This window comes from Cloeon dipterum, chromosome 1 (assembly GCF_949628265.1).
Source record: "Cloeon dipterum chromosome 1, ieCloDipt1.1, whole genome shotgun sequence".
Taxonomy (NCBI): domain Eukaryota; kingdom Metazoa; phylum Arthropoda; class Insecta; order Ephemeroptera; family Baetidae; genus Cloeon; species Cloeon dipterum.
Window position 1 is genome coordinate 27,673,299 of NC_088786.1, and position 122,980 is coordinate 27,796,278.

At 40.1% G+C, this 122,980-nt stretch overlaps 6 protein-coding genes across 12 annotated transcripts; 3 read left to right on the forward strand and 3 right to left on the reverse strand.

Moving 5' to 3' along the window:
• Nucleotides 1–15,947: 15,947 nt before the first annotated feature.
• Nucleotides 15,948–36,714, forward strand: Tk (Tachykinin). Its single transcript, XM_065497514.1, has 5 exons — nucleotides 15,948–16,099; nucleotides 33,262–33,528; nucleotides 33,591–33,747; nucleotides 33,982–34,185; nucleotides 35,872–36,714. The coding sequence occupies exons 2-5, from the start codon at nucleotides 33,262–33,264 to the stop codon at nucleotides 35,919–35,921; spliced, it is 678 nt and encodes a 225-aa protein (XP_065353586.1). The 5' UTR covers nucleotides 15,948–16,099; the 3' UTR covers nucleotides 35,922–36,714.
• A 675-nt stretch (nucleotides 36,715–37,389) lies between these two features.
• LOC135945237 (COMM domain-containing protein 4-like) lies at nucleotides 37,390–48,568 on the forward strand. 2 transcript variants are annotated; one of them, XM_065492800.1, is made up of 8 exons: nucleotides 37,392–37,547; nucleotides 46,128–46,158; nucleotides 46,758–46,829; nucleotides 46,888–46,953; nucleotides 47,665–47,704; nucleotides 47,876–48,076; nucleotides 48,131–48,298; nucleotides 48,386–48,568. In XM_065492800.1, the coding sequence occupies exons 2-8, from the start codon at nucleotides 46,156–46,158 to the stop codon at nucleotides 48,430–48,432; spliced, it is 597 nt and encodes a 198-aa protein (XP_065348872.1). In that variant the 5' UTR covers nucleotides 37,392–37,547; nucleotides 46,128–46,155; the 3' UTR covers nucleotides 48,433–48,568. The 2 variants fall into 2 exon arrangements, with proteins under 2 accessions (XP_065348879.1, XP_065348872.1); XM_065492807.1 differs by lacking the exons at nucleotides 46,128–46,158; nucleotides 46,758–46,829; nucleotides 46,888–46,953; ... (2 more) ...; nucleotides 48,131–48,298; nucleotides 48,386–48,568 and adding exons at nucleotides 40,012–40,182; nucleotides 40,676–41,037 and having other exon boundaries at nucleotides 37,390–37,547.
• On the reverse strand, nucleotides 37,698–41,287 carry LOC135945230 (uncharacterized). Its single transcript, XM_065492789.1, has 3 exons — nucleotides 41,172–41,287; nucleotides 39,467–39,604; nucleotides 37,698–38,429 (listed from the first exon to the last, which is right to left on the reverse strand). The coding sequence occupies exons 1-3, from the start codon at nucleotides 41,254–41,256 to the stop codon at nucleotides 37,927–37,929; spliced, it is 726 nt and encodes a 241-aa protein (XP_065348861.1). The 5' UTR covers nucleotides 41,257–41,287; the 3' UTR covers nucleotides 37,698–37,926.
• On the reverse strand, nucleotides 42,353–45,479 carry natalisin. 2 transcript variants are annotated; one of them, XM_065492775.1, is made up of 5 exons: nucleotides 44,939–45,478; nucleotides 44,620–44,721; nucleotides 44,198–44,351; nucleotides 42,748–43,476; nucleotides 42,353–42,690 (listed from the first exon to the last, which is right to left on the reverse strand). In XM_065492775.1, exons 2-5 carry the CDS (start codon nucleotides 44,719–44,721, stop codon nucleotides 42,467–42,469), a joined length of 1,209 nt encoding a protein of 402 aa, XP_065348847.1. In that variant the 5' UTR covers nucleotides 44,939–45,478; the 3' UTR covers nucleotides 42,353–42,466. The 2 variants fall into 2 exon arrangements, with proteins under 2 accessions (XP_065348847.1, XP_065348836.1); XM_065492764.1 differs by having other exon boundaries at nucleotides 42,353–43,476; nucleotides 44,939–45,479.
• A 675-nt stretch (nucleotides 48,569–49,243) lies between the features above and the next one.
• Nucleotides 49,244–60,545, forward strand: LOC135947945 (maternal protein tudor-like). Of its 5 annotated transcripts, none has more exons than XM_065496951.1 (19): nucleotides 49,244–49,346; nucleotides 49,517–49,594; nucleotides 50,616–50,862; nucleotides 50,925–51,339; nucleotides 51,393–51,668; nucleotides 51,735–52,759; nucleotides 53,584–53,813; nucleotides 53,958–54,580; nucleotides 54,877–54,941; nucleotides 55,072–55,362; nucleotides 55,415–55,630; nucleotides 55,691–55,905; nucleotides 55,955–56,156; nucleotides 56,218–56,515; nucleotides 56,572–56,752; nucleotides 57,327–58,441; nucleotides 58,545–59,449; nucleotides 59,491–59,733; nucleotides 60,285–60,420. In XM_065496951.1, exons 3-19 carry the CDS (start codon nucleotides 50,629–50,631, stop codon nucleotides 60,303–60,305), a joined length of 6,555 nt encoding a protein of 2,184 aa, XP_065353023.1. In that variant the 5' UTR covers nucleotides 49,244–49,346; nucleotides 49,517–49,594; nucleotides 50,616–50,628; the 3' UTR covers nucleotides 60,306–60,420. The 5 variants fall into 5 exon arrangements, with proteins under 5 accessions (XP_065353023.1, XP_065353022.1, XP_065353019.1 ...); XM_065496950.1 differs by having other exon boundaries at nucleotides 49,245–49,346; nucleotides 60,341–60,545; XM_065496947.1 differs by having other exon boundaries at nucleotides 49,264–49,346; nucleotides 60,302–60,545.
• A 555-nt stretch (nucleotides 60,546–61,100) lies between these two features.
• On the reverse strand, nucleotides 61,101–101,607 carry LOC135947949 (inhibitory POU protein-like). Its single transcript, XM_065496957.1, has 7 exons — nucleotides 101,002–101,607; nucleotides 84,996–85,043; nucleotides 73,092–73,277; nucleotides 64,030–64,248; nucleotides 63,150–63,502; nucleotides 62,153–62,360; nucleotides 61,101–61,977 (listed from the first exon to the last, which is right to left on the reverse strand). Exons 1-7 carry the CDS (start codon nucleotides 101,152–101,154, stop codon nucleotides 61,849–61,851), a joined length of 1,296 nt encoding a protein of 431 aa, XP_065353029.1. The 5' UTR covers nucleotides 101,155–101,607; the 3' UTR covers nucleotides 61,101–61,848.
• Nucleotides 101,608–122,980: the final 21,373 nt, after the last annotated feature.

Consider the following 122,980-nt stretch of genomic DNA (forward strand, 5'->3'; position numbering starts at 1 on the left):
AATTGCTGTTTCCGGAGTAACAACGAGTTCACTGCAAATCCTGCATGTAATTCTTCGCTCTCTTTGAGCAGCATATAGCAAAATAAGATTTGTATGATTGTTTCAATTAATTACTCTCATTGCCGGCCAAAACTGTACCAGATATAATTGCAACCTGATATGGACTAAAATGTGGGTCTTTACACTATCTTACATAAGACCCACTATGTCTTGTAACTCATTTCTACTTACATATTTTTCAAATAAAATAAAGACGGCCTGCTAAGAGAATAAATTGATCTAGACTGGAGAGATTACACCACATTGCCAGCGGAAGAAATCGGCGATTATGTGTTTGTTAAGCAGGAAATACGACAAATCTGCTGCCGGCGGTGATTCTCCCAAAACCGAATCGAGTCCGCGATAATTTAACGCCAAAGAAAAAAAAGGGCCACGACAGAGAGCGGCAGTGAATAAACGCAAGAGGAACATAATTGTCTCTCGCTGCTACTTTCTTTCTGCTCCGGCAGCACGCGCCTCTCCTCATTTTCAGATATATGTATTTGAACTTGGTCTTATGAAACGGCAGCGAAAGAAAAACAAATGCGATGTGGCGTGCACGCGCGTTCGCTTTTCGTCCACCGCTAATTAGCCGGCTAATGCAGTTCTGGTCTAGTTTGCTTTTCCTGCTGGATTCGAGTAAGCAGTAAACCTTTTTTCTAATTTTACACCTTGGTGGTGAAGCAGCGAGCCTCTCGGAATTGGTTTCGAGGACGCAACCCAGCGCCGACTGCAGATCCGATGAATGTGAAATGCGAAACTGCAATAAAGCGTTTAACGCGCCTCCAGAGATGCGAAAAGTTGTCGCAATTAAAGCACCGCGACTGAGAGTTTCAAGAATCTACTTAGTTAATGAGAATGAGCTCGTATAATTATCTTATTGGCTTTTACACATTATTTAATCAGCAATGGTTTTTATACGAGCCATACGAGCGAGTAATAAATATTTATTAACCACAATAGGTGTGCAACAGACAAAAAAATGTTAATAAATATAGAGATCAACTTTGCATTTGATTTTTCTGCTTGAGACAGATATTATTTGTTCTTCTTACAGTTGAGGTAAAAAGATATCATTTATCACAGCTATGACACCGACAGTCCTCATTCACTTGATGAATGGGTGTGATAGGTCAAATTTCGCTAGTTGTTAAATGATAAAAACCGTGCATTATGTCATCAGTCAGCAATAAACGACTTTCTTGCCAAATATGGTTGACCGTAGCAGGGGAGCGAAGGAACTGTGGAACATTTCACAGTATACTGATTTTTTAAACTTTCATATAATTTTTACGACAAAAGAAAACAGTTAACATAAATAATTTGCGCTTCAAAGACAAATTCAACGCTCTTCAAATTATTTTCTCGAACCCCCAATTTTTGTATTAAGTATCAGAAATATTTAGTGCTTTATCCAGCCTAAAAAGATATTTTTACAATGGCTCATCCGTCCACAAAGCCATTATTTGCAAGTGATCCAGTTCCCACTGCACACGAGATTTGAAGCGTACTTTTCAGCCTCACGGGCAATTGCATTTACCACCGTGATGCAATACACGCTGTAAAATCAAAGCGATGCAGGAGATACGAGTAACTGTCAGCATGATTGCACTTAACAATTGCCGCCAAGTTCCGATTCACACGGTCAAAAGTTGAACTGACCATTAGGAGCAGAAAATGGTTGCAACTTGCACTTAAACGACGATTTATGACTGTAATTTAGAAATTAAAACAAATAACATATTTGCCGCCGCACTGTGACTATGGAACCAACTCGTTCTAACCGTAACGCGTTTCAAATTAATTAAATTATAATTGAAACATTATTTGCCGGGGGAGAGCGAGCCTTGGTTTCCTGTTCTTCCGCTGGAGCTGCGCGCTGTGCATCTCGTGTATCATTATTGTGTGTAAGAAGTGTTGTACGATACAGCGAGTGAACGACTCGAAGAAGCATTGAACCTCAAAGCGACTTGCCGAGTCAAAAGTCACTGAAGCCTAATTTTTCACTGGCCTAATGAGCGGCAGCGGCTAGATTTTATGATTGATGGCGAAAGGAAGCAATTTCGTTGTGAGTGACCACCGATTGGAGACGCGTTCTGTCCCTCGAATCACTGGCCTAATTAATTAGTTCTGTTCAGATTCACAATCGGGACAACAGTTATTATGGCGAGAAAAGTGATTTTGTTTTCTCGGAGCCGCCGTCGCACACCTGCCTCCGTGCTTTGTCTGTGCGTGCATGACGACTCTTAATTCTGTGCCGAGTTTCGGTCTTTTCAACCGCCAACTCTCATTATTCAACTTACTTTCTTATTGCACATCTAGATTATTATTCCGTAAACAAATCCACGCGCATTTAAAATTCTCATATCCGTAATCGTGGATATTAGAGAGCAGTGTGGGATTCTGTTGGTTCCAGTTCAACCAACAGATATTAAAACTGAAAATTCCCTTTAAAAAAAATTCACTCTGATGTTTATTTCGAATGTTTGCGAAATTCATTATAAAATAATATTTTCCTCAGTTAACTTCTCCATAAGAAATAATTCATACTTGATAGGATGAAAACAGATAATATGAAGTTCAGCGAAAAATTTACTGAACTAAAAGTAACGGTAGTATGGATACAATTTTTGAAAACATTTTCATTGTTGAATTTAAATTGAAAATTAATGTGAAATTTAAGGCGGCTAATATGTTTTAAATATTTCAAATTACAAAAATAGCATTTAAACATGCAAAAATGCTACAGTAACACTCTTTGCAGAACTATTTAGAATATTCTAACGCCATAAAGGTCAAACATATATTTAATTTTGAAAAATACTGCTCTATTTAAGATTAAAAGAATTATTGAGCGATCCTCTGTGGAGTGAGCCACCTGGACTGGTGCTCGTGAACCACAAAGGTACCGCAATGCTTCTCAGATGGCGCACACAAGGAGCAAGGTGAAGTGTGCTCTTTAGATTAGCTTAAGCAAGCTAAAATAGCTAAGCTTGAAGCTTGGTCGGTCCAAAACGTTATTTCAACAAAGAAAACAGAGGCTAATTAAAATTATTCATAAGAGAACTCGTGCATAAATTATTGCAATTAGGCCGCAAGGAGTAAGCTCTTGTGGTTAATGCAAAAGGACATCCGTCTCGTGTTTGCTATGAATTTAGGATATATTATAATAGATTGTATATTTAAAAATAATTAAATAAAAACTACATTCTTTACATGAGTGATTTTTAGAATACCACACGTCAGGGGAAAAATGACGCACTCTGTCTCACCTATTCATTCGCAGAACCTTTTGTATGCGGATTGCATTATGGAAATCGCGAACAATACCCGTTTCTGAATAAGGAACAAGTCTCGTAGGAGCACGACTAGCTTTGGTACACACTCCAACATGTGTTCTCGTTCACGTCATGTCGAATATAATTCGCTGGAAAAGACCAGTGAGCTCATACATATCCTTTCCATTTTCGCATGTTATCATGCAAACTCCCTTCAAAAGATTTTTTTGCAGAACCATCTAACCACGCCTGCGCATGGTTTATTTTTTGTTCGTATTTATAATATAGTTTACCATTATTTTAGTTGCGTTAATTTTTTTCCATGGACTTAATTATTATTGGAATTATCAAACCCAGAAATTTTAGTTATTTCATATTGCATTTTCATTTTGTAAAAATTCGTCTGAAAGTTTCCACCAGGTTTCCTCACCTAACGTGCTAATTGGATTTTTCATTTTTCGTTTCAATTATGAATTAAAATTTATTAAACTTCGTAATAAAGTTTATTTGCTAAAATTCTAACATACAAAACCGTTTATAATTAATAATTCCTATCAGTAGAAATGGACGAAGGTCTGCTGGTAGATTTTTTATTACTCTTTTTTAACGTAACTCTCGTGTAGGGACATTTTATTTCTGAATAAACGTTTTTGCTAAAATTTTACTGTTTTAAATAATATCTCCCCTTTATACGTGAGTGCAAAATGTATTTGTTTTTTAGTTACGATGGCTCTGCTCCCCTAACGGGATAATTATTATTTTATTTTAAACTAGAAGTACTAGATTTTTAAAAAACGGATGGAAAATTGCTGTAAAATTTACAAGAAAAAATAGTCAAATCTTAATTTTCATTGCAGCTTTTGGTCTTCATTTGATAAAGAACATTTTATTAAGTTTAACTGCTCAAAATTCATCTCAAACGACCGCTTCCTCAAGCTAATCATGCAAATTATTATTCAAGTTGTGCCCTATACATTTGCACATTTATATCAGTGTTGGAGTGATTATCGAGTGTACCCAGCGACTTTATCATGGCTACTGCGCCCATAATTTAATTAACAATTCTAGCTTTTTGGCCGGGCTAGGTGGCAAATATTGGTAAAATTTCATGATTCAGTATGATTTCATTTAAAAATAGTCAAAAAAGGTTCCTGTCAATTTTTATACATTTGAGTTTTTAAAAAATCAACAATACACACATTAAACAATCAACAATTCCAAAACTAACAACCTATATTAAATCCTCTTTGATGCACGGTAAGAAATAGATTGAGGAAAATTGTAGCGTACATCGGCAAGAAACTCGTTAAACGATGGCCTATTAAGTAGACTCTTTGTCCAGCGAACGAAAACAAGGTGAGTGCGGCTCAAAGGCGGCCGAAATGATTGTATGTACGGCCTGGCGAGCGACTTGGCTCGGCTCTTCAGGCGCATAGGATGAGAAATTGCACCATCAGGCTGGCGGGCGAGCAGAACTGTTGCGCGCTGAGAATTCCCTGTTGGCCTGCGAGCTCGCTTATTGTCAGGCAGCTACAAAAGAGATTCGATTTTTCTGTATCATTCTATGCACGAGGGCAAAATAGAATTTCGAGCCCCTCTCGACTCAGGCAGTTCCGCAGGCCAGTTGCAGCAGGCTCCAGCGTCCGTCGAGCCAGCGATTTTTTTCTAAAAGTTGCTCTCGCATTTGCGGCAGAGAGCCACTTGAAATGAGAGCACCTTCGATTGCCGGCTCGAAAAGATTTTGCGCCGCGCGGCGGCGTTACATCTCGAGCAGCATCAAATATTCATGCACGGATTCCGGCCGGCAGCGTGCTCGCTAAACAGCGCCGCGAAAACCCGCTCGCGGGGGAGTAGGAAATTAAAGCAACGGCGTCCGCGGCCTGAAGGAGTTGAGGTTGATCAGGGAAAGCACAAGTTTTCGCTATCAACGATAAACTCACTTATTTATTCACAGCAATATTGGTCCATCGTGGAAGGAATTTTATCCAGTGTAATATAATTTATTAACACAAAACGAAGTTTATAAAGATGATGCAATGTTATGGAATTTCACAACGATAATTACAGTTCAATTCAAGTCTAATTATGATCACTTCCACATAGTTATTTCCCGCTAGTTGCAGCAACGGTTTTAAAACAGGAGGTGGAGACATGAATCTGGGCATCGAGCATTGTGTCATCGGCCGTTCAGCGCAGGAAAACATTGTATTTTGAAAATCGAACAAAAACTGACAATTTCAACAAAGGGTCAGAGTTTTGACCCCAAGGGCATGAGATTATGAAATACGATAAAATGTTCAGTTTTTCTCGAGTGTGATGTTTTAAAAATTTCCAGCACGTTTAAATTTTCCGGGAAAATTGTCGAAAAGGTTTGCGTGATTTTTCTGGCATTTTACATAATTTCTGCAGGATAGCCATAATAAAAAGTGGTGTTCGTTTTTGAAAATAATCAAAGTTTTCACGTAAGCCATTATTTTTCCATATATTATGCGATTTTTTTAAGTTCGCAAAAAGCTTCAGTAATAAACTTACTCTTATAACTTTGGCTATCTGGACTTTTTAGTCGGGCGACCCACTAATAGCGAACAACTCGCGAAATCTCCGCGTCCCAATAATATCGCAAACAAGTAACAATGGCGCATGGGTCTCATTGGAGGAAGCCCAGCTTAGAAAAGGAACAGCTCGTCGTGCTGCTGTATTTTACGGTCTTTTATTGGAACGTCTAGACATTCGTCCCGTGAAATTTATTCTCGCATGCTGGAAAGGTGCACACCAGCAAGTAGCGAGTCGGGAAGCTTTCGCCATCCTCCCAAAAACGAATGGACTCGTCATAGCAATTGTGCTGGTTTTTGCTCACCAAATAAGTAAGCTACAACCATTTGTGAAATTTAACACTGACCCCAACTCCTATAGGTCTGCCGATGCAGGGTTGTCACCGACTATACTGACTGATGAATATCGTCGTCAATTTCCGGCACACGCGCTTTGAACCCGCGATAATTTCATTTTTCCTAGAGTACAAATTCGTATGCCTCGAGAGCAGCATGTTTGCATTTGCTGCGCCGCCAGAGTTATCCTTTCGAGGGATATGGTGCATGTGCTGTTTTTTGGTGGGTTACACGGTCACAAATCCGTGCGCGCGGCCGAGCTGTGCGAAAATCAATATTTTAGAGCACGAATCGCCACGACAGCAAAGCAGAATCGTCGAATTTATTTCACAGCCATACGTGTCAGCTCTTTTGAATATGAGATCGATTCAAAGCTGCTGTGTGTGACAATATTATGCTGCTTTGTGACTTTCAACAATTCAACCCTGGCCGTGAGAAGACTCAAGTTATATATTTTTTATGAATTGCACATTAGCAGGTGCACACAAAATGTTTTTCTCTTGCGTAACAAATTTAGAGTAGATTAAAATTTATTCAGTCGTAAAGTTTATGCCATTAACGTTAAATATGATTGTAATCGCCACTCTCGTTTCATTTGATCACTTAACCAAAAAAACTGCCTTTTTGAAAAGCAAAGCTATTCTCGCTTGTTAGTATTAGGCAACCAGCACGACAAAAACGTGGATTATTCGTGTTTATATTTTGTTATAATTTAAAACTTTGGTATCCACAGCACTTTTTTGGTCGTATTTGAAATTTCTGTCAACAAATCCTTCGCTTTATTTGCAAGACAAATAATAATTTAGGAACCACTCATAATCAGCTACAAACGCAATCAGACTAAAAATATAATGCGCCACGGTAAAAAGTGTTTTAGATGCAAAGTTTTTCAGCTAAAAATATATTCGTATTTTAAATAAAACCGTTTAAATTAAAAAGCATTTTTTAAAAATTACATTTAGCTTGATTTGCATAAAAAGATTACACTCAAAGAAAGCGAATGAGATTCCACCGCTTTTCAATGCGAGCCAACGGCTTGGTTGGGATTTTAATTCATATACGTTCCCCCAAAGTTTGTGCCTAAGTAAGTTTTTTGTGACGGTGTAGCTTTAAAAAAGTCATTGAGAGAAATGATATGCAACCTGCACTGGAAGAATGCTCTGCGGCACAGTTTCCCTACCCCTGCTAGGCGTGCGTCAATATAACAAGATTTAAACAATTGATTTTCAGGATTTCATAATTAAAATTTTTTAAGAAAAGAATTGTAGCGGTTCCCGCACTCTCTGACGTAAAGCTAGTTTGTATCTTTCTCGCTCCAGCAGTTGTCAATATTGCTGTGTATGATAAGCGCCCTCGGAACCTTCCACCTTCATCAACCGCGCTCCACCTCCGCACGCAAAGTTCATGTCGCTTACTAGCTCTTTAAGTCATGCGTACGTAACATCTAGAAGCTTTTTCTGACGAATTGTATAACGATAAACCCGACTAAAGGTCTAAAAAATGCTATACGCTTCTCAATAATCAACGCCCCCACAGGATTACAAGGTTTCAGGGCTAAATTTATACGATTTTGACCAATTAGGACAGGATTCATCCCCTATCTCCAACCAATGAAATATAATTTTCAGAGTTCTTCCATTAAATATTTCAAATTTAAGCTCTGTACACTCAATACGTTTTTCAAAGTCAAAATCCACCAACAAATTTGAATTGTTTTAGACTCAAATTGATAAAAAAATTTAAAAATATCCCAATCAATATTTCATCTTTATTTCGCGATCTATTGTTGCTCAGTGGGATCAGTAAAATGAACAGAACTCCAAAATTTTACTGTTCAGAATAGAGGCGAGATGAAAGAAGAAATTGTCAAATATTAACTTGTATGTTTTGCATTAATGGAAGCTTCAAATAATTCAGTTAGTTTTACAATTACTTATTCTCTTTCTAGATCCATCAGGGCACAAAATAAATTTTTAATTTTCTGTAAAAGCCACCCGATCATTTTCATTTATTTTTGTACTGCAAAAAATGCTCTAACAATTTACGTCATTGTGGGCACTTTTTACAGGTGCTCCGGACTCTGTATTGACAGTTTTACTAACGGTTTTGAAGAATTCGAAACAAAAATCCACGGATAAACTATTAAATGGAATAGATATTTTTTCTTAAAAATATGAATTTTTAATGCGAAATTTAGATTAAATTTCGATAAGCATTCCGTTAAAAGACTGCGATAAAACACCTCTCGGAATGGAAGTCGTTGCCGCGCGCAAATTTGAACGGCTCATTGAGCACGAGCTATTCGGCAGTAAATTTTTATGGGAAATACCGTCGCTCGGCTGTTAAGATAATTTCCACCCACTGCGAGATGGCTGCAGAGAGCAGGAGCAGCAATTTCCGACAGATTGCCCTGGTTTTTGGACTGCCTGCGTGTCGCTTTTGTAATTTGGGGGTGCGTCAGCTCTGATATTAAAGCAAGCTCCCACGGACTAATTAAACAGCCAAAAAACTTGATTACACCTCGCTGCCTCGTGGAATCAGCAGTGAATGAGGATTTCATTTACGCGCGCACGTAACAGCCAGAAAACGCGCGCGCGCCAGAGTGGCAAAAATGCCGTGTTTATTCAAAACGCGTACACCATCTATCCTTTTGCAAATATTATTTGGCTCGTGGCAAGAGAAGTTTTCGAGAAAATGCTTCCGGTTGCTCTTACAATATTCTTCCTTCTTTGGGAAGCATATTTGTGCAAATATTGAACTTCCTTAAAGTAAGGCCAATTTTAGCCAGCATAAGCAAACGTTTCATTTTGTTTACACAAAATATTTGTGCCTAACTTATCATTCGATCGTTATTAATAAATCAAATTCATATTTAAAAAAATCTTGCCAATATTAACTAAAGCATGACTCTAGAAATGTTTACTGAAATTTTCGAAACTTATTATTCAAACTTAACGCACCTTAAGATAAAGTGTCCAACTAAATTAATAACATTCAAGAATTTAAATTCCAAGACAATTAAGATTTTAACCAAACATTATGCATTTTTTTAATAAATCATGAAAAATAAAAACTTGACTAGTAATTATGCTGTATGTGTATCATTAGGCATTTTTTTAAACCATTCAATGCTCAATCATGATAAACCCTATAGGGATATTGTGCAATGTTTAGTTGTATTCACAGAGATTATTGCTATTATCGCGTCATCCAAGTTAGCCGTAATAATTACGTTTTGCCGTTTATATTTGCTTTGGCTGAACCTGGCTTGTAGCGCGAAGGAAATCATATCAGCGTGTGGGCGGTGAGATGTGTGCTATAAAAAAATAGCGCAGATGGAGCTGATAATGAAAAGCAGTCAAAGAAAATCAATTGATAAAAGTGCCGCCTCCGGCAAGAAATAATCTGGCTGGATTTGCGGGCAGCGCGCCACTTTATCGTTTCAATTTCATCCAGAGTAATCCCCGCGCGTTCAATTGCATAGCTCCCACTCGAGCTCGATTAATTAAACTGTGGCTTTTCCTCATAAAATATATAATAAGACCTTTTTGAGCCGTGGTTTAGGTTTCAACTAGAACAGGAGGAGTAATCAAATAATTTTGTAACTAATTTTTATCTAATAATAGTGTTAGTAAAACTCAAATTGCACGGTCATTTTGTGTTCTCTTGTAAATTCTGTAAAATGAAACTATCCTTTCGATTCTACATATTATTCTTTTGAATAAAAATGCCTGGAGGTAAAGTTACAAACATATTATATTTTATTTTAAAGATGGCGGCTGGGGACATCCCCATACAATCTAAACTTTTTCGCCAAGCATGCTTCTAGCAATTGAATATATTTCAGTTTTTTCCTTCGCATATCCTACTTAATTCGAAAATTGCATCAAAGAGCCACCACAACGTGAAGGGATTTCTCTTCCTAACTTATTTTTGAGCCAGCTTTAGTAAGAGACAGGTTAGTTTGACTTAGGTCCCGGACCAAATAAATCTAATTTATTGACAAAAAATATCCACTTTTATTTTATATTCAAATAGTAAGAAGAAGACGAGAGTTCAATTCACAACTGGATGGCAGTTGTAATTTTAATAAAGTAGAATTCGATATCTTTTGTGAGTGCTGACTGTCAGCCTAAAGTCAACTACGTAGTATTTGAAAAGAGTTGAATGTTCGTTGGCTTGGATTTCAACAACTACATCAATTTACACAAAGTCGTCACCATTCAGTTCACAAAAGGTTTTTGTTTGATTTTTGACTTGTTTCTCTTCTTTCTGTAAGCGCTAAAAATATTGTCAAAATAAGTTAATAGATTTAATAGGCAAATCGAAATGCCGTTTTTCTTTGTTCCCTTGGCAGTGCATTCACTCAGGGCACTTTGTAAGCTAACCACGCGGAAAGCAAGAATTTCAATAGGCATTGACGTAGGGCACGGCAGTGTACGTACATTGGATTTCCGAAATAATTTATTAAATGTAACGATTGAAAGAGACGGCACTGCGTGGCAGTGCTAGCACATTGACGTGGTCACGCGTGAAGGGTGCACAAGTGCCGAACAAAACAAATTAATACAAAACGAGACCGTAATGTCCAACGGAACACGTGTCTGCGATGCAGGCGTTATTTCGTGTGCTAGTTTAATTTCGCTGCCTAGAAACAGCCGAGGTTGAGAGACACAGTCAGCGCAGCAGCCTCGTGTAAGATTTCATGAGGCAATCTGTATGAATCATATAAGACGAGATGAGCGCCGCCGCCAGCCAGCCTCGAGCCTGCTAAACGATTCAATTTGAAAAACACCCTCGCACACTTTTATCGCGGCCGCAACGAGCCACCTTACGACCCTCGGCAAGCTTTCGCACCTCGCAAAATGAGAAATCCCGCGCGGTAGTCGACTGCAAATGAGTCGGAAATGAGTCAAATGCCTTTTTTCTGGTTATAAAACGCTTGGCTTCCTGATGAAAATAATACGACCGGCTGCCAAGTAAATTCCGACTTGGAAATTGTCGCGAGTGTAACTACTCATTCCGGTTATCCTGCTACGTTTTACGAGGCGTAATTGCACGTGGGAATAATATCACTTTGGCCCACATAATTGTAAATTCAGGCTTAAAACACTTTTGTTTTTTTTTTGTGGTGTAAGGATTAATCGACATTGGTTTCAAAATTTACTGCTGAAATTCGCTTTTATGGAATTGGTTTCTTGCTCAATTTTGCTAAATAGGAAATTTAAAAACTATGCTGCAATGACGCTAAAAAGAGTTCATTTTAACTATGTTTTAATTTCTTTGGAATATTTGCTTAAATAGGATTACACAGAGTGAAATTATCCATCCTATACATTCTAAAGAAAATAATTGTACATTCAATAAATTTATTTTTATCATTGATACTAACTGTTCATTAAGTTTCCCTTCTTTTATTTAAGCGCAAGATTTTAGGTGTTCACCCTACAGGCTACAATTTAGTTTTGCACATAGCAACTTCAAAGTACACGTGACCTACGTCTTGGAGGTAAAGGAGTTATGAAGTGTCCTCTTGTTGTCCGTTGTCGATGCCATTGTGCTCTGTTTATTGTGTATTATGAGAGTGCTCAAAAGATTTTCCTGGAGGCAGTGGTACAGTGCCTATGGAAGGCAACAGTATGACATAAAGTATACAGAAAATTAGATAGAAATAGACAGGATGGACAAAACCCTAAAATTTTCTCTGGTATTTATCTAGTGGCTATACCTGGTGGCCTAGCCAACCTTCAGTGCTCGAAAGAAATCCACCTGCGACAAGTGCTGAACAAGCACTCTCTGTTTCATTCATAAAACTGTTTTGTCAAGTATTTGAAATCAATATTCAAAAGTATTATAACACAATTTCATTTCCCCCCGTTCTATTCGCAAATACCCTCTAAAAGAAGCTAACCCCAGTTTGAAATCAACAATCAAACTTTTATCATGGTTGCATTTTAACGATATAAAAATACACTGTGTGTCACAGGAAGCTATTTATACAGAATATAAAAACATTTGCACAGTTCTAATGGCACACACATTTTAATTAAAAGTATACATACATGGTAATGATAATAATGCAAGTGTGCTGCAGGAGAAAATACCTGACTCCTGACTATAGCAGGTCAACGGTGCGAGGTATGTACCCATCAACGCACAGTGCAAGCGTGTTCAAAATTAATGCAAGTGCGCCTTGCAGCGAGGTGTAAACTGTGCCGCCTACCATTCTTTCACTGCGAGTAGTCTATGTTCTACATCTGCAGGAGGTCTGAAATACGAGGCTTTAAACAAAATCGGCTTCAGGCATTTCTTCCAATTCCTCCTCAAATTTTATCTCCTTCATCCATCATTTCAGACAAGAATGCTGGCTTCTTGCTTATTAAAAATGCTTGGCTTTTGTTAGGGTATCAAAGAAAGAAAAAAATGATTAAAATTATGCTACCCATATACACGCGAGGTGGGGATCGTTTGCTTTTAATTATGCCCGGGACGTATTTACTTTTCTTTTGAACGCATCACATGGAAATTTCCATCAATTTTCGCTCTTCTTGAAACAAACTTACAGCTCTTTATTGATGTTGCTTAATAAATCTTAATTGCATATCACACGATTGAAATTTAATATTCCTGAAACCGTGAATGAGAGAAAATAATCGGCAATATCTCGCGAAATCCGGCACAGGTTTAAACCTCTTGAGACACATGAAGCTGTTTTGCAAATTAACGTAGGCTGCTGAGAAGGATAAAACAACAAGATATCTTGACTCACGCCTCCGCACTTTCTACAGGTCGCAATTCCAGCCCCAAGGTTTATGTCTATAATTCTGCAGCGAGACATGTTTCACGCATTAAGCTCAGCCATGCATATTCTGCAGAGGAGTGAGATTTTTGACACGCGTTTTGGGTCACGTGCGAAGTAAAATATTTACCCTGCTCAGCAGCGTCCAGAGGAGAGGGCTGTTTGGCTAATAATTTAATAATAATCTGCCCACTCGGGCTAGTTGCTAATTTGTAAGTGCGTCAGATGGTTGGGTAGCATGATGACACTGAGCTTCGTGTTCACCAGAGAGAGGGAAACAACCCTGTTAACGTTAATTGGTATCTGCTTCCAGGGTTAAAAGGTTAATATTGTAAAATTAGTTTATTGCACAGCAATGTTTTGTTGAGTACTAAAATTTGAACGCTTTTTACACAGTTATAATATAACAGGAAATTGTTCAAGAAGTGGATGCTTGATTTTTTTTAAATTATCCATATTTAGCAAAATTTTCAATAGAGGTAACATGAAATGCGATTTCATAACTTTTTGCTTCAATTTCTCCGAGGATTGCGAAGGGTATTTCAATCGTGGTAACTTTTGGCAATCTACAGCTAACAATAAGTGTCCAATTCAACCAAACAAAATATATTTTGCCTTTTGCTCCTGCTTTAGAAATAAGAATATCTTTTAATTTTACTTTTCGCATATGTGTGTGGAGTTTGAAGCTGATAAACGACAAAATATACATATTTACGTCCATAAAATAAATTTCCCATGCAGACAAGCATGCAAATGGATTTTGACGTAAATTTTGGTTACAAAACAAAGTGATGGAAACTCATCCACATTATTACCAATCAGGTGTCATATTTATTTCCTCGCTCCACAGAATATATGATATGAGATTTCGTATCAACCGTAATCCTTGCACGTCTCAGTTCTGGCGTTGTTATTAGTTTTCCTTATCGGGAGGGGTCATAAGGTAGAAGTTTGCTGGATGAATCAGTCTTGTGACGTGTGCTCCTGGGACCAACAATCAACAGATCCGATTTCGTCAGCAGGGAGACGAATTATGCTAGTGTGAGCGCGGCACTTAAAAAGATTATTCAGCTTCAAGGGAATCCTTGTGCGTTTCCCTGTCGTTGCGCTCTGCGAAGACGTCAGACAATTAGCGTAAAAGCCGGCGTGAGTTCGTCCATTCATCGATTCATTCATCTAATTTCAGCAATCCGAATCAATGTTTATCATTCGATGAAGTTCCTGGGGCGTAATAATAAGTTTCGATGTTCAAAACAAATAAATAAAATCATTCAAAATGTTTCTACTCCAACTTTTTGGGATTACATTTTCCTTAAAACAACGCCTGAGCTATTTTCGCCCCTTGCAGGAAAAAAAATCGAAGATAAACAGAGTTCATTGTGCTTCTTCAAATATCTGCAGGGCTGGAATTGTTTTCTCAAAACACATACTAATGCTGATACAAAATACATTTTATTCTCTTCTGCCCCGTAGAGATGAGCTACAAGGCGGCTATTGATTGGCAATTATTATTGTTGCCCAGAAGAGCAGAAGACCGTGGCTACACTATTTTGGTGAAGGAGAAAAAACGAATTTCCATCAAACGCCGGCTCCTTGGAAGACCAATTGTAATATTGAGTTTCTCTACTGCAAATTGGCCACTTTGAGCGGCACTTGACCACGCAGCACTTGTCCATTTCCCAGAGAAAACACTTTTACACAGTTCCTTTGACAAACAAACAATAAGCGGAACAAAGAAACAAGTAGTGGTAAAAACCTTTTAATTTGCTATCTTGAAACAATAATTCTACTTTTGCATTATATTAATTGCAAGCAAAAAACTGATTTAAAGTATTAAAAATTAAAACAATATTAATTGCTTTTCTTAATTTTATGTTCTGCGAAATGCTCTCGCAACCATCAACAAAATCAGAGCAATTATTTAGTAAAAAATTTTTGTTCAAGTTTTTGTTCCCTTTTTGAATCAGATCAGTACAAAAACAATGACGGGAGCAGTCTGAATATTAATTAGCAAGCTGTTTCCTTGGATTCGAATTCAAATAGGACTACTTCTGTTTTCGCTGGACCAACTTTAACTGAATACATAATTTTGTTTGCTTTTGCACAAGATGTTGACTTTAGAATCGCTAACTTTTCTCTTCACTCTGCTTGTTAATTTGTTTCCTGTTTTGGACAACGGGTTTCCACTGTTTCTACCAATAATTCCAACAGGATAACTTTTGAATTTTTAGAGTTTTTTCATCATCGGTAGCAAGAATGTGAATCTAAGGAAATGGTGGGTAGTCAGGCGAGATAAAAGTGTGAGAAAAGCATCAATTGTTAGTATGCCAGCTGAGTAAAAAAGATAATAATTTATTGCAATTTGCAAACACAGGGCAATCACATTAATATCTATTTTGTAGTTTCGTGATTAGCTGAATGGGATCTATTCAACACTATAGAATAAAAAGGGTCTGCAGTTGGCAACCGAAATTAGTAGGCAAAATAAAAAGAAGAAGGTCCGAAGTGGTTTTTTTCTTCTATGAGTGAATCCTCGAATGCCTCCTTCATTGGATAATGGCTATTCAAAACCGTCCATTCGAAAGAATAGAACAGACTATTTTCACAAAAATGAATTTCATTTTTAATTTTAAAAGATATCGCTTGATATTCAAACTGTACTAAATTTATCGATCTAAAATGTACTTTCAAAAAACTTTTTGTATTACTTCTTTAGGTTCCTGTGTGCAATGAGTTCCAAGAACACGCACTCCAAATAAAAAAAAATAGAAAGCAGGTGCAGTAATCCCTCCTCAACGATCTTGCAAAAGCGAGTGAAGCTCTATTACTCGGGGGTCAGAGAGAGCCTGGCTTCATCTTTGCCCTGTTCTCTCCCGTGTGCAAATCAGTTACCGTGCGGCGGCCGCACTATGGTGTCGGGGCCGGGGGCGGAGGAGGCTGTCGAGCCGCGCGCGTGTGTCTGCAGAGGCGCGCGGGCCGTGGCGCGCTGAATGAAATGGGGTAGGTAGAAGGGCCGTGACGTCACTCGGGGAGCACTTAAAGCACGGCGTGCGGGCTGAGAGGTCTCATTACGGGCCGCACCACGACCTAGCAAGGTGAGTAAGCGCTCTCTCGTTACCTGTATTACTTAACATCTCATTTCAAGAGCAGTCGCACCTCCCCCCTGTTTTCGACACTTTCACTTTGGAACAGGATTCAATTTTGCAAAGCGACTTGTTTGCCATGAATTGATTGGCAGTTTTTGAGGAAGTTGCCGCCGCGCAGGGAAGATGTAGAGCGCCATCAGGGAGATATTATACTTATTTTATTCTTGCTAGTAGTAAGTCATTCATTAAGATCAAATAATTAATAAAAAAAAGCAAGAATGGGTACTAAAATCTAGCCAGAGAAACGTGTTAAAATGTTAACAATTTAAATATATTTATATATTTTTTTCAATTTTAAAAATTGAAGAAAACTTGTACTGAGCACTAAAAGTGTTCGTAAAATTCTCCTCCCTGCCCATACGCAGCGCAAGTTAAAATTCAATTCTCTTTGTTACTATCAATTCAAAAATTTTTGTGTTTGAATCATCATAGAAAGGTTTGATTTTATATGTATTTATGCTGATTGCCTAGGGTAATTGAAAATCAACAACGCGTCATGTTGTTTCGTCTCTAATTTGGCTAGTTTGACGCTCTCCCTTTTCATCGCGCGAGAGCAATTTATTGTCACTATTCTGCTAATCCTGATGCCGTACAGTAAGCGTAAAACAAACACATCCATCAAGCAAGTTTCCAAAAGCACTTATGCACAACACCGGTGCTTCCATTTGCTGATGCACACACGTCTAACGCGCGCGGTGGCATCATCAAAGCCCTGCTGCTGCACCGAACTTTACTCGAAAAAGTCGGATGATCTCTAAAGACACACTGCCAAAACCACTAGTGGGAAATCCCTGCACCAAGTTGCAAGTTCAAAGCTTTTAATTAAAGCGTACAAGATTGTCTCTTACTCGCAATGAAACCAAGATTGCGGCGTCTGAGCGGCGGTTTGCTCCACTAGCCAACCTGATGCGCTCTTTTGGTCCATTTGCGTCCGCAGGAAGTGGACCCAGATTAAATTCAAATGAAGCAGCCACATTCTCTCTCTCTATCTCTCTCTCTCTCTCTCTCTCTCTCTCTCTCTCTCTCTCTCTCTCTCTCTCTCTCTCTCTCTCTCTCTCTCTCTCTCTCTCTCTCTCTCTCTCTCTCTCTCTCTCTCTCTCTCTCTCTCTCTCTCTCTCTCTCTCGTTGGCCACTGGGGGAAACTTGGCAAAGTCCTTCAAATCCAACGTTTCACCCATTCAGCCCTCTCTTTTGGTACCGTTCTAAAGTTTCCAGATTAGAAATGCTGTTTGTACAAGATTAGACGCGAGCGATATCAGTGCACATCAATTTACTTCGTGCCGGTTACATTTTAGCAACTGCCCGTGGAGTGTGATTGAATGAGTGGCTCGTTCAAATTGCTGCTTGTGTTGCTCCCAAGTAACGCTTGTTAGTATTGATTGAAATAATTTCACCAGCCAACCGTTTTGGGAAATGATAAATGACTTCTCACTAGGCATGGTAAAAAGAGAGGGACAACATTTACATTGCGTTTGTGTTTTGCACGTATAGGGAAAGAGTAGAGATATTCCGGTAAAAAGCGGCACTCACGAGAATTTAATGTTGACACAAAATGCTGATTGAAATCAACGTCCCAGGCGGAAAAGTTGAACATTTACTTTTCCTCATTCAAATTGAAAGAGAGAAAGTACTGTAATTATACCCTTAGCATATATATAGCTCTCTATTTTCAATCACTCCAACTAAATAGACATTGCGAATGAGATGTAATATTACGTTAATCACAAATGCAAACAACCGACAAAGCGTTCGTCGTTTATCTAAAGGCCGACTTATTTCTCCTTTCTCAAGCAGCAAATTTGTGTATTTTATGAAGACCAGCGATGCCCCAGAGAGAAAACTTTGTAAATATGCTGAGGAGACTTTTCGGTTTGCTCGTTCCCAAGGCTGCCTTTAGGAAACAAAGCTAGTTTCCCTTTGCCTCGCTTCCATGCAGCATATATATGTACATTATAAACCTTTCCACTCGCGGCGGGCAATTATAGTAGAACAGTGGCGCCGACGAGAGTTGTACTATTTAAGCAGGAGTATAGCCTCACAAAAATTCCCCTCGCAGGTTCTGAATTACACTAACGCGCGACTCGAGTTATAATTCTATGCAAACAAAGGCAAGAAAAGTGTTGGGTTTTTTCACGTTGTTCCCCAGGTTGCTATTTAATTTCCATGAAAGCTGCTGGGTGAAGGATAATTTTAAAAGCCACCGTTCGAACAGTCGGCATGCAAATCGTGGCTGAATATACATTTTATTTTATGCTGCACGCATGCACAAAGTTAAAGAGGGTAATTACACCGAACTCTGCTGTGAAAATAATAATGGTAAAATAATCTACGGACAAAGGACATTTTACAGTTATGGCCAGTTTGATAAATTTTCAACAGCATGGTCCCCTGTTGACTGAAAAAGCCATTCAAAATCATTTATCAAACCACACAAAATGGATTTAGTATATTTATATTAAATGTGTGCGAGGATAATTAAAAAACGTGCACGTTTGAGCGCCATCACAGGTCCGTTTTATTAATTTTCGCGCTTTATCAGCCGTACTAATTCATAACTGCTGAGGGGAAATTATAATGTTTCCAGGCTCGCTTACGTGACAGCAAATCGCGTGAACCCGAAAGCTTAAGTAGAAATATACATATATCCCACTTGACGTTGATTTCACATGACCCTTCCACCTTTGAACAGAGCGAGAGAGAAAGAGAAATTCATCTGACTGTTTTGAATTATTTATGAAATTTGCCAGCCCGGCAGCAAAGCCAGATCATCGCTGTTTATTGTGTGTGTTAGATTCAATTTTTCAAACTGGGTAATCAGTTGCGTCAGTATGGTAGCAAAACAGCCTGGCAGGCTTCCCTGACTAATTGATGACGGTTGATCAGAGTCACTCGCTTTTTGCTACTTGTGTCAAGCAAGGATGTTTTGTTAAGTGTCTAATTATAATCTATCACACCAAAGATACCAATCGTGGCATGTCGTGGGAGTATAAAAGCGACTAATGCGAAGTCCGCTCTAATGGTATGCAGCAAAAGATGATGGATGTTCTTTGATTTGCACTTATTTTAAATGTAGAAATTAAAATATAATAAATTCAATTTTTAGTGTTTTACGATAGAAATGATTTTTAAATTAGCTGGGGCGTATTTATGTTTTGAAATTTGAAACCAAACAAATTGCTTGAAGCGCTTTTTTTTATTGAAATGCACTGATCAGTTAATCTTAGAAAATTCGTGTGTGGTCATCAAGATATTTTTGTCAGAAGATATACAGTTTCCTCGGTTTGTGTCCGATCAGGCCTTTGTCTTGTCCTTTTTAGCAGTGCAGAAAATGCATTCCCACCCAGAGATTATCTCTTTTTCATTTTCTGACGAATTCAATTAATTATTATTATCTCTATCTCAGAGGCTCACTGGTCCTGTTAATTGCTCTTAAACGAAAAGTACAGTAATTATTACAGTAATTCTGCAACTTTGTTGAAGAGTGATTAAAAAAACATAAAATTAGCTGCACTTTTGTCACTAGCTAATTTCGCAAACAGCTCTTCTTGCGTTTTGTTTTAATTGATATCCTATAGAAAATTTGCCAGTCTGGGAGCTCATTATGCTGCATATCTTGCGTTTCTATGACACATTGATAGCCTCCACCACATATATTTGTCTGCTATGGAAGGTCCAAAGCCCCCCTTAGATTACGTGCAGCAAAACTAACTTGCTTTAAGCGAGAAACTCACCTTTACTTGATTCCATTTTCTACACATTTAAAAACTGGAGAAGCAATCAATCTCAATAAATTTAAGTTTAGCGCTGTCAGGATGCAAGATAACCATTTTTCATCGCTCTACGCAACTCGTAAAGCAACAATTTCCCCCCGGGAGGCATGTGATCGCGTCTATCCTATCTTACTTAACAATAAACTGCGCCTATGCGTTCATATGTATAGGTGCGACTCATTGTCAGTTTTCAAGCTGCCTCCTTTGTCTCTATAAGACGTGCGCGAGCGACATTTGGTGTGGGACTACATAAATAACAGGTGGGCGAATTATTTATTGCCTGCTCTGCTGCTTTCTTCGTGCATTTCCACATTGCTGGCTGATAGCGCTCACTCGCTCGCTTTTCGAATAAATTATGCAGCCGAGATTGGCGCGCCAAATGACAAGAGTAATGTAGCGTGTGCAAATAGCAAACGAACGCTCTTGCGCGGCGAGAGAATCTGAATACCACAAAGCAAACAGCCACCGTATAAAGGAGCTATACAGTTTAATATTTGCCCATGTCATCACGGAGCAAAACACAAATGCGAGCATCCACCCGGCGTTAGGGCTTGGGACGCACTCGGGCACGCTCCCACCCTACGTATTCTTCGATCATCAAAATGATAAAAGTTTTATCAGAAAAGTTTGCCACGCAAATTAACATATGGCGCGCCAGATTGGAGCGAAATCATTTTATCTTATTGAACTGCTTGAGAATAACAAGTAGATTTCCCCCCAGTCACCTGCGAAATCAGACATCCACTGGAATAGATTAATTTTCTCTCAAAGAGGAGATATTCAATAATCTCTATCTCGCTTCGAAATATAAGTTCTAGTTTTACAGGTGTGCTCTGCTAGAATTGATTTTATGTGTGGCGATAAATGCAAACTCAGACTATAACTTCAATAAAGTTGCCGTTACATTCGTTCCGCCATCGTTGCAAGTCACCACAAAGTACAAAATTGAAAGTTCCTGGTTTTATGGGCAGATCTTGCAGCTCATTTTATCTGCCTGGTTGAAATTTTCCCAACATACATATTTAATTTTTGTTTTATACCTGAAAGCTTTTTTCACTGTGAAATGATATTAAAAAAAGACTCTACTTTGACTTAGGATGGCCGGCTTAGTACGAAATTTGGAAGGGAAAAATTATCCGGAGGTTCTCGTGATATACAACTACTGTTTCCGCACCTCAGGCCTCATCAACAGTAATTTTCCTGTAAAACAAAATTTCAAACCACTGAACCTACAGTATTCGTTGCTGAGCAAAGCCCAAAAAAGAGAGAGGAAAAGCCTTGCTTTCCCAGCGACAAAACTCCTTTATCCCAAAAATTTACAATCCTGAAATTCTGCTTTTATTTTATGCTCTTTCGAAGAAGTAAAATTCAGATTCTTCGGTCAGGGGAAAAAACATGGTTGAATTTAAAATACAATTTGAATTTTGTTACGCCTTGAAAATTACTCATTTTTTATTATTCAATCTGCCTTGAATGGCATTATACTCATATCATCCAGATTTAACTCAACCAGAATGTATTTAATCACTACAACATTGTACATTCCAGAATATGTATAGATCTTTTGGCGAATCATAGGGATTTATTACAGTCAAAAGTTCAGTTCCGTCGTGATTGCAGTGTGTATGTACAGAATAAACTGGATGTAAGATTTTGCCGCCCTCGTGATTTCGCCGAGTACAGCCAATTTACTTCTTCAAAGTGAATAAAGCACAACTGAGCACAACTTGAGAGCAAAAGGAAAATATTTTGTGTATAGTCGACGGCCCGTTTTTCACACGGCTGCTGCAATTTGCAAGCACTCTCGCCGCACATAATGCGATAGGCAACTAGATCCAAGCGTTGGAGCGGAAGGGCTCTCGAGAATACGCCACCGCCGCCGTCGCTGTGAAAAGAGAGGTTGCGCTGATTTGAATATGCCTGATGCAGGTGCAGCAGCTGAGCGCGCGCAGATAAATTTGTGTATTCCTCTCGGTAAAAGCGTTTGCCCCTAAATTTCGCGTGAGAAAGGCAATTTGGCCGAGTGCACGCAGGGTTGCAGCAGGTATCAAACTTGTGAGATTCGCCGCGATGACTCGTCGCTCGCACGCCTCTCTGCGACACTCATGAGGCAGCCGAAACGCTCACGTGAATTATTAATGACGGCTTTTCGCCGCGAACGTAATTCGAACGCTTTCCGCAAAATGATGGAAGCCGCGTGCGCTGACTGTCAAATTAAAATAAAAAAGAAGAAAACTTTTCATGTCGCAGTAATTTGGTCACGCAGCGTCGATGCATTTTCTACTTTATTTACTCGCGTTTTTCGTGCAAAGAGCTGCGCCTGCATTATTAAGATTTTAATGGCGCTTCATAAAAGTGTGTGCGTCTTGTATAAGTTTACCGCCTCATTAGAGGAGTAAATGCATAATTCATATGGCTGCTGAATCCTTCCAGGCCATTAATGTGAGCGCCTGTCTTAATTTCAAAGAGACACGCGTTTCCCAGCCGTGATATTTTCATGGGAATTTCGTCAAGCATGCAAATGAAATGAAAAGCCTTTTTGAGTGGACACCACTCGACGCAGTTTTGGCTTTCATGAAGGTGCAGGCAGAAGCTTCAAAAGTGAGTTTCTGCTGAGTAATCCCCTTCTGGATGAACCTCGCCGTTCAAAAGAGCTGTTTCAACACCCCTTATTTTGAAATGACGATGTATACTATATTTTATTAATAAATCATTTCATCAAATTCACATTAATTTCATGGAGATGCTGCCGACTTTGCTCTTTATTCATTAGTGTAATCCACCAAAAATATCCCTAGAAAGGGTTCCCAGCTTACAAAATATTCGCTCGCGGATGATTTAGCAGCGTTTTCCTGCTGTAGATGAAAATTTATTTCCACTCTTACGTAACACACTGCGCGTAGCGTCATAAATACGCGCAAGTTTTGTGTTTATCTGAGCACTGTAAATTGTAACGGCAAAACTCCGCCGGCATTTTTGGAATATCGAGCAAAATATGCAAATTGGCTGCCCTGGCCAGCGTGTCGCCTGCTTGCCCTCTTTCTATTTCATGAATATGAATAATGCTCCACGAAATGACCCACCCGGCATTAAAAACAAATAAGGTCGCTAGGTTGTAAATCAAGCTTTCTCTGCAAGCGCGTGAGAGGGCGCAGAATATTTTTTACGCTCCTTAAGCAAACTCCCAGAGTTTCATTACACGGCTAACCGTGGGACTGCATCTTTTTGTCACACACAACTCTCTGAACAAACACTCGTAAATTTTCCCCCAAAAAGAGGTATTTGCGCAATCTGCTTTGCAAGGGGAACAGTTGTCATCAGTATATGCAAATTAATTTCTGCCCTAGAATTTCCCAGGTTGTTTTAACACAGCCTCTGCCGTGAATTTTACACAGATTGTACGATATTTATAGTTTTTTAGTTCGCGTTTGAACAGTCGGTCGTGTTTTTAAGGATGGTTGCCTTGGGGCTTGAAGGGTCTTCAACTCGGGACTTCTCTGTTTGCGTACGCGTGCACAAGACGGGACTGGTTCGTTAGTTAAGCGTAATTATTTCCAGGGGCTCATTTTTTGCACATGGGTGCAAAAAGGCGGGGGAGGCGAGCCGCAGCGTGATTGCCCAGGGGCGTATAAGGCTAACACAATAATCACCTTAATCTAAACCGGAGATTACGAGCCTTCGTCAAGGTTTGAACGCGCAGAAACTGCGTCTACAAGAGGAAATGTGGAATGGACACTGAGCTGAGAGCTCAGATAAAACTTGAGACATCTATTCAGGTCAAATTTTTCATTTATGATCTCATTCGAAAAGTTAAATTTTTGTTTCAGTCTCAGGAGAGATTCAAGTGCGTGTCAATTGGTGTAAAAGTAATGGTGTGTTTTTCAAAGCGAAAATCGTTCTCAGCTTAGCGGGATTCGGTACCATTGGCCGCTGCAGTATTGTTAAAAAGAGGCATGAACAGCTTTTTACTGCGACAAATTATATGTTGGCGTGTGGCACAATCTTCATTAATAATGCAACATCAAAATTGCCGTGAAAATTTTCAGAGCTGCAGCTTTGGAAAGCTTTATAATTCTCTGTTAATATAGGTTTTCCAGATTTTGAATAAATTGATCACGACTTTAGTTCTTCTAAACGATTATTTTTCACTCAAATTGTAAAAGAATCAGGGAAACGCTACAAAGACAGCGAAAAAAATTAAATAGTAAAACGTTTCATCAAGGGTATGTCTCTGCTGACGTGAGTCTTCTGGTAGGATTTCCAAATTTTCCTATTACAGAACCCTTTCCTGCTCTGGGTATTAGACTGGAAGCTAGGCAATCAGTGGAGGCCAATAAATATTCAGAACTGAAACACGTGGAACACTGGAGAACGGAACACGCCCGGCGTCGTGCGTGATTTACGCCACTTGCCAAGGTGGAAAAAAATTAATTCCGTGCGCGCTTGTTGCTTAGCTCTCACGTCATGCCGGTTGCATACTCACGAGAATCACCCACCTGATTGCTTCGTGGACCGGCGTATAAGTTGCCGCAACGCCCGTAGAATGTCAAGCAGCCGAGACGGTTAAACTTGTCGGTCGACAACTTTGCGCGCTGCTGTTACTGCTGCAAGTCGAGTTTGTGTGCATTAATTGTTATTCTAATGCTGGCGCCGCTTAAGTGACGCGCTGCCGTTCTGCCACGCAAATCTAGCTGAGGGGCTTTCACTTCGCGGCTAGAAGATGCCTGTTCCGTCTCGCTAAGTGGGAATTTGCCTGAAATGCCATCCGCCGAGCTAAAGTAGCCTTTGATAACTATGCTGCTATAGTTTGCTGACGTTGGTCACGTGAAAGCCGAGGAAATTAGCTTCCTGGTGCCAGTGCAGGTCTTAGAAATAGCGTTAGCAGATTTGGGAATTATTTGTTATGCCAGATCTCTGATTTCTGACTGAATCAGAATTTGTCAAAAGGGTGGAGAATTAACAACAAATATTGTCCAGAGGATTTTACTGGAAATATAAAAAGACTTTTTAAAGTAGATTTTGGATAGTTAAAAACAGGAAACCGCATAATTGAAAATCTTGAAAAATCTTCATTTCACAATTATTCGTGCAAACCATGCAAAGGATAAATCAAATTCAAAAGCTTAGATTAAGATGATTATAATGAAAATTTAAAGTTAAAACCACTGTTTTACATTTCAAGGCCAAGAAAACTTCATGAAAGTTTGCTTGACGGTTCCGTCATCTTCCATCAATTAAGTAGGCCAGTAAATTGCCGAGTCTAGGAAGCACTTAAGTAAAGTGCGTTTGCTGTTAATTACACTCTCTGGCGTACTATATACGAGGTCAACATCTGGGAAACAACCGCTTGGAGACGATTTCACGGTGTGTGCAACCCTTTGCGCGCGGTGCATGTATAAACATCCGCTGGTGTGTTGATTTGCCAGCCGAAAGAAAAGTTTCTCCCTTCGCGCAAATAAAGCTCTTTTCGCCGTGCGCTGAGGAGTTTAGTTTTTGCCACGGCTCTCGTGCATGTTTGTCCGGAGGGATAAATTTATTCCTCTTGTATCCGTGAGGCCTTAATTGCACTGCAGACGTTAGGGCGGGCTCTCTGATATTTATCTTGGACTGCCGCTTTTTCCGTGGAAATGGAAATTTTTAAAGAGCTCCAACTTACTCGCTGCCGAGAATGATTAAAATGTTAAATATGAAATTACACTTTTTAAAAAAGCAGAGTCTGGTGTCGAAATGAAAGTCTTTCGCGCGTCAAACCGCTTCAGTTTCGCAAGATTGACACATAAAAAATGCATGCAAATTTTTCCACTCCGGAACCGAGCCTTTTCACCTCTAAAGTGGCTGGCTGAAATTTGCATTCGCGTAAGAAAAGGCTGAGCTCCGGCGAAAGAAACATGGCGCAGAGTCAACACAGTCCGGCCGGCGTAATATACACGGGACTAATTAAAAGCACACGCAGCCTCGGCGAGCAGGCAATTAAGCACCACAAACAGATCGCGGGGCCGATTGTGGGCCACGTTTTGAATCCGCACTCTGCGGGGCTGGCGTCGCTAGAAGAGGGGCGGAAAGGCGATGACGGCAGGTGGAGTACCGCCAAGCCAGCAACTTTTCTCGCCGACTCCTATATGTATAAAGGTCAAGAGTCTTTGCCGGTAACAAGCAGTCTAACAATCTTTCCTGCAACTAAAGCTCGCGCACGAGACGCGGCCAAATAAATTTTGTTCCCCGTTTCCTCCGCGCCCGCCGCCGGAAGCACGTGCTTTGGCCCCGGCACGGCCGATTCATCTTATTTTTGCACGCACGCACGCACGAGGCTGCACGAAAAATGGCTGTTTATTTTCTCTATTTTAGCCAGCACATCGCCCGAGGCGCACATATGAGCAGCTTTGGGCAAAAAGTCGAAACAAACAACAACAACTAGCTACGCGTTCTAAATGCAAACAAACTAGCGGCCGCCACCGCAGAATTTTTCGCTGGCCGCAGACCACACTCTGTTTCCATAAAGTTAGCTTGCCATATTTTTGCCTGCTTACTCAGCATCAGCAATAATTATCTGCCCGCAACACAATATTTACATCGGAATCTGCTGGCAGCTGGCTTAGCAGCTTGCTCATTTGAGCTTGTTTGTTGTTTGCTTGCGAACTCGCATTATTAACATAAATGATTTACTCAAACGCGCCTGAGCGTCGGTTTCGTTTGCCAATTTTGTTTGCTCTTTGATCAAAGCTTGATTTTATGATATGCAGGAAATTGCTACTTGCTCATTTAAGAATTGCCTTACTGTTTGCCATTCTCTTTCGTTACTCCCACGCAGAGATGTTGATCAGGGTTTACTCTTGGATAAACATATTCCTTTGCAATATCCGCACATCTTTGTTAGCCGTATCAAAACAATGAGTGGGATGGATCGGAAGGAAATCGCAAACAGTCCTGCAAAGTTACATTTTGATAAGCCATTTTACGTGATATCGGAAAATTTAGGTTTCACACCAAGCCTTAAAAATTTACTTCGTTATGTAAAAATTTTTCCCTCAAAGGAATTTATGGAATATGAGCCTAGGATAGTGGCATATAGTTTTTAAGATTTTAAACTTCATTATATTCACTCAATCGTTGCTTAAATTTTCTCTATAAATACAAGGAGCGCCCTATTTGAACCGAGATTCATGAGTGAGTCATCCATTTGTTAGTTACTATATGTCAATAGTATCAACTCGAATTTCATCTACCTTGAAGCCTGTACACAAGCAAGCAAGCAAACAAACAAGCAAACAATAGTTGGGGTCCAGTTCACCAAGAGGCCTCTGTTTTGGTTGAAATGCTATCGTGAAGCCAATCATGCATGCTGACAAGGTGCAAACCAGCAATGGTAATATGATACGTTTTCTCTGCATCAGAGTGTAGGTTTCCGTGTCCTATCTAATATTATCATTTGAACCAGGGCTCTCACTGTCAGCAAACAAAATTAGCCTAACGCGTCAGATTGAAGCACAGTGTTGCTCTCCCCTCTCTTTCATTGTATAATCACTAAATCTTTAATGGTAAAATAATGGAAACAGAAAGTAGAGTTGTAATTAAATTTGGATAGTTGGCATTCCTAAAAAGAATTGTAATATTCGCGTAGTATTATGCGTTAAATAATGTATATGTATTGTTGATACAAGAGAAAACGAGGAATGCGATACTTCGAAATGAAACAAAATCCCTGTTTCTAATACTTGAGATCGAGATGTAGCCAAATATTTTCGACATGAGCCTTAAATTTTCAATATTTTGGTGTTTTTGTTCAGTGATGAGCAGTCTCTATAGATTTGTTCATTTAATACGATTCAATGCTAGTATATTCCGAGTTTCCAACTGCTATGAAACCATGAATTATATACGAAATATGCAATTGTAAGTTTTATTTTGAAGTCATATAATAAAAACCATCCAAATCTACCTAAACCGTGGGATAAAAACGTCTAAAAACAGTCTATACTTGTCAACGGCCAAAAATCCAAACGATATTTGCCTACGTTGTCGCGTATCCTATATCTAAATTCTTTGCTAAGTTTTTTTTATTTGGATTTTGTACAATGAACCCAATGACCCTCTCTCTGCATCAATATATTTTTATTCCAGTAGGCAGGAGGTGCAGAGCAGGAAATTTATGTCTTGTAAACAACAGAAAAATAAATGCTTGCGCTACACATCGTGGTGGCCGCACGTAATTTCAACTAAAAATATCATGAACACCATCAATTCCATCTACCGACAGCAAATATCTATTATTTATTGTTGATCAATATCATTATTTGAAAACGGTCCGAAATATCAGGCATTTCCACACAAGCCACAGGAACATATGACATGCAAAATAAATGAAATATCGGAAATTCAATACGGATCTCTTCAAATCTCTTTGTCTGCCTTTGCTAAAAACATCTTAGCGGCTTACTTGTGATCCAGAAGTTAAACATTAATCTTGTGCCAAGATGTATGGAGCGTACAGAGCAAAAACGCGAAAAAAATTCAGTATTCTCAAGCAAACAAAGTGACCCTTGGCGCTGGTAAAATATTCAGCTTTGTGTGCGAGTCACTCACTCGACCTCTCGCAAGTTCTAGGACCAGGGCTTGGTTTGTCCCAGAATTCCGCATCTCGCCGCGCATAAAGGGACGCGCGTGGCAGCGCAGAGCTCGTTAGGCTTCGCGCTCCCCAGAACTGACACACTCAATTTATTTATTTATTTAGCGCGCGCAGCAGACGCCGCGCGTCCCCCAAGGAGTATTGACACAGGTCCGACGACGAATAAAGCGGCATTAAGTCGTGTAGCCTCTGCCCGTCGGCAGCTTTAATTAAGTTAACTCGGCTGCACGCCGAACACACGCACACACACAAGCTCGTCGGGATTAGGCACTTAATTTCTGCCGCCGCAAGTTGCGATTCTCGTCAAACTCGCCTAATAAGACGCGCGCGATTTACATTTCCCCCCGACCTTGCCCCTTGTTTGCTGGAAATGTTAATTAACGCTGCAGCTATCAAGTTAAAATCCTCTTACTCGACTCGGTCTCTAGGGAGACCGCATTTTACACAATTTGAGTCATTAGAGTAATTGAAAAAAGGACACGGCCACCTCCCACTGCGAAAGCAAGTTATGGATGGGCCCCTCGCTCGGCTGGATTTCGTTACAACTTTTGAAATTGGGTTTCTGTGCCCGTGCTGTGCCTTTATGTCTCAAGGGTGGATTTATTCGAGGTAATATAGTTCTTAACTTGCGCCTGGTAGATGCCGCGCTTCCTCCCAAAGTATGTAATTCGGGAAACTTTGGCTAAAAATCTTGCAGCTTTGCGTTAACAAAGAAAACTTGTTGTATTTATACCGCCTTAAACGATGAACTGGTTCCTTTAATGGGAATAAATACTTTTAAGGAGTTAACAACATAAATTCAATTGCAAACCCCAGAGGAAAAGTAGAGGTCCAAATATGAGTTACGACTTGAGTTGTGAGCTTTAGACGATCGCCTTTTTTGCTTAAAATCTAATTCACTTTTAGTTGTGAGATGAGCATGAATCACGTAAAATCCCAAGACTTTAAAAAAGTATTTTTTGGGAAGTATTCCCAGTCCTAAAAAGCTTGAGCATACTTTTATTATTTTTTTTTTTTATTACGCAGCTTGTAGCTTGGGTTGTGTTAATTGGAGGTAAATTTACAGAAACATCAAGGTATTAAATTTACTTGGAGCGTAAACCTCCACTTTGACGTCACTCACATCTGCCCGGCTTTAAAGGTAGTAAAATTGTTGAGGCGGAAACCCTTCAAAATGCTACTTACGACTCGTCTCGGCACTGCTGGTCGTCCCATTTCCCAACGTTCAGCAGGAAAAAAGAAACACTATAGCTTTCCATTAAATGTGTGATTGCCTAGCTTGCTTTGATCTCGGAGCGCGGACATGCAAATAATTAACACGGACAAAACAAAAGGAACGAAAGAGTCGAGTGAATCAAGCGCCTGCCAGTGTCTTTGTTAGGCAACCCTCTCGTCCGCAAAGTCCACGTGGTTGCATACGTGCATTGCTCGGGAACGGGGTCGCGTGTGCGAGTGCGGCACGGAATTGCTGATTTCCTCCGATTAGCACTGGTCGGCAGCACTTCAAAGCGAATCAAGTAAAAAGCCTATAATGGCCTCAAAGCGCCTTTTGATTAAAGAGATGCGAGTAAATGCGCGCACCAATTTCAGTATAACAGAGAGGATTCCACGAGGCCGCTGGCTGTTTCAACTTTACGCTCTGCAAACGCAGGAGCTGCTTTCTGCAGGTGACGTGTTGCTCGGCCATAATGAAACATTAGCCATCTTATTTGGGCAAGAGAACTCATTCCGCTTGCCTCTCCTCTCGACGGCGCGCAATTGCCGTGCACGCGCAGCTGTATTTTTAGCGAGCGAGGCAAAGACGAGGCGCGCACGCATTTGCACGGACGTGTGTAAGTGTTAAAGAAGAGCAGTTGCCTCTGTCATAATAATCGCTCGGCGTGCTGCGAGATGTTCAGCTCATTTTTCTCGGGCGCCCGCCAGCAGATGTGACTCGGTGTTGAAACTCCCAAGGGTGCTCAACTGCCGGCAACAACGCCACCTCTCATTTACTGTCCGAGCAGCCGAATCGCTGCCTCAGGCTTTTTTGCCTTCCAAAAGGCCGTCCCTCCACTTCTACTTTAATTTTGAGGCCGCTCTCCTGTCACCGACAAAATGACCGATCTCTCTGCCAACAATCGATCACTTTTTAATTTTATTTTTACTTTCCGCCAACACATGATCCGCAGAATTCAATTTTTAGCAATCAGGAGTTCTGTGTCAGGAAAACTCAAAAAGTTGACACGCTCGTATTTCAGCTCTAAATTTGATATCCCAATATCGCTCGCACGCTCGCAGTGGCTTGAGCGAGAGGAAACGTTTTTGCTTTCGATGAATGACGCAAGTCATGCTGCAATAAATCCTCCGCGAGAAAAACAATTTGGCACTGGATAATTCGTGCGGATGTAATCGAGTTTAATCGAATGTGAATTGCTCTCTCTCTCTCTCTCTCTCTCTCTCTCTCTCTCTCTCTCTCTCTCTCTCTCTCTCTCTCTCTCTCTCTCTCTCTCTCTCTCTCTCTCTCTCTCTCTCTCTCTCTCTGTTTTTTGACAACTCGATTCGTTAAAAGCGGGAACACTACAAACATGCTCATTTATTTGCTGTAATAATGAATTGGTAAATAATAATCAAATGAGTAGATTTTCATTCAAATATTTTAAAAATGCTATACCGACGAATATTTGCAAATTTCAAAATGCTGCCTATGAAAAAAGACCCAAGTTTTTTGGTTTGAAATTGACAATATTTCAAATAAAAATATCCAAATATTTATTTTATTTTAGCTAAAACACATAAACAGTTTTGTGTAGAATGATTTTCGCTTTCAGATGAACCAATAAAAAAACTTCATGATTGGCTCGCATTGATGAGCGCATGTACTTTAAATTTGAGAATCTGAGCGATGTTTGGAGGTCGAGTGCGGGCTGGATATGCGCCGACGTTTTGGCTCTTGCATTGCAGTAACGATTCCATTCGGATTTTGGAGGATTGCGAAAGCTTCCCGACTCGCTACTTGCTGGTTTACACCTTTCCAGCGTGCATGAATTAATTTCACGGGACGAATGTCTATAGCGTTTAAAAAAGGTTCCGGTGTGGGACAGTAACACGTGCTGATCCTTTTCTGGGCTGGGCTTCCTTTAATGAGGCCCGTGCGTCGGTGTTATTCGTTCGCGATAATATTTGGACACGTACTTTTTCGCTATCCAGGTGTCGCCAGTCTTGAAAGAGATGAACCAATTAAGATAGAGAAAGACATATTTAAATTTTTAATTGATAAAAATAGTCATGACCCTTTGGAAGTTATTATCCTTTATTTCAGTTTCGTTAAATCGTTTCTGGAGATTTTGAGGCATGAACGGAAGAAAAGGAAGCTCATATTGGTGAAAAGTGAGCACGCTGAGAGTAGTGTGGTGTTGGATTTTATTGCTATATAGGAATATTACCTGTTGAGGTGTGATCTGCATTCAAAGCTGTGTTTGAAGTAGACCACAAAAGTGCTGAAAGATCAAAGAGTCTTTTTCGCCTAATATTAAAGTTTCTCGACCTTTAATATTTAGGATATTCGAATATTTTAAAAGAGCATTCTGCTCTACAAATTGTCATTAAAAAACCTTATTACAATCATTTTAAATCTAGGACGCAGTTTATTTCTCAGCATTTGTATGTAGCACAACGATTTCAATGTGTTGAAAAGAGCTTCGCGCGGAAACTATTATTTTCCCTGTGGAGGTGAGGGCGAGAGCTTACACCTCTTTTTCTGCCCTAAAAAGCTCGGAGGCGCTTAACGCAGTGGCAGCTTGCTGCCAGGCTCGAGTTACAAACGAGTCTAGCGCGCACTGTTTATGCCAGCAGTAATTTATGTCACGGGTGTGTGCACCTGTGCGGATGCATGCTGCGCGGGCGGCCTCTCCGACTTTGCTATCTACATTTCAAATTTTCTGAATATTGTGTTAGGAGATGATGTGAAAATACGGCGCAGGAGCTCGTGTTTCCAGCGCTTTTTTGCATTAGCGCGTTATTCAACGCACGCGAGAGTGTAAGCAGGAGCCTATCAAGAAAAAGGGGAGAATTAAAGCGGAAACGCGTGTTGCTGTGCGAACATTCTTTTAGATTATATTGCGAACGAGCTTTTATATTCCATCTCGGCCTTGTCAGGCCATCTTTTTTCTCCTTTATCAAACGAAATAAAAAGAAGAGGACGCGAGTACACATGCATAAGATGAATCGCTTCTTTTATCTGATTTGCGTAAGACGGCACGGATATAAATAGCATCCAGGCCTTGCGTACAGAGGTTCCATTGTGGAAAGTATGAAAACGAGACGTGCAGTATAATTGAGAACCTTGTAGGGGACATGGAATTGATTCGAAACTTATTAAAAATTGACACTGCGAAATCTCTTTTCTATTTCATCACGAATAGAAATCATCTCCTTTTTCATAACTTAACTTAAATCCATCTGATCAAATTCTTCATAGACGACTTTATTCTTCGCTATGCGCAATTTTGATTCAAATATCAAAATCAATTTATACCTCTTCTCACTTACAGTAAAATACGAATCACATTCGAATTATAAAAAATTACAGTAATGGTTGAAATCTGCTAACGCTTGGATATTTTTTTATTTAAGGCAAATATACTTATCCATAATCATTTTTAAGATCTGAAGATCTTTTCACATATTTTGCTATGCTTTCGAGTGTTTTCAAAATTTGACTTCCCGAAATTTTTTTTCAGATGCCCAGGTGGACATGTTTGGGACAGCTGGTTTTGCTGCTGGCCACCACCTGCTGCAGGGCGTCCTTGTCCGACAGCGAGCAGCCACAGACACAGTTGTGGACCCACAGCAGCGGCCCATACTGGCAGGCGCTCGTACAAAACTTCAGAGAAGCGGAGTTGGCCAAAAGGGCTCCGTCAGACGTCTCGTTCTTCGGCATGAGAGGCAAAAAATCACCGAAAAATCTCAACTTTTTCGGCATGAGAGGAAAGAAGGATGATTATGAAGTGAGTTTCCATATGAATAAGGCTTTTAAATTGCCATCATAAAATAATATCACCGTTATAAGATGTCCGAGGATTGGTACGACGCTTTCGATCCGGCTTTGGAAAAAAGAGCACCGGCAGCTGGCTTTTTTGGGATGAGAGGGAAGAAGAGGCCTGCTGGATTTTTCGGAATGCGCGGAAAGAAAGGACCCGCTGTCAGCAATTTCTTTGGTGTCAGAGGTAACAAAACAATTTAATTTGTCATTTGTCAGCCAAGGCATTGCAAGTAACATGCATGTCTAGACTCTGGAAAAGAAATCTTATATTTAGAACTACTAAATATCTTTCAATTTGCAATTGAATTTTTCAAAGCTTATCAATTCCTACTTTATTGATTTTTAAAAAACTATCATTTGTGTTTTTAGTGATCCAAAATCCAAATATTTTTGTATTGAATGGAGTTTGTTTTTGCAGGTAAAAAGAGTGTCCCTGACGAGCTGGACACCTTGCTGCAATCACTGTTATCAAAAGAGGACGACTCGTACGGCGAAGTTGTTGGACCCTACGTAGATTTCGAAGGCGGGCAGATGCAGAAGAAGGCACCGAGCGGGTTCATGGGGATGCGAGGCAAAAAGGACCAGGGCTGGTCTGACACTATCACTGGACCACCTGTTAGAGGTTCGTATATTGTCTTTGGAAGCGAAACTTCATTCCTTTGACAGCTGCTTTTGCCGTGGCAAAATTTGCGTGACAGCGGTGGGCGTGGGCGGAATTATATGCTTTCCTCTGTGATATTTTCATATCGTCTTCCCTAATATTGTTCCACACATTGCACACTTGACAGGTCTTGATTAAAGCTTTGCACATCACGTGACTTGGCAGCTTTCGCCTTTATTGACAATGGCACGTGCACGGGGTTGTGTGCCATGAGGATTATGTAGCTGAAATGTTGATATGTGTGCCAAAATATTGCTTCCACGTGAGCTATAAAGGTTAAATAATTGCTCGAAGTTATTAATTTTTATTTATTTTTCTGGCCTTCAATCCAACAAAATTAACACAAGAATATAGTTTTCTTCTTAAATTTAAATTTCTGTCCCAAAATCAATGATCACTGAGAATTTAACTAACGATCAAATGTTGAGCTATTAGAATTTTGGGTGGTTGAATTTTGGTATCCATCGTTAAAAAAAAATACTTTTCATACAGAGATGACGGGAGTGCGTGGAAATCCCCAGTGTGTGTCATTTTCTCAAAACCGCTCCGCTTCTTTTTCTGATCTCTTCTCATCTCTTGATCCGCAAGAGCGCAGAGACAAAAATAAATTGTTTTTTGATCCTCATCCCTGCGGTCTTGCAGACAAGGAGGCGATTGTGTAACACCTTATAGTATTATTTTTAATCCATTATATTGGGCTCGGCTTGACAGAAAAAGCATCCAAACGCAAAAATTTAACACAAAATTACTGTCTAAACAGCAGTCAATCATTGTTGTTTTTGATTCAGCTACTTACAAAAACACAGCAGCGTTGATTTGCTCAGTGTGTTGCTTTTGCACAAACGCAGAGAACCATATTTTTAAGTGCCCCGAGGATTCAATTAGCAGCATTCTCTCGTTCCACAATAGATGCCATCCTGCATGTTTTAAAGGCGCTTTAGGCCAAGTGGTCGTTTTGCATAAAGGCCGAGTGTGTGTGCATGTTCTGACCACAATTAGACCGCGATTGTTGCAGTGGACACAATGCCTTCCTGATTGTATCCTCCAAACAAACGGCGCATCACATAAGCTTGGACTGCAATCTTGCTAAGCAGTACACAGTTGTTGTTGCTCAAAGAGATATTTTTTCAAAGAAGTAGCTAACATGAAGAAAAATTAAATATGCGCTTTTTTAATATTTAAATAGGTTAAGCTTTCTGGAATCTTCCATCTTTATTCTTATCGGGATTCCTATAAAAAGAAAACTAATAACAGAAAAACATCGGATAAAATTGAACGGTTTTCTTCGGAAACTTGTTTATAGGTTTTATATATTCCCAGTCCTGCCTTCCTCGCTGCAAAATTAACTTTTTATTTACTTTTATGCTTCTCCACCTCTGAAGCAACAAAAATGAAAATTTCAAAGTTTGATTCATAAATTAGGGCTTCATAGGAAAGCTGAATCTAGTCGATATCAACTAACAGGGATGCCTTAATCATGCATTTATGTTTTTCCACTTTCTTGAAATAATATTTTAATGATTATTGGCAAGATTTTCATATTTTTCTCTGATTAAACTCGTTTTTTCGTAATGGCGTAGTAACTGGCGTTATTAACTGATATTTAAAATTCCTTGGTCCTAATTCTTAATGCAAATCATTTTTCAGACCAAAATTTGGCGCAGACATCTGATGAACTCAACAGGGGTTCTGATTAACACCAAAGAGCAACATGACATCTTGCGCCAGGAAACCCCTTCAATCGAGCAGATCTAGTCAACCAACCACTTGCTACGGCCAACGACTTCAACCTGACCCTAACATGGCAATACTACAAATAATACCTTAATCATGAAAATTTCACTGTCACCCATAGTACCTTGCGTGTGTTCTTGATTTCAACCTGCAACCATTGATAAGTGATTCAATTACGATCTCGTTGTTTCGAATCGCAACTTTATTCTACTATAACCCCTTGATGAATCTGACTGACCCTCACAGCGCTCAGTCAGTTTGGCCCAAAACCTCCGAATCCAAAACACTGATATTTTTTTAAATTTTGAGGCTGGACCTTTCAATAAATATACTTTTGCGAGAGTTTTTGTTTCGATTGCAGTCTTTGCGCCAAACTGACTAGATAAATTGATTATCAATTGTGCTGTGAGCGAGATAGATTGAACTACTGGAGTTTCTGGTTTGAAAAAATTTCATTTGTTACATTCCGCAACTAATGCTTAAATATTAATGTTGTAATTTTAACAAAAGATCTAAATTTTCTTTCCTCTCAGGACTTTTCAAAACTAAATTAGATCATAATGAAGTTACAGTGGACTAGTCAAATTATATACATTTAACTATATAACATTTTCATCTTTAACAGTACTAATTAAGCCTGAAGTTATTAGAACTAAATTATGGGCATTTTCGAGCACGCAGTAAAGAAAAGTTATAAATAGAATGTGTTATCCAAAATTTGAAAAATTTAAATAAATGAGCAAACATAATTTTTGATCTAGAACTTTTTATTTCTCATCTCTCTTGTAACATAGCATGCTATTTATACGCTAATTAACCTGGACAGTGAGCAAATTATTGATTTGATTTTATGGCCATCCTTTGATTTTGAGATATAGATAAAAAGTAATAATAAGGTGGCCTTTTTTAATGTTATTTTTTGGAAATAAGACTTTTTCAAAACAAATTTATCAATAACATTGCCTCGACTTTCAAAAGAGACAGCCAGTAAAAAGTTAAAAGTTTCTAATATAATACTCAATGAAATCGCTAAAAGTCGGCAAAGCGAAGAGAGCACAAGAACAAAAGCGCCTGCAGAAATCAAGATTATGCAGACATTCGGACGCCATCGTGTAGCAGTTTGCATAACCAACCCCTTTGTGATGATTGCAGCGCCTCGCACCGTCAGAAAGTCCAAGCTGCCAGAAAAATCAGTGTTGCCAGCAAAGTAAACTTCTACTAATAATGATTATCACTTTTAGAAACAATTTTTATAATCATTAAGAACTTTGCTCCATGTTTAGTAAAACATTCATTAATTTAAAAAAAAATTTGAAGCAATCTAGTAAATATTTTGGGCTGCAATAATGAATAATATTTGTGGGTTTTGGGTTTGGTCTGGTTTGGTCTTTAATTTATAATATATCAAGGGTGGCAACCTTGTGTGTTTACATTTTCGACCTTAATGTGGTCAAAATAAATTATTTCAAAGTCTGCTGACTGCTGCTGACCAGATTTAATAATCATATTGAAACTAAGAATCCTGAAGAAGAAATAGTCGTGCGAATCGAGACTCGCACAAACTGTTCATTGGCTGTCACTCTTTTTAGGTGAGTTCAACCTTTTTACACTTGACAAATTGGATTATTCAAGATGCCACTCCGTTAATAAATTGCGTTTTCGTTTCACGAACTGTATTACGTAAACCGATCACCGATCAGGCAATTAAACATGGGACAGAACTAAATCAAAGGCACTGATTGACAACAAACTCTCGTTCCAGACAGCATTTCTTTATTTATTCGTGTGTGTTACATACAGCGAGATTCAATACAATGCGCAGTAGATAATTGCTATGCTCGTGCGTTTATGTGCTCATTAGAGGACCCATTGAAAGTAAAATCCAGCCATCCTCATTGCATTATTACTCAACTACCATTAGATTTCAACTCAGAACGAAAGTACAGATCGTCGTCATGTGGGAGGGCCTCACTGGGTGCCCGCGGCCCTCTTTCCGCCCCACGGGAAAAAGTCGACGGACCCGCGTCGAATGGTCAGCCCCTTCTCGTTCAACAGTGCCGGCCCCACTTCCGGATTCCTCTTTCCCGAGGAGGCCCTCTTGTCCCTGGCGGGGTCCCTCTTGCCGCCCCACGCCGAGAATATCTGCTCCTCGCCGCCCCGCTTGCCGCCCCACGAGGAGAAGCCTCCAGACCTCTTTCCACCCCACGCAGAGAAGGGCACCCTCTTGCCACCCCAGGCGTTGAAGTTGCCACCGCTGGGGCTTCTCTTGCCGCCCCATGAGGAGAACGGAACCCTCTTGCCGCCCCAGCTGGAGAACGGGCCCCTTTTGCCGCCCCACGTTGAGAAGGGCACACGCTTGCCTCCCCACGCGGAGAACGCAGAACCTCTTTTGCTCTCAGGGGGGTCTTGTTGACACAGGTCCGGGTTTATCGAGCAGGGATAGTCTTCGTAGTCTTCCAGACAGTCCAGCCCTTTGGAAAAATTAGAAAATATCAATTCAAACGATTTTCTTTTTAAGCTGTTAGTATTTTCGAATGCACTGCAAAAAAATTGTATTGTTCGAAGTGGGAATTTTTGTAAAAATGTTTCGTGAATAATTTATAAAATAAAAATAATTAAATCGTGGATAGGTTTTGATAAAATAATATTTTATCCGGGAATATATTTTCTATGAAATTAGCTTTGGCGTGGTTTTCATACAACCTTAAGAGTTTGATTTTCCAATCAGAGGTATTGTGGAATATCATTAAATGATTTTTTGTAACGACAAAGGCTCATTTAAAATAATATCGGGTAATTATTGCAAATTTTAGTTACAATATGTATTCCTGATTTTAAAAAGAAACAGAATCCTCGATGTTTGTTCTCGACCAAGGTTTCGGCTACTATCTGCAGTCCTATTTCATGAAGGATGTCACGAATGCCACCTTTGGCTTTCAAGAACAAAAGGCCTGCAGGGCTAGACGGGACCTTGGTCAAGATGTCTGAAGTCGGCTGATTACAATGAGGGGAAATCTGTTATTTATTCAAATCAACATGCATTCTTCGTGTAAAAATTCCAACCAAGTGAATGGCTCTAAAGTAAAAAAGTGATTTGAAATTTTAAAGTATTCCAGCATATTTTTATGATCTAACTCTTGATAAGCAAAACGGTCGTTGTATTTTGGGACACTCTTTTATATTATTGAGAAATGATGAAGATGATTGGGTTAAATAATTTTTGATCATCAGACTATTTGAATATTTTGCCATCTTTAACTGCCCCACCAATAATTTGTTGGGCAGAATGGAATGCGCGACCAAGGGATTTTTTGTACATATAGAATATTATTCAGTACTAAAATGATTTGGACTTATGCTAAAAAGAAACCATGAAAATATATTAGTTCCTTTTTGTAATGGGGTGTGCTTAAGGATACACGGAATTACAAATTATTGTATCTGAATGATAAAAATTAGAAGGCACTCTTCCAGTAGAAGTTTAATATTAACATCAGAAACCACTAACCTTCGCATATTACTTCCAAGTTGGGCAAGTTAGGAATTGCTGTAACCGGCCAGTCTGGGTCGGCCAGAACACCAGGGGGAGTAAGCACCATCAGTCCCAACATTGTGCTCAGCGCATAACAGGCGCTGAACATCATCCCTGCAACAAGTTTTAATTAACTTCGGACGCTCATTAAAACTTGAGGAACAAAGTGAAGCCGCAACACGTTTCATTTTAGTCGCGTTTTCAATTGACAAGGTGGAATTCCTTAGGAAAAGATCAATCTTGCAGAGCGATTTTGACAAACGTCGCCTCGGCAAATTGTGCACAACGGGCCGCGTTGATAGGCCACAAAATACGGCGGTCATTTTACGTCAGTGCCGATATTGCTGTTGTTTATCCGAAGATTATTAACTTCATTGTCCAATAATCCGCTAAGCAAACCGCCGCGCGCTTGTCATTAAACATCGCGTGCGTTAAGATTGATTACTATGACACCCACTAACCAAAACCCACTCGCCCGTCGAGCCACATTTCATGACCAGAAACCCTTTTCGCAATCGCAGGTGGACCGAAATGGCGCAGCGGAGCATAATTGGAACCATTTTGAAAAACTTCATCAACTCGTTCAAAGTGCTTCAGAAGCCGAGCGGCAAACTCGTCTCGACAGACTTTTTGGGCAACAAGTATTTCGAGATTCCTGCCGATCCTCAGGGCGGAAAGAGGAGACCATCCAGGTGCTTAATTAAAATATACCATCAAGATTTTTAAGCCCGTGAATACATTTTTAAAATTGTATGCAACACGGAATTATTCGTCTGCTCTACTTGTTGAAATTAAAGTTAAAAATTCCAATTCATCTTTTAAAGACAATACGTGGTATGAGTTTCTGAAAGGAATAGTTTCTAAGATGTTTTCTCAATATGGACAAGAAAATATCAAATGGATTGTAAGTTTTCTATTTAATTGTACGGCGGGTTGTAAAAGATTAAAAAAATATTGTGCAAAGATGTTTAAAACCGGTCGGTTTTAATTCTCTGTGCACATTTTTTCCAACTGGCCGTCTAACCAAATCGTTTGTTTTCAATTGCATTTGAAATTATCTTTTCCTGAATTTATCATAATCTCCTGACAGCTTTTTAAATTTGCAAACCAAAGCATGAAACTCATTAGGGTATTGTATAATATATCGCAAAAAGTCAGCCTAATTCTGGAAAATTTTCTGTCCAGGTGGTTTGACCCTGCCACCAAGGATGACTTCCAGCAGGAAATTCCTGCAGAATGGGAAGCGTGGCTGAGAAATCGAAGGGCGGAACCTCCTACTGAGGACGAAATTAAAGCTAGTTACGCGCTCATGCTGCAAAAGAAGAAAAATGCAGCCGCCCTCGAGACAAAAACCCCGTCTGGAGCGCCAACCCAAGCGATCAAAGGCATGGAATCATTTCCTCAGTACGGGGACGAGTATGAGATGATGGCAGGAAAGAAGCAATTCAAGGAATAGACTGTGATGTTTAAATGTTGCGCTAGAGTGTAAAAATAGAAGATACCGACGGTTCTCTGACTGAAAAGTTACATTAAAAATATGAAATCAACTAATAAATTTCATTAGGCCTAAACCATCCTGATTACGGCACTTCGTCTGTCCGGCTTTCAGTTCCTTTTCCAACTAATCCCAATTTTAACTTCAGGGTACAAAGAGAATTGTGGTAAAAGTTGAATAACTTACCGGAAGTGCCAAAACGCTTGTTTCTGTGTGAGTGTGCTCTCCGGTTGTTCGCCAGCAGCATGATGAGGACCATTGGACTTGTCATCCTGTCTTTATATCTGTGCCCGAGAACCGCTAAACTGGGTGCACCCATCAGCCGGCTGACGTAACGCGGCCCTATCATGGCTGGCATCTTTCAAAAAGGGGCTGCTCCTACTCTACATTTACACCCCCGCTGTCCGCGCGCACTCGCTCGAGCCAAGGCGCATCACTTTTCATTTATGTGTTCGCATCACCGCGTAAATGCACAACATTTGTATGTGAGCGATCTTGTTTTCAAATGTGCGATTTGCTCCACTACACATCGGCACATTGTTGGTCTAGTAGTACTTTTTGCATGAGGCGGTTGAGCCAGCTTCTGAAATGAGGCCGTTTGTGCTACAGGTAGCAGTCGTCGTTCTTTAGCTGCCACCTGTGTGCGTTACATGGGACGAGCCAATTTTAGTTTTCGTCCTCGCGGTAAAATCTTTACTTACTTTAGATAGCTGCATTGGCATGGTAAGTTGCGTTTACTTTAAATTGTCAATAGTGCTACAATTTTCACGTTACATTTAACGAAAAAAATCATTACTTGGAAAAAACTACTAAATATTTCCATAAAGAGCACGAATATATTATAAAAATAGATCATTTCTAATGGCTTTACTATGGTTTGCACTCATATCCGCAAAACCTTATTGATTCAGCGCTGAGTAGTACCACAAATTAAAAGTTTGAATAAGCGCATTTTTACTATTAACAATTTTTTTCATTTTTTTCAGAACAGAAAATCATTTGATAAAGATGTTTCACACAAAGTAAATGCATCTCTTTTTTAAAATTAATTATTTTTCAAGTGTAAACAGTATTTGTTTATGGTTAATACCTATTTGTTCTTATTTTTTTTATTTTACATGCTCAATGATTCACTCGTTTATTTTTTTACCTCGTTTGGTGTGTTAACCCTCATGCATCGTTGTATTTGTACGAGTTAAAATATTGCGCACAGCTTTAAAAATATTTAAAAGAGCTTTTATACCAGAAGATTTATTTTTTAACAGTGTCTAAATTATGATTGATTTATTTTGTTTTTGTTTTCATTCAAGTAAGAGTAGTTACTGGTTTTATTAATTTTCGAAAATTTGATAGAAACGCAGAAGAGCTCAGGTTGGGTTGTTTTTATTGATTCCCAATCTCATCATCAACCAAAGTGTCAACATGTGCAACGTAGCGTCCAGCAGCATGTAATTACATAAAGTGGCGTTTGCAACAACTGCTCATCCCCTAGTGGCCCAAAAGTCAGTTGAATACCATGGGTTGACAGGCGCTTCCCTTCCCATCTCTTTCTTAATCTTTTGCGTGTTGGTGCGGATGCCCAAAATTTGAGCAACCACGTCTGATACGTTGACGTCAGAATCCTCATCTAAGCCGAACACACGTGCCCAGAAATCTCCTTCCTCGTCCAGTTCAGCCAAAGGGTTGCTGCTGCTATCTTTCTTTGCTGCGTTGAGCCAGAAGCTCTGCAAATTATTGGCGCTTGACGCTAAAAGGCGCTTACCTCTAGCGGGCCAAAATTCATCGCCAGGTTGTCGATTGGCTCTCGGCTTCAGGATTCCTGCCAGTTCCTTGGAAGCGTCAATAACCTTGGGAGCGTTCCTCTTTCCCCTGGGTGCGTAAAACGGGTCCTCTTTGGAATCGGGGGGCGCTTCCTTGCTCCGTCCGGACCGGCGGCCCCTTGCAGCGTAGAAAGGATTTTCCGCCGACGCTGACTCCAGCCTCTTTTTGCCGCGGGCGGCCCAAAATGGATTTTCGGCCGGGATCTTTAGCCCTCTCTTTCCTCTGGCAGCCCAAAAAGGCTCTTCAGCTGACGACTGAAACAATAACTTTTTCCCCCTGGCAGCCCAGAAGGGGTTCTCGCCTGACGATTCCAACTTTTTGCCCCGTGCAGCCCAAAATGGGTCTTCCTCAACAGACGACGATTGTAAAGACAGTTTCTTGCCTCGAGCGGCCCAAAATGGTTCTTCAGCTGAAACCACCGCGAGTAATTTCTTGCCTCTAGCGGCCCAGAACGGGTCGTCCTTTTCGTCAGAGCTGTCAATCAACTTCTTTCCACGCGCGGCCCAGAAAGGATCTGTGCTCTCTATCGAGCTCTCCAATAGCTTTTTGCCTCTTGCCGCCCAAAATGGGTCTTCGTTGGATGAATCAAATGCTCGCCGTCCTCTGGCAGCCCAAAATGGATTTTCAGCAGAACTCATTTCTTTCAGTTTTTGAAATTTGGAGCGCCTGCCTGAAAATGAATTTATCTCTTTATAGCGCAAAGTTGTCATTTTATAGCACTCTGCCAATTATAAATAATATAAATTCACAAAAAAATCGTATACGCTCTTGAGTTTGATTGCAGACATCAAACAAAATCAACACATATTTCCATAAATTAATACTTTTAATGGGATCGTATGTTGAGAATGCTTTGTCAGTTTTTTTTAATTCCGGAAAAGGGCTTTTTTATAAAATCCAAATAAAATGAGTGCAAACCCCCCAAATTTTAACTAATCAAAATTTAATTAAAAAAAAATCGAAGCTGCAAACCATCTTATTCATTTTGTTTTACGTTTTCGGCCAAAATTTGAAGCCTGTTAAGGTGATTGCAGACTTTTTCAAAATTAGTTCTGAATGTCCTTGAGCCACTAAAAGGTACGGTGACTTGTTGCCCCGGATAACGTTACATGATGATCAATCGAAAATACTTCAATACGGGTTCAACGAGCTTTAATTGGAATCCATGACATCATTTGAACTAATTGGAATGTAGATAAAAATATCGTGAATTTTTCCAAATAACTATTTACACTAATCCGAGGGGTTGGAGAGTTTTAGCTATAGCTAGAACCTATTGTGGTTCATCAGGACTCATGACATGAGGCTAGTTGCCATGGGAATTTCAGGGATAAAATGCCTTGTCATCCTTGACATCCTAAAATACTACTATTGGGTAATTTTTTGCCTACCTCTGGCTGGTAAAAATTCTTTGGAGCTGGTGTCAAAGAGAGCTTTAGTAAACTTGGCTCGAGTGTCGCGATCTCCACCAATCGAACGTCGCGTCCTTTCTGGCATACCCTGGGGCTGACTCATTGCCTTCGACACGTTTGCTTTGGCATCGACCTGAAATATTTAAAAAGTGTGATTTGCTTTAATAAATTTAAAAAAAATAACTTATAAAATCATTGTTTTCCTAGTTTAATAGAAAACCATGCAAACCAAAAGAGCTACGCCAAGAACATTTGGAAGAAAAAAATAAAGTCTTTTCTCCTAAAAATGTAGGCATCTGCAGTGAAAAATGATACTCTAGGAAAACTTTCGAGTTTCATTTCAAACTGCAAAAATCTTTTTTTTTAAGTTTTATAATATATGGGAATAAATGACTACTTACTTGTTGTATCAGCGCACAGCAGTGATGAGTTTTGTTTGAGGAGTTTGCAAAGACCGCACTACTGCAGGCTAGTATGCTCAGGATAATCAGGCATTCGTGCATCTAAAATCACGCCGTAAAATAGTGTAAATGTTTTCAAAAATTTTCGGTTCAATTTTAACAACCCATTCCAATTTTCCTCCAATTGTTGGAAATAAATAATGCGATTATAGCACAAATATATTCGGGGGGAAACACGTTATACTGCAGCCGAAAAACTTCTACGCAGTACGGTGCAAATCTTGAAAATAAGGCTTATACAAAAGACTCCAAGAATTACCCTGATTATCCCTTGTGCCTCCGAGTAGATGTTTCCTGTGTCGCGGTCAGTATTGGTATGCGCAAAATAGCCTAGCGAAAATCTGCTTTATAAACCAGTGCCGAGGCGAGGTGTGTCTTTGTTGTGTTTTTCCTTCTTTTCCATTCCCAAGACATTCTAAATAGATTATAAGAACGAGCGCCCACGTAGCGGTCACCCCATGGCGACTCACAATTAAACCTGGGAGTTAGGGACTCGGCCGTTGTTCCAGCACAGCTTGACAGCCCTTTTCAAAGTGGCACTTTTTCTGATTAAATCGTCGTCTGCCAACTTTCCTTTTATTCGTTCCATATTTCTTGCGACTCTCGCCAAGGTGAAAATTTAAAATCCAATCCAGCGATTGTCTCCCGTCTTTTCCTGCTCGCTCGTGGGCAACAAGTGAGACGCGTCACAGGCAAATTGGATTACGGAGGTTGATGGTGACCCCACTTCACTGTTAATGGAGAGGCATTCTTGTTGTTTGCACACCAATTATTTCATGTCCGGTTCCTCTCTGCGAGCTGCCGTAAAAATTAAAGAATATGGCAGTAAGCAGCAAAAAATTTGAACCACAAGGTTGAAAGTGTTGTAATGCGATCACCTTTTGCTGATTCTGAGGGCAAAAGATTAATGTCTGGCTGGTTGTGTCAACACGCGCCCACACAGAGCTCATGTTGACAAACCATAGCAAAAATTTCCCTTGGGATCCCTACCACACTTAAACAATGCGCTGCGCACAATTCATGTCTTTCTCTGAGTATGTTCCATACGTTTTATGAGCACAAAATTGCCGCCGCTTAATTAGTACGGCTAATTGGTCCATGTTTTTTATGGTAATATATAGTGCTCTCCCCGTTCCCGCTGGCGAATTTTTGCCTTTATAAACTAAAAGTTACTGCATGACATTTTTTTACGTTCCTATATATATTTCCACCTCGTTTGTTGGAAGTTGTTGAAAAATTATTTTCGCGTGAAAAATATATTCGTCGTGTAAAAGGAGGATAATTTTCTTTAATATAAGTGACAAAATATAATATTTTGCTCGCGCCCCCATTTTACGCTTCATAAAATGAAATTTCTGGCTCATAAAACTCGCTGTCAGCTAAATGCTTGACACGCACGTCCGTCAACGTCTTGAACATTAAATTCATTCAGTTTATTGTTGTTTCAGATTCGTTAGCAGAAGGAGAAGCAATACAATGGTAAGTCAGTTTTTAATTTAATGCTTGACATGTAAAATTATCAGGGTTCAAACACAATCTTGCAACAGTGTTTACTTGCTCTTGCAGCTTCCATGAATATAATTATACAAGTTATTTTATGATTAGTTTGATTTGTTCATCTCACTCTCTTAAAAGTGGCATATTTTCTTTAATTAGGATCATTTCATAAGTTGTGATTTCGCGTGAATTACCAATTTTCTGAGGCTTCAATGATTATCAAAAACATGTGCGCACGTCTAATTTTTTAATTTTTATTCCTCGAATTACAGCTTTAACAGTATATTTTTATGAAAGTAACTCATTTTTACTAGAAAAAAGTGAATTCCTCCGCACAATCAATCTGTACGATTCAATTTTGAATTAAATCTTTATTAAACACACATGAGTGTACTCCAATTTTAGGTGATCATGCACTAGAGTGCAGAAAAATTAGGGGACGTACAGTTTCTTATAAAAGACGTACTAAAAAACAAATTTGCTTTAAAAATAACGCTGTTTTATCACTAACCCTTAAAATTAGATATCCTTTTTTTAAACTCTCAAAATTATTTCAAATCTGAAAAACTATTCTGTTGCAGAGGTTCAGGTTTTGCGGTGATCTCGACTGTCCCGATTGGGTCTTATCGGAAATCATCACCATGTCGAGATTAGTGAGTTGGTTTTGGACTTGTTGCATATATGAAACTAATAAAACGCACTTCCTACAAGACATCCATTAAGATGAAGTTGCTGTGCCAGGTGGTGATGGCTTCCTTGCTGGGTCACGAGCTAGATGTGAGTGCATCCTTGCAATTATTTTTATTTACCAAACAGAGGGTCAGAGAAAACACGACCCTTGCCTCTCTTTCTTGTTTGTCCGCCTTTGCCAAGGAGCGCCAGAGAGGGTGCTTTTTCAGCCCCTTAGTGTAGTGAGGAAATTGTTTGATGACCTATGATGCCATTATGTGAGCCAAATTTAATTCTCGTACGCTCCATTAAGATGCTTTGATACTGTGCACTGCGTGCCGTTTTTTGTACTTGTTGCCGGCAAATGTGAGTGGGCTGAAAAATAGAATGAACCGGCACGAGTGTGTATATTTGCTAACTCGGCACACTCGAGCAAGCCGCGTCTAATTACATTTCCCCTCTACGCCCAGACTTTTCATCACAACACTTTAGCAAATTATGACAAAAATAGCTAACGTGACTTTTATATTAAATAGCACTGCAGTTTCTTTTCCGTACTTTTCTCTCATTCGCAGAGGAAAACACGATATAGCTGCTCGTTTTGTCTTGCGCACTCACAAAAAGGCAGCGGACAAGGGGAAATTTAATTTTCCACTGTGCGAAATCTTTCTTGGGAATAGTAAATTAGAGGGAATTGCACGGAGTCGCTGAGGTAGCGACCTGTTTTGCTTTGGGAAGGATAAGGGTGACAGTGACGTTGATTATTTAAAAAGAGGCCTTGAAATTCCTGAACATGAAAAATGATTCTTATTTTTGCAGTATGACAAGGCTAAGAAGCTTACATCGGATGCAAAATTCGGTGAGTTTGTTTTACCTACAGTCTGTGCGTACCTCTTACCTCTTCGAATGCGACCGTAATTTTTTATCAAGATAAATTTGCAACCCTTGCAATAGTTGTGTTCTGAATTATATTTAAATCATTTTTACTCTGTCACCACCTCACTGGTTTGTTTTTATTTCTCTCACTCAGATGAGCCAGATCTGCAAGGAGCACTGGCTGCTCTCGGCTTCATTTTACGGTCGGCCTCTCGTTACAGCGTGGATTCTTCGTCGCTTGACAGCGAATTGCAACAGCTCGGCCTTCCGCGAGAGCTGGCCGCAGCATTGGCAAAATCTCACACGGACAATACTGCATCACTCTCAAAATATTTAAGCGAGTCTTCGCTTAGACGTAAGAAATTTCTGCGTCATTTTTAATCAATGACTAAATCTAAGATATTTTTAGTTTCTTCTTTGAAGAACGCAACTTGTTCAAAAGAATCGATAACTTTGCCAAATAATGAAGGCACACTGCTGGTCAACACGGTTAAATTGAGCTATTTGGACAGTGACCTTACAGAGAAGGAGGCTGTCTTCACGTTATCTCAGTCTCAGCTTGATTCCTTATTAAAAGGTAAAATAATTTCTTAGTAATCGCAGTTCAAACACTGAGATTTCTTCCCTAATGAAAATTAAAATGAAACCATAACAAATTTTTCAGATTTAAAAACTGCAAAATATAAGATGGAGGAACTTTCAGCAAAATAGCGTCTGGGAATCTATCAGGAAGGAATCTACAAAAGAACACATCTGAATATTTTCAAAATACATTTTTTTCTATTTGTCAATAGTTCAATATCACATTGCTAAAACCTGTAATAAAACTATTGGAGAGTTTAAACCAGTCTGTTGTATATCTCTCTTCATAATATGCTTCTCTGCCCTGATAATTTCACGCTCATTTCGGCATAAATCAATCATTTTTTTATTCATCTGCAGAGTTGGAAATAATGCAAAAATATCAATGAGTATGGAAAATGGGGCTTATAAAGGTCATAATCTTTGCACGATCCAAATGGCCAGATAAAATATATCAAAAAATGTATGAAATAAGATAAATTATTTGGGATATTTGTTCCCTGCAACCTGCAGCACAAAACACAAAAAAGTAGCGGACGGCGGTGGCATTTCAAAAATTGTCAAGTTGACGTTGACACCTCACTCCGCAGTCTGCATGCTCTCATTCCTTATCCCTATTCCTTATGTTAGTACGGGTGCAAAATTTAGTTAGTCGTGTCATTGTCTCTTCTGTCTGTGGCAGCGCTGGTCGCATGGGTGGTACAGCCGTTACAAAAGTTAACACGCCAGATTGTTGGTTGTCGGTTAGTCCTGGTTCCTGGTGTTCGACTCACTCAGTCGTCTCAGTTTAGTCGGTCTGCTCTGCTCATTCCATAGTTCACATTCCAACAGGTTCTGACAAGAAAGCGCTGAGAACTGATTGTGAGTGAGCAGCGATTGGCAGCTCCCGCAACTCGTGCTTCTGCTTCGGTGCCTGTTTGGTAAAGTTTTGCACTTGCAGTGTTCACTAGTTTCTTTAACTTTAAGTCCAAACACAATCAGACTGCAGGTGCAGGCCATTCAGGCCAAACCGCCAAATCAGACCTAGAAGACCAGCACCTAGAGTATGACACCACAGGGTGAGTCTGTTGTCACGTCTATGTGTGTCTCCTCACTCTCATTTTGCAGCTTAAAATTGAGGTGACACATGTATGAGGTGACAAGCCTATCTCAGACTCACCCATAGACACTTATGAACACAATTATCATACCTTTCTTTCTGCCTCACAAACAGACAAGCTGACAGGGAAGCGAAATAAACTGGACACATAAATCGAGGAATTTTTCTGACTGCTGAATCTGCGAGGAGCAGGTATGTATGTTAATAATTTTGTAAATTGAAACATAATTATATGTATCTATCAATCTATGATACTTACATACATTAATGGAAACATTACATTTAATCATATTATTTGTTTTATTCGTTTTATTATTATACTTACATACATAAATATGTACTTTTAATTGCGACTTATATGTTTCGCCACCCACACTTTTATGTATCGTAACACATAATAATAGTTTATGTATGTATGATTCTCTTAAGAACTGGCGAAAAGTGTATTTCAGGGTACATTATTTATCTAAATTATAATTTTTTTCACAGTAGAAGATATCTAATTTTGTGAAAAATAGTAAGTGAATCCGAATTAGCTCGACCTCCTACGCTTGGGGTACATACATCACACGCGCCTATTTCAACTCATCCAGCTGGAATAAAAATAACAGTTTCCGCCAGTTTGAACCTCGTAATTTCTAGTGAGAATCGCATTTAAAAGCGTGGGTAGCGGAAACTACATAAAATTCGTTGCGAAAAGTTAAATATTTACATATTTTATACAATATTATGATTCTTAATGGCGTGTTGATATGGGGGACTCAAGCTTTCCAATCACTCACACTTCTCGCTCTGATGGGAAGAATCAATGATAATTCCCTATCCTAGGTAGAAGTGTGAGTTGAGCGAAAAGTGTGAGTATATACCATACATATATAAGTGATGGTTAAAGATTGTACTCTTACTATAAATAATCATCTTTGCTAAAACAAGGTTCCGTTCTCTTTTTCTAACTCAATCTCAGAATTGATAACCTTGTAAGGATTTAAGCTATTGAGAAATAAAATATCGCTTTTGATGCATGCTGCACGGTCTTGTTAAATACCATCTGGAATAATAAACTATTGTTTTTGATCAAATTTAATTTAAATATATTCACAACTAAATAAGTATCAAATCAATAATGAACAGCACAATCTAGTTTTCCACTTGGTTAAGATTGAAATAAAATTTGTTGTGACCGCACTACTTACTAATGTGTTATGATTTCCAGTCCAAGCCTTGCGATGGCGGATTGCGACAGAATGCTTGACCGCATTTTAGCCTTAGAGCCCGATGGCCCATTTCTAAAGATTCGGGGATACAACGTTTCATCCATGATGCAAATTCAGAACATTATAAAAATGCTGGGAGAAAAATTAGAACTATCAGAAGAAAACAAAGTTGAACATGAAAACCTATACAGAGGCAAAATGTTGCTGTGCAAAACCAAAGGAGAAGGCAGTTGGTACCGCTGTGAGGTATTGAATATTGTTCGTTTAAACTCAATAACGCTAATGATTGATTTTAAAATATGATCAAGGTGATGGACCATACTGATTACTTGCCTGGTATCCTCGTGAGGATGATGGAGTTTGGCACTGAAATGTCGGTGCCTCTAAGCAACTTGAGAGAGATAAACAGCGCGTTTCACAGCAGCACATCCATCAAGGCTCCTGCCCAGCACAAGGTGTATTATATCGATGGCATCAGTTGCAATCAAGGATGGATACCTGACAAGGTTGAGCGTATCAAAAATTTGCTGACTATGAAGCATGCAGACATAAAAGTCGTAGTCTCATTCACTGCTTGCAAGAGAGAGTTTGTGGTGCTGCACTTGAATGATGTCAATGTTGCTGATATCTGCGCGAAGGAGAGGTGCGGCATAAGGATCAGCAGCAAAGAACAGAAGAAAAAGGCAAATGAATTCTGGGGTGTCAGTGGCGCCAGACATGCAAGTACGTAGGGTGAAATGACCATTATCTTTTATACTTGATTTACAATTTTCTAGGCAACTCTAACATGCCAAGCCCAATGCTAGCACCATCTCCAGACTTGCTGAACATAACCTCCCCAAAGCCGTTTGTCACAACTACTGTCCCTGAGGCGGAGCATGTGTTCAGCAGGCCCTACGGAAGTTTTGCTTCAAAGCATGCGACTGCCAGCAGCATGCGGCACAAAAACTCGGCTGGCCCATTTCCTTCAGCTGCGCAGAACTTGTATGCGGGAATGCAAAGCAGTGTTGAACCTGGAGGACCACGGCTTCATCAGGCTCAGAATTTGATGGGTGAGTCAAATTTTTAATGCTATTTTAAGAAAGCCCTAAATTTAATGCCATTTAATCTGACTTTAGGCCCTCCTAAAGTTGGTGTGAACACGCCACCTGTGTTGAATATGCCAGGCATGCATGCTGTCACCATCATCTACATTGAGAATGGGCCTCACAAATTCTTCGTACACCTCCAGACGGAGGAACGCATGTTCTCTGACATCTGCAATGCACTGAATCAGTCAGCGTTGACTGTGCCTGCTGTCATCACCCCTGGCTTGCCTTGCGCCGTAAAAGCAGACTCTGGAGTGTTCAGAGCAATGGTAACCTCATGTGATGAAGAGTGCACAGTGCAGTTTGTTGACCTGGGACAGACCAGAACTGTGCCGTACTCTGAAGTTTTTGACCTGCCTAATCAGTTTGCCCATATCGGCCAGCTTGCTTACAAGTTTAGCCTTGCGGGGCTGCGTAATCCACTGCTCAGTGACAAGGAAGCTGTCAACGAGCAATTTGAAACCATTTCCAAGAGATCAAGCTCGCTGCGCCTACAAGTTGCTGCTGCAGATGGTCTGCCAATCACCCAATACTGCAACTTGTTTGTTGGCAACAGAAATGTCCTTGATGTTTTGATTGAAGAAACAAGCAAAGCCCTTCAATATGAACATATGACTTTGGAGGTTGGCACCCACCACGAAGTGGTTGTGTCCCACGTTGAGACAAAGAAGACGAACCTGCCATGGGCTTTCTATGTTCAGTTAGTCACGGAAAAGGAAAGAATGGGAAAAGTTGCTGCTCAGCTTGAGGAGTACTGCCTGAAAGCAAGCATCCCAGACGCTAGGCACCTGAAAGCAAATCACCCTGTGTTTGCTTACTGCGACATAGAAGAAAAATGGAATCGAGCAATGATAACTAGCGTCAGTGGAAGCAAAGCCACTGTGATGTTGATGGACTGCGGACAAACTAAAGATGTGCCCATTGCCAAATTGAGAGCTGCAAGCCGTCAGCTGATCAATGCTCTCCCTGCCCAAGCTATCAAATGTGTTCTTGATGGAAATGGCTTTGAGATCCAGGCAGCCCAGTTGATGGCGCAAATTCAACTAATGAAGCAGGTAACATCTTATACTGGGAATTGTATTAATCATCAATTTCTGCAACACTTCAGTTTTTTGTAAGTTATAAACGCAAAGACAATTTTTATTCAATGCTACCTATAACCCTTAAACGACTTAAAAAGAATTTCCTCACAAAAGGGGATAAGAATGAACCTAACAAGGGAACGTCTAATCTGCTCTAGATACGCGAATTTTTTTCCTCAAAAATGTGTGATATTTCCTTGGACCACCAGTTCAAGTTTTGCAACGAAGCCTGTTATCCAGTTAAAGACTGGACAATTTTCCTTGGAAAAACTTGTGAATCAATAATTATTATTATCCATTTTTTTTTAACCGTGAAAATTTTGGAAAATAGGTTTCCCTTAATAAGGTGAATCAATTGATAAGTCATTTTTGGCGTTGCTAAATTCTCAGAATTTTCATAGAGGCAAGCTGCAAGCGCCTCTACGATTTTTTTTAATTATTAACTAACTCATTCGTTGAACTAATAAAATTCTACTCTTTTTATACTTGCAAATTTTTATATATTTTGACAGTTAATAACTTTTAAGTTGAGAGATTCAATTTAATAATGATTTTACGAAATTTTTATGCATTGCCATAATATTGCTAAATTGATTAAAAGCCATTAAAAACTTAAATATATCTCAATTTGTTGAGGATTCGTAAGTCAACTGCTGGTTTCATGCGTTAAAAATTAGGAATTAAATATGTCAAATAGCATAGTAATGATGAAAAAAATAAATATTCTATATGAGGAAAAAAATTTGCATTTTGGAGCGGAACATACCCAGGGTTTCCTCTTAAGAAACTTTTTGTAGGTTTTCATCATGACTGTGCTGACCACGATGGATCTTTGTCAAGCACTCAATGTGAAAATGGTTGAGAGCATTAATTCACAAATCAGTCTCAACGCATACTTGACCATGCAAATACTAAGCACAAAAATAAACAACAAAGAAGAGCCGCAGCGCAGCTTCCAAGTGCCTGATGTATCCGTTCCTCCTCCCCCTCTGTTCGTGCAACCCCGCTCAATAAACCGGGACCCAAGGTAAAGAAAAACATCATTGTGGAAAGTTAACCATTACTTAAATTTATAATTCACATTTCACATTTTTAAATTGCATGCTTTTCATCACTTCTACAATTTACTGCTTAAGTTAACCTCAAATAAATTAATTATGTGTAATTTTAGACTGGACGAGAACAGAGGCAAAGCTAACAGCAAGAAACTTGACAAAGCAGACTGCAACCAATCGGATAAGCCACCAAAGGAAAACCATTTGTCGCCCACTCCACCTGTCACATTTTCACCAGATAACAAGAAACGAAGAGATTGGGACAATCCAAGTGGCAACTACTTTGCAGATAGTTCTAACCCTTTCACTAGTGACCCAGAAACCAAGAAAAAGGACCTGGTTGAGTTGGTGGAACAGTATGATCGCCTCCCTTTGAAAAGGAGTTCCAGCAGTGGTGACACTTGGTCTGGAAAGAGGAAGGTGACTGACTACACAGATTTGGAGGATTCTAAACGTGAGAGCCATAAAATGAATTTGGAGATGACCAACAAATGGAAGGAGGCCAATCAGAGACCTCTCAATGAAAGCTTCTCGAAGATCGAAGACAAAGGCTCCCGCCAAGAGAATAAAAACTGGAGAGAACGTGAAGGAGGAGATTCCAAGCCATTCGGAAGAAAAGATGAAAGGCAAGGGAATGGCTTTGGTATGAGTGGTGCTGACCGAAAACGCACTGACTTCCATGGCAAGGACTCCTTAGGACCTGCCTCCCAAAACTGGAAACATGCTGGTGGAGACAGAGGTGAGCTTTTTCTAGAATACCATTTTATCACTGCTTGTGATCTTGAATGTCAATAAGGCAGTTAATAGTTATATCTTTAGCTATCTTACAGCTTTTGGATTCTTATTCATGTCAAATATTTTAAATTACATGGAGCTAACACAAATATTATGGCACATCATTGAAATTCCTCTGCAATAGCTGCATATCAAAAAGCGCCTTTCTTGTACAATTCTATAAGAACCTGCATATCCTCATAATTTTCTTCACTTACGAAGGAGCTATTTGATAACTGCTTTCTCTTTTGATTTTTCCAGGTCAAAGGAACTTTGTTGATAACAAAGGAGGCTCCAATCACAGCTCTGGGCAAAGCAGAATGGTGGTAAATCAATCTTGCTTTGATATTAAACTAATGTGTTGTGTTAATTTTTAACAGATTCTAAATTTCATAATTTTCTTAATGTTGCTGCTAGTCTTAACGGTGTTGATATGTTAAATTGTTTTTCATTTAGATTTCCAAAGAAGATGAATGGGGTGTAAAAACATCATCACCTCCTTTGCCTCATCCAAAGCCTAAGCCATATACTGCCAAAATAGGAGGAACAGAGATTTGCACTGTCGTGTTCATCACGGATCCATCTAATTTCTTTGTGCAGCCATTGAAAGATGCTCACAAAATTGATGAGCTCACTTCTAACACAACTGCTGAGTTTGCCAAGAATCTGGAAGATGCGCCTGGACTTTCGGTTGGGGATGGTTGCTGGGCTAAGTATGCTGCTGATGGGCTGTGGTACCGAGCTTTGGTAAAACACCATTAGGATGTAAGTTACTCAACACTCAACTCTTTGTGTATAGGTGACAGACTTGAATGACCTCCAGTTCAGTGTCGTTTTTGTTGATTATGGCAATAGCAGCAAGGCTGCAAAGTCAGATATTCAACCCATGAAGCCTGAACACGCAAGTTTACCCTCTCAAGGTGTGTGCTGCACTCTAAGAGGCGTTGACAAATCCAAATGGGATGCTGCTGAAATCGAAAAGTTTGAAAATGCAATATCTGATAAGGAAGTTAAGGTAAATCAAACAATCCACCCCACAAATCCTATTTTTCTCTCAATTTCTTTTCATGGTAAGGTCACGTATGTAGCTAAAATTGGCGGCAAATACAGTGTCATCGTGAGCCTTGGTGATCAATGCATCAACATGAGTTTTGGAGCAAGTACTGAGTCGCTACTTCCGTTGAGAAGCATTCCTATTGAAATATTTGAGCCAAAGACAGTTATTCCAAATGCCACTATTTCTTGGTTTGTGAGCCCATTCAACTTCCACATTCATCAAAATTCCAGCTGGTAAAGTTTGTATATTTTTTTTTGGATAATGTAAGTTAATTTTACCCAGCAATGTTAGTGAAATGCTAAAAGCGGACATTGACAAACCAGCCAAGGACATCGTCAGAATCCCATTGGAGAATCCAGGAGTTGGTACTTTGGTGCACATTGAGATCACTCAGAACATGTTGCGAGGCCAGATTGTTGCGGCCAAAGAGGAAAATAAAATTATGAAGTACAGAGTAAAGCTTGTTGACTATGGGCGATTTAAGGTAATGAGCCAAAATATGTGACAGCAACGTTGAGACAAGGTGTTGTCATTCTCACTCTCAGATAGCAACATGTGATCAGTTGAGTGCATTGCCAGAAGAGCTTTCCAAGTACCCACAGCAAGCAATCCATTGCACGATGGCAAATGTACAGCTGGCTGAAGGGAAAAATTGGCCTGTTCCTGGATCAAACCGCCAGTTTGATGATATTTTCAGACTACCGCCATCCTTCAAAGTCATGGTTGAGAATGTTCTTGAAAATGGTCAGTTGGAAGTTAGTATGCAACGTGATGATGGACACGAAGTGTCAGATCTGCTGACTCAACTCGATTTTGCCGTTCCTAAACCCAAGGCTTGTGATAGTAAGTCAGCTGGATTGTAATTTTACCAAGGTTCCATACGTTTTAAAATATTTTAGAGGAAAAAGCAGCACCTAAATGTGAATGGAAGGTGTTCACCTCTTACTATGAAAACAACAACAGATTTTATGTGCAGAAGGAGGCGGATCAAAAGAGCATCAGTGAGCTGCTTTCAAAACTTCAGCTTCTCAAGAAAGAACCCATTGAAAAACTGGAAAGTGGCAAGCTAGTATTGGCCAGGTTTGTTTCGCATGATTGACATGATACTTTTGTTAATTTGGTTTGTTTTGTGTTACTCTGTAGGAATGGAAATTACCTTGTGATTCCCCCTGACACAACTCATTAACCACATACATTAAGTACTGCTCAAGCTTAAAAAGATTTCAATGTTTCTTTTTTCTAAAGCTCGGAAGTTCCTTTGAAGGAGTTAATAGTTTTAAATATTATTAATATTGGAAAATCGCGAAATTTTCTTTGCTTCTTAAGTTGTATGGGACGAATAAATGTCAATATTACTTAGAAATCTTTCTATAATTGTCTGTTTGGTTAAAAAAGGGTCAGAATATGGTCATGCTGAATGAAATAAATTCCACTTTGATCAGAATTAATACAAAAGAGCATTTACTGAAGAGAATTTTGAACCAGAAAATTTTTAAGATTTTAACACTATCAGTTTGTTTTCAATGGCTTATAGTATGATAACTTATTTTCAAGATCTACGACTGGAATCAAAGATGAAAATTAAAAATATCAATCCTTGTTACTAAACACGAAAGAGGATATCTTGACACTAAACTCAATTTTCTTACTTAAGGAATCCGGAGGATCAAATGTGGTACCGCTGCACGATCACTGAGACTGAGCCGGCTGCTGGTGGTTTCCTCATTGACTACGGCAATTCGATTGCTGTGAGTGAAGCAGCTGTATTGCCCAAAGAGCTGTCGTCAATTCCCCCATTCGCCGCGTGCTGCTCCATTCCACTGTGTGCCATCCCCAATGTTGCTGAAAATGTTGACAAAGAGATCCAAGAAGATCTATTCAAGGTCGAAGCTTTGACCATGAAGATTGATGCTGTGACTGATGATTACCTTCTGGTTGACTTCCAATTGGACGGGCAGACCCTGATAGAAAAGTTCTACAACAGGATGGATGCGATTCGCACTTTCTTCCTGGGGTCTATTTCCAATGTTGACTCCCTTGAGGCGATTGACTGCCAGGCCGTGGAAAACGAGGCTGATCTTGTGAACGTCGCACAAGCATTACTCAAGGCTGATGAGTTTCCTGATTTGGAACAGTTCAATGTGGGTGACACATGCGTTGCCAAATTTGACGATGACGGCTTATGGTATCGCGCCAACATCACCAATGTGCAGGATGGCGTCACAGAAGCTCTTTTCTTTGATTATGGCAACTCTGCTGTAGTGACTCAGCTGAAGAAAATTCCTGAGAGCGTAGAAAAAATCAAACGTTTGTCCCAGCTTGTGAAAATGATCAATGTACCTGAGGGGGAGGTTGTTGAGAACAAGCTGTACGACATGCTCTCTGATTCTTCTGTAAATTATGGCTTTTTTGCCCCATCCCCACGAACATGCCCTCTGGATGTTGTCATTTTCAAGGATGGAATTGATTTGCGCAAGATTGCGAGCAGCGGGCTGAACATCATGGCTAAAGAGTTCAAGCCTAGAGGCTGCTTTGCTCCTCCTGCGGATTTGATTAAAATCGCTGTTTGCACGTCTGGCACTGCTAGCGAAGATGTCAAACAAATCGACTTTGAGATGGCTGACCATCAGTTAAAGATCATACCTGAAGCAACGGAGAAGCGTGTGCAGATAGTGCCTGAAAAGATTGACTTGAAATGCACAGAAGATGCCCCTGTGGCTGCAGCTTTAGAGGAGACAGGAAAAAATCTATGCTCTCCTGAGGCTCAAGGTAATTTTAATAGCTTTGCTTGAAACAATGTAGCTAAAGCATGTATCACTGGATTTATGAGTGTGTTAAAACAACTGAAACCAATTGTCTTGTCGTGTTGCAGTTCCTTTGGAGGAAATTCAACAACTGTTGAGCAGCATAGTCGAGGAGAGTGCTGAAATTCTGTGCAAATCTCAAGCTGCGTCTGATGAAATTGTGAAGAAGGAAGATGGAAAAGAGATCAATTTCATGTCGCCTGAACAAGCTCCCTACAAATCTGACGTTGAACCTGCCAAAGAAGAGGCAATCTGTGAAACACCAAAAGAAAGTGAGTCAGTTGAGGAAACTCAAAACAGGCTAGCAAAGGAGCAAGAAGACGCTGTTGTTCCTTCCGAATCTACATGTACAATGGAGTGCTCAGCATCTGTTCCCATTTATTGTGAACCAGAAGATCCAAACTTGCTCACAATGATGGAGATTGAGGAAGCTCCAGGTGGTGGGTGCGCTCGAGAAGAAGTTTCAGAGGAGCCAGAGTTGAAGAGTGCCGAGACTGGCCACTCGTCTGAGTATGAAATGCTGTTTGTTGACAACAAAACTAGCTCCCCCGTTGTTGAACCTAACAACTCAGACGTGCTGAGCATTGATGCTGGAACTGAGATTTCCAAGAGTGGAGATGAAGAGGAAGATTTTACTTTAAAGCTTCCAGACGAGTTTGACAGTGACGCTTCCGAATGTGAAGCAAAAAATGAGGAAATTAGCTCTGATCAGACTAAGGATAATGAAGATCCCATGGAGGATAAAGCCACAGCTGCTGATGCTGTGTGGCAAACCAATACCGAAGCAAATTTGTCTACTGAGGCAAACGCACACGGCTGTCTTTCTGAACTGGCAGAACTATGCTGTCGTATTGGGGAAAGGAAAGAAGTTGAGGACATGGATGAAAAAGAAGAAATGCCTGGAAACCCATTGATGCTTGGATCCCCTGCTGCCAATGCTGTTGAGGAATCGTTCTGCCATGAATCTCCTGAGGTATAGCTCTTGTTGTCTTTCAGATCTTATTATTTACTCAGTTTGTTCAGGACACATATGGCGCTGCTGATGAAAGTGAACCAGGCCAATTTGTGGAAGTTAAGAATGAGGGACATAATGTTGTCGATGATTTCACCTTCCAAGAGCCTCCTCCAGTAGGCAAACTCACTGCTGACATTAAAAGCCACCATGGATCTGACATGTCAATTGACGAGATAGGAATCCAGCCGTTCACCATTCTCTCGACTGCCTCTCTTGTTGATGCACCTATTTCATCCACTGAGGTAACTATGTAATTGATTTTTCTGCTTAGTTAGTATTAACTTATGGATCAGAACAATCAAAAAATTCTTATTCTGGTTCAAATCAAAAATTTATCTTAACTCATCTTGCACAATTTTCTGACAGGAATATTTTGTAAATTATTTTCATGCTTATCCATTCTGCTTGATATGCGAGTAAAAAGTTAAACATCTGGTTTTGACGTTTTGGCAGCTGAAGAATTATGCTTTGTTAACGGTAACAACCAATCAAAATATTTAATCCATGTTACCCTGTCTTAATTTGATTGGCAAACTTTCAAAATAAGTTACATTTATCTTAAACAAGGGTCGTTTTGGTTGGTAACGGTAGACATGAATTTACTATTATAGGGACATTGGAGTTTGTTATTTGAATGTTTTTCACTACCTTTAGAGTACTAATAACTTCTATTATTACCTTTTGTGTTTTTCTACATGCCTTAAAGTCTTGTTGGATCATTAGGAACCTATCCGTTAGTACGTCTGATTAAAATAGTGCAATAATTCTTCTGCTGTCGAAACAAGTGGATTAGGGTTTGTTTTGTGATAGGTAAGGCGTGTCCCTAAACGGCCTCTAACTGTTGACCAGGATCTGAGTGACAACAATGAAGTTGAGGCGAAGAAGCTTAACATGGTCCCATCTAGTGACGCTGGAGATCAACTGATGCATGCTGAAAGAGCGGAGGACTCTGCTTAGCTGTCTTGGAGAACTCTGTTTGTATTTGATTTCATTGTTTATATATAACCTTTCTGTTAACTTAGGAATAAATTCTCAGAATTTGGGCACTTAATAATCCTCTTTTTTCAAAATTTAAAAGCATTTTATTACAATAGTTGTAGTTTACAAATTGAGCTAGAATTTCTACAGTAGATTCTTTAGTTCGAAATTTGATGGAAATTAAATGATTTATTTTATAATTCGACTGCAAGCAAGAAGATGCCTATATTTTGGACCAAACTGAAGTCATGAGCTCAAATTGCTTATAAATTTTGCCAGTAAAACTGTGGGTAGTAAATACCCTTGCCATGTGTGCTAATTTCTGTCTATGTCAAGTTAAATTCAATGGCACAACCCCTATGGTTATCATTTGTACAGTTGACCCTTAGAACTACAGAGTTAATGTATGTTACACTTTGCAAGTTAGCTTTCACCAAGTTACACAAACAATAGCCTGATTTGAGACCAGACAAAATATCACAATAATTGAACTGAAACATCAAACATTATCTTACACATTTCAACAGAAAGATTTTTCTCCACTTTGAACATGATAATAAAAGATGGAGACAATGGTGCCCTTAACTCAATCGATATATTGTTTTTGGGAGTAAAAACAAAAATTTGAGCATTTATACTTTCTGGAATTGCTTTAATTCGGATTCACATTCAAAATCTGAGATCAATTAACTGAACTTTGCTGCAGGGGTTCTTTTAGACCGGTTAAACATCTGTTATTGCGCTCTCCAAATAAGTATTGTTCCCCCTTCTGTTGCAAGGAACTTTCAAACGCGTTCAAGAACCTAAGTGAGTCGAAAGAGCTTGTAAGTAATTTATCATGCTGTTCCTTGCAACAAAAGCGAGAGCGGGCTAAGCATGCCTAAATCTACAATGATACCTTTAGAGAACCACTATGACGTTTTACAAGTTGAATAGCGCTCAATTGTACCACGATTGCTTCTCAAGTTTCACCTCCATCGTCAGGACTTAAAATTGATTATTCAATATAATAATATCCCACTTTAGCTTCGTCTGTAACATTTCGGCAAATATGTTATTTTCATGTCTTTTTATTGCGAAAAGGGTTTCCACGAGTGAGAGACTAGGCGATGCCGGAAAAAGAATAATTGTTTCGTTTAAAAAGGGATCGAGTACTTTAGCTGTTTTTGACACCGAGTGAGATCATCATCATCATCACACGTACACCGACTCGTAACGCACACGCCCTCCGCCCGCACTGCTCAGTTCTGCTGGTGCTGCTCGGAGGCGGCCACCACGGCGGCCGCGGCCATCACGGCCGTCATCTGCTGGTAGTGCGCGCTGCCCTGGTGGTGAGTGTGGTAGCGGCCCCCGCCTGACGACACGCTACCGTCGTGCTGTCAGTGTTGCGCGGCGAACTTCATTCGCTTCTGCTTTTGCCTTTGGTTGCAGAACCACACACGCACCACGTTCTTCTTCAGGTCCAGTTTCTCGGCGATGGCGGCGATCTTTTCTCCTGACGGCCTCGGCTGCAAAAGATTCGAGTTTATTTTCATCATTTTTATCAGTCCATTTTTAATCTTTCAATGAGGTTATACCTAAATTATTGATTTAAAGATTAACCTTGACTATACACAATCGCTGGTTTTTATGCGCGGTTTAACTTTCACCTAGAAATAATTCCTACCAGAAATTAATTGTTACCTGCACGGCAAAATAAGCCTCCAACGATCTTTTTTCTGGTGCCGCTATTGATGTCCTTTTCCTCTTTTTCTCTCCTGCTGGAAGGACTGAAGGTGCGTCAGGATCCCTCCTTTTGTTTTTGGCCTGCGCTTCAGCCTCCTCTAGCCAGGCTTGCAATATTGGTTTCAGTGCGATCATGTTGTTGTGGCTCAGGGTGAGAGACTCAAACCTGGAGAATTGAATACGATTTCCAAAAATTAGACGCAATCGTTTTCATGAAACATTGTGTTCTGGATTTTTCTGTAAAAAGCTTCGCAACACCGAATTACTTTTTTTAATGCCAATTTTGCAGGGAGCCAGCTATGCTCCTCCTGAATAAAATGGTCAGTCAGTTTGGTGATGAACAAAGGGAAATAAATATTTAAAAATAAAACTGTAAATTTTACTTGTAAGGGTTAGAATCCGACAAAAGGTCAGAAATCCTGTCACCATAAGATATTGCATGATTTTCGGATCCTATTAATAATTCTCTATAGTATCCTCGTATCATGTGAGAGAAATTGAAGTGCTGCTCAGAAATTGGATAATCAATTAAACTCATTTAATCAGATATTAATTATTTATTTCTTAGACAAGTAAAATATTTGTCATTGGAAATTGGGCTTGATGATATTTGATTTTTTGCTTGGAAAGAATGTTTTTGAAGGGTCCACATATTTATGAAATCTCCGCTGTGGACCTAAGAGTGTAAAAATCTATCCCAATAGGACTCAATTAAAAAAGTATTTATAATAAATTCTTCAATGGTTTCTATAATCGGAAAATAAGGATTTGGCGGAGGTTAGAGGTAAATTATTGTTCTATTATTCTTATTTTCCGCTATTGCAGAAATATATAAATTTTAAATTTGTTTCAATTAAAGTCACTTCTATATAATGGTTTATTTTCTAAGTAATGAAAAGTAATTGTCTGGATAAAAGTTAATGAAACGAACGAACTCTGATGGCAAAATGCTCACCTGCAGATGGTGCTCTGCGAAAGGGCGCCGACGCCCGGGAGCTTGAGGTTGGCGAGTGCTTTGCCGACGTCGGCCTGCGTGACGCCGAGCTTGATGCGTCGCTGCTTGAAGCGTTCGGCAAACGCCTCAAGCTCGCGAGGATCTGTGTCCGAGTCGTGCATTGCCGCCGTGGCCGCGGCGTGCGCGGCGGCGGCTGCGTGCGCGGCCGCAGCCGCAGCTGCGGCGGCGTGTGCGGCGGCCACGGCCGATGTGGACGACGAGTTGCCGCCGCCCCCTTGGCCCATCACGCCGGAGCCTGCGCCGCCACCGTGGCCCAGACCCACCGAGTTGCCGGCCGCTGCTATTGCTGCCAGCTGAAAATTTGCAGTTGTTGCGGTAATTCTAAATTAAATAATTCATTATTGCAACTAGACTAGATTCACGGGGTTAAAATTTCTATCTGCCTTAATATTTTTTTATCATGAGTGGTTAGTAGAAATTTAAGTTTCAAATTTTGGGACATTTTTTAACCTTCAAAAATTGTCTAAATGATGATTAAAATACTTTTAGTGTTCCACTTGTAAATCACTATACAGATAAAATTGAAATTTCGTAATTGATGATGAATTTGAATCGAGTTTTTATTTAACTTCTTAAAAATTAACCCTGTATACAGTACAAATAAAAATGGTAGAAATATTCTTTTAAAATATGCTTGGGCTCGTGTGAATTACTCTGCATCGAAAATTGTTTCCGTTTTTCTGCACACAAAAAAGTTCAGATGAATTTTTAAAGATTCTCATGCATGGTTGCGTCATTTTATTTTTCAACATTTTATCCTTTCCTGGCGTTGAGAATATTAAAAAAAATCTCTAATCTTTATAATTATTTGTTTTTTAACCTGGTGGTGGTGGTGGTGATGTGGATGGTGAGGGTGGTGGTGGTGAGAGGCCATCATGGAGTTGACATGAGGGTAATGGGGGTGGACACCGCCACCGGTGCTGGTCGTATTTGTTCCGCTGTTGTTGGTGCCTGCGTCGCTCATCGGCGACAACGTAGTCATCGACGTGGATGTGATGGGTTCCATCATCTCCAGCGAGTCCATTCCTGGGTGGCCCATCTAAAAATCATCGAATAACACATTAGTCAGAGGAAGTCGTCTTTGCCCGCTTTCTGAATTCAAAGGGAATCAAAGCTCTCGGTGCAGAGGGAGTTGCCTTTTGGTGGTTAAGCTCCTTAGTGGACTGAGCGCCCACGTTATTCGTAAAATAAAGGCTTAGTGCTTCCCGGCCAAAAATATTCTTTTTGGGCCCCCGTTTCACAGGCAATTTTATTGAAATGTATCGGCTGCATAGTTCACGTTTAAAAAGTCTTTAGTTGCGAATCTTTTCTCATGGAATCAATGATAAAAACAGATTTAATAAATGAGCATAGAAGTCCTCCAAGTTCTGTAATGGAAACTGGAATATCATTGTTTAAATCATATCAAAATTTCAGAGTGCAGAAATAACTGCATGATCTTGTCATTCGATCTCAACACTACTTATTGGTTCTTGGATTGTTTATTTGATATTGGGAAATGACTAGACATGGGCCAGCAAGTGCTGTCATGTTAACAATTATGAATAATCATAACTTTTTTTGACCAAAACCAACAAATTGGTATTTTTAAGCACCAAAATCATCTAGATGCGGACAAAAATAAATATTTTCTTTCAATTTCCTCTCAAAAGCTGAGAATATTTTCAATTGAAATATATCAACCCTATAAAATATTGCAAAAATAATGCATGTTCCCATTACTGTTAGAGTTGAATTTTCTATTTATTTTAATAAAATACCGTCCTCTCTCTAGAAATTATAAATATTTATATCGTTTTTTTTCTGTAAACGAATATTCAGCTGGAAACGTCGGCCTCTTTGGCCCTTAATATTGACAAACAAGTCGACCTTCGGGTCGAAAAGTCTGACTGACATTCCTTCAAGTCTAAAAATCAGTTAATATTTTAATTTGGAAATATTCTCCATAAAATACCAGAGCTTGAAGGAAATGTGAAATTTAGTTCTATTTAAAACGCACTCATCTTTCTTTCTTGATATAAATTAAATTGAGCATTGGGACCTATTTTCTGCAAAACTATGGTACAAGAAAACATATTTAACGCGTAAAATATTTTTCATCGTTACTGTTTTTCGTTTTTCTTACTGCAGAGATAATAAGTAAATGAAAAAATGGATGGAAAAATGTTATCTAAGCTGAAAATTTCCCAATTTTTTTAAAATTAATTTCTTATTTTGTGAGCTTTCCAGATTGTTTCAGCTGAAATACATAGAATTCTCGGGCCCGCGCCACGCAAACATTCTCTCATTGCGATTCCATCCTCTTCTCTGCTCGGCAGCTTGTTGCAGTTCGCACGCCTGCCGCCGAGCGTGGGTATGCAGTGCCGGCGGTCAGGCGCGTCTAACACGTTGCCTACACATCAGGTGGCAGCTCTCATCGGCCGGGAGCAAGCGCCCCGCGAACGGCGACTGACGGGAGAGTAAGTGCCGAGCGCACTTGAGCCATCCAGTGGCGTCCCGTGGGTGTTTGCATATTTTCCAAAGGCGCTGCTCCCCCCGTCCATATTTTTTCTCTCGGGGGAACGAGACAATGTCATGCATATATGCGGCCGGCGCTGGTGCAGATGTGATGTTTATTTATCCACTGCAGGGCTATCAAATATCAAAGACCACTCGGACTAATGAATTTTTAATCGCCCCGCTAATGCCGAGCTTGTCGTGAATCACTGCCTTCTTGTGCTAACAAGATAACCACCGCTCTCTCTCTCTCTCTCTCTCTCTCTCTCTCTCTCTCTCTCTCTCTCTCTCTCTCTCTCTCTCTCTCTCTCTCTCTCTCTCTCTCTCTCTCTCTCGCACCGCGTGCAATGAAAGGGTTCACTATCATCTTTCTTTCTTGCCTTTTATATCCTTTTGGCGCCGCGCTGATAGGGAGAGTGCGCTGGCCGAGAAAGTCGTTTGAATAACTCTCGCATTTGATCTCACAGACAGGAAATAACCGCGAGGCGTCATTCAAATTTGATGCAAAAAACCTAAATTTTACGAAACGCTTTTAAATTGAAATATTGCTTGAATAACAATTTATTAATTAAAAATTCAGCCAAGCTCCGTCATCCTGATACTAATTTTGTAAGTCACATTTTTGTTCCACTATGAGTGATACTAGCTTTGTTAATTGACGACCCAAATTTATATACAGTATTTTTTCATGGTTAAATTACTAATTAATAGCTTGCTTTTGCTAAAAATAAAAATTTAATTGGTCCCAGAGACGCAAACATTTTCCAGGCGGAGATTAAATAATAAAATCCATTTTTAATGTTCCTCTTATTAATGTTTGCGATTTACCTTACAATAAAACTGTTCATGGAATGCTATATACGATTTATTTCTCATGGGATTTAACGTTTGGGAAATTCTTTCAAACCGACTTTTGTAGCCACCATTCATTGAATCATTGTGATGTTTGTAAGGTTGACTCTATTGAACGAGCCAAATATATCAATTTGTCATATTTCACTTTGTGGAAAATGTTTTGATTTGCCTTTTCTCCAATTTTAAATAATAAGAGTGCACTGGATGTGAACTTGATTTTAAAACTCGATTTTTAATGCATAATTTTAAACATAATAACTTTTCATATTGACTGTTGATTAATATTATCTATACTCGCTCTCGTTTTAAATATTTTGTAGATCTTCTATAATATATGCAAGCAGTTAATATACAGATAAGGCAAACTCACAAATATGGTTAGCCACGTTATTTTTGTTTCCTGATTTAACAAATTTAATTTTTTGAAAAACATTTGGTGCTGTGTTAGTTTGGAAAATTTCCTTTCCCAGGCGCAGTAATAAAAACGGAAATTTTTAACATGGAAACGTCGAGTTCATTTTTCTGCTCGGTATCAATCCTTTCCGCGCCATTGGCGTTCATTATTTTCCAACAGAGCAATTCCAGTCCTCTCGCATATAATCCGGAATAATGCGGCACGCGCGAACAAATTCATACTCGTCGGCGTGCACAACAGTTCATTGCTCGTTCCATAAATTATTCACTCTAATTACCGAGGCGAAACGATAGCGCGCGCGTAGCCTTGTCAAAATATCTTTCCAAATCTGCGAGCATCTAATTTGAAACTTAAATGACAGCGCGTTAATTAATTATTCACTCGGCGGTGGCAGCAAAACGTTCAATACCGACTCCATTTTGAACTCACCCCCGCCGAGAGAGAGAGAGAGAGAGAGAGAGAGAGAGAGAGAGAGAGAGAGAGAGAGAGAGAGAGAGAGAGAGAGAGAGAGAGAGAGCCTCGCAGCGAATTCTGAAAGCAGCGGCTTGACGGTCGCCGAGTTCGACGACCGATTTGGCGGCGGCGCCGATTCAGGGCCGCCTCGGCGCTTCGCTGCGGCTGCGGTGCCACAATTTATCTCTTCTTGAGAGCTTTACGGTCCTAACCGGATTACGCGGGCAATAAAATTGATTTCGCCAAGGCAGCGCGCGCGCGGCGCCGGCAGTTATTTTGATCGTGTGTGTGTGTGTGCCCGCCGTGCAGTCCATATTTCATTTCATGCGCACCCGTTTTATATTTATTAAAGCACACTTTCGATATATGTACACCCCGACGAGTCTCTCACTCGTACATACACACTCGTCTGGTCGACGCGCTCGACGCCATAAATTTTGCACGGCATGCATATATCATTATAGCCATCATTTATTTATGAAGTTTGGTGCCTTTTTTAAATCTCGCAACACAATTTTCTCGTCAGTTATCATCCTAATTAGTAGATAGTTATCTGCGTCTAATATCAAAATATTTTCGCTGTCTGCTGGCTACCCTTTTTTTATTTATCCAGATAATGTATCCGATTTGGTCACTTTCAGGTGGAATGAGAGGGAATCAAAGCAGGTTTCACGCCTCATTTGTTAACGTATCAACGGAGCAAGAGCAGTGTTTCCCTATTCTTCACGTGCTAGAGGCTGCTGTAGACCTTGGAAAAATCTAAATTGAGTTTTTTTTATCGAAATGAAATACAAAATAAATAAGATATTTTACTCTTGTTTGGGGCAATTTTATTTCTCTGATCCATAACAAGAACCAAGCTTACTAAATACTTGAGCTGAATTAAATTGGATGGGTGAACTCCTAGATTAAATTATATATTCATTATATTATAGATTAAACTATCAGGTGCGCCCATGATAACCGTTCGCGGTGTTATTGGGATTTCAGCATTCGTGCTTTGATTTGATTCATATTTGAATATCAAACCTAATACCAAATACTCAAGAAAACAGCAATATTTAAGAAGATACGCTAATTTGTCTTTTTTAAATAGTGCGCGGTTGGTGTTTGTTAGTAAATTGTATTCTTAACTATTTAATATTTTAAATCAATTGATTGTGACTATTGTGGAAGTTCTTTGGAACCGACTGCTGAGCTCAAATTGAACCTGTTTAAATAAAGTTGCTAACATTTACTCATTAAATTTACATTTACAAACCGATTTTGGTTGTTCCGCATGATAGCAGAAATTAATTTATGGCTGCAGGCCACTCCATCATAAGAGGTGTTGAGTTTAAATAGAGTCAATTACATTCAATTAATGACGCCGTTTAGAAAATAAATTTATCGACAGTTTCATTTGCCCCATGCTTGTCTTTTATTAGCTAGGAATTAGTTTAGGCAGGAGAAATTCGAAAATCTATCACACTATATGGCATAATTGTACATTCCAGACAGATATTTACTGACAATGAGGAATAATTTCTTTAATGAAATTTGCCGGTTTATTTGTGTAGGACACTCGCGCTTCATTACTAATTCACGGGTCGATCGTTAATAATGCAAGTGGCCTTTTATTGATTTGTATATATTTATGGTGAGTGCTGGCGATTAATTCTTTTTGATACTCGCGAGCGCACAACAACTGCCGCTTTTTTCGCTGGTGTGCCCGCGCCTGACAACCATCGGGTCACTCCAGTCTGGCGGAAAAATGGATTTGTGCGGTGCGTGGTGAAATCATACGCCCGCGCTGCACATCATGCATGCGCCAATTATGAAAATTTGATGAGATTAAAAAGCATAATTTTGTTTCCTGCGCGGCTTATAGAGCCGGAAATGGAACGTATCGCTGAATTCAGTGAAAATCCGCTTGCTGCTCTCCCGATTGTTATCTGGCCGAAAATATGTGCTTAAATATTTTATGCAAAATCGATAATCTCTTTGTAGCTATAGCGAAGAACATTAAATATCCTGAAACTTTACAACCTTGAGGAATAGGCCGTTTGCAGTTCAACCAAATTAGTCTGACAATTTTCGGCGAAAAAGTCGTATTTCCTCTGGGATATAAGCTCCGGAAAGAAAGATGCAACAAGGGACGCGGCTGCATTCATATCTGCGACCACTGTTGCTATAATTAAGTTGAGATAATGCTCAACATATTTTACGAGCGGCGAGGGGTCGCAATCGATTCTGCATTACCGGCGGCCTGCACGAATTTGTTGCTCGAGGGCGGGGGCGGCGAGGGGGAGGCGACACACGCGCGGGGGTTGATTTTTGGTCCGATTCAGCGGGGATTCGAAAAACTGCGTGTGAGGCGATACATTCGTAAACTGTTGCACAGATGGTGTTTACCAGCAGCATCTCTGTGGGGGCGGACGCAGTGTTTTCATAGAGAAATTAAATTAGCCACGGAGACTCGAAAAGGATGACACGCGTAGTCCAGTTTCGGCACTGAATTTTGACTTCTTCCTCAAGCTTTCGTCATTTTTTGTGATGGCCGAGAGGTAGTTACATTATTAAGCGAGTTATCATTAATTAAGCCTTGGAAACTGGAGGGTTCGTGCGAAATACTTTCTTTGACTGCGAGACCCCCTGTTTCGGGGGTTGATTAGTCGGGAGATAAAAGGGAAATTATTCGCGTAAGCTTTTGATCGCTGCACTCAAGGCAATAATGCTGTTATGCAAACAAATTAGAGCCACTCAAAATAAGAGTACTCTTCTAATTAGACATGCTCTACTGCGCCTTCCTCGGCAAGGAGAAAAATCATCGTTTGTTCTTAGTTTCACTCCCTTAAAAATATTTTTGTGCCATACGAATACACGCGTACAAATAAATTAATTCTCTCGAGACAAGATTTAAATTTTATAACCAAAATAAGTCCAGTTATTTCCAAATAATTATTAGTTGCTTTCCGGATGCTGAGGTTAGTTATTACTACAATTTTATAAATAATTTACGAAAAGCGAGCAACATATTTTTCTACAGCGTGTATGAAGCTAGGTTTGCATCTACGCTGCAGGACATTTTTTCCCATTTCCGCCATTTCCTTACTGCAGAGGTTTGGATCAATTCACCATCCTATTCGTTTTTTTTTGTCTCTCTGACCCTCACTCTCACAAATTTTCAAAATAAATTGAATATTTCCCATGTAGCAGAGAACAACCTTCTATGATCTCAAAGCAGACTTAAGATTCTAACGTGGTTGAAGACCGTGTTTTCCATTTCTCTAGGAAATAAATACGAGTTCTAAATTCCATACAAATAAGCAGCACTACGAGTTGACTTGATTAAAAACGGACAGATGAGTAAGTCGCACGCCAGAGAGACAAACACCCCCGCAAACTGGACCATTTAACAGCACGCGTCTGCGGTGGCGGCGAGAAACGAGCCTCCGATGAGGAGAATCAAGTGCGTGCGGTCGCGAAATGAGACGGGCAGAATTGACAAATTCGAACTCATCGGAGCTGCCAGCCGAGAGCGGCTGAAGGGAGCAATTAGCCGTCATAAAGAGCGCGCGCGTCTCCGGCTGCACGCAGTTTGTTAGTTAGCCGGGGCAGCTTGGCTGGCTGCTGTTAACAAGCGGGAGCGGCGCGCGTTGTCCCTGGGGAGCGCCGATATTTCATCATTATCAGCCCGATTCTCCAGCCCCTGCTGCTACTGCTGCTGTTGCTGCTGTTGTGTCGCGCCGTTAATATCTTGCCTGCGCTGCATTAGCGTGTGCGTTCGTTGCTCTTACATAATGGCACGTCGGCCCACGATGCATGCACTCAGTCAGTCAGGCCGGTGCAGACCGCACGGAATTGCAAACCGCAAACTTCGTGCCTGCCGAGCCCATCAAACGGAGCCAAGAGCCGGCGATTCGGGCTTATTCGACCGCCTTTTATTGCCCACCTTTATCGCTTTTTGATTGCATCTACCTGCAGTAAAATGGGCCCCCTCCCTGCGGTCTTGGCAAATAAATTAAATAATTGTTTCAGACCGGAGCATCAGTATTAAACGTCTCCCAGCATGATTAAAAATCAAATTTCCCATTTATATTATTTTTTTGTGATATTTTAATATGAAGATAATAGAATTAGGAAACTATTTATCATGAACGAGTTCTGAACAGAGAGATATTGTAATTCCACGGGTGTTCGTGGTAAGGAGAGAAGAGACCAAAGAAAACGACAATCCTGTTTGCTTGATTGTTCGATTACTCTGTTGGTTTTACCATTGTTTTGCCCTTTAGCCGACGTAAACCTCGTTAAAATCAAGGTTCAGGACTTCCTGCCTTTTTTATTGGGATATAAGGGATTTGGGATAGGCCGGGAATCCTGTTACCGCGCCATAAGAATTTTCGTCGGGGAGGGAATTGAGAGTGTTTTCGGACCTTTCCTCTATTATCCATATCCCTGTCTCTACATTGACCATATATCACGTCATACAGATACTTTTTAGCATTTGAAGATAGTTATTATACTGTAATGACGAAACTGTTGTTAGGCTGCGTTTTTTACTGTCTATTAAACGTTATACGAGATAAACCATCAGGGCAATAAAGAGAAGTGAAATAATGTAGTTGTTGCGGGGTAGCCGCACAGGTAGGAAAAGGAATGAACTGCTCTGTTAGGCTGCTAGAGACTGACTAATTTATTTCACACTCCGCACTCTCTGCGTGCTAACATACATGAAATGCCTAAGTCAATACTTGGGATATAACAAGAAGTATTCCCCTAATTCACACTGTACCCAACATTGATAAAGTCTCAAAACACTGACCACTTCATTGTAACCAGTCCTCATTTTTATCACTGTAGTTGCATTTAAATCCAAAATCAAATTTATTCTGCATTGAAGGCGTATAATTACTCCCTGATTTATGTTCCAATACGGAATATTTAATTATAAACATAAATCTATTTTTCACAAAAAAAAAACTTATTGTTATTATCAATAGGGCGAATCTTTGAGCTGTTATTATGGTTCCGTGTTTTAGGCACAAATGTATTTTAAAATTTCTCCCACCTTACAGAACAATAGGGATAGTATTATTTGGCCAATCGAACAGGAAATCGAGTTTAGTTGTGACTCATTTGTGAAACGGCTCATCGTTTTTCGCTCATCGGAAGTTTGAAATAAAATCAAAACTCGCGCCCCTCCCTGGCAATAATTATGAGATATGTGGCGTCGGAATGATAATTTTTGGCAGCCTTGAGTGCCTTTTTGCCGCTGTAATAAAATTTCCACCCGGCTCGCTGCCATTGAGTCAATATTCATTGCCAATATTCATCCCCTCCCGGCTAAATCGCATTCCGAATTCCCAGTGCACTAGTAGTGTTATGGGGACGGGAGGTGAATGAGTTTTAAATTGAGAAATATGGCCACCCATGACGCGTTATGTTTGCTCTTCTCGGCAATGCTCGCACCAACACACACGCACGCAACTCGTGTGTTAGTCAGACGAACCGGAAAAACGGAGGGGACTTCCTTAGCATATATTCCACCTCGGTTTTCCTCTATTTCTTTCTCTCCTTCTTTTTTAAACCCACGCCGAGAAGAAATACGAGAGCGAGGGGATGCTACAGATTGCTTACACCTTGCTGTTTTATTGGGATTCAAGCTGGAGAGCGGTTCTTACCTTGAAGTCGCCGACCTGATGCCTCGTGTTGGAAGGGTGCTGCATGCCAGGGTGGTACATCATGTCGTGCTTCAGCTGCGGCAGGCCTCCCGGATTCGAGGAGGCTTGGTGCTTGGAGATGTCGACGGCTGCCAAGGCCTCAGCCCTGCTGAGCAAACCATCGTTCAACCCGCCGAAAATGTCACCCTGTGAACACAAATCGTAAAACTTGATTTGATGTAAACTCAAAATCTATTTCAAACACTCAAAAATATTTCACAAACATGGGGAGGAATGGGAAGTGTAACTAATAAATTGATTTTAATTAAAAAATTTATCACCAGCACAGCTAGAGAATATCATTAACAGCAATGTATCAAAACTTGAATTATTGTTTTATCAGCAAAAATAAGGAAAATAACACGGGCAGGATACCCTGCGTGGGTTGATTGATTATTTGAACAATTTGAATTATGTAAAATGCTCGTCTAGTATGGGAGTGGAGGAATATTAAGTTTTACATTTTTTGAAGAGTAATTTTTCCAAGCTATAATAATTATAAATGTAAAATTTGTGGCGAGTGCTGCGAAACATGTAACATCCAAAAGTTTCGTTCAAGAATAATGACACTTAGAGAAGCTTCAAAATTGTGCAAAGCTTGGAATGTGATTGATTTTTGTGTAAAATTATTTTGATTTAAAATAAAAACTAGTTTTTACTCTTTACAGTAAATTACTCAACTCGATTAAAATTATTTTCTTGTTTTTATAAAACTATTGTGAACTGGAGCCTCATTCCTAATGCCAAAATAAAATTGAAATACCAATGACCAAGTAAAAACTCCGGCTTTTATTATGGCTATTATTTTTGTGATTTTAAGACGCTTTTAATGCCAATTTAGATAGTTTTTTGACCCGATTTTGTCTCCATTGAAGCGATTTTTAAATTTTTTATCCTCAAATTCAAAATAACGTGCCTTGTTGTTATTTTCCCTTGAGAATTTTTGGCCAGCATTATGTAGCAGAATTGTATCATTCCATTTCCAAAGCAACATTGCAAAGTAATCTCTTTAATATACTGCCGTCATGCTTTTTCATTTTTAAAAACGTTGCTTTTGTTTTAATGCTGATTTAAGTCCGGTTTAAGACGGTTTTAAGTGTGGCTCAAATGGCTTCAAAATATATGATTCACGCTAATTTGATGTCTTAAGGAAAAAAGGACGCATAGAAAAAATAGTCGATCGTCTTATAATCCCAACTCCAATTATGGCACAATCAAAGACTAAAAATGTTTCTAGATGCTAACTATTATTTAAATCGTCTTATAAATGTTGCAGCGATACAAGGAAGAGTTTAATGTCACTCATTTTCAGCTCGTTTTGCGCTCTTTAAGGACACGCAATCTGTTTAGTTGAGGGCTCAACATATGTTCAATCAAAACCGGATGGAGCGATTGAGGCAACAAACAATTTGATTAATTCATCATCCATCGCTTTTTCCTTGCGGACACGGGCACCACCGCACGATAGTTAGGCACATCAGTCACGGGTTGCATATTTAACTAGCACGCGCGTAATCCGGTGGCACTGCTGCTTTACACGAGGTCATACGCGCGGGATAGAAAGCTGCGCCACTTCGGTTTGCACTCGCACACATTAATAATTCGAGTCTTCGTGCGGCTGATAGTAGCGGTGAAATATTCATCGCATTCGCGTGCCCGGCTTAATTAAAGTACAATTAATTAAATATTAACGGTCACGATTTGTCAGGTGCTTAGATGGATTTCCGCGCCGTGCAGCTGGACAATGAATATTTGAGCGTGGGCTCAATTATTCAAGACTCCGCGGACGGGGACATTTAAATACACATCCCTCTTGACTAGACGGCGCGGAAAAACAAGTCAGTTAATAAGCGAACGCGTCCCTCCGCGCCCCCTGCTTCTTTTTACTTTTTAATTATGCGCCTGAGAAGCAAAATAATAAAAATCCCCCCCACTCAGAAGAAAAATTATTCCGCTAACCGAAGGAAAAATAATTAAAAAACGGAGCCTAATTAGAAGTTACTCGCACTAAAATTCCAGCTTCCTTCCGAGTTAATCCAAACAAAGAGCTTTATTTGCGTTTTAATCCAATTAACCCTGGTTGGTTTGCATTTTTTTCTGTCCGGCCTGTTTCGTCGTAATACAATATGAAATTGAATTAGGGGAGGGGCGAGGGTGCTCGATTCAGCACAATTTTCTCTCGCATGTTGCACTTCCTGCTGCTTATTTTGACATGTCGAGTGTGTGGTGTGTGAGCCTCACTGACAGGCGAACAGGTGTTATGACTCTGTGTATTAAAGAGCTGCCATAATTATTCACAGCACGCCATCCCCATTCACGCGATTTGAATGGAGAGTGAGAGACGTGCGCTGGAAGTTTATATTTTTATTAAATGACACCCGAGTCACTCACTCTTTCAAAGGAGGCGGCGTAATTTAGAAGCCTTCAAAGTCTTTACGACTCAATGGCAATGCACAAAACCACGCAATATTTCTGACAGAGAGAAAATATTTTTTCAGACCCCTGGCGATGCAACCGGCAGGACTGCAAAACCGTGCGGGCTTGCATAACTGCGCCTGTTGAAATCACGACCCGCGAGCAGCATGGCGGGCGTCTTCGTTTGACGAGGCAAAAATCAATACTCGCAGAACCCGAACTGGCGCTTTGAAAAAAATTTAAAGAGCAACGTGGTGTTTTTCCCTGACCTGCGTAAGTTCGATTTTCCACTTTTTAAAGAGAAGCTGGCGAAGAAAGAAGACGGAATGGGGCGGCGGCGGCGCCAACGCATGAAAAATTCACGGCAGCTTGATTGATTGCAAAATTTAGTGACTGCCGCTTCCGAGGTAAATAAATAGAGGTTTGTGTGTAGCCGTACGCGAGACCTTGATCTTGAAAATTGGAGCGCACAGCGGCACCGAGTCAGCTGGTTTTGCTTATCAAACTTGGATGTGGTCGTTAATTTTTAATACAGGCGCCAGCCAACACGGTATATGAAGGCTGTGGGAGTGAGGCTCTCTCTCTCTCGCTCTCTCTCTCGGCTCCGCTGATCCTCCTCGTATCAAAAAGCGGCGGCGCTTCGCATGTTTTTTTAATCACTATAACGTACTACTACGTCACTTTGTTGCTGATCTTGTGCACCCAGTCATAGAGCGAGCAGCCGCCCACCGAGAGTCAGCTGTGAGCGCATTAAATTTGTATAGAAACATACATACTTTATCAGCTCTGCCATGCTTGAAACAGCTGGCCTCCGAATAGTGTGCTGCATGTGACACACAAACACACGCCACGCCGCCCTTTCTCCTAACCTTGAATTTTTCCCAGCATTCCCAATCACCGCCAGACAATCGTTTAATTTCTGGAAATTGCTCATTAATTTAATGTTTTCTCTTGAAAGCTGTTCAGTCTGATCGGAGGGATAAAACCGGCTCTTCCTCCTCCCCAACCATCTTGAGACGCTTTTCCTGGTCTGCTTGCCGGATCCCAGGCAATCCGCGCAGGCTCTCTCTCTTGCTCTCTCTCAGATAATAACGTCTAAACCACGAAACATTGAGAAGAGATAGCTTCTATTTATCCGAGGCACACACAGGCAGTGGGAAGGTACAAGACTCGGGCTCGAGCAGCACTATCGGAGAGAGCAAGTAGTGTTTAACTTTGGAGCCCCCGCGCTTTGTGCCTGCCATAACTTTGCTCGTCCAATTTCCCCATCGCGTTAGTTTTCAAAGGTGCACTTCTTTCGAGCCCGCAAACTAAAAGCATCAGAAGGCGAACGAGCGGGCGGGCAGACCGGGCTTATTACAGTCGACGATAATGCACTTCATTGAGTATAAAAAGAAAGCAAATTGCTCGCGTGGATGGAAAAAACGAAACGCGAGAGGATCGTGTCGGTTTCGAGGGTGAATTCGGTGAAAGTAAAAGCTGCGGTCGACTGGCGCTCAACTCAAAAATTGCGCCGGAAAAGCGTTCGGAAAAATCATTCTGCGCCGCCGAGGAGACGCATTGTGAGCGTGCGGAAGAGAGCGAGAGAGAGAGAGAGAGAGAGAGAGACCTGCTCTCTGAGTAGGGTTTTAGCGCTCGCTCCACCTGCTAAATTATTTATGAATAACCAACATCAGAAAGCAAGTGCAGCGGCAGCAGCTAACAAAAGCAAATACTAAAGCTGAAGTTCCCTTCCAAAACCAACAGCAGCCATTGTTTGTTTGCGACTTTATATGTTCTCTTCGTCGTGTGTGTGTGTGCATGTGAGTGCCGGAGCGAGCTATTCCACCATGTTTTGTGCCTCCTGTAAAAGGAGCCGCCTCATTCACCGGCAGTGAGATTAACCTTTATGGCGCGCGGTGCCTATTTTTTGCCACCGGGCGCAAATTAAATTAATGCGCGGCGCACAATTAAGGAAAGTAGCCGGGCAAATATTGCTGCTGCCGCCACCGTCGCCGCCGAGCGATATCTGCGTGTAAAAAGAGAGAGGCCAAAGTGGTCATGTGCCTTTTATTATTATTGTTTGCTACTCGTTTCTTTGTAGAGTGCTATGCGCAGCGCGGACAATTCGCCTTTATTGCTGCCGGGACTGGAAAATATAAATGTAGCAATCCAGAGACATGATTTGACCTTTTCAAGTAATTTAGTTACTTAAATTGTTCGTTCACAACAGTTAAAATATTGTTGAATGTTACAGTTCTCACTCGCACAGGAGTAACAGGTCACAATATTTGTACAATAAATTATAAAAATCGTGACATTTTTGTCTCTAGTTTTTGTAATTATCAATAAATGAAACAAACTAAAAACCGGTTTAATTTGAAATAAACCCTAAAGATGGCATAGTAAAATAAGCGCGGCATTTTTTTTTAACATTTTTCTCAAATTTATTTAGCAAAATAGAGTTATCAAACTGAGCGCTAGCTTTTGCCCCATTATTAATTTAAAAAAATTCTTCATGGCATTCTGTACTGTCAGGTTGCTTGCAGCAAAAAAATTGTAACGATGGACTACAGTGAAAAATCTAATTTAAAATCTTACAAGTAGATTTTTTTGAAACTATAGTGACCGTTTGATGCTCAATATATTCCCTAGTTCTCATTTCTACAGATGAAAGGCTCTTAAAGCACTCAAGAAGCAGCGAGAAATGTCACAATTAGTAATATCATGAGCAGGAACGAACACATTGCACCAACAGCTCCCTCAGCTTGCTTTCAAACGCAAACGCGGCGTTCATGCGAGCAACATATGGCACAGTACACACTTATCTTCCTCAAGCATCTCGTGTGTGTTATTGTTATTAATTAGTCTGCTCGCTCTCCCATCGGTGAAAGCAGGAAAGGGCCACTGGATAAATTGTTATTGTTATTACTACGTCTCTGACAAGTATTCTCATCAATTAGCAGCTCTGCACCCTTAATCATTTCCGCGTCCGCTTCGCCGACGAGCCGGGAAGAGTTGCTGTTCCAAGAACCAAAACAAACGACGAGGGAACGAAATGGTTTCCATCGAATTCCATCTGCAGCGCCGCCCGAAATTATCGGAGGTGTAAATTGGCAATTTGGCATTGCTCGTAACGTTCGTGTTGAGCAAAAATGAAACAATATTTCACCATACAAATGTGCGCGTATCGGAAAAGGGCGGATTTGCCAAACAATACGCGCTCAAATCCCTATAGAAGCTTTTCCCAAGTTGCCCTGTGTGAATTACGCCTCTCGCTGTTCCCATTCCTGCGTATGTTTGAGTGAGCGAGTATTGATTTCCGTGGTGGGAAACAACATTACTCATGAATTTGTATCAATCATAATAAAACGCAGCAAGTATCAATCATACAAACGCGCGGCGCGCTCTCCCCCTTCCGCCTGCCTGCTCTTTCTCTGATATCTAACCATGTTTCGGCTTGCCAGAGCACAGCGGGCGTAATATTTTCCGCTAGCGTGTCATATCCGCAGAATGATGAACGGCAAATCTAATTTAATTTGCACATATATGGTGTACGTACAGATTGGAAACGCACACTCACATACAGCAAACTCCAATCCATCCAGCCAATTGGAAATGCATCAACTAGAGAGATTTTCCGCTCAGCGTGAGAACGGATCGTTTTTTATTCATTGCTTGGAGTAAAAACAGAAGTTTCTTGTGCTAATTTTTGTGTGTTGTGCTTTGTGAATTAAAAAAGATTGGATATATTTTCCGAGCTGTCGTGAAATCTAAAGGGGATTTGACGGCTAGGTCTCGACTTTCCCCAATTTTTCGCGGTTTCCAATTTCTTTAACGCGCACACAGGTGTCTTTCAAGCCTTGTTATTCTATATACAGCTAGAGTTGTTTCTTTGTTAATTTGCGTGTTATTTAAACATAATCTCTAACGTCTAAAGAGAATTCACTTTTGGATTGAATTGAATCAACTAATTTTATAAATTAAATTTGGCATCTCCGTTTGAGTTTCATTTCAAAATAAATTTTAAATCCAGTAAAATCAAACTTCCTTTAAGAAATAAACTGGGATAATATGAAAATGTTTATGAATTTATTATTTCTCTCAACGATTTATGTTGCTAAGAATGCTTTCTCTTATAAGTGAGAAAAATTATAAATAAGTGATTGGAAAGTTATACAATCAAATTTTCAAACGGACGCATCGCTATGATAACGATCTGTTTTTATCGGTTTTCTGCTAGCTCTTTTGCCTTTTATCAATTTATCCAATTTATAAATATGACTTTTGTACCATTAATGTGCGTGCAACTGAATGAGAATAAACAATTAAAGCTTAGAAAATCACATAGCTCGTTCTCACACTTGACAATAGCTCATTCAGCCCCTCAGTCTTTGCCAGGCATTATTTATTTTTACTATCATGCGAGTTAATGGCTGGCTTGAAAGGAACGCTATTAAATTTAAACCATACTTTTCTTGTCTTTCTCCTAATTTCAATTTGCTAAAGCTCAACAGCAATATCAGAGAGGCTGCAAACACCAGCGGTAGAGAAGACGCTTGTAACGCGCTGTTCAAAGAGGACTCCAAACTATTTTGCGATAGCGTTGAACACGAGAATCGGTTCTTGTGTGCACATTACTATATACATGCAAGTGAATAGGGCATAAATCATTACAACGCGGGCGTGCATCACTGCTTCAGTTACACGCTCTATTACCACAGAGTGTAATTTAATTATGCATAAAACCGTGGCGGGCGCGAGAGGGACGAGAGAGATGGAGATGGCTCGCTCGCTCGGCCGTGTGCCACGCCGCTCCAATGCGCCTTTCACATGCACTGCACCGCATTATGGACGCGCGCACCCCTCCGCCTGCCGGGATTATTATTTCCTCCGCGTTTAAAAGCGCGCCTCGGCGGCTCTCACACACTACCTGCTTCGACGGAGAGGTCAGCGGGATTTGGGAGCGGCCAAATTTCATCATTTGCAAAACTGCGCCGGCTAATCCCATCGTGCCGGCCTGCAAAAATGGTCGTGGCGCTGGATTATACGCGGCATTTGTTCGTCACGGCCGCCACTTTTTCATTTTCCGTGGCTACGTGAATATGACCTGATGGCATCCGCAACATTTTGCGCTCGCAGCCAATCTGGCTGTGTTGGTCGCAATCGGAAAGCTGCATGAGCGCTGTTTATCACCAATTCTCTGCTCTTTTCATGCGTTTTTAAAACGCTTTTGAAATATACAGCCGTTTTTTATGTACATCCTCAAAATAAATATCCATTGAAAATATTTTAAAAACAATATTCTAGAGTGATTTTGTTTAAAGATAATATTTTGATTATTCCTGCCTTTAAGAACAGTTAAAATTTGTCTACTTTAAATCACAAAATTCCCAGAGGAGCTACTTAATTTTGTATAAAAAGGATAAAATTCCCATAGTCTTAATTTCCGTAATCTTAGTAAGAAAAAAAAAGAAAACTTGATCTCCCCTCGAAAATTTAGAGGCACTGCGGAATCGCGACGTAAAAAATCGAGCAGATTAGCCAACAGAAAGCGTAAATTATTGCAGTGTTAGCCACAAACGTGTTCAAATTACCCCCAATTCATTGCCAGCGGGGCCTTCAGTAGGGGAGAGTGGATGCTCCAGATAAATTAGACTCATTTTTTCAAATTCCCCGCGCCGCACTCCTCCGCAAAAGGGCAGAGAGCGAACATCCGCAAATGAGTTGTTGATTTAGTTCTTTTAATTTATCACAAGTCGGGTCCTAAGGTGCTGAATCGTATTTTTCGTGGGATTCAGCTCGAGTGAATGTAAAAAACGAAATTCTGCTGCAATTTCCGTCTTTTAATTCTTCTTTTGTGACATGCGGTTTTCCGCAGAGGCAAGAGTGTTGGATTCCGCTCAGCCTAGATGTAGTGAAAGATCAACCTACAACCGTGAACAAGTCGTCTACTTTTAGTGCACTATATAGAATTATCATAAAAAATAATTGTTACTACAAAAGGCCGTCGTTAAAATTATAAAAGCTGGCTGTGTATTTCGCTCCCCAACGGGGAGTTGCGCTAATAAAAATAATAATTAGTTGCCGTGTGTATAACAATGATAGCGTGGTCCACGAGTTTCAAAGTTTAAGCATCAGCAGCTACCGTATTAATGAGTTGTTAATTATTCACGAACTAATTTAAAATTTCATCCTCTACCCTCTCCCGGAGAGTTATAATTTCAAAAGTCTCTACCCCTTTTACGACAACACAAGCCGTTACACACAGATATTATCATTTCGCTGCCATTCACGGCTCTCTCTCTCTCTCTCTCTCTCTCTCTCTCTCTCTCTCTCTCTCTCTCTCTCTCTCTCTCTCTCTCGCTCTCTCTCTCTCTCTCGTTGCCAAAAGTTATAACAAAATGTTATTACTGCCGGCACAACTCTCTCAGGCCCCCGTCGTGCCTCATTTTATTAAACAAATCATTTTTAGGCTTTAAATTAGTAGCGCAATAAATTTCACAGCGTATTACTTATTCAGAAGCAGGCAGACGTCATGATTCTCTCAGTCAACAGCGTTGCGGTGCGCGGCTTACAGCCTCGCCCAAGGAGGCGGGCAGCTTATAATTCTGCCGGGAAGCTCAACATTTGGCTATTTTATGTGTTTGTATATGCAATGATGCATAACTCAATTGTCTTTTATTTGCAAAATTGATGCACAAATCTCATTTTTTGACACATCCTGGCCTTACCCAAACTTTTTTCACTGAGACGCTGAACCGGTTCTCAACGCAATTTTCGGATATTTTGACAGTTTAACTTTTATATTTTGATTGATAAGCACATAGTATTAGAACAAGTTTAAAAAATAGAACGATACTAATTAATAAACCATCACAAAGTCAATTATGTTCTTTACACCCTTTCTCAAAGATTTTTTAAAATAATAAATAACAGGTAAATAATTTTATAACAATTTATTTATTTTTAGGATATTTCCAAACGGGTTTAAAAAAATCACGAGCAAGTAAAAATATAACCAATTAATGTTCACGAGCATGCAATGTCCAAAAATTTGACTTTTATCCTGACAATTTTTAACAACGCATTTCGAGCAGCACGCTATACATTCTCATTTTGCACCTGTTCCGGCGTCAAACATTCCCTGCCAAAAGAGAGAAAGCCGCATAAAGTGTTGATGGACAGACAAAACAACCCCTCAGACCCCCCTCGGTCGTTCTCTGGGCGTTCGCTAGCTGCATGCAGCCAGAGCAGAGCAAACAGGCCTGATAATTACAATTATGATGAGCCCGGCTGGCTCTGTCTCTTTCATACACACACACACGTACAAACATCCATCTCGCTCTCGCTCTCTCTCTCTCTCGCTGCATAACGCGTTTGTATTTTTGTTTCGGAGAGAGCAGCAGCATTTTTCAAGTGCCTACTATCTGACACATGTCGCAATGCCAACAAAAATATTGTCTGTGCGTACGCACCCTTTTGTGTGTATCAACCCCCCGTGTGTACATATCCCCTCATTTATTATACATGGCCCCTCCCTCCCCTGACAGTGCATTAAGTCTGCGCCACCGCCGCGCGCGTGCTGCAAGACTGTGTGTGCGCGCCTCTGTATCAGGGGCTATTATCAAAATACCTTTTATCACTCGGGAAACTTTTCACCAACGAGAGCCGATTTCAATCGTGCGCGTGTGTATGTGGATTCGCCACTCTCCCCCGCGCCAAAGGGTTCTGACAGATGTACAAAACGCGCCGGGCACATATCCTCGCGTTTTTTTTATCAACAGACGAGAGTGAGTGGTTTTCCTCGCACTCGTCCGTGTGCAAGTGTACGCACACCTCAATTATATGGTCAAACGTGATAGCTCTCTGCATCGTCTCTAGGACTGAGCACTGATAAAATCTGTGGTGTGAGTAGACACCCTCGAGTGCCCTTTCATTGGAGTGGATGATTGCTGCTTACACTTTGAATTGCGCGCAACTAATGAGAAATAAATCTACAATGAAAAGTACCGTTTGAAATTGATTAAACATTTATAAGAATTTTACAGTTTGCACTCGTGCGAAGCGCATGTTTTTTATAGGAAAATTGCAATATCTCCCCGCAATAAAAAATTCACCATTAACTTGGTTTCAAGATAGATTGTTTTTCAAATCATTTGCTGTAGGATAATCTTCTAATGCAAATAATTAGGGATGATAATTCAAGACGATCGAACATTATTTGTTTGTTGATCTAATTTGCTTTTAGACACCATACGAGCACAAATATTTCAATTTAATGTCTATTGAGTGACTTTAAATCGCCTAAGAAGCCTAAAAAACATCGCACGAAAAGCTTTGCGTTTTCATAGAATTTATTTATTTGAAATTTGACTTTTTGAGATATTTTGGACACAAGTACACACTTTTAAAATTGCTTGTTATACAGGCTAGTTCTAGAAAAATCTAATTTTCACGAAAATTTGGAATTATCGTCTCTTTGTTGCGCGCATATTAAATGATTGAGATATTATTATAGATTATATATTGATTTATAGATTCAGTTGCTGATACATACAGAGCTTGGGAAGAAGTTCCGAACCAAGTAAGAATTCCAAGTGTAATTAATTTCCCTCGAAAATAATATAAATTTGCTCATGAAACCACTTGACTTTGACATTAAATGCTCGTTTTGGAAGCGAAAGAATTCCAACCCTCCAGAGAACAAATTTGATGAGAATAAATGGGAAAAAAGAACCGTCTAACAACAGTTGCTATTTACGAGAAAAAAAGACATTCTTAAATTCCCGACCCTAAAACATGATGGATTCAAATGCAACTCAAAAATACAAAGCTTTTTACCTATCCCTTCATGCTTAAATCAATATTTCATATCAAATAGCTATTTATATTAAATTTTAAAAAAATAGCTGTTAACAAAAATCGTGGCTAGAGACAGATTGCCACTGTTGTTAGCAGTGCATTCACAAGCTTTCAGCACGGCACCTGTCCTTTGCAGCAAAAAAACCAGTTTCCCGCATTGCCGCACCACCCCTCGCCACCCGTCATCGGCCGCAATACGATTTTTTGACTTTGGCGTGATCCCCTCCGCGCCTAGCTCATAAAAGCCGCGTTCGCAGTCCAGATTTCCGACACAAAGCTGTCAAAACAGACTCGATTTTGAATTTAAAGCCCCTCGGCGCAGTGATCAGCTTTGCTGCAGCTCAAGGAGGAGAGACAACAGCTGGCCCTCATCACGCAGCCCCATTGTCTCGCTGTTTATTGTTTAGTCATTGTTGCGATATGGGATTGCGCACACACGGCGGCGGCAGAGAGAGGCTCGTCCTGCCCTCATTACCGCCGCATTAGAATCTGGAGCACTGAAGCGCAGACAAAAACCGACCGTTGGACAAAGTGGGGCACTGTTTGTTTACATTTGACAAGTGGGTGCACATTAAACAATAAGAAATGTGAATGGGGTGCACTTACATTGTGTCTCGGAGACCAGCTTCCACACACGTCCTCCAAGATTCGAGACTGAAACAACAGGATCACGCATTTCAATCACTGCAAGGGAAAACGCTGGATCAAAAGACTATTTTCACTGCTAAGATAATTTCAATTAGATTGCAGCTGGTAACCTGTAACGATGGCCTGATTAAATGAGGCATTTTTTGAAGAATAGGGTTAATTTTGTTAATTTACCATTTCAAATACAATGCAGCAAACATATTAAATTTGATAACAAAAAAAATCAGGAGCATGTTATGTATTACACTCAGATGATCACCCGTGCGGATATCCAAATTTAAATTTAAATAATAATATTCTGTGCTGAAAGTGAAAGAAAAAACATGACGCGCGCGGCGAGTAGGTTTTTGATTCTCACAGATATTACAGCTAATCATGATTATTATTAGCACACTCATCCCTTCAAACCGGACGGATGATTGGATTGCTTCATTAAAGCAGCCGGCTGATCCAGACCGCTTATGGCCGCAGTTTCGTCGTTTCAAGAGCGATAATTAAATTTGAATTACGTCAACTCTCACACTCTCGCTCCGGGCAATCGCCTAATTGACATGTTACATGCTGAATGATTATGTTTTCCCACTAATTGTTTGGTGCTTGAGTCACGTGTGCGCGCGGGGGACAACACGTGTCGGCGCGTGCCCTTGTTACTACAACCACTTTAGAAATTTCCACGGCGGCTGCGGAGAGTGCTGAGAGTGGGTACAGCCACCCCCATGAATTTGCGCCGAACAGATTGAAAATAAAGCATGCGCTCGCCTTGGCTGCTGATTTGGAAAAATGACTTGCACTTTAACGAATGTACACTTAAATCGTAAATTGTCATGCAAACGGATAAATTTCATATCTTTTAGCCTCGCTTATTATACATAATTATAAATACAACGGAACTTTTATTCTGATCAAATTGAATTTAAATTTCTGGTTTTTATTTTTCCTAGTAGGTTCTAGTTGCATTTCATTTTTTTTTCAATCCATTTTCAAAACAGGTTAAAATTGTTTTAGTGAATATTTTTAGAGGGTTTAAAAGTATTTTTTAGCTTTTATAAGATTATTACTATAGGAGCAAATTTTAAGCAAGGAAAGCAGTAAAATCCTTTGCATCTTAAAGTTTTAGACATTAAACCATTTTTTAAACCTCTCTTGTGTAAAAAGATAAAATTTTGAGTTAATTATAAGTAGTATTGAAATAAAATGCCTGACTTAAAACATATTTTAACTGCAATCCACACATTTTAAGGGGCATTTTTTTATTTGTTCATTTAGACAGCATTGAATATTAAATAAATTAAATTTTGTTTTGATTATTGATTTTTCAAATAACTATTCCTCATCGAAGTACAAACACAACCAAAATATATAATTACCCACGAATTAAATTAAATTGAATGATTTGTTCATTTACAATTGCCGAAGTATGTAAGTTTGATTATATCCCTTTGCATTATTCCCTTTTCATTTGGGTGTGCAATGAGATGATATACGTATTTTTTTAGTGAAGCAAGCAGGGTTGACCGTTTTCAGCTGAATTTGCGTTGTTTCCAGAGCAGTAGTTGTAGCCAAGTTTCGTCGGCCAAAGCACAACTTTCGAGAAAAACACAGCTCGTGCATGCATTGAGAATTGGCAAGAAACAAGGGCCAGAAGTTTTGCTTAATCCCGCAGCACGCTGGCCGCAGCAACACATTCACCTCATGAATTATGCATTGATCGCCGTTTCCAAAAATTCAAAGTTTTGTTTGCTTTTCGCTCGTCAGTTCACCCTAATACCTGCGACCGTGCAGCAAAAGTTTCGTGCCCTCGCGCTGCTCGGCGCTTTTCGACCATTGCCGCTCTCTAGAATTTATTTTTCTCGTTTAATTCCTCATTAGTTGAGAGCCTTAAAGCAAGTTAAGCTGCTAACTTTTGGCTTTTCCCAAGTTTACAACTGCTAATCCTATCGCATTAGCCCGTGCCGCGCGCATCTGCATAAGCCGCAAGAAAGCATGCACCATCATCGCTTCTCCTCTCCACACCGGCGGCACGGCATCTTAAATTTCTTGTCTTTCGCCTGAATAATTAATCAGCTCTTGACACAACTTTAATTAAATACCGCCCGCCTGCTGCTCCTCGCGCGCCCCTACGTCAACCGAGCAGCAGCCAGCCAGCCGGCCGGCAGTCGCTCTAGTAATAGCCGAAAACTTTTAGCCCTCGTTTTTCACCGCTTTACTACGCCAGAGAGATGGCAAAATTTCGGCCCACGCCTGCAAAAAGGTAATTGTTTTGCACGCCGCACACGGAGAACGCCAAGAATGGAATGGAAACAAAACGCTCCGCCCCCGTGAGTCGAGTTTAACGCTGCCACTCCGCCAATGGGCGCAAAGAAATATCGATCTTGTGGACCGCAGCAGCTAACTGATGTCCCCTGCCCGCTGCTGGAGTTGCAGTTTCCACAATTAGCAAAATGCCAACGACCCACCCGCTGATTTTATTTTAATTTCTTTTCTACCACACTGATCCAGTCGTCTTCACTAAAATTGTCCACAACAAGTTTTGAAGGAAACATCTAAGCACCGAGTCAGCCATGCTGCTCGCATGCCAAAGATTTGGCTTTTGTCTGTGAACTGGAGATTAATTATTCACGTGCACCGAGGTGCAAAGGGGGCTGGCTGGCTAATCTTTTTAAAATGGCACAAACTTTGTCGTGTGTGTAGTGAATAATGTTGGTGAATAAAATATCAGAGTGGAATGTTAATGCAATCTCTCACTGCTTTCGACTAAATTATTTATAAGGACGGTTAGGTTTTTAAAAAAATATGCATGCACGACCGCTATCGCCGCACACGAGCGCCGGCGCTTAGCTAGTTAGGCGACACTCCTTGCGCCGACGACTTTCTATCAGCCATCTTACGCGATTAGAAATTTATTGCCTGTCCGCAGAATTGAGCAAAGACAGAGTGGACTGGAAATTAGTGAGTATGCAACTCGCGCAGCATTTGGGCTTAGCAAGAAGTCTAACCTCGGATCTGTTAGTATCATGTTATGATGGGACAACAAGGATTATAAAGAATTTAAAGACTATTTTACCGTTTAAATTTTGATAAAATCAACTAATATTCAAGTTTAAGAGGATTTGCAAGGAAAAAGCTTAATTTTCAACTCGGCTCGCTTCAAATTTTGTATGTACATGTCATATATATAACTTAATTACAATTACACATCTCCAATGTCTTATACTTTTAAATTATTTGTAAAATCAAACTTAAGTCACTCAGTTGCATTAAACAACTGTTTGATTTGCATATTAATGATTGCATTTGTTCATTTTATGAACTGTGTGGTTGAATTAAAAACAACGTTAATTATTTTACTTGTTTATTTTCATCTAAACCACAACTGATATTAAAATTTGAGCTACTATGAATACCTTTATGAGTCGATGAATGAAAACCTTTGTATTTTAATTCGTTAAAAATAAACTAAGTTATCTCATGAAGGTTGGACACCTTTATTATTGTGTATGTTTACACTTAACATTAGTCATAAATTAATGTGTTATTGTCAGTCAAAATTAAAAGCGTGTGAGAATGGGTGATACGACACTTCAAGCAAACAAGCTGCTAAGGCTCTGTCCAGGAATATCAGCCAAAGTAAGCCTAGACTAGAGTTTTTGATTTGAAGGTGTTAAAATTACGTAAAATTTGAGGACCTACAATTAGCTACAGTAAACGGTATTATCACATCATTAAAAAATTGAGGCATTATTAATTATGTCTCTTACATGTGATTCGAACGTAATTTCCGAATAAGCCGAGCTGGTGCGGCGCAATCACGAAATAATTCACCAATTCGGAGACTAATGTTTGGGCCAAACCCTTTAATGCTGCGCGTTGGCAGATTACGCAGAGAGAAGCCAGGCAGGTAGGCTAGAGGTCGCTTCCGAGGCTATTATTCGCGGTAATTGGCGGCGAATAAAAAGCGCGTCGGGCGGCGCGGCCGACAATAAGACGGATGGAGCGCACGATGCTGAATAAATTATGATGCATCGACAAATCGATTAGACCCCACAATGCGCGACATCAAACTTACGGAAACCTACACACAGAGCACACCGGCTGCCGTTCATAATCGATAGCGACAACCAACAACATCTAGCACGCGGCGTTGGCGGCGAAAGAACGGCGCCTGCCTGCCTACATGTATGTGTGTGTGAGTGTGTGTGTGTGTGTGTGTGCAGTGGAAATTGTGTTCCGCACACAGCCGCGGGGGCAATAACGCGATGTCATTGAGCGATGATTTGGAGTTATGGTGCAATTTTATCGAGCCCACGAGACCGGCCCGCATGATCTAGGAGCGCGACGTGCGCGGCACACACAAAAAGCCAAAAGCAGCAGCAGCCAGAGGGAAACGAGCCCCAGCATTATTCCACCCGCCGGCATGGAGTAACGGGCCAACCAAACGCCGCCGGAGGCGCCGTTAAAATAACAAAGGTGCACAAATTGATGCGGCCGCTGAGCAGATCAAGGAAATTGCGTGCGAATAATCAACCGCAAAATGGGCAGTAAAAATAATTCATTCGGCGAGCATAAAGCACTGTAACATGGATTAAACTTTACAATTGTTTTCCTTTCCAATAGAATTTTCATCCTAAAAATAAAATAAGTAAAACTTGAGTTTGTTTAAATGAAAACCCTAACAATTTCATTACGTTTTTAGCTCAGCAACAACTTGAACTTTGCGTGGATAAAATACATTGACAATTAATTCAGTTGATTTTCTTTTTGAGGATATTTTAATACCGTATAGCGAAATGATTTCTGGAGTTAAATATTGCTATGCAGTTTGAATGCGGGATAAATACATTATTTAATTTTTAATTAACCTTAAAAGAAGACTGATATTGATGCGGCTAAAGTAAAGCTTAATTGGATAAAAGTCTTACTATCTCATGTCACATACTTTTAAAGCATTTGGGAATATCTTTTATTCATTTTTGTTAAGTAGGGGCTTTGAAAAAATGTGAGAATTAAAAAATTAATAGTTTAAAATTAAGTAACCCCAGGCGTTGAAAATTTAAATTTTACTTAACTCTACTCTTCACGGAATTATTTTAATAATGGGCGGCTATGAGTGAAATTTAAATGGAAAAATACCCTCGCATGTCCTCACACTGGACATTATCACACCGTTGCGGCCCCTTTGGCCTCATCAGCAGTACTTTACCTAAAAAACCAAAATTAGCGTAGCGCACTATTAGCTGCAGAGCGATGGAGGACATGCGATGTCATTTTTCTCTTTAAATTCACTAATTGCCACCCATCCTTGAAATAATTCCCTACAGATAACAGCCCCTTTGTTGTTCTTCTTTCTTAGAATTTTATAACTGAGTATTTTTCTAATTTTTGCAGATTCAAATTTTCTATTTGATCAAATATGCGCAGCCTGAAGTTTGATACTCATGTTTTTCAATTCCATATGGTACGTTTCACCTTTATTTCGATTGTAGATTACAAATTTTAAACTAAAGAGGAATGCATTCTATACAGATCAGTAGTTCCGAAGACGACTGTTGTTGTAGCCCCCCGACACGTAAGCTCTCCACGCACCGCCCGCGGGCTGTTAATGAGATTCAGTTTGGACACTTCTTTCCATTCATCGCTGCATTCCATCAAAGCGCGGCAGGGCGGCCGCTAGCCAAATATTAGATCAAAAATGCAAAATTCGCGCCATGAATAATGAATCACACAGACCCCACCTCAAAGTACCCCGATGGTAATCAGGTCTCTCAAATTCCATTTTTGTTTGCACTTTCAAAATTGCCTGTGCGCGCGTGTGTGTTGCGAGACGAACGCACGCTGACGTATAACGGGGATGTTTTTCGGGGACGGCACCGAGAAAAGGAGGAAAATAAAAGGCAGTGAAAATAAAAGAGTGCGTATATGAAATAAAGAGGAGGAGGAGCGAGGCGTTTTTAAAATGTTAGTCCCGCACTTTTCGGTCCCCCAGGAAAGAGCACGAGAGAGAGAGAGAGAGAGAGAGAGAGAGAGAGAGAGAGAGAGAGAGAGAGAGAGAGAGAGAGCCCTAGCTTGCAGAACACACACATACGCTCTCCACTGGGAGTTGAGGAAGATATTTGCTTTTTGCAGATAGAATGTGATAAATACAGAGCCAACCCTCGGACTTGAATGCGCATTATCCACGCTAAACACACTGCAGTGCCGTGCCCCCGACGCAAATGACCGCGCGCGGTGATAAAGAAATTCAATTTAAATTACATGGCATTCGCGTTTGCAAACTGCACTCTACATTATTTCTCCCAGAGCCGAGGTAATTTAAATTAACTACCATGGAAATGCACTGTCTGGCTGCGAGAGAATAGTAATTGTAATTCTGGCCAGCCCTCCGGAGGGAATGAACGCGCGACCCCGGCGACCTCGTGTGTTGCGCAGCGTTTGCTACTTTTGCACGTGAAAATGCGGCAGAACGAACATGCCTTGCATTATTACCTCCCTCGGCATGAAAGTCTGTAAAAAGGGAACAGACTGAAAGTCCTTGCAACTGAGTGAGAGACGACCATTGCTCAACAGCGCCGCTTTGCTCTGCACACGCAACCAAGCTAGTTGATCAAAATGCCACCACGAAGATGAATTATTTGCTAAATTATCATTCGTTGCAAACTTAAGTTCAAATTAAATTTGACATTCACACTTACTGGAGAGGGCATTCTTAAGCAGCACAAGCCAACGCGTGTAATAACCGTAATTTTTCAGAAAATATTACAGAAGCTCGGGAATGAACTGAAAAAAAAATTAATTGTTTTTTCGCCTTAAGTGCAGTTCCCTGTATTTTGAAATTGACGCACTCATTTACCAGAATATTGGGGGGTTTTATTGCTTTCCCTATTAAAAATTAATTTTAATTTGTTGAAAATATATTAGGGTGAAAATTCACTCAATTATCGCTATCGCAATGACAAAAATTGTTTCCTTTTGAGATTATCAGGATCACGTATCATCATTCTTCTTATCTCTCATCGGCATCGAAATCTGCGTCCTATTGAAAATCCGGACGCACACTTGGCATTCGAAGCGAAAGCAGCAGCTGGCCATTACCATCGACGGCCACCGGATAAAAAGCGAAGATTCGCGGAGAGCACCCCATTTTTCTTGTAAACAGAGTGAAGCGAGCGAGAGAGGTCCGCAGGCGAATGGCGAAAACGAAAGAGCGAAAGAGCGAGAGAGAGAGAGAGAGAGAGAGAGAGAGAGAGAGAGAGAGAGAGAGAGAGAGAGAGAGAAGGTTTGGCGTGTAAAATATTCCGCTGCCGTAGCGGGACATTTTCCTTTATTCGCGCCGCTCCATCTCAGGTCTACAGGGGCCGCTACTGATGGAGGAGTGTTGCAGTTCTGTAGTAAAATAAGAACATAATGTCGGGACGTGACCAAAATATACCGCAGTGAGAAAACCCGGAGACTCTGCCAAGGATGTGTGGCCACGTGCTGGAATAACAAAACTGTACACGCTAGCTTGGCCAGCAGCTCGTGCTCGCACCTCTGCCATATATATGTTTGTATACACGTGTGTGTATATGCAGTGCAGGGGCTAAGGAGCGAGCGGCGAGGGCGCGCGCGCTCACACACGGAGCTGCAAAGTGGCGAGGCGCACCTTTCCCTCAATTACATGCAAATTGATGCATAAACCAAGGAGCGGATTGAAATAGAGCAAGAAAGAGAGAGAGAGAGAGAGAGAGAGAGCGAGAGCCGCCCTTCCTTCCCTCGCGCGCCAAATGGAATTGTTCCTGCTGCTAGTGCTGCTGGCTTAAGGAATTGCTGCAATTTTTCTTGGCTGCAAACTTTTGTAATGGAAACTCCAAGGGAAGCCAGTGGATTAGGGGGAATTCCGGTAAATGGCAAAAATTTGCATCTTGCATTGCTACCTGTGTACAAAACTGTCTGCCGCATTTCAATTCATCTCCGAGGTGTAGCAAAGCGCACATATTTAAAATTACGAGAGAGAACAAGGAAGAAAGCTCAATGTGTATGACCTATGCACTGCATTTTAAATTTATTTGTCCTGTGGGACCCGAGTTTAAATTGGTTTTGAAATGAATACAATATTAAAATTTTTAGGATAGAACATTTTTTCACGAGAGTCAGCAAGAGATACTGACATTTTTTGTTACATTAAAATTCTTGCTTTGCAGGATAACAATGAATATTGCTTTGAATTATTGGCAAGTGAAATCAATTGTAAGTGGGTTAATATATCTAAAAAATCAATCTATTAAAAGTGCCAATATTGAATTAAATTAAAGCTTAGACTTAACCAAATTAATTGGCATATTTATTAAGTGGATTGACTGCAATTATCGCTTTATTTTTATTTATTTCGTTGCAATTTGTGAATCATAAGAGGTATTTTATTTCTAGTTGAACAACTTATATTTAAATAAATTATCCCCAGCATTAAATAAGACTCTCTCTGAGTAAATTTTGTAAATTTTTTATTGAATGTTAGAAGCAAAGGTAAAAATTATTTTCCTGAATTGCGCAGTATTATATTATTATAATATATTATTTTATTCAGATGTGAAAAGTCTCCAAGAAGAACTATATGAAAACTAAAAATATTATCAAACTATATGCGCGCCCTTCCCGGTCCTCGGACAGGGATAAAAAGAGCAAAAAAAACTTGTGTTTCCTTAGCTAATTTTTCTAGTGAATGAACGTATGCAAATGAGCTCAAATCGAACCATATTGGCAACTGCAGTGAAATTCGATCTGCAGGGTAGCGACTATTAGCCCCTCTAATATCAGCAAACACGGCCGCGTAATATGATATCTTATTGTGATACTTGTTCAATTTGGCTCAAAATGCGCGTCGGTCTCTCGTTACAGCGCCAGATGGCCCGCTGAGATTCGCTGCGAAATGGGCATTAGCGCGTTTCTATAAATATTAAATAAAAGCGAATGTGCGCATCCCGACCTCGAAACAAAACAAGACCGCTCCGCTCATCGCCATATGTAGATGAGTCTTTTGCATTCACTCTGGACCGCGGAAAATATCCGAAACCGTGGCTGAAAATAATATCTCTTACTTTGGCGCTTCCCCTAGTCGCAAAGCGGAGGCAATGTGACCGAGTGGGCGGGCCGATAATTAATTCCAACTGGTTTCATTCCCATAAGCAGGTGTCACGGGAGGGAGAAGAACTCTTGAAATTCGAAAAGGGGCTAAAACTTTACAAGTGGATAATAATGTCATGTGAAATTTAGAGAGGATGGGTCAGGTGTCGTCATTCCCAATCGTTCGCCCGCCCGCCCACACACCGCCAGTCATTACGGCGAAAACGAGCTGGCCCTCCCCGCGTCTCTAAAAAGTGGCATCCGCAACTTAAAACCAACTCTGTTAGCACGATTGAATCATTCATGAAAAGCTATCGATCGGAAGAGAGATATTTCTGTAGAGCAAGGCAAAAAAGGCATATTTTCAAACAGTCTGAAATTCTGAAATGATTTTTAACAGAAAATCACAATTTAATTAAATCCCTGGTATTCGTAATAATTGTATCTGATAAACAAATAATCTGGAAATTTAGGTGGTTTGGAAAAAATTTGTCCCGCATTAGTAATTAGTGTAATTATCTCCTTTTTAGTAAAAAATTCTCATTACTCGTTACGTCTTTAAACAATTTAAAGAGAAAATTTTTGTGGGTAGGTTCGATTGGAAAAATTACCCGCGGTGAATCAAAATTCTCTACTCACGAGGCTTGAGGAGCTTAACAGCTGATGTCCTGGACAGAATTGTAGGAAATAATTATTTTTACCTAACCATTTTTACATACACAATCCATTTTACAATTATGTTAAAGAAGAAATATTCCGACTATTCAATTCAGTGTCTATTGGAAAAAGTTTTAAACAATATCCTGTTTGCCATGTCTTTCAGTAGATATTATTCCTGACCAGTTTGAAAATAAATGTCAAACTCAAGTGCATTTTGGAGAAAATTAGCAGCTTGACTCGTGGTGTCACAACCGTGTCGGAAATATAAAAGACTTCTTGTTCTTCTTCTTGGCGTGCATTATTTATTTGCTAGTCGAAAAACGTGTCACGAGGATTGCGTGCGATGCGGCCGTCAAAGATAGGCAGCCGCTGGGTCCGTGCCGCGTTGTGGCCACTTGGAGCAGGTAAGTCAATACACCATAATGATGACACAAGCGATTAGTGAATATTTCATGTTCACAGACCGACACGGCGCCGCTTCTTACTCCACGCGAACAGACAATTGCCTGTCAATTGACGACCGGCCTAATTGATGCCTTCGTGTGGGAGTCGGGCCACTTTGCGGTGGGAACGGAGCTTTATATATACTCATCGCCACAAATGATCGTTTTAATTTTCTGTTTATGCTTTTCAGCTCCTTCTGTCACCTCAAGCGAGTGTGGAATTTGCAGCAAAAAAATGAGGGCATATATAGAAATCACTTGTTTGTTATAATTTTAGATATTTTATAAAATTAATCCCGATTTCCCCATATTCCAATAAAACAGATTTTAATCTAATTTACGAAATGAATAAATTATCAACTTATCTCGAACAGCGATTATAATTTGTAAATTAAAAGCTGATTGTGAAGTTGTGAGTGCAAAGCCAATGGAATTGGGTTCCAACGCGAGTCGGCGGCTTTTTTGTTGTTCCGTAAATTCAGTGAGAGTGGACAGGTGATCGCGTGACGGTAGCGCACACCTGTTTTTTGATAAGGGGAACGAGGCGGCCGGCCAAATAGAACATAGATGATAATTCTCGAGTGTTGCAGCCGCAATAACTATCATTTCATTTCATTCGCGGGTGCCACCCCTTCCTGCCGCGCTCGCACACTCTCTCATTATTTCGTTAAAGCGACGTTGAATCGATATGCCAAGGCTCTCGTGTGCCGCGTGTGTACGAAAAATGCGCCGCGCGTAAACGTGTAGAGTATCGTACGCGGGGCTGCTCTTTTTTCACCGCATGGATGCGCAGTGTTTTCCCTCAGGTAGTAGTTCAAGAACATTTTCCAACCGGAACCTATTTGCGTCACGGGTGAATTGCTAGATTTTTTAGCGAAACCTAGTTTGCTATTTTTACTCATCAGATTTATTTTTAGAAATTAATAAACTCTTGTGCAGTATTGAATGTATCTAAATTTAAAGATTCCAACGGGAGCATATCGTGGGAAAGAAACTTTCAACCGTTGATCAATTGATCAATGAATTGTTAATAACATAATGAATTTAAAAATTTTAATCTTCAACTCATGATTTCTTTATTTTACTCAATAAAAGCATATATTTGAATATTTTAAATTTATGTAACGCAACAGGTTTCTTATTTTATTATAAATTTTAAAGCCTATATCTGCACAGAGTCATTAAAAAAGTTCAAAAAAGCAGAAATTAGTAATTAAGTTATTTCTGTTGGCAAAATACACTTTTGTATGGCAGGCATCTATATCTTGAATTGAATTTAATACATATTCATTCTGCTTGAGATAATTGTGTACAAATATTTGGATAAATAGAATAATTGAATATGCATACTTATAAATTCTGCTCTTAGACTGATTGTGAGCCTCATTAGCGGTAAGCATTCGTGCTAGTTGTAATATCTCAAGGCACAAGTAGGGCACACAATGCATTAAACCCACGTCTCTCTCTATACAGCGAAATACCACCTTTGTTAGGAAGTTTCACCACTCGTGCTCGCTTGCTCTCAGCAAAATCCTATAACAAATTTCTAATGCTTTCCTGTCGTGGAAAAGTTCGCAACAACAGCAGCAGGAAAGCGAGCGAGCGAGTGTCTGACTTGCGACGGGGAAAGAGCGAGCGTCGTATGATTTTTCCGCACAAAGCATCAGCCAGAGAAAACAGCACATATGCAGAGAGAAAGATACAGAGTGAGTGGAGCGAACGAGCGAGCGGGCGACGAGTGAGTTTCCGCCCCATCCTCGTCGATCCACCGGGGGCTGCCGAGTTGAGCTAATGGAAGTTGACGCTAAGTGATTCCTAAATCCGGTAGTAAGACACTGTTGAGCTCAGTGTAAGTACATCTCGCCAATAGGATCAAAGTAAAACCCTCAAAGCATGCTGCGCCGATGTGGAGTGCTCATCCGGTCCCCGCGCGCGCGAGCACCGGATGGATCGGCAAAACGCACACGCGGCCCGAGAAAAATTTTGGACCACCCCCTCCCCCTTGCGGTCACGGCTCACCTGCAGGGCGGGCTGCGGTGGACAGTAAAATTTTATGCTGAGCTCACGTCCTCGATAATGACGCGTGAAATTCGGCGTGATTGCGCTCACGAGTGTTTATAAATTGTAGTTTATTATAATCGCGGATGATTGATGTGCGACGCACAAAACTGAAATGGCCAGACGCAGCTTGGCTAAAATTGTGGTTTCAAATGTCTGCGGTGGCGTTTTGCTTGATTATTTGACAATGAATTTTGATTTTCCATCCGTGGCACCCGCAAAATATGGTCATGGATTGATAGCGAAGTGTGAATTCTAGTTTATGAGCGGTAAACCAAATTGTTTCAATTTCGCCATTGCTGAAAAGCCAAATTTTATACAGCATGGATGAAGTACAATTTAAAGTGGTATTTATTACATCAGTCCAGCAAAATCCTCGATGAAATAAGTACTTAGATAATTGACACGAAGGAGGAAAATATCTAGAACGTTTTACCCAAATTAGCTGGCAATTTCATAATAATAATATACATAAATACCATGCGGATCAAACAGCACCTTTAATTTAAAATGTAGATCATCTCATGCTCAAAGACTTTTCCAAGAAAATCAACTTAATTTTGATTCACCAATATATGGGTGAATCCATATATGTATATATATGGTTAGTTACCCCTCCTATTGATTTCATAACAGTCATTTTCAACAAACACTTTTTTTATTTTATCGTTAGAGTTTGGAACTAAAGTCGATCTACTTTTCCTATACATCCAATAAACATGAATGAGTGCAAGGTTTATACCATCTTAAACTAGGCAAAACTGATAAAAACACTTTCTAAATATCCTACAAAATGTAATATAAAAATTTGGCGCATAAATGATTTTTCTAGATCAACAAAATTAAATTTTTAGACAATTGCAAATCATTTAATTTTTTTCTGAAAACAATTCTAGAAACTGACGGCTCTTAGATATCAGTAGGAATTTAAAAAGGCGAGTTTCTTTTCTGCAAGCTTAGTGGCTCGGACTGTTTGCAAAAAGCTGGAATCGACTGTGGTGTGCAAATGTAGGTCAATGCGTGTGTTGGCGATTCCCGCGAGGACTCAATTTCACTGCGTGTGCACACGCACGGGCCGGTTGCATATTTACAGCTTCAAAGGCTCGGCTAAAGTGGCATTTATGCAGGCGGCTTTGAATGGCCGGGCGCGTGAATGCAGTCGGCGCGCTGCTGCTGCTTTCAGCCAGCGCCAAAGTGTGTGCGCGCGGATTGTGAATGTGGCGTACGTCGCTCATTAGAAATGCGGCCTTGCTGAAATAATAATAACTTGACGTTCGTTCAACCGGCATCCATTTTTGATAGCCTCATCAAATATAAAACAGAAAAGCGAGTCTCTCTCGCCGCCCCGTTTTAAAGCGGCCGCGCCGACGCCGCCACCGCCGCTTTTCCGCAAATCTCGCTCCGCTCGCTTTTTGCGCTCGCAACCGTGAGCACCGAGTTTGTTTTCACCTCGTCCAGAACACACTTCACACCGCAAACCAAAGGTATTGTGTTTGATTTCATATATCAACTAACAATCAAAATTTAACATTTGTATCATAATTACATTTTGAACTAAAATTTGGTGCGCAACGAATATTCCAAGTATTATTGGCTTTCTTCAGAATGATCCTTTAGCCTACTGCAATATAGTTTAATAAGCTCAGATTTTTTTTTCATTTTTTTCATGAACATCATTTATTTCTTTGTATTTTATTTCTTTACTTTTTCGGTTGTATGTGGTATTTAATTGTTGTATGTATCACGAGAGTTTATATAATTAATTTGAAACTTTTTGCAACACAATTATATGATACAACTTTATCATTCATAACAATATTTCCTCAAAATTACGAACTTAATCTATTTGCTAATTCAATATTAAAGGAAAGAGTGATTTTTTTATATTAATTTCAAGACGCATACACATTTTTAGTTTGCTTCATACAGTTTCATCCATGTTTTTTTTATTCAGCTACTTCCTCTAGAATAAATATCACTGAACTTGATTATAGAAATAAAAAAAGCGGTGAAGTTCGTTTCTGAGGAAACTCGGTTGTTAAAGTAGTGTTCATAGCAAAGAACTCAAACCAAACAAAGAGTACATTTGTAGAGAAAGCTCTTTTTAGTGATGAATTAAAACTAAACAATTCATTGACAGAAGAACTGAAAGAGAGCTTGATCACCAAAAAAGCTAAAATTTGATGTAAAAAGATTAAGTGAAAATGACGCTCAAAGGATTGTGATGGATGATCATTAACTCTATAATTTGAAATTACATGAAATGTATACATTTGTTTAACACTAGTTTCTATATTCTTGTTTATTCTGCCTTGTCATAAATACATAAAATAATTGGATATAAAATCACATAGTTTTAGACAGAATTGGCGAACAGTGCTAGCCAAATAGAGCCAAAACGATCAATTACATGGTGCAATTTCTCGCCAAATCATATTTCTTAAAATAAATAAAATGTAAAGTCAAGTCAATTCTTTTTTTATATCCGATATATCACATAGCAAATCCGACTATAGGGTCAACCTAAAATTAAATGTCGTGTGAGACTACTTTCAAAGATGCATGATGCTTGCACGATCAATAGAAAAGCAGAGAGTAAAAATCAATTGCTTTCGCTCGACTGCCAGATGCCAAATGTTTTGAAAAATATAATTTAATTTTAGTAATGTTTAATGAGGGACGTGGTATAGTAGAGGAAATCAGAGTTTTTGTGTCTTAATACTTTTTTGCCTTTTTGAGATAAGTAAATAATGACGATGATGAGATATGATTTAGTTTAAATCGTATTTCTTTCAAATTAAATGCTCTAATCTTTTAATTTGCTATTCCTATATTTCCATAAAACTCCATGAAAATTCAACCGTAGCGATTTAAATTGAAGCATTTTTGACCTTCAATGTAATTGAGTACGCAACTCGTTTATGAGGAAGAAAAGCAAAACAGAACTGACAAAAGCGGAAACAAAATTGGCGTAGTACATCAGCACTTATACCAAACACATTATCTAGCTGCCTGGAAATGGATCAGCAAAACGCTTTTCGGCGGCCGTTTCAAAAGCCTCTTTCTATATTCTCTGGGAAAATGCTGGCGCAAAGCCCCGGAGGCGGCAACTGGTTTGTCCTGGGTGCAAAAGGCTGCAGCTGTGGCCAGAGAGGATTTGGCGATTGTGTTCTTGATGGCCAACGCGAGCGGCGTCCATTCACCGACAGGCATTATTACAACAATCCAGGTAAAGCTTGCCCGTCCGTGTGTGTGTGTGTGTGTTTGTGCGAGAACGGTGACGTGTGTGTGTGTGTGTGTGTGTGTATACATATATGTATTTCTGGTGCAAGAGAACGAACGTTATTTCAACAGCGGCGGCGGCGGCGGTGGCAAAGCCGTGTGTATGAGTTTGGAAAGTGACTGGCAAGCACTTGAGCCGCCTCTGGCCCAGGATTTTTAATAATTCACGATTTAAAGCTGAAGCGCAAAGTCTGTAAACACCGCCATGGCGTGGTTGCCGCCGCCACCTCTTGAATTTATTGTACACGTGATACCACCGTCCGATTTCTTTCTGCTCAAGGAATTAACGTGTCCGGTTTGGAATATTTTTTTTTTAATATGAACTTTCGAGAGTAAATATCTTTGATATTTAGCAGCACTTAAAAATTATTTTTACCATTTTTAGAAATTTTTTCTGGACAGATTTTTTTCAAGATTGTACTCACAGTCGTGTTGGCCATGCATCTTCTCATGGGGTCGGCTGGCGAACGGTAGGTGGGCGAATACCTACCGCCCGTGAAGCACGAGCCAGGTCCGGTCAGACTGGTCGGATGCAGGCTCGGCGGCTTCGAGTTGATCATCTTCTCGGACGCGTACATGTCCCTATTCTCTTTACCAGTGGGTCATCGTCAGCGTGCGTCCACTCAACTTAACTCTGGGCCCGGTTGTCTTCGGGTTGAAGTCCTCTTGGGACGCGGAAATCGGCAAACCGGCCGACCGATGACTCGGACTTGATGTCGTGCACGCCGCCGGTTCGATTGAAAGTTAAATTATGAAGATAATCGCTGATTAATAAATGTTATGATTAAATATTTCTGTAATTTTCAATAATTCGTCGACCTCTCGTCAGTGCAAATACGAGGGTTGTACTGACTTCACCATTCGGAGCCGAAGGATGCGTGCAGGAATATTGCATAAAGGGGCGGGGCCAGCGAGGGGCTGCAACCTGCCTCACGCTCGGTCGGGGGCGCAAGCGTGTCCGACTCTGCCACCGCTACTGCTGCTGCTGCTGCCTGTTTCTTTCACAAACTCTCGCATCGTACAACTCGCAACAATCTGACGAAACATGCCAAAAATTATTTTGTTTTTTTAATGAAAATATATGAATGAGATTATGAAAACCGTGCTTTCATAAACAACTCGCATATATGGGGTTTGAAAATTTGATTCGAATTCAGGGAGATTTCGTAGGGGGTTCAAATAAATTAAAAAAAATAATAATAATGATTTGCCGATTAATCCGCAAATGTCTGGGATTGTGGCGGAAAAGCGTGTTCAGCCGCGAGAACTTCCTGGCGAGATTCGCCTTGCAAACCAACACATGGTCGTCGGCACGGCCAATGAGGCCGACCTTACTCCACCCCTCGCGCCCTCGAGCCTCGCGCATGGCCCTCGACGCGCCAATCAAGCGCTGCAAGGGGTGGAGATTCCGCAAGAAGGGCTTACATTTTTACGGTTTATCCGCCGCGGCGCCTCCGAGCAGGACGAGCCGCGCCTAATTACGCCCGGCCGCGTTCGACGGACGGAAATCGCGGACGCGTCCGACCGGCCGACCGACGCCCCGGCCGTCGGGCCGTCGGCAGCTGGGGTGGTGACGGCGTCGGTTCCCCGGAACGCGGGGCCGACTCGGCCCCCGTCGAGCCCCCTTGGCGGGGCGTTGGAATGGCCGTGCGCCTGGATGTTAGAGCCCTCTCTGCGCGAGGGCGCGCCTGGCCGAAGCTTCAGTCAACACCGAGAGAGCCGTGCACAAAACACACAAAGGCGTAATCATGCCTCGGGGCAACGCGCCCCGCCGAATAAAGAGCTGAAAGGGCGCGCGCTCGCCCTCCTCCAGCCGGCCCGCGCTGATAAATTGGACGCGAGGCGGCCGCATCCTCGGCCGCTGTCTTGCGACTCGGCTAATAAATTAGTCGAGAAAGGCCATTAAACAAGGTTAACTTGCACGGAGAGCGCGCAAAACTCCCTCGGCGACTATATTTCATTCTGCCGCCGCCACCGCCGCTTCTGCCGCTGCTGCTGCGAATTGTGCGCGATCAGAATTAACCCGACCCGCGCGCACCAGTCTCACAGGCAATTATCAGTGTTAACGAGCTCGAGTAAATCAAAATTAAGCGCTCTAATTAATATTAGCGCTGCCGCAGTCGATTTTTTGCTGTTGGCTGCCACCTCTGTGCTCTGATGAAAAAGCACTTCGCACGATCTCTTTTTTAGGGTAGGCAATCCGTTGGGCAAATGCGAAGCGCTGGTTGCATAAGTCATCCGTTTTCTTCTCTACTGTAATTTGAAAATAAAACCTAATTCAAAACGTTTATTCTGTCTGTTGCACACTTGTAGTGTTTGAAAATGTTTTCATTCAATTCAAATTGTTTTGAACAAATTTGAGACAATTGCATAAAATTTCTTTCTGGTCGTTTGCAAAAATTTTCGTAACATATATTAATCTGCATATATGTCATTAAGAAGTAATTTTAAAATCTTAACATTTCAAAATTGAAGCTTATTAATTAATCAAGAGAAATGTTTGTTGTAAGTTTTGATTTTCCTTTTAATATTCAGTAAAAATGCATTATTTCAAGTTCAATACTTTATTATCCTGATATTTAATTGTGAACAAGTCAAACGAATGCATTAATAAAATAAACATAATACAAATATTTTATATCTAAAATTATCAAACGAAATTTTTTAACTACTGTCATTACTTTCAATTTAAAATTCAACACATAGTGAAACTTTTAATTTAAATTACAGTTAAAATCACAAGGATTTAACTCGCTCATATTTTTGCCTTGATTGAGATACTATCATTAAACCAAGTGTGCAATTTACAGATGGCATGAACCAATGAATTGATAAAAGGTAAACGAGGATTATAATTTATCATCAATCTTTTTAACTGATTCATACAGCCGTCACTCTCGCAGATCCAATTCGCTATCTCTTTCCCTCGATGTGCGCGCAGTCCGAGAAGAAAAGTCAGAGCGCGGGAAGAAACGGTGAAATCAAGCCAATAAATCTGCGGCAAGTGCCAGTGAATGCAGACAAATTGGAGGTGGTCGTAAAATTAAACTGCCGTGCGCCGTAAGTGTGTGTACGGCGCGCAGACGGTTGAAATTTATTTAATTGCATGTTAGGTGTTACAATAAAAAATATAGATTGTTTCCTCCGTCCCGAGGGACGGAAGCGAGAAAAGGAAAGAAAACGGGGCCCGCCGAGCAATCACACTGGCCGCTGAATTATTTATCCATTAGCTCTGCGCTTCTTCTCATTTGGGCGTTGCGGGCTGCGAATTCGACTCCAATCAATCAGGCTGCGGAACATGCATTTTGCAACAGAGGCAATTTCCAGCAACGCTCAAACTAAGTGATCAAATCTAAATTTGCATATTAAAATAGACCAGCTAAGAAATTCAGTGGCACGCATCGTTACAATTAAAGTGATCATCTCGTGAACTGAACTGCTGCAATCAACGGAGTTCGCTGATCATTATGATGATTTTGCTGCAAATACACATGTGCTCTCTCTCTCTCTCTCTCTCTCTCTCTCTCTCTCTCGCAGCCAAAGGTCTGAAGGGAGCGATATACAGTCAGAGTGTGTGTGTGTATGTGTGTGCGCGCTACGGCATTAATACATTATTCACGAGCTGCACACACACAATTCTAACGCGCAGTAATCAAATAAATTCCTCCGCCTCGGCTCTACACAATCCCCAGCAGATCTGAGCAATATTATTTGTAAGGAAATTTAATCTCATATATTTTATTATTATGGCCTTTTTGATGGAGATGCACACACCATCTCGCTCATCCTCTTCCCAACTTCTTCTTCTGCCGCGTGCTCGTCCCTTTTTCACCGTGCCAGAGGGCCGGTTTGGGAAATGGGAAGCTTTTTCGTGGAATTTGCTGAAACAACGCGTGAGAGAAATGCAAATTATGCGCTCCGCTCAAACGAAAACCGTTCCTCCGCCGCTCCGAGGCTGGATTTCCCTTACGCTATTATATCTGCTCTTTCTGCCGTCTTTCTGTATTCTTTTACTTGGTCAAAGATCCTGAAGAAATTCAATTCAGAGAATTTTCAGTAATACTTAAGACAAACACTTTTTGCTTCTAACACATTCAGGATGTAAAATCCAAACATTTCGGAACATTTGTTCTGAAATCAAATGTACAAGGTCTCGAGCTAAAATATGCGGAAGCGGGGGTAGAAAATTTGTATCATTATTTGCTTTCACAAAACCTAAAATTTGTTGTTAAGTTTTTGTATCCATAATTCATTATATAAATGAATGCTGGTATATACCTACAAAGTCAGATGCAAGATTTTGAAGTTAAAATTAGAAAATGCCTCATGAATAGGACGCACTGGATGACGTCGAAACTAGTTCAGAAATTAAAACGAAAATTTTGCAACGAGGATGAATCCTGGTTTAATTTCTTTCCAATATATTTCCATATCTTTGGATAAATATGGAAAAATAAAAGCTGAGGATAAGCTGCTTCTGATTTAAACATGAAAATGGTAAAAACTTAGAGTGCTTCAAATTTTCATGGAATAAATAAGGATGACTTTTGTTCTATGGATTGGCTATGAATACCAAGGAATCGTTTTTCTGCCTTGCGAAAGAAATTTTCGGCATTACTTTGCAATTATTTACGGCCTTGTGTAATTGTTTTCGACCCTCGCACTACATTTGGTCTTCTTATTCAGTCAAATGCAGTTTCGGTCTTATGCTAAATATTATCATTTTTAAGAAATATTATCGGATTTTCGTAAAATTGTGCATGTTCTTGATGGCTTGTTTTGGTTTCTTAAGCACAGCAGAAATACTGTATGCTAGACAATTGATTAATAATTTATTAAATATTAATTTTGACATTCTAGTTTCTAATGTGTATTTCACACAGCACTTTCCTAAAAAAACAATAATATTAAAACACTTAAAATAAAACCCAACCCTACGTTTTCAGTGCTTGCGTGCATAAATATTTTTAACACAGATAGGTAAACTTTGTGGTGGCTGGCTCTCCTTCTCAGATTTATGTTTCATTTTATGATCTTGTCCTTTTTTGTCCGTTAATCCTCCTAAATGTCATAGAATACCTTTATGAAAATTCGAGCTGAAAAAATTTTAAATCGCGTCAAAAAAATTGCTTAAAAGCTGTTCTATTTATTCGTCGCTGGCGCTTCTTTACTTTCAGCATGTATATCAGCACTCCTTCCGATTCCACAAAACGTGTTTTGTGGCTTTTGTCAATTAGCCGAAGGAAAGCGGGAAATGGCACGCATACTTTGCGGAAAAGGGGATTTGGAGTGTTGTGGGCGCAGTTTGTTTTCTTCGCGTTTTATTAATTCACCGACCGCACACACACACGGCGCCGGATACCCCGTGGCCATGAAATATGAAATGCACGCATGTTGCACAGGATGTGGTTGGATTTAAAAGCTTAGTCCGAGATTTTTAACCGCCTCATGACTAACTCGTTAATAAATAATTTGTTACTTAACGGTGAATGAATAATGCTTGCTTTTGAGAGAGGCTTGTATTGCTTCATATTTCACATCTTGGACGAGGTTCTACTTCTTTTTTCTCAAAACCTTAGGAATAATTATCTTTAAATCCAAGACAAGAGCGCATCAAATGAAACTACTGGCCCCATTTGTAAGTGTTGAAGTGCCCGAAAACTGTTTTCAAGTGCAGAGCTACCGCCTCTGGAACAATCTTCCGCCGAATTTGTGTCTCAACGGAAACCAAAGTGCATTCAAGGAATTTTTAAAAGAACAGTACCTCAAGAAATATTGAATCACCTCTCTTTTATACAATTATGTTCAAACTGATATTATTTTGTCTGGATATGGCAATGTATGGGGCAAAATAGCCCTGCAGAACCATAATAAAGATTACTTTGAAACTAAATCCCGAGATTCAATGATGGGATTATTCGTGCTGACTGACAAGTGAACCAGACCTTCTAAAACTGTTTTCAAGTCCCTTTTTTGCTGGGAAAAATTGCAATCCTGCGCGTCAGAACTAATCTTAACTTTCTCGCTGAATTTGTTTGTGAATTTTAACATCATCCCGAGAGCAGGCAGCGACTTAATCACCAAAAACAAGCTGCTGCTGGAAAGAGAATGGCTAATCTCTCAAAGGATTAGAGCAAGAAATTCTAAGATCAAAAAAGCGCATCCACTCTTGCGCCGCTAGCGAGAGGCGGTGCGAGTCATCAAAATTAAGACTCAGAGGTGCGAAATGGATTCATAATTCACTAATCACAAATAATTCAGAGCAATTAGCACGAGTCTTTTGAAGTCTGCGAGGGCGAAAAAGGAGCAACACACGGCAGCTGGTGTGCGGCGTTGAATAAAATAACAAAGTGTTTCTTTTAGCGCCCACCTCTCAAGGAGGACGGTTTAATCTGGCCACCTTGATCCACTTCGGCAGACAATTTCGCGCAACAAAATTAAATTTTCACACCTTAAGTAGCTCGTTTTATATCGGGCCCGTGTTTATGGTGTTTACACATCATAAAAACGGGCCCGGGATTGGAACAGAAAAATTAGCGTGTAATAACATTAAATTGTTTTTAGTGCCGCGCTTTGAATTTTGCATAAGAAAGAAGGAGCTGCGTTGCCGGCAGTGCGGTTTTATTTTGCACTTCCTGCTTATTTGTTCTTTCGCCTCCTCAGGAGGGAGAGAGATTTTTCGTGCTGCTTTCCCACCTTGCCTCTTGCTCTCTCGTGTGTATAAAATAATACGATGTCAGTGCGAAATAAAAATAAAAAGTAGCATTTTTCTCCGCGGGAGCTGATTATTTTTTTATGCTTTCCTCTGCTTCTAGAGCTCTCCGTCTTCTTATTTCTAATTCATGACTCGGTGAACTTTTTAAAGGTAACTTGAAATACTGCACGTGCGCTCACCAGGTGAAAAACATTGAGTTAAGTAAACGACCAATTGGTTTGAATTTGCGCAGGTTAACATTTAAAACAAATCTGAGCAACTTAACGAAATTTCTCCACTCGTGGCACCAAAAAATATTATTAAGCAACACTTTAAATTCTTCAAAACCTTACCAGGATTCTACGGCTCAGTTTATGGTGAATTTATTCGTGTACCAAGCGTTCAGAGGTAAAATGCTTTTATCTGTAAATTTTAGCGATTTATGTATGTTTGAAAACAATTTCCATTTTGATAGAGTTTTTTAAATTGGTTGAATTTTAGAACATACTAGGCATTTTTTGATGAGATCAATAGGTCATTTCTACATTCTGAGGGAAATTTTTCTCCTGAAAGGGGTAGTAACTTTGTATTTCGTATCTTTTATGTAATCGCGTAAAACTAAAAGAACTCCACGTGTTCTGAAAACTAACCATTTTTCTTCTCGTATTGTTGGTCAAAATTTTGCAGTTTTGGATATTTCCAAAATATCTGGTTTTGATAAATACTTTCAAAAAATTAAGTCGGTTATCAAATTTGTGTTAGAACTTTTTACTAATATGACAAAATGAAATTGCTATAAATTATACATTATCATAAACTAAGAAAATGAGAAGTTATTACATTTCATCGGTTGCCTCTGCACTCCTGACGTGAAAGATCAAGCCATTAACAAGCTGTCATTTGTGATTTTTCCATCTCAAAAATCTGTTACCCCCGTAGAGACGTTTCTGGAACATGAAAAATTGTACATCGATTGATTCATCTCTCGTCCAATAAAGAAGACTTGTCAAAATTTGTCACATGATTAAACGAGAACTGGCTTGAAAATTCGATTTAAAATTGCATTAAAAATGTAAGCCGCGGATGTTTTTTTTCAGAATACGGACCTGATAAACTGATTATTTCCCTCTGTTTCCAAACGATATTTTTGTTATTTCGTTGTTGTTTTTGATCTGGGGGTCTCTGGGGCAATAAATTCATTTGAATCTAAACAATTCTCATGCAGAATAATTTAAATCCTTATGTTGTGAACTCCATTGCCAGCTATCGCCGTGTAATTTAAAAAAATTCCAAGGTGATCATAATTACATCGTGTAATGGTGCTTGAACATAATTAATTCTCGCTTTTTAACCAAAACGTTAATGCATTCAAACATTTTCCTTGTTATAAGAATAACTGGATTATTGAGGGTATGGACCACATTCACCAAACCTTAACTTTTCATATTGATGATATACTTGGTATAATTTAAATAAAAAATTTCCAATTTTAAAAATTATCCACTTTTATAAATTTTTTGCAAAGTAGTCTATTCCTATCGGTCATTTGACTTGGTGCTGTTAAATTGCGCACAGCTTAACAAACACCTAAATTTGCATTGTTGCCCTTATATCGCAACAATAAAATTTTAGTTTGTTTGTTTGTTGAGCTATTCGCAATTTTTACAGCACCAAGACAAATTGCAATTTGAGATTTTGGTGATTTTGAATTCAGCTTATTCTTGTTTGCTCGAAACTGCCCACGTGTGGACTTGGTTCATCACCATAAAAGAGCAGAAACGAAGTTGGCAAAGTCGTAATTAACAAACTGGTTTAATATTCAGTCCCGAAACAAAGTGCTTGGAGGGCGAGCTGGCAGAAATCCGCCTTGGTCATCACATCGCAGAACGCCGGAGTCGTAAATTTCTCATTTCAACGCGGCGTTGGCGGCGGCGAGAGCGAAACAACGCGGCACCGCCTGCATGCGCGAAAAAAAGCCGCAACGCCACCCTTTAATTTCCCAGAGATAACCGAGTAATAAAAGGCTTAATTTTGATCTTACGGCGGAGCGCAAGAGAAAGCTAGGGGGTCTGTGCTCATCAATAATACACACTTCATTATCATTCCTCTGGCGTGGTCTCCGAGTCTGTCACACACACTAAGTGGCAAAGCGTGTTTGTCCTGGCTGCTGCAGCCCTGCCAACCAAGCCCATTGTTGCCGAATTCTTGGCTAAACTTGCCGCGCGCGCTTAAACTGAAAACGAACCGACTCCCGCGCGCGCACAACTTTTTGATTATTGCTCCCGACTATACTTTCCACTTTGCCGTAATTGGCCTTCCTTTCGCGAACACTTAAAATTGCAACAGCCATGACAGCCACCTTTTCTATCCACGCGCCTTATTTCGAAACCCACTGCTAACCCCGTAAAACGAATTAATTTTAAAATGCCAGCGTCATTTTCCATGGTAATATATTAAATTTTTTTCGCCATAAATTAGTATGAAATGATTTTGTTGGGGCACAAAACTGTAAGGTGAATTTCAACGTAAATGCAAAATGAGTGCTGTATTATTCAATATAGGCATATTATTACCTCTGTGTGTAACAAGTTGTGTAGTTTATTTGCATTTATTCATAAATTAAAAATTGGTGGCTAGTTACTATCTTCGTATAGAGCAAAATTTGTTGAAATTAAAGTGCTTTTTAGTATTTCTTGATGGGGATCTTTTGTGAATATCACGGGATATTTTTTTAAATACAGATCCATGTTTTCATTTTGGTACTAAGCAGTTTTCGTTTTTCGGAGAACCAAAAATTTCATTAAGAACCAAATCAACTATTAGATTGCTTCATATATTATAGAAGATAAAATTTTGAAAGCACAATTTTAATCCATCGGCGCTTTCAACCTAAAATATTATTTACCACTTCTGTCAATGGTCTCAACGGTCTGTGGAATGCCATAAAACAGCGTCTCCCGCATTTGACCGAAACCAAAAAGCAAATTGGAGAGGCTACCTTTTACTGTCCAGTTGCAGTCGTCCGGCGCTTCTTTGGGGACCGCTACTTAATAAATTATTGAGCAGCTATAAAACCCTAAACTCAGGGACAAAACGCAAACTTCAAGACGGTCCGAGCGCATCTAACACGCAATTTCAATCCGAAAATTTGCGCCGACCGCGCTGCAAATGAAATTTTTATCTGCGCCAATAAAACCGAGTAATAAAAGTGGAGCAAATCGAGTTTGGGTGCGGGGATAACAAGAGGCGAGGACCGCACGCTTTGAAATGCCATTACGGGCCTGACCAGTCGGGTGGGCGCTCACCCCCGGACCCCTCCCGCCCCCGTCCCTTATCCGCAGCATCCTACACACATGCAAAGAGCGGAACAAGAGTGCTAAAAAAGACCTTTTTTGCATTTGAACAAAAAAAACGTCACCACCGGCTGTAGGGTTCAGGGGGCGAGCGTTTGTAATCTCTTGACATGCACCCTCTTGACAGGGGCGAGGGGTGATCCACCCGCCCATACAATATCCTATTCATGGCCCGTTCCATGTTAATCAGATGCCTATTATCTTGTTTCGCTCGGCCGGGGGTGCGAGCAAGCTAAATTGATTTCGAATTGCCGCCGAAAAAAGCAATCATAATATATTTCCTCCTCGAACCCGTGCGCCGCTCGCATAATCATCTTATTTTTCGCCCGCTTAATGCCGATGGGAAGTTGGCGGCTGCTTTTTAAGCTTCTTTCGCCGGCTAATGTCGAAATTTGCGACAGGTTTTATTGTTTTCACTCCCACAGCCGGTGTGGGTATTAAAATTTTAAAGTGCTTACTACCGGCTGGTGGGCCATTTCAGTGGTCAATGATGATTTTACTACTCATTGAACAGGTTTATGGTTGCTAATTTGTTTGAGTAAAAACAGAAAATATTTAGTTTGCATTTATTTCGACACACACTGGAAACAGGATAGAGGGAATTTTATTCGAAGTTTTCAGCCAAATTATGGACTTGGCAATAAAATTGTCAGTTTATTTCCAAACGAAATGAGTAAATAATCTCAACAGCCAATTGAGTAGTTTAGTAAAAAAAATCAGCCAACAATTTGTATCGCTTTTTATATTTTGAATTCACTGTAAACTTTGACGTTTCGTAATATTTGAAGAGCTAAATTTTAACTTTCCACCAGTTAACAGAATATGATAACCAACGTTTCACAGTAATGTGTGAGATTTTCTCTTAATTTTGGTTTCATAATTGTCTCTGCCAGATATTGAAATAAAGACGATTAAAATTACCGATGAAATTTCTTAATTATATAATTTTTTCATTTGCCATCGTCTGAGCTTAGAAATAATGAACAGTTTGCTAGGCTAAAACGGGAAATAATAAATCATTCTTATCACCAAAATTATCAGCAACCTGTTTACTTTCCATTTGTTCGCAAATAATATGGATTGTTAATGATGTTGAGTTGTGACAGTTAATAAATGCGAGCGAATTCGAGAGCAGAATATTCGCCGCACACGCTGTCAGTGGAGGGTCACAAATTAAAAATTATTCCGGGAACAAGGGAGGTTTTGTGCGCTGTAAAAATGGCGTCGAGTTTGTTTGTTTGTCAAAAAGAGGTAGCTCGTTAGTTAGCGCACGGTGATGAGGTGGTAATATTTCATATTAATTGACAAAGGGACATCGGTGGTGGGTGGGTGGCCGCCGAGTCTAATTTCGCATTCATTCCGCGCGCGCTCGGCCACTCGCTGCCAACCACTAAAAATGGCCATATTTCAGCCATAAAATTTGCAATAACAATTTTTCCGCACCGCTCGCTCCGGCTGGCTCTCTTTGTTTGTATTCCAAATGGAGTGAGGTAAAAAAGTAATAAAAAATAATGTCCGCAGTAAATGACGTTACGAAACATCCACACACACGCCGTGCACCGAGCACACAGCGCGTAAAAAAGCCGAGGGAGATTCGCATCAATTATTGACACTTATTGACAGTTACAATTGACGTTCGCCAAAGGGACTTTATTTGCAGGAGATGCGTTCGCCTTTGCCTCAGCCGCTTCTTTTCATACCCCCCGGTCGCGGTGGAACGTATTCGAGGGTGAACTCTGAGCTTGCGTCTTCGAAATTTTCAGGCCACCGGGGTAGCTTGCCGTTTAGCACCTCTGCTAACCGCCGATGAGCCCCTTTGGTTTGGCAAAATGCAAAAAAGTAGCACTGGAGGTGAAATAAATTTCCGATATTTAATAAACGGCGGCTGCTCAATAAATGATTCGCTGCCTTTGTACTGTGTAAACACAATAAGTGGCCTGCGGGTCGCGGAAAAATAAAAACTATCGGGAAATGTGGTGAATAATATTGTAATTGACCAGTCGCTCTCAGCGTGTCGAATTATTCATGTTGGCACTTTTTGTAAATTGGCAACCTGCGTTTTTCACGCAGCTTTTTAACTTTTTCTACTGCCTACTGGTCAAATGAAACGCTTCAATTGAACTCAAAGCAATTTGCATTACTAAAAGTGAAAAATTAAAGAGCGAGATTAAATTTTAATCGTGACTAATGCTGATAAAATGAGACCACTGGAAAAAATTCTGATTTTTAGTGGCCCAAGTTAACTGATTAAACAAAACAATCATGTGTAGATTAATAAATACATAGTATTTTGATGCTCATCCGAAAACAAAGCTTACAAGAATTATTTTTGACCGGGGTATATCAGATGGTTTTTAAATTCTTTGAAATAATACAATTTTCAATAATTTGTTGACAAATTTTATTTATGATTGCAAATCATTTTTGTCTGACCCGCAAGCTTAACCTCTAACGGTCCATGCTCTTTTTGGCAGTACAGAGAGCTCCTTAATTTTTATTCAATAATTTAATTTTTCTTTTATTATATACAAAATTAATTCTCTTCCTCATCCTTGTCACTTTGGCAGGTTAAATGAGTTCCTTTCTGCAGGCTAAATCTTCGTTGGAAGGTCATCACGTCGGGTTATGGGGACAAGAAATCCTTTGGTAACTGGCAATAATGAGGGAGAATAAAGGTGTGCTTTACAGATGTAAAACATACGATATAGAATCGTTTATTTCCTCGAATTATTTTCACTGGTGGCACAGCAGATTTTGGACTCTGATGATCCGACTTTTCAGCCATCTAACAGGTTATCCCGGGAATCATTGAAGGTACCTAATTTAAGTACTTTGGACTCTGTTAAGCTCTCAATCATTCCTTTGTTGTTCGTCCTGAAGAAAATTCTGATTTTAAGAAACGGTAAAACTACGTAAATAATGCTGCCACAGGTTGAGCTCGCGGCGTTCGTCGGAATCCATGCAAGGAGCACCTGTGCGCCGAGCTGAAATGCAAATTAAAAGACCATAACGCGTGTATAACTTGTTAACTCCAGCACTGCACAAACCCAAATTAGTCCGATGAAAAATTAAAAACCAGCTTTCAAAGTTAGTCGTGCGGCTCACATTCAATTAAGAAAAACAATTTCGACGCGTTTATCCGGCGACGGGGATTATTTTTAATCTGCGATTCGGCCAAGTTGTATGCACAGGCGATAATTTAATAATTCGGCCAGCTGCAGAGTCGGCCACGCGAGGATACTTAAACGCGGCCGAGCGAGAGTGTGTGTGTGTGTGTGTGTGTGTGAGAGAGAGAGAGAGAGAGAGAGAGAGAGAGAGAGAGAGAACATGGGCGCGTATGATATTCCCGACCAAATGAACGCACACACGCATGCATAATGCATTTGCAACAACTTAGCAGATTTAACTACCACAGCGCACTGCGTTCACATGTGAGCTGCTCTCACTTATCCCGCAGAATAATTTCCGACCCCTGCAGACGGCAGGAAATTAACCTGGGGATTATACCTGGCATGGGCACACACACACATATGCAACTAGACGTGCACGCCAAACACATACACACACGCGTACAAGCAGAAGCGAATGTGCCGCTTTACGTGCGCGGCTATTGCTGCTATACAATAATAATTATTCGGGCCAAATATGCACGCTGAGCCGATTCCACGCACGAGATGCAACGAGACAAGCCAGCGGATTACCGCCGGATCTTTGAATTAGTCAAAACGCACCGGTTGCTAAATCTGCTTGTTTTCCTTTCGGACGGTGCGTTAAAAAAATCCGTGAATTAGCGTAATCTCCTCATTTTGTTTGAAAATGTTACCAGTTATATAGGGCTGGCACTATGTGAAGTGAATTTCCAACGTGGAATTGGTTATCTAATAATTTCCGTGATTTTTTTTCCTTGCTCATTTCTTTCTGGTCGTCTTTATGAGGAAGGAATAAGGCGTAAATATTGCGGTAAAGACATACTTTTTTTAGCAATTTAAGTGATAAACTATCATTCATTTAATGCATTTAATTCACTAAAACCATCCTCACATCAAGATGAACTTAAAAAAATCAAATTATGGACCGAGCACCATTTCTTTCAAGCAATTATATTAATTTAATCCATTGAAGTAAATAAAACCAAACCATTTTTACTTTAAGGTAATTTTCACATTTATTTATAATAGGATGAAATAATACCAGGTTGTAGTGGAAATTTCAGAAATTTTTAACCAAAGTTAATAGCGGGCAATATGTCTGTCCATTGAAATTCGTTATTTATTTCAATAAAAAGTGGATTTTTCTCACAAACCACGCATCAACATCATTGGGTAACAAGAAAAATTGAATACAGTGACTAAGGAGAGCGTAAAAATCAAGAATTGACAGATAATGGAACACCTTTCCTACTACCTGCAGTTTAATTAAATCCCCTATAGCATTTTTTAGCGTTTCCATCTGTTAATTTTTATATTTTGAAACTTCTGAACTACGCTTGAATTCTAAAATATCTCGTGTAAGAGATGTAAAGGCCAGTAAATAGTGCAATTATTTAGAGCAGCAAACCGTTATTTATTAAATAGAGAGCACGCACGCGGTGATTTGGGGAAAAGTCAGCCGGCTGCCACATGCAGGTTTGCGGTTTTGGCGCAAAGGTCAGATTCTGAAATTATTTCCGGCAGCACGGAAGTGCAGCCAGCCACTTTCCTTTCTCGGCGTAATAAGTGGCTGGCGCGTGGGTGCATTATTCACCAGGCCGTATCCATTTTTGTGATTGTGGCCACCGAGCCAGAAATGTATGAATTACGAGATGGCCGCATCACTGGCGTCTTGTGTCGTTTCTCTGCCGCTGATTAATTATTCACTCCGAATGCTTGGCATAAAAAATTCAATTTGAGGGAGCATAAAAAAATTAGCACCATAAAAAGTACAACTGGAGAGCCAGAATATTTTTATATGCACCAAGACAATTCTTTCAGGCAGTTAAATACAATTTCTTCCCTGGACCCTCCATTCCACTTTCTTAGGTCCATAAAACAGCCATAGCTTTTCTTCTCCCGCCAAGGGGCATCAAACAAGATGAGCTTCCACCCCTGCTGATCCCCAGGAACGGAAAGTTCTCCCCACAAGAATGCGACTTAGCGCGGAAAATGTGGCGCATTAATTCAATTAGAGCCCTGCTGTCGGGAGAACGTCAGAGAAATGGTTTCGCACGCTTTGATTCACGAAAAGTCAGCTCTCGATCAATAATTAATTTCTATTTTTACATATTTGAGGACGAGATATAATTGTTTCAGGCATCCGCACTCTTGCGTACGTTCCTCTGCTCGGGACGAAAGCCACTCTTGCTTGGATTCACCTTGGCCAATAAAAAAGCCAGAAAGGTAAGAAGACAAGAGAGAAAGAGAGAGAACACACAACAGTATATCCACGCGGATACACCAGAGGGGAGCGAGTTTAACGACTCTTTTGCGGCGAGACATAAAATTGAAGGAAATTTTATTATTGCTCTTGTGGATATACCTGCATTGCAACACTTTATATCTATCCAGCAGCAGCGGAAGGCAAGGCGGCAGAAGCGAACCAACCAACCTGCTGGTTAGTTAAGCCGCCTCTCAAATGGAGCCCCGCAAAATGAGCCAACGGCACTCGCACACACACATACACACACTTCCTTTTCACTGCCTCTTGGCTACAATTCTTTCTCATCGCAGATAAAAAGCCAAACTTGCTGCTGCGGACTTGGCTCCGCCGCAACGTGCGCTGCGCCATTCTCCTTCCAAATCACAAGGTTTCTGCCCTTAAACTGCAATACATTGATTAGCATTTTCTCTCATACTCGCTCTTTTAATAATACGAAACTGAAATTACTTTTACCAAATAAGCAAACAATCCAATTGAAAGTAAAACAGTTTTTTATATAGTAGTATTATACAGTTTAGTTAATGAAATAAAGGATCAACATCTTTTTCGAGTACAAAATTTACAAATTCAAGTTTCAGTCTTGCAGAAGCAATTTTTAATTCGATTTTGAATTACCAACTGTACTTAATTATCAAGCTTAAAAAAATTTTAAAACTGTTATTTGATTTTCAGTTTTGCCAAAGCATTGACTATATCAAAATCTCCCTTTGTCAATTTGTTCAAAATTTGAATGTTCACAATCTAAAAAAATGGAGAAGATAATAATTGTATCCCAAGAGTTCATTAAAGTATTTTATCTATGTGTGCGTGGTGTGAAATAAAATTGTATATATCTTTAGCCACGAAACAGCGAGGTTCAATTCTTTCCTTCCAACCCGCAACTCCTATATTTCAATAGTGTTTGAATCTTTTTCATTCAAGGATTTCCGTTGAATTTCAATTACGATGTGATGATGCGGAATGACTCTTCAAAAGACCGATAAAGGACAAATGACAATGATTGCAACGACAAAAGCTTTTAAAGACAGAAAAGTTTGAAACAGAAATTGCAATATTACAGCAGCACTCACTCAGCGATCGACCAAGCGGACACGTTTCGATACAATTTCTAAAATTCGCCGGCGTTTTCGCTTGTGCAAACAATAAAAAAGCCATCGGCCCTGGCAAACATTTTAGCACACACGCAGCAGTAGCAGCAGTAGCGCAAAATAAAAAGGGGCGAAAAACGTGCCTGTTGGTGAAAAAAGCCCAGTTGCTCTCCGTGCTGTTTGCTCACTTTTTGTGTGTGTTACATTTTTTCCAATTACGATTGAGTCAATAAATAAATTAATTAGCCGCTGCGCCAGGCGTGCCGCGCGCGCTGATTTGATGAATTATTTGGCCCGCGGTTGTTTTTGCTTTCATTTGATTGAGCGCACTCACTGGTGGATGTGCCGCGGCTGTAGCAAGCCCCGATGGATGATGAGGTGGCTGCTCTTTGAGCACACACCCACGGGCCAAATGCACTCTCTGCGCTGATGCTGACAAACAGCAGCAGTCAGCCGGGCCAGCCGCACGGCGTTTACTAGATGCAGCGTGTAGTCTATCTGCCCTCCGCTCAGGGGCTTCATCACAATTCGCGCAGACCGGCTCTAATTCCGTCTCCGAAGCTCAAACGCGCTTGCTTGCTTGCTTGTTTGACTTTGGAATTTCACTGGCCGATAATCAAATTAAGCCAGGGGGTTGCTCGCCGCCGCTGTGTACTTGCAGCCAAACGCCATCACCGCGCCGTGGATTTGCGCCAAACGTCTGCCTCGGAGCTTAGATTTCCCCCATGCATTGCAACCGCAATTAGAGCTTTGTAGACACGAATATCCTGATCAATCGCAATCGCATTAAAAACAAAATATTTTATGTGGCCTTAATTACTAGCTAACTATTCTATGGATATATACACAATAGATGTTATTTTTCAATCGCACAACGTTTCTCACTGTCGGAAAACAGTGTACATAAGCTGTTAGGAGTTGCATTTAGTGAAATACGCTTTTATCATATGAAAATAGTTCTTCTTATCGAATACCCTCGTGAAAAAATTGGGTCTTGAGCGTAACATATCCAAATCTTATGTGAGTATATGTGTTGTTTCCAAAAGGTTTTTAGGGAATTCAAAATCATGTATTATTTTCATCATGAATTTTTTAAATGGAAAGTCCATTTTGACTTTTATTTTATGTTGTTTCCTTTGAATATCTTATTTATGTGTAAGTTACGTTGCTTGACTTAAACCAACATTTGCATCGATGTGACCTGCAAACGAAAGTCAATCAATTTTTTAAAAAGGTGATGAAAAATATGTGCAATTTAGGTTGCATCAAGAGAAGCTACGTCCGTGAGTTGCGAGCAGATAATACTTTCCTACAAATTAATTACTTGTTGCAATAATTACCAAACTATCAGAGTGTCCAAAAAAAATTAAAAGCAGAATTATACTCAATTCTTGGTTTCACAATAGCGCACCCGTTTAAAAAAATCCTACCATATATGGTTAGATTACATTAAGCTGCAAAGCCGAATCGTTGAAATATTAGATTTCGGTACAACTAAAGGTTGTCTTGATTTTGACTAATAGAATTGAATATTAACTTCGGAATAGTTAATCTCTTGAAGGACCTCTTTAGACTCACTAAGTAATACGTATTGTTAGTTTTATAATTTAAAATTTGCAACCTGGAAAAAACAAGTTGTAACAGATGTCAGACTTAAAGTAATTGTTTTAACTCCCCATTATAATGTATGTGTGATATATATAATTAAAATTTAAAATTATCTCGTCATTTAAAATACTGAACAGAAGTTTTCCCGTTTTCCGATCCCTAAAGATCTCACCAGCTGTATTCAACATGCAAATAATTGACAATTATCCAATAACATGCAGAGGAATTTGCTTAACTTTTTGAAAAGTCAATTTATATTTAACGAATTATTTAATATTGAAACTAATACATACGGCTGCAAAAGCAATTTCGGGTTCATTTAGGATGCTATTTCTATAACGCGAGTAACAGTATTTCACTCTCGAATTCCATAAATGATATGTGTGGAAGAGAAGCCTCATTTTGCCAATGTATATCAGCTATTTCATACATCATGTGTGCCCTATTTTCAATACTCCTCATTATCCCTGCAGATTTTACACGAATCTCAAGAAATTAGCTATTCCCATAATTGCGAAAATCACAAACGCAAAGCGTCTTTTTTAAATTTAACCATCCATATTTCTTTAACAATTTATCCGGCGAATACATAAACGAAAGAATATACTGCTTTTAATACGCTCAAGAAAGCCGAGCAGGAGCGCAAGGTAATTATATTTTGGGACGAAAAGCGCTATTCTCCTAGGTTCTCCATTAAATGGGCCCTGACGCAGTTGTATTTCAAAAGGCATTTCATGCAATATTAAGTCCACTACTTTTGCCCCAGGGGGCTTTCCACCGTTGTTGCGCGAAGATTGAGACGAGTCCCGCGTCCCACCCCCGCCTCTCGTAGAATCAAAATGCCACCTCGTGCCGCCATTGCCGCCCCCGAGGCAAACCACCTCCGATTGAAGGAAGGAGCAAGCAAGCCTCAGTCAGATTAAAGGCCGTGCGCTGCTCGAAAATGGATTCGGCTTTTGAACAGCGGCACAATTTTTCGCTCCGGCGTCTAGAGCGGTGAAGCTCTCTCTTGTGAAGCCATTTTTCCTCTGCGAAAACTGCCGTGGAGACTTTTATTCACTGCACAAATATTTTTGCACCGTTACATTTGCCCTTTTATGAGGAAATCCTTTTAGCCGAGCTAGTAGAATGGCACCATGTTCTGAAGAAACTGGATTAGAAGCCTTTAAGAGAAGAAGTAATAAGCCTCCTCAAACCTCAGCGCGAGCGTCTAGTCCTGTGCGCCACCTTGGATAAACGTCCAAAATTTAACGTCGCGTTTGATGTATGCAGACATGTTGTGAGAGCTTTTTTTATCCTGCTGCGGAAACTTTTGGTGCGCAAAACTAATCCAATTAAAATCCAGATATTTTTTAATCGCTTCAATTAGGAACTCTCAAAGGCTGAAATTTGTCCTGTTTATTTTCGCATGAAACAGCCAAAAGTTAACTACTGATTTTGATATTTAAAGTACACACACTTAAATCCTCTGAGGTTGGTCCAAATTAGATTCACGATTGGCGGGGGCACAGCGGCAAGTTTGCTGTATCAACCAACTATATGCGAAGTCACCTAAACAAAACAAGCATGGGAGGCTGTGCAAACAGGATTCAATTTTTGTGTTGCATGCATTCACTGTGTTCCACTGCGAGAACAAACAGAAAACTATATTCACATGTGAGGGCATTCTCGAGTGCTCTCGCTCACTCACCCTGTGTGTCCCTCCGTGCAATTTTCATGAGGCGAATCTTTAAAGCTTTTTGTATAAAACAAATAGTATGAAATATGCAGCAGCGCTTCCCAATTTAATCCACCACGGGTCACTGCTCCTCTCATTTGTAATACAACAATGTAAATAATTCTTTGTGTCGCATGTTATGAAAGGCAAGGGGGCTCGGAGAATCGTCCTCTCCTCCGCTTTCGGCCTGCACCGGCTCTTTTCCTTTGCGCCACTGATCCGAAACCGCGGCGTCTGAATAACTGGTGAATCCGCTTTCTTTCGGGGTAATAGTTGCTCCTTTCTCAACCCGATTTGCGGCAAACTGACCCACCTGCGTGTTAGGCTCCTTGCCGAATGTGTGCGCGCCCGTTCACGCTCCACTTGGCTGCACAGCCCATTCTGCTCGCTATCCTTTGATCTGAGCGAACGGCATTATTGCCAGAGTAAACATTTGCCTTGACACAGAGCAAAAAATACAAATGAAAGGGACAATCGCGCATACGAAATGTGTATTAGAGAGGTTCTGTCGAATAATATGCCGTTCCAAAAGAAGGATCAGTCATTTTACTGGTTTCCCAGCATTTTCAATCTTAAACTGGTTCAAAATTTAGAATTCAACGTCTTTTTTAGGGTTTAGAAAGGTATTGTATCTGACTAGAGCAAGGATAAACCTGAATAATTCAATTCTTCTGAGGTTATAGTGAATAGCAAAACTTCATCCTCATTGATTACAGAGTTATTTAATTAAACTCGCCCAGTTGCGGCGAATCAGTCCACCCTATTTCATGAGATTAAAATAAATACAAATCAATATATAGCATAAATATACATCATTACAACATTTTTGTCAAAAAATGAAAATGCACAGTATAAGCTTAGCAACGCACCAATTTCATGAGTGTGCCACAGCCGGCTTCACAAGACCAAATGGGTAGATAAATATATGCTTTGTTATTATTAAACAGGTACTAAAATAGGGTTGGGGGCTGCTTTGTTCCGCGACAGCAATTTTCCTTTTCATCCTTTTTTAAAATGTTAACATGGCTGACCGCTCAATGAACAAGGCCGGGAAAAGTTTTTATTTCCACTTTCCTGGATCATGAAATACAAGGCTTTATATTTGCACATTTGGCTTTTCCTATTATTTATCCAGTAAAATTAGATCAGTCAGATTGAGACGGGAGCAGGAAAGGTTGCATGCACGACGACCCCATTGTCTCTGCGTGCAGTGCGAGTTGAAAAGGAATTGTAAAGCAGCAGCAGACATCCATTTCTGTAATTTTTCTGTTTGATCCTGGCCAGGGGTCACAAAAGGAATAAAATAATGCACGGCAAGAGCAAATCCTAGTCTCCGTGGTGAATATTTTACGCACAATATTCATGAAACTCGGCCATTTTTCTTGCCAAGAGCTAAAAATAAGAAGGTAAGGAAGAGCGAGCGGTGGAGGATCTATTCGAGCCCCACGGAGAAAAGTCTCTGGTTTTGATTTATCCAGAGAGATCCGACTCCATTTCAAAGGTGCGAATTGCGTTGTAAAAATTTGATCAGGAATTCGCCGCGGCAACCCAAACGCCGCGTGAAGAATTCATCGCAGCCGGGATTTCATCTTGAAATCAGACCCTGATTTATTCATTGCTCCCAAAGCCAATACAAGAAGCACTCTCACTATACGTATACCGATTAATAATTTCGCTGCAGGAGCTGTTCCACTTCTTCTCTAAATTGGAACTGAAATCGCCCCCCCAATTTGAAAGAATAAAGAATTTGATATGCAAAAAACTTTTAAATTTTAATAAACTGACACACTTTAGGACTATACAACCATATTAGCATTTCAAATTAATTATAACTGTAAAAATAAACTAATAAATATTTTCCTCCAAGGTAATATTTGAGAAATTCTACCCAATACTACATAATTATGCACAATCTAAATTAAAAACTTTAATAAAAGAGCTAAGGAGCCATGAAAAATAGAAGGAGCAATAGCTATTGAGTCTTCGTGTGATTAATAGCCATCGATTGATGGAGTTTCCTAGGGAAATAAATATGAAAAGGTCATATCAAAAATTTTTATGCCTAAAAAATCATTAAGTGCTATTACATAATCTTGTGAAATAATTTGTTTCATATAGTAACAGCTGACATTGAGCATGATCCAAAAATTGTACTAAATTAACGAAACAATCAAAAGCCCCCAGTTTTTAAACTCAGTTTTTGGCGAAAATTAGTTTGCCATGTTTGCTAAATGTTTTCTGTAGAAGAGAAACTTGAACAAAACCCCATCAAGAGCGTTGGCTCTCCCATTAACGAACTTTTAATTATTTCTTTTAGCAGTGAATGCCTCGTTGTTGGATATAATTTCCTCCCGTGTTTACCCTCGCCGCACGCATTGTTTCAATTCGTTAGCTGCCGCGCCACTACTTGCTACTTCGCATTTTAAGTAACAATAAAAGCGCGCGATACGCATTCAAAGCGTCTCGTTTGTGCAGGCCGCAAATTCTTTGGGCATTGTGAAACACAAAATAAAAGCTTTTGTTCTCAAA

Bases quoted from the DNA above. Each gene is read 5' to 3' on its own strand.
- Tk (XM_065497514.1), top strand. From the start codon at position 33,262: ATGCCCAGGTGGACATGTTTGGGACAGCTGGTTTTGCTGCTGGCCACC. The intron at 33,748-33,981 runs GTAACAAAACAA...TTGTTTTTGCAG, and splicing joins CAATTTCTTTGGTGTCAGAG to GTAAAAAGAGTGTCCCTGAC. The intron at 34,186-35,871 runs GTTCGTATATTG...ATCATTTTTCAG, and splicing joins CACTGGACCACCTGTTAGAG to ACCAAAATTTGGCGCAGACA.
- LOC135945237 (XM_065492800.1), top strand. The intron at 46,830-46,887 runs GTGAGTTGGTTT...ACTTCCTACAAG, and splicing joins TCATCACCATGTCGAGATTA to ACATCCATTAAGATGAAGTT. The intron at 46,954-47,664 runs GTGAGTGCATCC...TTATTTTTGCAG, and splicing joins TGCTGGGTCACGAGCTAGAT to TATGACAAGGCTAAGAAGCT.
- LOC135945230 (XM_065492789.1), bottom strand. From the start codon at position 41,256: ATGACAAGTCCAATGGTCCTCATCATGCTGCTGGCGAACAACCGGAGA. The intron at 39,605-41,171 runs GTAAGTTATTCA...AACTTGTTGCAG, and splicing joins CAAGCGTTTTGGCACTTCCG to GGATGATGTTCAGCGCCTGT. The intron at 38,430-39,466 runs GTTAGTGGTTTC...ATTTTTCCAAAG, and splicing joins CTTGGAAGTAATATGCGAAG to GGCTGGACTGTCTGGAAGAC.
- LOC135947945 (XM_065496947.1), top strand. From the start codon at position 50,629: ATGGCGGATTGCGACAGAATGCTTGACCGCATTTTAGCCTTAGAGCCC. The intron at 55,631-55,690 runs GTAAATCAAACA...TTTCATGGTAAG, and splicing joins TATCTGATAAGGAAGTTAAG to GTCACGTATGTAGCTAAAAT. The intron at 59,450-59,490 runs GTATAGCTCTTG...TTATTTACTCAG, and splicing joins TCTGCCATGAATCTCCTGAG to TTTGTTCAGGACACATATGG.
- LOC135947949 (XM_065496957.1), bottom strand. From the start codon at position 101,154: ATGTACGCGTCCGAGAAGATGATCAACTCGAAGCCGCCGAGCCTGCAT. The intron at 85,044-101,001 runs GTGAGTACAATC...CTGTTGTTTCAG, and splicing joins GATGCATGGCCAACACGACT to TCTCGAATCTTGGAGGACGT. The intron at 63,503-64,029 runs GTTAAAAAACAA...GCAAATTTTCAG, and splicing joins ATCACCACCACCACCACCAG to CTGGCAGCAATAGCAGCGGC.
- natalisin (XM_065492764.1), bottom strand. From the start codon at position 44,721: ATGCACGAATGCCTGATTATCCTGAGCATACTAGCCTGCAGTAGTGCG. The intron at 44,352-44,619 runs GTAAGTAGTCAT...TAAATATTTCAG, and splicing joins GCTGTGCGCTGATACAACAA to GTCGATGCCAAAGCAAACGT. The intron at 43,477-44,197 runs GTAGGCAAAAAA...ATTCATTTTCAG, and splicing joins AGAATTTTTACCAGCCAGAG to GCAGGCGCTCCAAATTTCAA.